Here is a 144,179-nt window from a genome sequence, read left to right on the forward strand (position 1 = left end):
AGTTTTAAAGTTTGCCTTCCTGAACATAGCCATCTCTTTATAGCCATCAAAAGGCATGTAATCAACTCCTTCAGTGTATAAATGTTTCAAAGACTATGAATGGGATAGCATTCGGGAAGCCTGGACAAGACGGTGCCTCTGCCCTGAGGGAATCAGGTGGTAAATGGGACACACACAGACACTCAAATAGTTACTCTAGCATCCTAACATTCGAAGCCAAAGTATGTCTAAAGTTTTAGAAGCAAAACAAAAAAGAAAGACCCCGATCTCTTCAGTCCTGAAAGCTCATAGAAGGCAGCCTTCTTAGAAGAAGTTGTTTCAACTGGATTTTCAAGTTTGCCTATAGGTTTACTGGACACCAAACAGAGCAACTCTCTGGACCAAGTGAAACGGATGTGCAGACACAGAGGCTGTGAGCTGTGGGGGCTCGTGGTGCTGCTGAGGCACTGGGATACGCCCTGGGGATGGCAGCTGGGGGTTGCAGAGATAACCCTGGAAAAGTGTCCTGAACACCACACCATCATACATTTATTCTGACGAGTGTATTTCACCTCTGAGGTCTCTGTAAACCTCACTGCCCCTGCACTTCAGGACCCTCAGAACTGTATAGGGAGCCAGGGACAGAGCAGGCAGGGCAGGGTGCCCCCCTGAACACTGAGCTGCCTGCCATGGGCACACAGGTGCATCCTGTCACTGTGAGTATGCCATTATCTTTGGAGCAATGACTAGAACACTGGGGCATCTCTACTCTTTCTGTGTTTGTCTTACCTTCAGTGCCGACTGCAGAGGGTTCCCTAAAGCCCTTTGCTAATCAGGCAGGCATGACTTTCCTTGTCAGTGCAGTGGTCCTTGTTAAGGAGTCACCTCCTTTCCTGGGCTCCCTGGCCCCCTCAAAGTTCTAGTGCAGTGGGAATTCCCAGTAAGCTGAGGTTTCCTGGGCGGCTGCACTGTCCTCAGAGCCCCGGTCAGCTGTCCAGAGAAGTGGAGTGAAGACAGCTACTCTGCCTCCTTTCGCTCCAGTCTTTCCAATAGAGGAACTATTCAGGGCAGCCAGGAAGCCCCGTCTGCACAGGGACAAAGAGCACCAGAGAAAATTCGAATGGGGCTCGGTTCTAGATGCTGAAAATCTGCTTAACAACAAAAGGCATTTCATTTTGAGATGGGAAACGGGTACCCAAAGGGCCTGTCCATTGCAATTGACCCTTGGCTTCCGGAAGTAGGGGTGGTCCCCACCCAGCTCAGCTGAGCAGTTGGGAGCTCTTAGGAACATTCTGTGTCATCTGCTTCCGTGGTGGGGGGTTGGGGGATTGTCCTCTGGCCAGTGGGAGCCCAGAGCACAGTGCTGGCTTCTTTAGGCAGACCTGTGGGCTGCTCAGTGCGCTGAGAGTGCTGCTCAGGAGACGCCTCACAGGACTGCTCTCTGCTGGCCACAGAGGGTCTGTGCCCTGCAATAGGAGCCTGAGGCTCTGTCAGGCTGTGTCTCCTGTAAGTAACCATGAGGCCACTTCACGGCCAGATTCTGCTATCTACTATATGAAAATAGGATTCCTGGAGCAATGCAGTTTTGTCTTTAATAATCACTTGTTGAGCACATGTGATACCTACCCTGGGCTCATGATCTAACAGAAATAAACGTGACTTCAATGCCATCTAATACATGCAGTGCCAGACATGTCTACATGAGAGGGGCTGCCTGGCAAGCAGGGAAGTAGAGGGAAGTTGGATGAGACTCTGCATCAAGTGTCAAGGAGACGTATAAACAGGCTCCAGACTGCGAGCAGGAGCTCTCCAGGCAGAGGACGTCGTGCAGAGTAATTCTAGTAGAACAAACATATACTGTAGTCTTCAAGGTTCCTGGGCAAGGGAAAGGGGAAGCTGTTGGCAATCATGCTCGACTGATGGACATAAACCAGTGCTGTCCTGGGCCGTGTGTTTATCCTACATCTAGACAGAGTGTACACAGGCATTGAGGCTTGAACTGGCCTATCAAATTTGGGCTGAGAGTAACAGAAAATGCTTGCTGAATTCACATGCCTAGAATTGAATGACTAGAACACTGGGGCATCTTCTTGCCCCAAGAAGACCTCCAGATGAGGTGCCACTCACCAGCTTCATGCCTCCACCAGGGACCCACGATCTCTCTGAGTTTTGCTGTCCCCACTGTCAATTCCATCCCAGGGCTACCCCTCTAGCAGTCTAAAGATAGCAACCAGTGACAGTGGAGCTACAGGCATGGTTATTCATACCCAGCAAGAGAGAGAGGACATGAAGCCCCTCCCCAAAGTCACCTTCCATTCAATCTGTCTGTTCACTCTGGACCATGAGCAGGGGACATCATGCATAAAGGGGTTTGAAGGCAAGCAGCCCTTCTTGAAGTTGCCGGGGAGGGTGGTAATCCGATGTGGTTCTGTGAGGAAAGAGAGGGAGGGGAATGGGTGTGGGGTAGACAGTCAACAATGCTCATAGAAAGGGTGATTCTGGATTTGCCAAGGCTTAAGGTAGAGAGAAGTGATGGGGAAAGTTGAAGAGCATGCAAGAAGATAGGGAGCAAGTTCTGAAGGATCCTGTCTGCTTTCTAAGTTATGGAATGCCTGGTGGGTTTTATGATGTTTTTCACTTTAAGAAAACTCACCCTCAAGACAGTGTGGTGGGTAGACCAGCAAAAGGAAAGTTATAGGCAAGGATCATAGCCGAGCTGTGACAGTATTTCAGGTGAAAGGGAGGATGGAGAGATATTCAGACACTTCCTACATCCAAAGGCCCACATGCAGGAATTCAAGGGCCACTCCTAGAATTCTGGGTCAGAGAGCTGGGTGAGCACCCCCACTGTTATTGAAGTTATGGAATTCAGAAAGTTGAGCATGTTTGTTTGGTATGAGAGGCTGTAGACTGATGAATATTGAGTTTGAGACAAGTTGCACTTGCAGTGCCTTTGAGGTAAGTGAGGGGACAGCTAGAGTTCAGGAGAGAGTCAAGGCTGTGGGTATTCTTCTGAGAGTCATCAGCTTGGAGACGGTAGCTGGAACCTTAGGATTCCAAGGCCGCAGTTAAGGGTGGGTGTTGGGAAGGCATCACATCTAAGGGCTGGCTGTGTCTCCTTGGCCATCAGCTAAGAATGAGGTAAGAGGATTAAAGCCAATGGTCAGGAAAAGGTCGGAAACAGACCTTTAAGGAATTGGGAGTAGAATCTTCCTCACTGTAGTATCTGCAAGAGCAGCAACTCAATCAACTTCACACAGAACTGGAGCCAAAACTTTCTGAAGCTTGTGTCTTCATCCTTGAACTGAGCTCTCTGTAACATGGTTAACTTCTCTCTATCCTGAACTCCCAGATCTGGATTTACACCAACCTGTATTGTAATAACCACATCACTGAAACATTTTTTGGGTGTGTTCTCAGTGAACTGTTGGCAAGTTAGGGTCAAGAAACATCCCTTTTCCACCTCTATGTCCCTGTAGTAACTAGGTGGCTATGTACGTGGTAGATACTTGATAAATATTTGATGCTTGAGTGAATGATGAAACAGATGCCTCAATTAAGGGTCCCGTTAAATTGGGCCTGTATGGAAGACTAGGCTATCTTGCCATATGAGGCCCAAGGCCATTATTATCTTGGGTGCTGAGGTAATAAGGCTTTTCCCCTTGCCCTGCCCAGCTTGGCATGTCTATGATAACAGGCTTAGAAAAAAGGTTAGGATCCTACAGAGGTCATGGCCCCAAGAAAGTCTGACCCTGGCTCCAACAGACCCAGCCCAAGAGCAGCTGCTACTTCATTTCCAGGCAGGGTGGGAGGCTCGTGGTGGCCTTGAACAATGTTACAACCCAGGAACATAGACAGAGTGAATAGGATTCTGTCTGGCATAATGTAGGAGCATTTGGGATTGTGAAACCTGTCTTTCTTGGATGACCCCAACTCTCTGAGGACTTTAACAAAGACCATCAGCTTCCTTCATGAGCCATCGAGAATCCACATGGCTGAATCTCTGATTACCAACAGGCTCATCTCTAGGATTCCTTGTGTCCTATGGCTCAAACCCGAGGAGACCATTCTCTTGCTTCCTCCAGGCTTTGCTATAGGATATACCTAACTCCTAGAGTCCTTCTGTACTTGGCTCAGTGGTCACTTCCTCAAGGAAGAGCCCTCCGGTTGGGATAGCTGCTGCCCCCAGAGCTCCCCCACTCACAATGCTGAATGTAAAGGCCTGTGATGCAACCCACAGCCACTTAGGAATAGCTTCCTTGTCATGCTTTGCATGAACTTGAAACATTAAGGGACAGCAGATGAAAGAATAGCCCTCTGAGATACAAAGGGCCCTTAGCCGTGGGTTCACTATCTAGACTCCAGGAATTCCTTTGGCCTCCATTGGACACCCTCCTGTCTTACAGGTCCAGGCATGGACAAAAGGTTCGATGATAGTAACTGCATCCTGATAAAATAGGTTTGCCACAGTGCAAAACAGAGAGCAGCTGAATGATACCAAAAGACCTGGCTTTACTACTGATGAGTCCAGTGACCACTGGAAAGTCACTAATGACCTTTCTGAGCCTCTATCCCATCCTTTTTGTAAAGGGATCTTTGTACACTGCTCTTAGGGAAGTGCCTAACACTCATGTAGAAAGAATGGATTTTGTAAGGCACTCCTTATCATCCAGTACTGAAGCCTGCTGGGCAAAGGCACACGTCAAGCTTGCCTTGTTGACATAGCTGAAATCATAATATGGAAGCCCTCTCAGTCAGTCCCAGAATGGGCCCTAACTGGGCCAAGATCATGAGGTTTCAGGGTGTGTCAGTGGAGGTATTACTACTTGAAGGATCCTTGTCCAAGGAACTTCTCCTTTGGAAACCCGGCATGAGGGTCATGAGGGTGCTTTCCATTTTGAGTGGTCCTCGACTGAGGCGCATGTCCTGAAGGGCTTCAGGGGGTCACTCTTCCCTCAGGGACTGTGGAGAGAAATGTTCTTTAGTTGAATAGATGTGACTTATTGTCACAAATATCTGATCAGTGGAACACTGCTTCATGGAAATTGCTCTACCAAGGTCACTATTATGGGTTGAATTGTGACCCCAAAAAGATTTGCCGAAGTCCTACCTCCCGTACCTGAGAATGTGACCTTGTTTGGAAATAAGATCTTTACAGATATAATCAAGTTAAGATGAGGTCATTAGAGTGTGGCCTGATCCAATGATCCTTATAAGAAGAGAAGAGACACAGACAGGAAAGGAACACAGTGACTACAGAGGCAGAGATCAGGGTTGCATCACCACAAACCAAGAAATGCCCAGAGCTGCCAGGAGCTGAAAGGAACAAGGAAGAATCTTCCCCTAGAGACTCTGGAGAGAGCATGCCCCTCTGGACACCTTGATTTCTCCTTCTTGTCTGAGAAATAATTCCTATTGTTCCAAGCCACCCACATTGTGGGACACTGTTACGGCAGCCTTAGGAAACTAATACAGCCACCCACGAGAGCACAGCCTGCTCTGCCCTTTCCATGCTTGAGCTCCTACTCTGTCTGACCAGATGAACAACTCCCCTGACCTCTGAGGCAGGACTCTGCCCACTGTCTGTCCCCACCCCCAGCTCCTTCTCTGCCACGTCCCTCCTCCTGCTCCACGTCCCATGTAGATGCAGCATTGCCCAGAGTTCTGTTCTAGCTTAACTAACCTACATACCCCTGGTGGGGGTCTGGCCTCATTTTTCTTAATGATATTCTTGCTCTCATCATTATTTAGTCCCTCAGTGGATGTCACCTGCTGCGTGACAGACCCTGTCCCAGGCCCCTGGGATTCAGCACAAACAAAGAAGACTCCTGGAGTTTATGTTCTAGTGACTGTAATGGGGAAGGGGAGGTGGAATAAGAAGTAGGTCAGGAAACAGAAAACACGTAAGTAAAGGAACAAGATAATTTTTAGTCATGAGAAGTACTATTAAAAAATAAAATAAAATCTTAGGTGATAGAGAGTGACTTGTATCAGGAGAGCTCTCTCTATGGAGGCGAACTTTAGCCTCTGATCTGAACAAGAGGGGCATTTGGGGACGTCTTTTCCAGGCAGGAAAAACAACTGCTGCAAAGGACTTTAAGGAAGAATAAGAATAATCTCATTAAGGAAATTAAAGAAGGCCGATGAGCCATAGAAATGAGGCTGAGTGGAGAACTCCAGACATCCATTTGAGGAAGTAGTATTTGTGTTATTTTCTGTTACTCTTATTACTCTAAACTGTGAAAAGATATACAAATTTTAAACTGCAGGAAAAAAAAAATAAAACTCAGCTCCAGGGATTTTCCCAGAGATGAGCTAGAACCACTTTAAGGGTAGCACCTTCTGGGTCACTGGCCCCAAAGTGTGACCCTGGACCAGCAGCATCAGTAACACTGAGAAAGTTATTAAAACTGCAGATACTTGGCTCCACCTCAGACCCCCTGAGCCAGAAATGCACTTACAAGCATCCTGTGCCCACACAACCACTCTTTTTCATGTTCAGCATAGCATCCAATGAATTACATGAGATAGTCAACACTTTCTTTAAAATGGGCTTTGTGTTAGATGACTTTGTCTGACTGTGGACTAGTGTAAATGCTCTGAGCACTGTTTAGGTAGGTGAAGCTAAGCTATGGGTTTGGGTAGGTTTGCTGTATTAAATGCCTTTCTGACTTAGAATATAGCAAACTTATCATGGGTTTATCAGGATGCAACTCCATCAAAAGTTGATGAAGATCTGTATTTACTTAATTTAAAAGAAATTAGTAGATGAGAAATAGAGGAAGAAAAAAGAAGTAAGATATTTGAGACATAAGAAAACAGTAAGAAAAATGGCAGATATCAATTCAACCACATCAAAAATAATATCAACTAGGAATATATTAATCCAATCAAAAGGCAGAAAGTATAAAACTGAATGTAAAACAAGATCCATCTCTGTGTTGATACAAGAGACACTTTAGATCCAAAGATGCAAATAGGTTGAAAATGAAAGAATATAAAATGACATGCCATACAAACAGCATCAATAAGAGATCTGTAATGACTATAAAAATATATGACAATATAGACTGTAATATATAAAAAAAGTTACTGCAGATAAAGAGAAATTTTGAAATGATAAAAGGGTAAATCTATCAAGGTAGTATAACAATTATAAACATAGACACATGAGAATCCCAACACTGAATCAAAAATGGACAGAACTGAAGGGAAAAATTGACAATTTGATAACAGCTGGAGAATTCAATACTCCACTTTCAATAAAGAATAGGATAACTGGGAAGAAGTTCAGAAAGTATATGGAGACTAGAAAACACTATAATATAAATCAACTAAAGTTAAGAGACATCTGTAGAACACTTCACCCAACAATAACAGTATACACATTCTTCTCAAGTGCACATACAACATTCCTCAGGATTTTCTAAGTCATAAAACATAAGTCTCAATAAACTTAAAGGGTTGAAATATACACAAAGTATTTCTCTGACCACAGTGAAATGAAATTAGAAATCAATAACATAAAGAAATTTTGGAAACTTACAAATATGTGGGAATTACATAACATAGTATTAAATAACCAGTGGGTCAAAGAAGAAAGCACAATGGAAATTAGAAAATAATTGAGATGAATGAAATAAAACATGACATATAAACACTTATGGGATGCAACTGAGACAGTGCTTGGGGGGAGTTAATAGCTCTAAATGCCTATAAAATGAAAAAATAAGAAAGATCTTAGATAAATAAACTAACATTCCATTTTAAGAACCTAGAAAAAAAGAGAAAATAAACCCAAAAGAAAATATAAGAAAGAAACCTAATGAAGATATAATGGAAATAAAGAAAAGAAGAACAAAAGAAAAAACCTATGAAACCAAATGTTCCTTCTTTGGAAAGATCAACAAAATTGATGAACTTTTAGCTAGAATGATCATGAAAAAAAGAGAGGAGGCTCAAAATAATAAAATCATGAGTGATAGAGAAGACATCACTAATGATGTTACAGAAATAAAAGGACTATAAAGGAGTTCAATGTACAATTGTATGGCAACAAATTAGATAACCTAGATAAAATGGATAAATACCTAGAAACATGCAAACTACCAAAATTGACTCAATATGAAATATAAAATCTGAATAGTCATATAAAAGTAAAGAGATTGAATTAGTATTTTAAAACCACTAACAAAGGAAACCCAGGCCCAAGTGGCTTTGCTGGTGAATTCTATCAAACACTTAAGAAGAATCCACACCAACTTTTCATAATCTCCCTCAAACAAATAGAACAGGATGGAACACTTTCAACATACTTTATGAGAAGCAGCATTACCTAACACAAAAGCAGACAAAGACATAACATACAAAAAATAGGACAAATAACACTTATGAATATAAATGCAAAAATTCTCAACAAAATAGTAATAAAATAAGTCCAGCAAATATTAAAAAAAGATTATACATCTTGACCAAGTGGGATTTATTGCAGGAATGCAAGGTTGATTTAACATCTGAAAATGAATTCATATAAAATTAATAGAATAAAGATACAGACCACATGGTTATCTTAATAGATACAGAAAAACCATTTGAAAAATCCATCACTTTTCATGATAAAGACTCAACAATATGGGCTAAAAGAAACAGCCTCAACTTGATAAAGATCATCGATGAAAAGCCCACATCTAACATCATAGCTAATGATGAGAAACTGAATGCGTTTTCCTTAAATTAAGTTATGGATGAGAGGGATATCTACTCTCACCACCTCTATTCAACACTGTACTGGATTCTTGCCAAAGCAATTAGGCAAGAAAAAGAAATAAAAGATGCCCAGACTGGAATGGAAAAAGTGAAATTATCTCATTTGCAGCTGACATAACTGTATATACAAAATTCTAAGGAATATACATAAAAACTATTATATCTAATAGACAAGTTTTTTAGGGTTATAGAACACAATATACATAGCAATATAAAAATTAAGCTTGAAAAACAATTTCATTTACATTACCAACAAAAGAAAATACATAGGAATACATTTTACAGAAGAAATGCAACTCTTGTACATTGAAAACTACAAAACATTATTTTAAGAAATAGAAGAAGCCCTAAATCAATTGAAAAATATCCCATGTTCATGGATTATGACTTAATATTGATATTATGACAATACTCCCCAAATTACCTACATACAGACTTGAGGCAATCTCTATGAAAATGCAACCTGGCTTTTTTGCAGAAAATGACCAGCTGATCCTAAACTTTGTATGGAAATGCAAGTGACCTAGAAAGCCAAAAAAATCTTGAAAAACAAAAATAAATTTGGAGAACTCATACTTCCAGATCTCAAGATTTACTACCAAGCCACAGAATTCAAGTACTTGTAGAATGGAAATATATATCAATGGAATAGAACTGAGAGTTCAGAAATAAACCTTACACTACAGTCAACTGCTTTTCAACAAGGGTGCCAAGACAATTCAATGAAATTAATTCAACATTCTGAAGATAAGTATTTTCAAAAATGGTGCTTGGCCAACTGGATATCCAATGCAAAAGAATGAAGCTAATTATATTTTTTAAGTATTTAGAAAATCAACTCAAAATAATCAGAAACTTAAACCTAAGAGCTAAAACTTTAAAATTCTTAGAAGAAAACTTAGGAATATATATTCATAACCTTGGGTTAGTCAATGGTATCTTAGATATGACCCTAAAGCACAAAGTAAAAAAAGACAAAATTGATAAAATGGATTTCATCAACATCTAAAACCTTTGTGTTTCAGTAGGCATGACCAAAAATGTGAAAAGACAACCCCAGAATGAGAGAAAAAGTTTGCAAATTATCTACTTGATAAGGGAGTTATATCCACAATATAAAATAAGCTCTTACAAATAATAATAGAAGACAAATAAACCAATTAAAAATGGGCAAAAGATCCAAATAGACATTTCTCCAATAAAGATATACAAATTGTCAATAAGCACACCATAAAAAATTAATTAACATAACTAATCCCCAGAGAAATGCAAATCAAAACTACAATGAGATACCACTTTACACCAACTAGAATAGCTAAAATCAAAAAAAGAGTCAATAACAAATATTGTTAAGGAAGTAGAGAAATTGGAATTCTCTACTGATAGGACTGTAAAAGGATGCAGCTGCTTTGAAAGCATTTTGCAAGTTCCTCAAGCAGTTATAAAGTTACCATATTACCAGCAATACTGTTCTAGGTATATGCCCAAGAGAAATGAAACCATTGTGAATGTTGCACAAAACTCAAACGTGTGTTAATAGCAACACTTTCATAATAGCCAAGATGTGGAAATAGCTCCAATGTCCATCAGTTGTTGAATGGATAAGTAAAATGTGATATATATATATATTATACACAAAATGGAATATTATTTACCAATAGACAGGGATGAAGTACTGATAGATGCTACAAAATAAATGAACCTAAAAAACTTTATGCTAAGTGAAAAATCAGTCACAAAAGACCACATAATCAATGATTCATTTATATAAATTGCTCATAAGAAGGGAATCTATGGGTATAGAGGGTAAGATTAGTGGTGAACAGTATTGGGGGTTCAGGAGAATTGGGAGTGACTGCTAGTGAATAGAATTTCTTTGAGGAATGGCAAAAAATGTTCTAAATTCAGATCATGGTCATGGACACATAGCTCTGAATATATTAAATTATTAAATGTATACTTTAAATGGGTGGTATGTGGTTTATATCTTAGCAAAGCTATTAAAAAATAAAGGTGTGGAGATGTATACTAGTTTTTAAAGATTTGAACTGAAAGAATAAACAAGGGTTAGTTCTCTAGCTTTTTAGGAAATCTGGCCGTAGAAAGCATCATTCCTCATGGGGCAGCAGGACTTGATGGATGGATACAGAACATGAAGCAGCACTGATGTGGGGCTCAGGAGTTGGGTCCAAATCTCAGTTCTGACTTGCCACTATTTTTCTCTTAAGTAAGTGACTTACCTTCTCTGAGCCTTTCTTTAGAGAAATTAGTGTCTATTTCATGGAGTTGTTAGAAGTCTTAAAGTAGGTCCCATGCCTCAAGTGTTTAAGCACAATACCTGATAAAGCACAGAGCTTGAAAACTCACAACCCTTTAATAGTATCATTGTTATTATTATTATCACCAGTTGCAGGGTCCAGATTAGAACATATAAAGTCTTTAAACACCCAATGGCTCTGCATAGGCTCCAATCACCCAGTTACATGCTTTATTTCATACTGAGGGATTTTGCCTTAGATTTGCTGGGCAGAGCTGGATGGCATTTATTAACCTCTCAAGTATCTACAGACTCTTATCGGAAAGTGTCTCTAACTCTACTCCTCAGGGTATTATTAGGAAATTACAAGAAAACACATTTTGGGATTTACTTCTGGTTTTGTCAATAGCAAAGGCCAGCTGTGCATCCAGTTGAAATAAGCAGGTAGACTCTAACAGTCACTGTGGTACGTACAAAAAAACCCCAAATATTCCAAATAGCTGTCTTATCCTTAAATATTTGGGGAAGGGAGTTTGCTGTTTTCCCCTTAGGAACATGGGCATGGAAAGAGGATCAGGGATTTGAGCAGGACCACACAGTGGGAACTAGTGTCTTACCGCCAACCTTGCAACGCAGATTCCTTTGCCCTTATTCTCGGCACAGGCCAGGAGCGCCTCCTAGAACTGACAGCAATGACTAATTCTGTTCCATCTTTCCCTTTTCTCAAGCTGCAAACCCTTTCAGGGTCAGGGCCATGTCTTAAATAATTCTGCCTTTACCTAGAGCAACCTGTCCGTGGATAGTACATGCAGTGCACCTCCAAGGTGACCATGATGGAGCTGTCACTGGCCAGAGGCAACCGTGCCTTTCCACTGTTTGTGTATTGGTTGAAACAACCATGCTCTTAAATGCTGTCTGCTCATAATTGACGAGACAGTGTGAACCTCAGGCACCACTGGGGAGTCAGACCATTGCTGGACATGGGAGACTTGCTGGGAAAACAAGGGCTGTGATCGCTTCTCCAGGTACATGTGTGGGGCAGGGAGGTGAGGTCAGCTGAAGGTGACTTCCTGGGGTTGGGACTTACCCAGCCCCTGAACCAGAGGGCAGGCAGAAACTTTATTTCAGCTTCAGTTTTAGCTTCTTCTAAGTGCTAAGAAGTTTTTCAGGAAGGATATGTCATTTCTGATTGTGAGAATAATTTCTTCCCAGCTGCGTTTGTCTGGGGATTTGAGACTGGGAGACAGAGAGGGCTCCTGAACAGGAAGACCCCAGTAAGTCTCCCATGGTGGAAGCAAACACACTTAAGGGAGGTGATGAATGACGGGCACTTTCTTGCTAACAGATGGCCTCCAGAGAGGTCACTTTCTGTGCCTGATGGTCTTCTCAGTGTAGGTCAGGGACAGAGTCTGGGAGCTCACACACACACAGACAATAGACATGATTCTTCGAGTCGTCTAATTTATTTTTATGTTAGGATTTGGCTGCTGGACTAGGTTAAACCATCTGTCACCTTTACGACTGGTGAGAGGGGGGCTGAAGTCTCAAAGGCACATCAAGAGGGAGGGGCCCAACGGGCTGTAATCCCTCACTCATATCACATCCCTGTACAAACACGCAGCTGCTCCTCTACCCTCAGCCCATGGATCACAGGGCATGGAGGTCATCCAGTTCAACCCGCTTGTTTTCCAGTTAGCAAAACTTCAGTCAGGAGAAGGGATGCATCTCACTGTAGTCACAGTGTAGTTGGTGGCAAGGCCACAAACAGGCCCCAGGACCCCTGCCTTCAAGGCCATCTCCTTCCTGATAGGCCCGCACTGTGCCTTGTGTGCATCTTCCCCTTGCATTCCTGGAAAGAGAGCCCGTGGCAGCTTAATTAGCCATAAATACTCCTTAATAAACCCACCCTGTTATGGCTGTCTCTGTTAGGAGTTATTATTGCCATGACATAAATTTCCTAAAAAAGAATATGGTTGGGTCATTGCGGCCTATGACGAGAACCAGGGTGATAAAACAGCCAGATGAGTTATGTGTCCCCCCTGTTCCTTAGGCTTATCTCCAAGCAAAGAGCCAAGGTGCTGAGACTAATGGAGACGTGACCGTGTGTGGCTGTGAGCAGTGCGTACCGTTTATTTTATACCATTTTTAAGATGAAGGCCTGACATGGCTTAAAACAAGCAGGATTTCTCTGAGAAGTGGACAAAGGAAACAGGACTAAGCCACAACAGAACTCATTTTCTCCTTGTAATGAGGCAGGAAGACAAGTCTGTGAAGGGTTTGGGGTCCAAAGGCATGTTCATGTCCTTGTGAGTTGTATGGCCCTTCTTCTGGGCTTGGTTGACAAGCATGTGACCCAGTAGCATGGCAGGCTGGGGATGCTGTGTGGCCCCCTCCCCACCCCAGGGCATCTACCTGGCAGACAAGGGGACTTAAGGAACAAGACAGCAGCCCCCCAGCCCTTGATCATGGTCCTAGGCCTGACCTGCAGACAGTTGCTGCTGCTCGTGAGCATCTCCTAGACTGTGTGGTGATTTCTGACCCAGGACTCCATAAATTACTTTATGACAGGGGGAGGCAAGTGAGAGCTGGGCCCCCAGTGGCTCAACAACCCTGCCAGGCAAGGGTGGGGGCAAGCACTCAGTCTCTCACCAGGTGCCTGAAGACCCTGATCAGGGTGACTTGTGAAAAGAGAGACTTCCTACAGTGCCTCCAAAGTGCTATGCTTACCACAGTTCAACCAGAACCTTCTTGATAACCTGGGTCTCCTTATAGCTTGAAGTTCTGCTTGTCCGTGGAGTTGGGGATGAGCAGCACAGCTCAGTGGGGAGCACAACCCTTCACATCCTGCCCAGCTCCCCCATCTCCCGGGGGCACCAGGACTGGCTGGGGGTCCTGACCAGGCAGCCTTCTGGGACATATGACTCATGTCCATCCTTCTTTCAGTTTGCATCCTAAGTCCGTGGAGGTACACACTCGCAGGAGGCAGAAAGGTAATTTGCTTTCACTAAATGAATGCTAGGTTCGAGCTCTCTCTCCTACTGCAAAGGCAGAACAGTCATTGGTTCCCCCACCACCTCCCACCCCCCCAACATGCACAGCAGCACTCAGTCATGAAGAGGGCCCGGGTCAGGCACCCTCTGAACACCCACGTCTGTTGGGTCCCACTTTGGTTGACCAGTGTTCTTGTTTGCACATGATGGTCAGCTAACTTCTCACAATTTCAAAAATGTACAACAACCAGAATACCTGTCAGCAAGGCTGTATTACCCAGTTAACCTTTCATACGCTGGGGTGGCCTGGGCCTCCAGATCCACCTAGGACACCACCTCTTAATCTTACCCTGACAGTTTGCTCAGAAGTCCCACGTACAGAAGAGAGCAGGGATTGGAAGGGACCCCAGGAGGAAACACTCACAGCTTGGCAGGAAAGGATCATGGGCTCACCTTGTTACTAATCATGTAAAATCCATGCACTTTCCATGCACTGAACCAAATGAGAGTGTCCTACCACTGCTGACTGATGTGTATGTAAGAGTCTGAAGCCAACGGTGGCAGGAAAGTGCCTGGAAGCTTTGGAAGCAGCTTGTGTCTCTTTGCAGACAATCTGTTTTCTCCCAGATGACAATCTGTTTCTTCCCACGAGACTGACAATGCTCCACCTGAACCAACGCTCACCTGGATTCAGGGGAATAAGTTCAGGTTCTACACCTGCCCTCCTGTTTTGTCCAGGAGCTCCCTGAGAGCCCCACCCCCTGTCAGGGGCACAGCACCCCAGAACTGCAGGGTCTCTGCTGAGCTGCCCAGCCCTTCGGGATCTCCTGACACAATTCTTGCAGGGATATGCAGAGTGGAGGCATGAGGTGCCTGTGGGACAGTGCCTGGGACCCTCCTGGCTTGCCCACTGACCCTTCTTCCTTCGGGTTCATCCTCTCCAATCTTCTGCTGGCCACTCCCCCGCTCAGCATCCTTCGCTGGCTCCCACCGATGAAGTGGGAACTCCAAATTGGGCACCCAGCTCTGCCTTTGGTGTAAATTCCCACGGGCTCTGTGGCGTATTTACTCCTCTGCACACTCGAGCATAGCCCTGCCTCTGTATCTTTGCCTGGCTCTTCCTTCTGCCTGGAATGCCTTTTCCTTTTTACCCCTACTTGATGAACTCCTAGTCTTTCCAGGCCCAGGTGACCTTCCCTGACTCCCTTTTCATTCCACTGTCCTGTCTTGTCAGCTCTGGGATTGACTGCTCTGTCACCTGTGCTTCCGCAGCACTTGCCGCTGTGCTTCTCTCAAGTCACATATTGCATTGCCTGAGAACTGTCCCCCCACTGAACTGTGGATATCAGCTCCATCTTTGCTCCCCAGCCCCCAGGAAAGTCCCTGGCACATTCTAGGAGCTCAGGTCATGAAATGGAGTGTGTCCTTCAATTAGCTTGGCCAAATTCCCCCCAACATTATCAGGGGAATACAAACATGCAGGGTTAACTAAATGCCCAGAGTGAGGGAAGACAGCATGGTTGAACACAGTGGAGCAAGTGGGGAAGTGTATTAGGAAGTGGGTGTGGTAAGGGAAGTCAATGTCCTGAGGCCCAGAGGCAGGCAGCAGGGTTGTGAGCAGCTAGTGTCCATCCACTTTTGGTCTCCTCTAGAAATAAAACACTGGGAGATTCCTGAAATGGTGGGGCAGGCTGGTCATGCAGGTCCATCTTACCCAGACACTGATGGTGCAGTTTGCCTCACATGGACACCCAGAAAAGCGGGTCCTTGGCCCTACGCAGGCCCACACACATTTGTACAAAATAAAATACAATGGACAAGCTCCAATATGCAGCAATTTTTGCACATTCCAATCCAAAATGCCAGCTGTCTAGTTTAAGGGGAGTCCCCAGTGCCTTGTTTATTCTGAACTATTAATTCTCCTACTTAGACAGCATCTGTAGCCAGAGGTGTGCAGAGCAGTTTGTAAGCAAGATGTCATCACACTTCCTTTACTGCCTGCTCCTCAAGAGACTGCTGGCCACTCCCCACTCAGTATCCTTCACAGGCTCCCACTGATTAAGTGGGAACTCCAAATTGGGCACCCAGCTCTGCCTTTGGTGTTAATTCCCACAGGCTCTGTGGGAGACTCCTTGTGGGAGGAAAGCCACAGTCCAGGCACCCCACAGGTCTGGGGGGGTGTGAGGCCATATGGAAAGGGGCCACTATGTTCTCCTGCAAGTTCTGGCATCTTTGAGAAACACCAGCTCCTTAGGTGGTAAAGAACTAAGCTTGGCCTAGAAGTCAACCCAAACACTGACAAAACTATATATAAATGTAAGACAAACCCACTAGCCAGAGAGAACTGGAGCATGAAGAAGCTGCTTCCAGAAGCATGGTGTCCTGAAGATCTGAGAGTGAGGATTATGTACCTTGTGTATTTAATGTATGTATGTACTGGCGCCCCGTGCTAAAACTCACTGTGGCCTGTTGACAGCCATGTTGAGAAATCACCACAGATGGAAATAAAAAAGGAGAAAGAAAGTCAGACTGTGCTAATAAGACCTTATTACTCACAGGCCAGAACTGAAAGTTACCATAATGTTAAGTCTTTCACCCTCTGATTTCCCCTTCCCAGTGCCACTTTTTGCAAATGACTTCACTTTGAAACCTTAGCTCTGGCAACAATCTCACACACACCATGCACTTCCTTGTGACCCTACTCAGTGATGGAGTTATCTTCTATCATCCTTACTAAATCCTTCTGTGTCCCTAGGCTCATTCCCGGAAGGTGTCCGAACAACATTTATAGCCCTTGCAGCCAGTGAGAAAGCATGTTAAACCATGCCTTGACTGCCAGCCCCGGAACAATATGTGACTACCATGTCCCCTCTTTGCGGCCTCACACCAACATAAAAATGCTCCTTCTCTCCAGTAAAAATAAAAACTTGTCTCAATCCACCTCTCTCGAGTTACTCTCATCCTTTCTCCTCTTGTTCAAAGAGACATTCATACACATTGATGGTCAGACTGACCAGCCATTTCTCATCTCCCACTCCTCAGGCCACAGTGATCTCTGCCCCAACGCCCACTGCAGTTGCTTTGGCCATGCGGCATCAAGGTCCTCTGTGTCTAAAGCCCTGCCCCCTTTTCAGCCTTTCTCTTATGTGACACAATGGGCCACTACATCCTTAATACAACTTGCCCATTTCCTGTGAACCACACTTTCTTTTCCTCTGACCACTGTGGCTGCTTTTCTCAGCCTCTTCTATGAACCTTTGGATGTTGAGTTACTCAGGATTCTTTTTTAAGCAATGCTCTTTCCATGGGTCTCCTTCCTGCCACTTGGCTGCCATCACTAGGTGTGATGAAGCCCTGCTCATCTCTCCTCTGGCCCAGCTCTCCCTCCATGCACCAGCCCCAGGAGACACTAGCTTGCCCTTTCACTAGGCATTTCTCAAATTTGCCAGACTTTTTCTTAAGGATTCCATGTCGGCAAATACCACAACTCTCCTCCCAGTAACTCCAGCCAGTTTCCTGGGAGTCAAAATTGGTTCCTTATCCCTGGATCCCATCTGTTTCAGTTATCCATTTAATGCCTCTCAGCTCCAGATCCATTCTTTATTTCCTGCTCAGCAAAAACAGAGCTCAACGCTGTCAGCAGAGGATGCTGGAGGGAACTGCAGGAGGGAGGGGCCTCTCTTTAGGTGTCAGTGAGCTGCTGTTTGCTTATCCTTCTCGCCAGGTGGGGGCAGGGGTGCCCTTTAGAAGTGGGTCCTTTCGAGGCATTGGCCCAGCCCAGTGACGCCCTACTACCTTTCTGGCAGGGACATCATCCTGCATGCCTCATGCTCTGGCAAGCAGTTTTCCGAGACAGTTTCCATATACCCATCACCAACCTCAACCCAGCTTGTTCCCAACAGGGTGCCTCCCACCTCCTGCCCACCTGCCTGCAATACCAGGTGTTGCGTCCTGTCCGCCTAGAGACAGGACAGCTACGGCCCTGGGCTGCTCTGAGCCTCCCAGGGCTGCTCTGAGCAGTGAGCTAACACCCCTCTCCCATAAGGTCTGAACCCCAGCCTTGCCTTGGGGAGGGTCGCCCCTTCCAAGTTTCTACCTTCTAGGGTACTCTCTCTCACCCCCACAGTATCCTTTAGTTACATGTCAATCCTTTTATTGTTCCCCTGTTATAGTTATGAATTATTGATATTAAGCATCCCTAGTCCCAATTATCGCACGACTTCCTTCTCCTGATTAAATGCTAACTGATACACAAACAAAAACAAAACCATGGTGTTTACTCTGTCATCCAAATTTCTATTAAGCCCCTATGCTCTTCATTTTCTCTGCTTCTTCCCATATCAAAATCACCGTGGTTTCTTGCTCGAACTTCCGTAGTTGTAACTGGTCTCTCCTCAGTGATCTGACTCCTCCCCATCCATTTTTCTCCTCACTCCATATCTATTTATTCTGTACTTGAAAACTTAAGAGAGGTTTCCCCTCTAAATAAAGCCCCAAATCATTGACATACCCTCTAAATAAAACCCCAAATCATTGACATATCCTGCCCGTTAATCAAAACCTGACTTTTCTGGCCATATTCCAACCTCAGTTCAACCTCCCTCCTCCCTCTCCCTTCCTAAAATTGGTAATTTGCACTTTCTCTCCTGCTTAATCCATTGTGCTGGTAGACTTGTTCCATTCTACAGCATGTCTACTCAAAACCCAGCTTCTAGGTTATTATTTTTTATCTTGAATTTTTTAAAATATTCTACTTCATTAACTTCCTCTTTTTATTCTGTTTTTCATACTTTGGGATTACTCAATTTTTATGTTAACCTTTTGAAATGACAGTACAGCACATTTAAACTACCATTATCCCTCTAAGTATTGTTGTAGCTTACTCTATGGCTTTGATATGCAATGTTTACATTGTTAGGAATCTTTACTAATATTTACATTGTTAGTCATTTTTTTCTAAATCTTTAGTAATTTTCAAGATTTCTTTGAGCCCATGAAATATTTAGAGATGTGTTTTTTAATTTATTGGGTTTGTTGTTGGTCTTCTTTGAGCTTTATTGCCTTTTACTGATTGATATCTAATTTTATTCTATTGTGGTCAGAAAACATATAGGATATGTTTGTCTGTATGATAGTGATCACTGATGTTTGCTGAGGTTTCAATCTTTATACATTTCCAAAGTAGTTGTAAATAATGACTATTTCTTTGTTTCTTGCAGAGCTATGTCTATGTATTTGTAATATTAAGCTTATTCAATTAATGAATTTCATTAGTTATGTATATTAGCAGTTATGACAGAGGTATATGAAAATCTCCCTACTCTTGTAGGCTTTCAGTATTTGTGAAAAATTTTAGTCAAGTCTATTTTATCTTTTGATACTCTGATTTTTAACATGTACATGTTTTCTCATTGTTTTATCTTCCTGATGAATAATTGTTTCTTATTGAGTAATTTAAGCTTTTTATTCCTATTGGTCCTGACTTAACAATGTGTTTACACTAACATCAGTGCTGCTCTAGCTTTTAATTCTACCTTCATTCTAGGATTTCAGTATAGGTGAACCTCCAGTAAATAGAACATAACTGGAGTTTTAAAAATCTAAGTTGGGAAAAGTTGCTTTTTTAACTGATCAGATAAATTAACTTAAATTTATTATAAATATTTAGACTTATTTTGCCATTCTATTTTCTCATTTTTAATTTGCTGTATTTTTTCTCCCTTTATTTCTCCTTGCCTCCTTACCATTATATTTATCCAGGATTAATTCACTGTACTTCCTTGTTCTTTAATAATATAGAATTACACATTCTACTCTTATTATTTTTACTAGCTACCATTACATTTTAATATGCACTCTAGACTTTACAAAGCATAAAGTTAAATTTTTTACCTTCCTCCTAGACAATACAAGAACTTCAGAACGTTTTTTTATCTCAATGTATCTACTCCTCACATCTGCCAACTTATTGTATTGTCTAGTGTTTAAGTTCCACCTTATTTTTTAAATCTCCAATCTTAGTCATTTTAAAAATTGCTAACAAGCATACTTTTTTTCTGAATGTTGTTTCATGAAAGACATTCCTTCTGATTTTAAAACTTCCTTCTTGCTGAAGTATATTTTTTAAGTCTTTCATTAGGCTTTGTAGAGTCCATCAAATATTCTATGTGAGCCATCATGTCCTCTGTGAATAAAGACAGTTACAATTCTTCCTTCTTAATCTGGATAAAATTTTATTTCATTTTCTTGTCTAATTGCCCTGGCAAGAACCTCCAGTACATTGCTGAACAGAAGTGTTAGAGGCAGACACCTTGCTTGGTTTTGTATAGTGTGGAGAAAACATTCAGACTTTCAGCATTAGGTATGAATGTTAACTGTGGGGCTTTTCCTTAGACGCCCTTTACCAGGTCAGTAAAGTTCCTTTCTATTCCTATTTTTCATGGAGTTTTTATCAAGAATAGATGTTAGGTTTTGTCATATATTTTTCTGTTCATTGAGATAAATCTATTTTTTCCTACTTTTGTCTATTAATAAAATGGATTGCAATGACTGATTTTCAAATATTAAATCAACCTTGCATTTCTTCCTCCTGGAATAAATCTACTTGATTGTAATCCATTTTATATACTGACGGCTTCAACTTGCTGACATTTTATTAAGAATTTTTGCAAAAGCTGAGTTGAGAACAGTGTTGTTTTGGTGAAGGGAAATGATACACATCTGAAATTCATGCTGTGAATTTAAACTTAAAGAACACTTCTAATAAAGATGATTCTAAGAACACTACTTGGAAGATGCATTCAGACCAGTGCTGAATCAGTGAACAGAAGCTATACACATTCTTTAATGCATCTATTCAAGTGTTTAACAATACTTGTAATAAAGAATAAAAAGAATTTTTTCATCTATGTTCATAAGGGATAATCTTCTTTTCTAGTAAAGTTTTGGTATCAGGGTAAAGTTAGCCTAATACAATCACTAGGGAAGTGGGCCTGGAGTTATCTTTGTGGCAAGATTTTAACAAAGAAATTCTTCTCTTTTAGTATAGATTTATTCAGGCTATTTCCATTTGAGTGAGCTTGGTAGGTTGCATCTATCAAGGAATTTCTCCATTTCATGTCAGTCATTGGATTATTAACATAAAGTTGTTCAAGTATTCCTATATTTTCAATATATATAGAATTGCAGTGATGTCCCTTCTCTCATTTCTGACATCGGTAACTTGTTTCTTCTTTCCTAATAAGTATGAAATAAGGTTTATCAATTTTGTTAATCTCAAAGATTCATCTCATTAATTTTCTCTATTTTATTTCTGTTTTATATTTCCTTAATTTCTGCTCGGATCTTTATTACTTTCTTTTACTTGATTTGGGTTTAATTTATTCTTCTTTCTCTAATTTCTTAAGGTAGAAGCTTGATGCCATTGATTTGAGAACTTCTTTTCTATAATAGACCCAGAGTGCTATAAATTTCCTCTTAGGTACTGTTGTTAGTGGCTTCTTAAAATTTTGTAGTGTTTTCTTTTTCATTCAGTTAAAAATACTTTTTAACTTCACTTTACATTTCTTTTTTGTCCATGGTTTATTTAGGAGTGTGTTATTTGTTTTCCAAATACTTGAGGACTTTCCAGAGATGTTTGGATTAATTTCTAATTTAATATATTGTGGTCAAGGAACATACTTTGTGTAACTTGAGTGCCTTTAAGTTTAAGGACACTTAATTTATGTACAAAATATGGTCTAACATAGTAAATATCCTGAGTTCACTTGAAGAGAATATATTTTCTGCAGTTGCTGGGAGGAGTGTTCTGTGTGTGTCAATAGCGTTGTTCAAATCTCCTATATCCTTATTGATTTTCTGTGCACATAGTCTATCAGTTATTCAGGAAGGGGCATGGAAATCTCTGTGTAGAACTTTTGATTTATCCATTTCTCAAAGATTTTGCTTCATGAAATTCTCATATTACATGGATTTAGGATTGTTATACTCTCTTGATAAATTCACCCCTTCTTCACTTTGAAATGACCTTCTTCATCTCTGGTAGTATATGTTGCTCTGAAATCTATTTTGTCTTATATTAAAATAGAAACACCAGCATTTTTTGGATCAATGTTACAATAGTATGTTTTTAATATATTGCAAGTGGGTTTGACGTAGGCAACATAGTGTTTTTTACACAATCTGATGTCATTTTTTTAATTGAGGTGCTTGGCCTATTTACATTTAATATGGTTGTTGATTTGGGTAGGTTTAAATCTTCATTTTGCCACTCATACTTTATCTTTCCCATCTGTTCTTTGTTCTACTATTTCTGGCTTCTTTTGGATTAATTGATTATTTTTTATCACTTCATTTTATCTCCCTTGTTAGCTACCACCACTCTTTTCTTTTGTAATTTTAATGGTTTCTCTATGGTTTTTAGCATCCATCTATAAAGTTCCTATAAGGCTATATAGGACCCTTAACAATACACTTCAATTTCTTCCCTCCCTTCCTTTGTGCTATTATCATTCATTTTTTTGAACATCTTTATGGAGGTGTAATTCATATACCATATAATTCCACCATTAAAAGTGTACAATTATGGTTTTTTATATATTCACAGATAAGTGCAGCCACCACAACAGTCAACTTCAGAATGTTTAAATCATCTCAAAAAGAAGCCCAGCACCCTTTAGCTATCACCCAACTACTCCTTTCCCTCACCACCAGCCCTAAACAACCACTAAACTACTTCCTGCCTCTGTAGGTTTTCCTGTACTAGACATCACACGTGAACAGAATTGTATGATATATGGTCTTCTGGGACTAGTTTCTTTCACTTGCTCTAATGTTTTCAACGTTCATTCATACTGTATCAAGCATCAGTATTTCCTTCCTTTTTCAGTCAAATAACAATTTATTGTATAAATATACCACATTTTGTTGATCAGTTCATCAGCTAATTGACATTTGGGTTGTCTTCACTTTTGATTATTATGATTATGCTATGAATATTTGTGTACAAGTTTCATGCTTTCAAATGAGTATATACCTATGAGTAAAATTGTTGAGTCATATTGTCACTCTTATGTTTAATTATTTGAAGAGTTGCATGACTGTTTTCCAAAGTAGCTGCATTATTTCACATTCCTACCAGCTGTGGGAGAAGGAAGCATGGGAGCTCAAGGGAGGAGTAACTGTAATAATCCATTTTTCTACTAGATTGCTAACATTTACACTGATTTGTGTAATTGACCATCTTTATTGGAAGCAAACATAAGATTTTAAAGGTTTGTTTTCCTGGAAAGTCTCTGATGATAGACTATCTGGTTGGGGTAGAAAGGCTGAGGATATCCCCCACACTCTCTCCTTCCACACTCACTCAGAGGCCCAGAGGGATGTTAAAAACACTAAATGAGAAAAAAAATACCATATATTAAGAGACCATTTCCAAATTGTGTTGCTGACCTAACACAGACCACAACTGCTGTGATCAGCACAGGCCAAGACCGTGCCTCTTTCCTGCTGTGTTAGTTCCAAAGGTGAGTACTTGATCACCTCCCTTACCCATGATGTGTTCTCCTCGACATGGCATTTCCTGGTCCATCAAGGCAAGGGCCCCGGTTACCATCTTTCCTCAGGGTAGTTTCCTATCGGCCAACACAGTTGTCATAATTTGTACCTCAACTTACACACATATTTGTTTCTCCTTTCCTTGTGTTTCCTCTGAAGGAAAAAAAGAATCAGTAATTATTTGATGCCTTACGGAAGCCTAATATATAAAAACATAAGTGTAAAAGTAGGCACAGAGAAATTGGGCAAGAAAAATAAATAAAAGATATCAAATTCAAAAGGAAGAAGTATCTCTGTTCACAAATGATATGATCTTTATATAGAAAACCCTAAAGATAAACTTAAAAAAAACTGTTTTAACTAATAAATGAATTCAGCAATGTAGGAGGATACAGTCACAAAACTCTGCTGCAATTCTATATACTAACAATGAACAACCTGAAAAGGAAATTAAGAAACAATGCCATTTACAATACCCACAAAAAATAAAATACTTAGGAATTAGTTTAATGAAGACTTGTACAATGAAAGCTAAAAAAACATTCCTGAAAGAAATGAAAGAGGACTAAATAAATGAAAAGACACCCCACATTCATGGTTTGGAAGACTTAATACTACTAAGATGTTAATACTACTTAAAGCAATGTAGAGATTCAACACAATCCTATGAAAATCCCATCGACATTTTTGCAGAAATAGAAAAATCCATCCTAAAATTCGTGTGGAATCTCCAGGGACCATGAAGAGTCAAAATAATGTTGAAAAAGAAAAAACCTGGGGAACTCATACTTCCTGATTTGAAAACTTTTCACAAAGCTACAACAATCAAAACAGTATGGTACTAGCATAAAGACAGAACTATGCACCAATAGAACAGAATAGAAAGTCTAGAAGTAAACCCACATATATATGGTCCATTTCGACAAGGGGCCAAGACTATTCAATGGTGAAAAGACAGTCTTTTCAACAGGTGGTGCTGGGAAAACTGGGTGTTCACATGCAAAAAAAAAACAAATGAATTTGGACCCTTTTATAACACCATATAGAAAAATTTACTCAAAGAGGATCCATGATCTATATGTCAGACCTAAAACCATAAAATATAGAAGAAAACTTAGGTAACAACTTGACAACCATTGGATTTGACAATGATATCTTGAATATGACACTAAAGGCACAGGCAACAAAGAAAGAAAATTATAAGTTAGATTTCATGAAAATTTACAACTTTTGTGTATCAAAAATACTATGAACTGAGTAAAAAGGCAACCCACAGAAAATATTCTCAAATGATACACCTGATAAATGGTTAACATACAGAATATATAAAGAACTCTCAAAATTCAAAAACAAAAAACAACCTGATTTAAAAGTGGAGAAAGAACTTCAATAGAAATTTATTCAAAGAAAATATATAACAGATGGTCAACAAGAACATGAAAAGATGGTCAATATTACTAGTTAGGGAAATTCAAATCAAAATGAGATATCACCTCATACCATTAGGTTGGCTACTATCATAAGAAAGAGAGAGAGAGAGAGGAGAGAGAGGGAAGGAAAAAGGAAGGGAGGGAGGGAGGAAGGGAGAAAATAACAAGTGTTGATTAGGAAGTGTAGAAATTGGAACTCCTATGTGCTTATGGTGATAATGTAAAATGGTACAACCACTGTGAGAAACAGTATGGTTGTTGCTAAAAATATTAAAAATAGAATTACCATATGATCCAGCAAGTCCACTTCTGGGTTTATATCCAAAAGAACTGAAAACAGGGTCTTAAAGAGATATTTGTACACACATAGTCACAGGAGAATTATTCACAGGAGCTAAAATACAGGAGCCAATCCAACTGTCCATTGATGGATAAATGGATAAACAAGTTGTGGAGGTAAATAAAGAGATAGATATCTAAACATAGACATATATAAGAGATAGAAATACATTCAGATGATATAGAGATAGAGCTATATAATATTATATTATTCAGATGTAAAAAGAAATTCTGACATATGCTACAACATGGATGAAACATGAAAACATGTTAAATGAAATAAGCCAATTACAAAAAGACAAATAATATATGATTCCACTTATGTGAGTGTTGTGTAGAACCTGATAATTGGCTTTTTTTCTTTCCTTTTTTTTTTTTTTTGTAATGCAAGGCCTGACTGAAGCTTTAATTGCCTAGGCATCCTCTTCAAAGAGCACTGTCAGAATGAAGACACTGCCAGCCACTCAACTGGAAAAAGAACCAGCTGCCCCCGACTACCCCACCCCAACCTCCTTTGTTACAGGGATTGAGGTTATTGACTATTTGGACCACTATTTTTTTCTCATCCCATGCTTAAAATTTCTGCTGTTACATTTTAAATTCACCAATAAAGACTGAGCCCTGGAAATCTGAGGCCCTCAACCTCAACTTCAATAATGACAGAATCCTAAGCCTGCACACTCTCTCGCTCTCTACCTGCAACCTCTCTGTGTGGCCTAGGTGTGTCAGGAGCTCTCCAGGATCCGTGAGTACTAAACCTTATTTTTCAAAGTTTCCTTATGGTTCTTTTGCAAACATAGCAAGAACCACAGGGCCAGTGATTGAGAGCTACAGCCTTGGCTATTGATAGGCTGAGATTGGCCCAAAACAATGAACATGAAGTGGTCAAATTCACAGAGACAGAAAGCAGGGTGCGGTGCCAGGGCTGGGAGAGGGAAAGTGGGAAGGAAGTTGGTGTTTAATGATACAGAGCTTCAGTTTGGGAAGACGAAAATGTTCTGGAGGTGGACGGCCGTGCTGTCTGTACAACAATGTGGATGTACTTAACGTCACTGAACTGCACACTTACAAATGGTTAAGACAGCAAATATTATGTTATATGCATTTTACAGCAGTTGAAATAAATTGGAAAAGAAGTGGAAACACTCTTTCTCCAGATGTCTTTGTCTGCGTTGTTGGTTTGGTCCCTTGGCTCCACTCTGCACCCGGAGCCCAGGCCAGTAGTCTTGCCATCCGTTGATCATTTGAGAGTGTAAGTGTGGTTCATTCTCCTTTCCTTTGTATACCTGAAATTTGCCAAGAGAGTAGATCTTAAGTGGTCTCACCACAAAAAAAAAAGGTAACTGTGGTCTGGGTCATGGTCTGGAACATAGTCTGGATCATGGTCTGGGTCACAGTCTGGAACATGGTCTGGGTCATGGTCTCTCCACCATGGCCAACATGTCTTCCACTCATTCTGCTTCACTTCTAAATGTTCCCTAGGTGGAGACCGTGCACAGGCTTGTGAAGCTTCAAGGACATACACATCCCTGCCTCCAGGTAGTTATGAAGCTGTAATCTGTGCCAGATGCTTTATTGTTTTACTCAATAACCTTGTGTGGCAATAACCTTGAGGTAGATAATATCATTGCCCCCACTCTCCAGGCAACGATGTTGAAGTTTGGAGCAGCTCAGGACCTTTCTGTGGATGTTGTGCCACAAGGCAGGCTGGGATACAAGAATGGATGTCACTCAATTCAGGAAGAGAGATTGCCAAGTGGGGTTCCAGGGTGTTCCTAGGGAAGGGATGAAAGATCACAGGGACACAGTGACACACTCACAGGGCTCTCACTGCAGGGAGCAATGACATGCTCACGGAGCGCTCACTTGAGCTGGCTCAGAACTGACACTTTACTGTGCTACCTCACTGAATCCTCAGGACAACTCCATTAGATGAGTATCATTTTCCTCATTTACAGATGGGGAAACTGAGGCTTGAGCACTAAGTAATTTTCCGGTGTAGCCCACCTTGAGCCAGGGCCTGGTTTTACGGAAGCACCACCAGTTAAGGGTGGAATTGCAAAGGGCAAGGGATGCCAGAGACGGGATTGGATTTACTTTGTTCTGCAAATGGGCAGCTTCCTGGTAGTAAATCCTAGAAGCTGTAGCAGGGTAAACCAGCACCAGTGGGAGACCAGCATGGAGCTGACCAGTGCCTTGGTGAGAACTCTCCCCAACGGCCAGCATAAATGCCGTCTCAGGGGCTCGGGGCAATGTGTGTCCAAAAGCCGCCCATTAGTAGACCAGGTGGGGTCCGTGACCAAAGTAGTTACAGGACGACTTCTCCAAACACTGCTGTTCATTGGGAGCCCACAGCAATGGGGCTCAGGCCCCCCCAGTGCCTGTACCCCACCTCCGTGCCCGGCCCCTCTGACACAGCGTCTTCTCCCCATGAAAGATTAGCTCGAGTACTCACTGAGCACCCAGTGTGCAGAGAGCCCCGTGGGGATGAGATGAGCTGAGACAGACAGAAATAAAGGATCTGACATTTTCCTTTATGGAAACTTGATGCCTTTTTAAAAAAAACAAAACTGAATACACAAGAATAACTAAGAGAAATTAGGAAAATAAATAGGTTGGAGGTACTAGTTTGCTAGGGCCACCATAAGAAAATACCGTAGCCAGGGCAGCTTAAAGCACAGACATTTATTTTCTCATAGTCCTGGAGGCCAGGGGTCAAAATCAAGGTGAAGGCAAGACTGGTTCCTTCTGCAGCCCCTCTCCTTGGCTCTCACATGCTGTCTTCCCCGTGCCTAATCCCTCCTCATAAGGACACCAGTCATACCAGATCGGGACCCACCCTAACAGGCTAATCTTTATTGAATCACTTCCTAAGGGGCCCTATCTCCAAGTTCATTCTGTGATATTAGGGGTTGGGGGCAGGGGATGGGAGGGGGGTTGAACTCCGTCATTGCAATTATAAAGCACCAATGCTCGCCTCCCAGTCTGCTACGTTCACTCCTTTCTCACTGCCCCTGGGCAAAATCTTGGGGTTTATCAGCTCATCTCGGATAATAAAAAATTTCTCTGCTCACTTCTTACACACACAGTCTCATTTCAGTCACTAGGTGTCAGGTCACCTGCAATAGTCACAACTACGAGCCCCACTAAAATAAAAGCTTGTCCAGCGTGGCCCTGGCTCCGGCTGAAGCCCACGTGAGTTTCCCCACCTCACATGGTTCTTCCTCTCCACCCACCTCCATCCCTCCATCCCTCTCCCTGCTTTGCTAGCCACATTTTTACTCCTCCAGGTTTGGGAAGGAAAGGTGAGGGCCACTGTTTTATCTGGTAGGTCCTGACACCCCCGACGTTGCTCCTCCTAGGGCCTCATGGGGTGATCTGTGCATTCTCCAGAGAACCCTGCCTCTGGGTTCCTCTCTCCTGCACTCCCTTGGCCAGAGTTCAGTAAGGCACCCTACCCAGACATCCCTGGTGGTGGTTGGCCCTCCTGGCTGAAGTCTGGAAGGGATCACTGGGTCTCCTGGGGGAGAGGGCACACACTCACGCATCCCTTGTCCTGACAAAATCTGGGCCTTGAGGCCATTCCTGAGGCAGCCAGGCAGGAGCCTGCAGCCCCACACACTGCCCAAGACTCAGGGTCAAGATCTCTGACTGATCTGCTTGAAGCCCCCTAGCTTGACCTGAGGAAAGGGGGACACTTATGAAGGAGGGAAACTGGAACAGCTCAGCAATGTGCTTCCCAAAACTAAATGGCCTCTTTCAGTCTCTTAAATGCATGGTCCTGGGAAAACCATCTGGCACCTCACTTCAGGACACAGGAGGCAGACAGATTCCAGCAGAACACCCTGCTCCATATTCCAGGCCCTTCCCTGCAGACTCAGCCCTCCCCCTCTCAGCCTTCATATCTCAGGACCCCCCTGTGCAGGTCAGTGTGCTCAGGCTCACCTCCCCATGCCCCTCCACCCAGAGCAGCCCCAGCTTTGAAACCCTAATCTGTACCAGTGACCTCAGCTTTTGCCCCTAAGGGAACGTCTGAGTAGTCGTGCATGGCCCACAAACTGAAAATGTCATGTCCCTTCAAAAATAAGTTTGCCAACCTCTGCTCTAGACTTTGTGCCTACCCCTTACACCAGCCTACCCCCTTAACAAATACGTCTGGATGTCTGGGTGTAATGGTTCCTCTGAAGGGAAAAAAAATCCTTTGTATAGAAATAGAAGAAAATGTACTTGGGGAGCTCTACGTGCAAAATCATTTTGTTGCTAAAATATCAAGGAAGAATGTTTCATAAATATATTTTCTGGGGGAGGTTTTCATCTTTTTTTGTCTCTATTTGATTCAGGATTCCTTCCAGGCCACTTAACTAAAACAGCACATGTAAAAAGGAAACTGAGAAATACATTCAGTAAGATCACGGCAGAGCAGAATATGCAGCAAACCACACAGGCAGCTCTGGTTTTGAAACTTGTGGCTTCTAACCAAGCAGAAACAAATGAATCTGTTGACATCCATGAGAAAAACATAAATCTGCAATGTGTAACTTAAGTGTAACTCTATATTTAATCAGTCAGGTTAACTTAAGTCCAGGAAACACATCCAAATCTACTGGTATTTAAGGTATATTCCCAGTTAATGCAATTTTCATGTTCTCTATTACTGGGAGGGGTTACAATAAATCTGTCATAGTATGTGAATTAAAATCAGGTGATTAATACCTTTTAGGGAGTAACACCCGAGAACTGTACACGGAGTTTCATTTGGGAGGAAACCTTCATCTTTACTCTCAGAATGTTCTCGGCCACAGAGGAGTGACCAAGATGGTGAGAATGGTTAAGACACAGGCAGCCGGGGCCCCTGCTTGGGTGCCATAAATCAGTGCCCTGTGGGGACAGAAGCAAGGAGGTCGGGGGCACGGGGCAGGGTGTCCTGTCTCCAGAGCAGATGGTCCCCATGCAGTCACACTCAGCAAGGATGTTTACTCAGTGAGGCTATTGAGTAAAGTCTGGGTTAAGGAACATGGCACTTCTCCAGGGCTCCATGTAAGGCTACATGGGGTGCTGCCATCTGATCAGGAAATGGCTTGGAGGTGGCGCCATTCCCACCACATACAGATATTGACAACAAAATGGGATTTGCATCAGTGTCCAGTCATCTGGTGTTAGAGAGCATAGGCTTCGGTGTGACACTCCCCCAGTGGGGGCAAATGGGGCTCTAAGATTTTAGGCAAGCCATCCACACTCTGGGCCTCTGGCTCTACCTGAAAATTGAAGGTAATCATTTCTTCCACTGAGCCTTAGTGTGAGAATGTAGTACAGCATGTTGTCTGGCCCAGAGGAAGCAATTAATTATTACTCACTATTTTTATTACTACTTCAAAGCTACTTCATTATGTTGATTTTTCTGCAACTAATGCACATTATATTAAAGTATAAGCTACTCATTCATGTAATAAATATTCCACAGGCAACTGTTGTGTGCCAATCTCAGAACTAGTCCTGGATCACAGAAAAAATGTGTAAGACCTAAGTCCTGTCTTCAAAGATTTGCCAACATAGAAAGGAAAATAGATGCATACGATTACCTAAAATAAGGAGAACAACAACAATTAATCACCAGGACCTCGATATGTGCAGGGGGTGCATGTGGGCTATAGACTGCCTCCCAGGTACAGCACATGCACTTAATTTTTAATCGCTGAGTTAGCCAATATTACCCCTACTTTATAGATGAGGACACTGAGACTCTGCCAGGCCAAGGTCATCCGGAGAGTACAGGCAGAAATGGAACCTGGGCGGAGGCTTGTCACAAGCCTGGAGCAGAGCAGAGGTGATCTGGAAAACCTGCTGCCAGTTTGGGAAGAAAATCACCACTGGGAGTCTGTGATGAGCTCTGGACTTTGCAGCTTTACCAAAGGACCCCCTCTCACCCTCAGCTCCCCAGTAACATAGACTTTCTCTCTCTTGCCAACTCCCAGAATGGGAGTGAGAAGAACTTCAGTCCCGCTGCCGCATCCCCAAGTGGAGTTAGACACTGCACACAAACTGGGGCTGAGTCCCCAGGGGGTCGAGGACCCTGCAGGTCAAGCCAGGCCCAGAACATGACTCAGCCTCACGTCTTGCCAATGGGTTTCAGCCCCGGGCAAGTGTGCTATGGATTCAATGTGACCAAAGAAACTGACAGCAAAACGTTCTCGGGGGTGAAAGGGTTTATTACCCAGCTTGTTCTCCCGTAGGTCGAGCACTACCATCTCTGCCTCCACCCAGAGCACAGGGCCAAGCAATAGCTTATTGCCTCAAGGTGTGGAAGCGGTAGCCTAGCAACAGGCCAGTTACATCATCAGGTGGTTTAAGTTCAGTGAGGATCCTGGCCATAGGAACCCCAACCTCCCCACACCTCAGCTGGACCTCCTCAGCCTGGAACACTTTTCTCAGCTGAAAGATTGAACTCCTTCTCTCCATCTGGGAGAGATGCAGCTCAGCCCCTCAAGGGTCGCTTTGAGAAGTCTCATTCATTAAAAAGCTTTCATGTCATGATCTAGAGGACGCAGTGGATTTTGTTTCTTAAGGAGGCTGAACTGTGTGCACTTGGACCCCAGAGACCCTTGGTGTCAGAGGGGGCTTGGCAATGGCCCAGGAAATCCCCCCTAACACGGGCCTTCCTTCCTCTGCTCAGCCGCTCAGCACTGACTTTGTAAAGCAGGTGCCCTTTGCTGGACAGCTCAGCTATCTCAAGCCTAAACCTTCCTGTGACTTCTGCCCTGCAGGTCTGTCTGAGCCTAGTTTCCAGGCCTCCCTGACAGTCTTCAGAGATAGAGACATGTCTTTGCAAAGGCTTTTCTTTTCCAGGATCAATAACCGCACCTCCTTCACAATGCTCTCCCTTGAGAAGGTGTCTGTTCCTGGCTGTGGATAGGCCTTCTGGGTCCTTGGATCTGAGCCAGATGAGGGTCAGCCAGTGCTGCCCAGGCTGTTCCTTTCTCTACTACAAGACAGTCCTGGCTCTTGGTGGCTTACCGTGCACTTAACTAGAGCCACAGAGTGTCTTATCCGGGGCTGCATCTTCCCAGCTAAGGTTCTCAATTACATTGAAGGATATATGCTACTCAAAGTATACTGCACTCAGGAAGTAGATTTCTGGAATTGTCATTCAACCCACTGATTACGTGCTGAACAGGATAAGCTCAATGGCAAAGCTCCATCCACTAGAGACAACTCCAGCCTGATACAAACCAGTATTTAGCATTCTTAGATGTAACTGTCCCCTCATCAGCAGTAGCTAAACTAAAAATCCAGGAGACCAGGGGTGGTCCCAAAGAGCCTTGGAGAGCCAGACCTACAGCTCCTGCCTTCACCCTAGTGCTTCCCCATCCCAGCACCTGTGTTCTCAGCTGGAGGTTTTGGGATCCACTGCCCTTGACCAGTCCCCACTCTGCTGATTCAAGGTCCAGCTCCCACTCTCAGCCCTGCTTCTATGCTCAGAGTCCAGGAGCCCTGACCAGCCCCTGCCAGGCACAGCTTTCTAAAAGAAGCACTTTCGTTATTGTTGTTTTTAATCTTGCTATAATTTCTCTCCAGTTCCTCCTGGCAGACTCTTGGGAAAATCATTGTGTGTGTGTGTGTGTGAGTGTGTGTGTGTGTGTGTGTGTGTGCAAAGTGTATGAACCCAGAAGGCCTGAGTTCCCCCACTAAGCAGGACTCCTCCCATCCTTCTTTTCATAGTTAATTTAGTTAAGTGTTTAAACAATGTAAATCCGGCAGCTCCCCTCCGTTAAAGCTGCAAGATTGAGGACAGCTGCCGCCCAACTACCAGCCCTCCAATTCAGCCTCCACCAGCTTTCCCGAAATAGCAAGGCTCTGCTTCCGCCCATGCTTCCCTGGAATAACCCCGGGGGAAGGATACTGCATTTCCTACGCCCAGAACACTTTACTTATTACCATCTAATGAGTCCATATTTGGAGAAAAAAATACCACCACCATGTGGAATGAAATCACACAGTTGTAAATAACTGATGTAAGTGTTTAAATTCAAAGGAGCTCTCAGTGAAATTATGTATGTCTGTAAATAGGCGTGCATTTCGCAGATAGGGAGTGTGTGAACTCAGCTCCACTCTCTGACAGACAGGGTGACCAGCAGGACAAGAGGGACTCAAGCAACCTCAGAGACCATGTGATGAGGAGCTTTTCAGTGCCATTTGTGGATAAAATGAGAGTTCCTGTGGCCAGGATTCTCACCTGGCCCTGGTTGACTAGCTCACTGCACACCTGTGGGCAATACAGGGCTGTTTACTATATAAAGAGCTCCACCCAGGGCTCTGGGCCCGACACAGTGGCACGGCTGCAAGGCTGCAGGAGAGCAGAACAGTGGAACAGCGGCTGGAGTGGGGGCAGTGCTAAGGACAGAGGCCCAGAGGATGGTTGTGTGGGACAATTGTGCAGAGAGGACCAGAGGACAGCTGTGCAGACAGAGGGGCCCCGAGGCAGAGACTGGCTTGCTGCCTACAGACTTGCTCTGAGTGAACGAGATTTTAGTGGCTGACCTGCCACCTGGAAATAAAGTTGGGTATAACCCTTTCACCCCAAGAACGTTTTGCTGTCAATTTCCTTGGTCACATTCAATCCATAGCAAACTTGCCCGGGGCTGAACCCCATTGGCAAGACACCATTCTTCTTGGTCAAAGTCAACTAACCCTTAGGAGGATAGCCAGTGAATTCAGCTCCTTAAAAACTGCTGAGTCAGTGGCTAGAATGGAGCTCATGTGGCATGTTGGAAGAATAATTTCCATGCTTTTTCTTAGTTATGTAACTATTAAAAACAGTCTACTCACTTTGCACCAGAGGACTTTGTCTTTAAGCACATATCTCTCCTGATACATGATCTTTTCACTTTACATTCCACTGACAGCTGTGCAGAGTGGCAATGATTTTTCCTCCTAGGTGCACATTGGCTTTACCTCGTGTAACATATGCATTCCAGAGGAGTCCCATGGAAACGTAATCTGATTTACTGCACACTACTGGTGTTTTGTATTGAAGGCCCCTTGAGTTCATTTGCACAGAGAGGAGTCACTTTATAATCATTCTATAAAGGATTATGCATGCCCCACACTGTTTCTCAAAATGAGACAAGGCACATGGTTTGTATCTCCAGAACAATGTAGGCTCCACAATAAAAATCATTCTTTTTAAACACAGCCTTTCTAGAGTAAACAACTGTCCAAAGTGTTTAAGTCTGAAATCTGAAGCAGGAGTGAGAGCTAGTAAAGCTTGGTTTATGGATCTGCTGTCCTTGTGTAAGAAATGGAAACCATTTACTTCAGAGACACTAACTAGCTTTTGGTTCCATCATTGGCTGAACAGTCAACATTTGCCATCTGGACGAAGAACCAAAATTTGGAGGTCAGGAGATGGTACATTCACAATTGACCAAAGTCTAATTTCTTTTCTTTTAAATGTGTGGTGGTGGCCTCTCTAACCTCTCCATCCATGGCACCCTGCAGAGGACATGCCCATCACAAGCTCTAGGCCAACATTTTATGACGCCGATAACTGTCATCATGACTTTCTCTGGACAGCACTGGGTGGTCTGTGACACTGCCCAAACCCAGTGTAATTTTAATTTTAATTGCTAGTTGGGGAATCTGTTAAGATATGCTTTGTAATCAATTTGTGTAAGGGTTGTACATTTGGAAGTTGTTCTTTCTCGATTTGGGAAATATAAATATGTTACATTGTTTGAAGCCTCTACATACTTTTTCATTTTCGTCCACTTGACCTGTCCCAACGAAAGTGTTAACATCATTCACCACAATAGCAGTTCTCTTTTTCTCATTTACGTTTGATACTTTTATGTTGCTCACAGAAAATGCAAACTTGTCGTATCTTCATTGTGGATTTTTTCTTTTAATGGAATAAATTAGTGCTGTTTATCATACTGACTGTTTCGGCCTTGGTTCTCACCTTGAACCCAATAGGTTCTCCCATTCATGTTCCCATTTCTGCTCTCCTTTTGTTTGGGTTCATCCTTTACATCTTTGCCCATTGCCTTACTTTTATTATTTTTGGATTGATGGGGTACACTAAGGCAATATTTATATTTTATTTTTAATCCAATATGAGTCTGTGATCAAAATGCATTTATCCCAATAATTTTGTTAACAAGATTTACGTGCTATAATTTTATTTCTACTGTATTGTTTTATGATTCTTTTTAATAGACATTTTTATGTTGGCTACAGTTATTTTTTTTTAACCGGACTTTCCCCATGTGATTTTAGAAATCATATCTATTCTTATTTTTATTCTACTAGTAGTGACATTAAACAAACATATATTAGAATCTATTTTCACTAGTTTTCGTTATCAAAAATAGAGCCATGTCAACAGATTATTCCCTAAGTAATATGAGAAACTTACTCTGCTTTTAATTCTTGTCTTCTGGTCCCCTAGTTCCCATTTTTAGTGATAGTAGTGGGTAATTTGAACTAGATCATTATTACTAAATTAACATCATTTAATAATGTGTCTCCTTTTGAAAATTATTCTGGCATTTTTGTTGTGCTTTAATATCATATTGAATTATATTAATTTTGTTTCATAGCTGCTTGTTGGTTGGTTTGAGGGGATTGTCTGCTTGACTATTTTTCTCACCAACCTTTTATATCATGAGTTCTCTATTCCTGACCTTGACACTTTTGATGCCTCTCTCAACTGGCTTAAAAATAATCCAAGTAAGTAGGGCTTTTTTTTTTCCAGGACACTCACAGGGGTGTCCAGGGGTATACTTTGAAGTTCATATATACGAAAGAAGGCTGCCCAAAGATCTGACTGTCAACTTGGCCACATACAGGAGCTAAGGATTTTTATTTAGCAGATTAAATTTGAGCAGTTAAACTTGAATTTCAGGTAAACACCAACTAACTCAGTTGCCATCAATATTGCCTGACATCCCACATTTTTCTCACAATCACCCTTGGACCACAGTCCTGGCTTTATCACAATTCTGTAGACAATGATCCTTACCTGCACGTTTGTTGTGAAGGAGATGTGGGGGACAAGATTTATCTGCTTAATTTCTCACTGAATTTGCTTTATTTCTTGAAATTAAATTATCAAGATAAGTCTCGGTGTTAAACTTTTCATTAATCTTTTTTCCTGGGATTTGGAAAACTCAAGTCTTCCTTTAGCTCAGAAAAATTTCCCCTACATAGTTCTTCAATGATGGTTCCACTTTTATTTGTTCTTCTTCTGATATTACTAATATTTATGTATTAATTAGATGTGCTATGCTTTTTACACATTCTCCCATTGTTTTTATTCTTTTATCCTTTCTCTCTGAGCTTTGTGATATCAAAGTAGACTTCTCCATTAAATCTATTTTTAGCAAGATCCATATTTCTTTCTTCGGCAAGGTCTATTTTTCCTCCTCTTCAATTTGAAATGAAGATTTCTTTGAATCTCTGTGCTGGCTTCCCTAACCTGTTGTTTTTCTCTTTACAGTTCTCTGCCCAAATTTCATAAAACTTTTGAAGTTTGTTGGAAAAACAAATCAGGAGTGTGCTCCACATTTCCCCTGTCTCTTGCAGAAGCTGTATTTCACAGGGAAATGTCTTCTGACTCCGCAGAGTGGCCCCTCGTCCTAAACTCTGTCGTCTCTGCATTCGCCTGGAAGTCCTGCTCCATGTGCTCATCATGACAAAGGGAGGGCGGTATTTGTCCAGGGCCTAGTTGAGATCCCAGGCCAAATCATTCCTACCCAAGGGATGGGAAAAGGAAGAAAAGATAGGTTCAGATTTACTCAAGTTTTACTTTGCTGATCCAGCAGCCTGGAGAAGATAGAGAGCTGGGAGGGAGCCAGTCTGAGATGGCCCCACACTGAACTCTGCACTTCGGCTCTAGCATCTTTCCAAATGTTGGAGGACATCACATGTTTTCAGTTCTTTGCTGAGCACTGGCTGAGGGTTGCTCCTGTTCTTGGCCGTGGCTCACAGACTGTAAGTCCCATTCAGGGGCTAGTGCCATCGCGGGGTGTGAACTGAATGGAGTTAGTTCCATCTACTGAATCTCCAACTTCCCTCTGGCCCTCATCCCTGACAGCGCACAGCCTGGCAAACTACAGGGCCCTGGAGGGATTCTGCCAACCTGACCCCTAGTTACCGGTAAGGAACCATACAGCCCCACAGCACTCACCTAGAACACACTCCTCAACACTTTGGACATGAGGCTGATTCTCATGTCCCTGTTTTTATAATAATGGAACAAATTAACATGAAAGTTGCTTAGGATAATTTCCCATATTTCACAATATACATATTTTGCCTTCTTTTCTTCCTGGAACTGAAAGAGTCCACTTTTTTTTCCTCTGAAGCAATGGTATGTAAAATGCTGTATTGACCCTATTTTAATTGGAAAGCTGTCCCATGGAATATATTGTCTCATTTAACAATGAGTCCCATTGTCAAATCTATTCTTGATACAAAAAGTAGCCCAGATTATCAAATACCTGCAAGCTGGTCAGTGCTTTTTCTATAAGTTTCTGGTGGGATATTTTACAGATAACATTTTGTGTAGGAAGCAATCATGGCTTCATTCCATGATAGGCAAGTTGCCAGGAAATACTAAATCAAGTGACAATAAAGTCCCTAAAGAAAGTTATTCCTGATTTATGATGATAGTTCCAACAATACTGCTGAACTTTTTACACATTGAAATGACCACTGAGTTATGTTTCACATTATATCAGAGAACAGCCAGCCTGCCAGATGCAACATTGAAGCTGGAATGCAGAAAAGCCCATTATGTTAGCTTCCAAAGTCTGGGAAAATGATGTCTTATTTCCAAAATGTACTTGCTTGTTCTCCTCCAGGACATCTCACAGTCTGAATCTATAGCAGCATTTTAAAAAGTGGAAAACAGCCTGCAGTGGGTTTGAGGTAGGATATGGTGAGGGCAGACACAGCAAGGCAGAGGGGTTGACAACGAAGAGAAAGAGGGAGACCGATCAGTAACAGAGTCACCAAGGGCCAGGGAGGGGTCTGCATTATTTCTGAGAATTTATCACAATTTCAAAGCGAAAAGTTCAGCACACTTATCTTCCAGCTCCTAGAGTTGCCCAGAGCCCTCTACAGAGAGAGAGAGAGAGAGAAAGTGTGTGAGTGTTGCATTGTGTATTCTTTTATTTTGCTCCTGGAGTTTTAAGAAGATCCTAGACCACAGTTTTCCAAAAGAAGTGTATACAAGTCACATCCGTAATGGCATGTGGTCTCCCATAGACTATCCAGAAACACCACTACCCATCTCCAGCCCTCTCGTCAGACTCTGCCTGTGGCCAGGACTCTTTTGGTCCTTGGCTGGCCTTCCCCCACTCCCTCCCCAGAGCCCACATCCCAGGCCCTGGAGGTCTGCATTAGGGGGGCCATCGGCCTCCACCATCACAGGGCACAAAAGACATGAGGAAATTTGCCAACACCACTTAAGCTACTATACGGATAAACATAGTTTCTTGGACTGTAGGCTGGATAGATATGGCAACAGCTAATTGTCATGTGCTTTCCAGGGGTGCATCTTAATGAGCAAATATTTATTGAAAGTTAACCACATCTGAGCCACACAAGAACAACCATTGGATGTTGTTCTTGCCTCTGCCTAGAGTCCATTCTAGCCCTTCTAAGTTACAGGGAAGTGTCTCAGGATGAGTGGCATCAGCTCCTGTTATAAACTCCAGTATCTTGGTCCCATAACATGCAAAGGTTTAGTTCTCACACAGCAGGGTCAGGCAGTCCCACACCTTGAGCTATGTGACCCAGGAAAATTACTTGCAAGGTCCTGCAGCAAGGATGTAGTCACATGGCTCTTGCCTGATCTTCTAGAAGTGACCATTGTCAGTTCTGTTCAGTCTGTTTTTCAGGATGTGGTCCCACTGCAGGAAAAGCTAGGAAATGTGCATATGTGGACTACAGAAGAGCCAGGCTCTGTTCTCTTGCAGGGGGGGTGTTTATCATCTGCTGGTGTGGGCACCCATGTGTGTGCCCAAGCCCTTTATATTCCTCAAGTGTCCTAGTGTGTTTCCTCTACACCCTCTAATCCTTGGAGGTTCTGTGGTGGGCCAGCCTCCCAGTGTCCTGCACAAAGTAGGTGCTTTATAATTTCAAGTTGGTACAACTCAGTGAACTTCCTATGAGTGTCTCATATGGTAATCAGCAAAGTAGAAAAAGGTGTCATTTATCAGCAATCCTCAAAGTTTTGGGTTCTATCCTCTAAGCACTTCTCATTTATTATTTCATTTAATCCTCATAACTAGTCTATAAAATGGGTGCTTTCTTTACTTATCATGGGACAAATGATGATACAGTCTATAAAAGTAATATAGCTTCCCAACGTCCAAAGCAAATAAAGAGAGGCCTTGGGACTCTCAGCAGCCCAGCCGACTCATAGCCCTGCCGTCAGCCTCTGCACCACGCTGGTCTCTGAGGAAACACCACATGACAGGGCAAAGATAGGAGCTCTCTGCAGGCTCGCAAGTAAAATCGGTCTTACGGGTTTTCTTGTTTAGATTGTAATCCCAGGAAAGTTAGAAGAGTATTGGGAACTTTTGCAAACATTCGAAGCTCTCCTTTCACAGAGCATACCTGTATTTTTTGCTTATACTGCAATAAAGTATTTCCACTGAGACATCAGCAAAACCCCTTCCCCTGTTGGTAACAGCACCATGGAGGTTTGCAAACTAAGATTACAGTATGACAGCAAGAAAACTGTTTTTCTTAAGATATTTGTAGTGTTATTGGATTTATTTAAATAAACTCCATTTGTTAGACTGGCGTTAGAATTGTTGTCACTGAAAAAAGGCAATAATGCTCTGTCGTATTTGTTCCTAACCTCTTACAAATTTATTTTTCCTCACTGTTTTAACTTACCATGATTTTCTCCAAAAGTCTGAAAGTTGATTTTGGAAAACATTGGTAGATAGACTTAACAAAAGCCACGGACAGCTAAGTGCTCATGCAGACTTAACACTGCTTTCCAAAGAGAGTCTTTGACTCAGGTCAGGCTGGATGTCAGCAGCCCAAAACCGAGAAGCTGAGACATTGAAAGAAAAATGTTTTTCTTTTGCTCCCCCAGTCCTCTCTCCCTGGATATTCAGTTTCATGTCTTTGCGTGGGTGGACCTGCGTCCTGCCTAGTCCCACAGTTCCCTAATAGTGTTCTTCAGTATCTGATTGTTTTCTAATTTCTTATTTTTCTTCTTAATAAATAACTATGGTCCTTAGGGTGCTGAATTTCCATCCATGGACCAGGAAAAAATTATTATCAGCTTATCAGCTCACTAACAATAGAGTCGCCTTGAAAGTGCATCTCACAAGTCACACTTGCCCAATGTCCACAGTGAAGCTAAGTGGCCATTAATTTCCTTTGATTGCACACAGGAAGAAGGCTTAGATTTCCAACACACTCTTGCTCCCAGAAAGCTGACCTGCAGGGGAGCAGCTTGTTCCCCTTCAACCCAGCCTCAACCTGGGTACAGCCCTGCAACAGTGTAAATGAGGCAGATAGAATTCATTCCTGCAGTTAAATCCTCAAGGTTTGCTCACAGAGCCTCTTCCTGCGCCATTGTCTTCAGCTTGTCACAATGCTCCTGTCCTCATTCCCAGAAATCCATGCACCTGGGCATCCACTCCCACTGGCTCACACCTTCTCAAGGAGAGGTGGAATCTTGGGCAGATCCAAGTGATCCCAGACCAAGCTCCCAGGCTGAAATTGCTAAGAGCATCTGGGCCTTGTGCTCTTTCTCCAAGGCTGGCACCAAGGGTCTGGGCCTTCAGAGCCCGCTGCATGGAAGAGCCAGCCGGGCACGCAGCACATAGAGTTCACAAAGGACTTGGCCAACTTCCTGTTAAGGGGAGTTTGGTTACGACTTAATTGTATTCCCATCAAAGAGAAGTATAAGTTTAAAAATCAGACTTGGGAATGCCCCACTTCACCCTTCAGTTACCAAGCCCAGGCCATCAGCTGAGACTTAGAAGCAGCCCCTTCTTTGCTGAATTTCCAAGATTTTTCTGAATACCACTGCCCTGAGCTGTATTTGTGGCAGCCCCAATTCATTCCCTTCTCCTCTCTTAACCCTCAAATATGAAAAAAAGAAAGACAGGAGGAAAGAAAAAAGGGAGGGAGGGAGAGATGGGTCAAGGCCTAGAAACTGATTAGAAGACTAGGGACATCCGGTGAGGCACAGAAGCAACCGTGGCCTCTCTCCCCATTATCCCCATGGACCCTCTTGTGGAGTTCACACTTTCTGTCACTACAACCTTAGGCACTGACAGATCAGGGGCCTTGGTTCAGGGGACAGCAGAGTGACGGTCAGGGAGAGGCTTCTCCCAAAGGGACCACAATAAAGATCCTGCTCACCTTGAAGTTGGACCTGTCACCTGGTCTCTTTGGGGCCATTAATGCCAGTGAACTGGTAGGCAGAAAAGAGGAGTTATTGGTGGGGTCCTGGATCCAGTTGCTCTGAGGATCTGGGTGTCTTCTGTGTGATGGAATCAGGGGGTCCATACAGAACCCACGTGACTCACTGCCATGTCCATTGGGGTTTCCTCAGTCAGTGAGGGTGGTGAGCAGGTAAGCAGGGCAACTTCCAGATGACAAGGGTAAGACAAGCACGGACTCAGGTGCCTGGGGTACGCAGGCAGGAGCTCCCACACCAGACAAGAGGCCCAGACAGCCTGAGCGCTGGCCAAGGGTGAGGGCGACCTAGACGCGGTGATGGAGGAGCCCCCCTTGAGCACTACTTACTGCCACATAACTGGCGGCAATAGTACCTGTAGCTTGTTCCACTAACACCTTAAATCAAATTTTTGCAGAGCTTGCAGCCAGCCACTGCCTGGAAGCCAACCATGACAGAAGAAAGACTAGTATGCAGACACTTCCTGGGCCTCCCTTCAGATGCTCTCAGCCTCACTGCCTCTTGTCTGAGTCACCAAGGAGCAGCCAGAGTTCTGAAGGAGCCACCATCCTTCACAAAGGTGCTGCCTAGAAGCCTCACTCCTGGGTGCCTCTCTTTCCTGTCCCAGTTTCTCTGTATCCTGCTTAGTATCCCACAGATGCTCAACCCAAAAATTTAGGAGCTCACACCCTGTGGAGGGTTCTTGGATGGGGATGGGAGCCTATGGATAAATGTTTTCCACTTTCTCCTCCATGGAGAAGACCCCGAGATCCCTTTCACACGGCTCCTTAAACTGTCCCACAGGGTCAAGCGATTAGCCACCTGCAGCCACGGCCAACATGATGATAAATCTCTGTATGACTTTTCCTCTCTCCTTGCCTCTCTCCTCCCAAACCTTTACTCCTGCCCCTGAATTCCAATAAGACTTTCACTCAAGTCTCTGTTTCAGGCTCTGCTTTCTGGAGAAACCAGGCTAAAATACAGCACCCATTTCGTTGACCACCTTTACCATCTGCCAGCCCCCTGGTCACTCCTTCACCCCCAAGCATTATCACCTCCCTGAGTGACCTTCACATCCAAGCCCTTCCCCTTGAATTCTTAGTGCTTTAAAGGAGAGCCGATTTCCAGTGCCCTTCACCTCCTTCCACTTTATTAGCGTGCTTCTGTTGCCTCCCCAGAACATTGTCACCACTGATTACTGTTGTATTCATCAAGTCTAAAATCTAGAAACCCCACTCTCTTCCTCAGCCTTCCATTCTTCAGTTTCTGTCATCCAATCACTCCACTGCACCAGCATCGTAACATCCTCAGGACTTTCTGGCCCAGGAGCTGTCTACTTCCTCATTATCTAACAGCCTTCTCTTGTCTTGTCTTCTGTTTTTTTCTTTTTTAATACAGTTAAGATTCCACAGAACAATATTTCTTTCAGACTTGCCAGTTTCCACGACTCCCTGATTCTTCCAACTCACTTCTTGAAAAATCCCCTTCAGAACTAATGCATCCGTCCAACTTTTTGTGTGCGTGCTTATACTCCAGGTGCTAATCACTGTTAGAGAAAAAGCAAGAAGCTGAACAATTTGGTGTCGTTATAATAGCTGCCAAAATTTACTGAGAGCTTAATCTTTGCCAGGCAGTATTCAAAGCACATTACATGGATTATCTCAGCCTGCTTCCTACATCACTCTGGAAAGCTGCCCGGGAATTTTGTTCCCCAACCTCTGAAATTCACTCGCATCGGAACACTTTCCCTCCTGCTGCTCAGAGAAAATAGAAGTCATCGATTAAGAGCTTGGTACACGTTATCCTTCCCGTTTCAGTAGCATTCAGTAGAAATGATTCTTCCCTTCCAACCCAAACATTCTCTTTGGTTCCTTAGCACCACACTCTGCTAGTTTTTCTTTAATTTCTTTGTCCCCTTTTTGCTTATTCCCCATATTCCTTTTCCCAAATTTTCTTATGACATTCCATTCTGTCCTGAAACACTCTTTCTGGTGATCTCTTCCAACTGTATGGCTTCCATTTCCATCTCTCTAGGGAATGATTTTCCAATGAGATGCTCAACTCAGATCTCTCTCCTAAGTTCAGTCTTACTCAACATTTCCACTTGGATCTAACCAGCCCACAAGAGAAGACAGAAAGAAACTTCCCACATCAACCTTCCTCTTTTTCTCTACTTCCATCACCACCTACCAAGCCTCCCAATTCAGCAGCATGGCCCCCACGCTTAACTCTCCCTCTCCTGCACCATCTACCCCCACACCCTCTAGTCACTTACTTCCATAGTTCCTACTTCTTCTTAAAGATCTCTGGAAATTGTCAACTCTTCTCCATTCCCCAACCATTACAGGAATCTGGATCACCACCTCCCACGAACATGACTGAAGAAGCTTCTAGCCACTTGACTTGCCTTCAGTTGTGCCTGTCAACACATATTAATATATTTATGCCGATCAACACATACTGTTGTTTCTTTAGGATTGACTCTTTGGAACAGGCACTATCTCCTGCTCCTATACTGGATCTCTCCAGTACATGCCATGCCATGAGGCTGTTCTCTGTAAAGGTCTGTCAAATAGAGGGATGACCATTAAGTGAATTAAAGAATTAATCCATCAATTAAGAAGGAAGTCAGTGTTGTCAATTGTAGATTCCTTGTGATTAACTCAGTGTCCATGCTCTGTTTATGTCCCACCATAATGCCAAGCACAAACTGGAAATGACAACAATTATTAAATGATTTCATACCTCTCAGTTCCAGATAACAATTCTAAAGCCTTTAGATAGATTTTTTAATACACTGGGTAATACTTTACTTCAATGGTCCAGAAGAATCTATGAACAAATATGTTGAACTTCAGAAAGGCAGAAACCCCACATGCCCCCATCTTCCTTTATTTCCATAACTGGAGTTTTGTGATCTACATAGGAGGTGAAGGTGGGGACTGAGTACCCTGAAATAGTAAGCTTGGAAGCCTGGATTCTAGGACTGCCTGGCTGAGCTGCACCATGGATAAAATCTGGGGCATGTCTACAGGCATGGCCAGGAGCTGAGGATTGGCTGTGGCGATCTTTAGACTTTTGAGTCCAAAGACCTAGATTGGAAGGAAAATGAAGGGATTTGGCATAAATGAGAGGACCTTGGAGGAGAAGCCAGGTTCCTCAGATTCAGTGACCAGTGGACCTTAGGTTGAGGGTTCTGTCCTAAGGTAACTGTGCTCTGACACCTTCTGGCTCTTCTGTTACCACTCAGGTTTTTATAGTTTCCCTGAAAGAAAGAATGTGACTGGCTTGCATCAGGTTCCTCTCTCCTGAATCCATCAGCTGTGACCTGCAGCAGGGTGGATGACCACCAATATAGGAATTGTGAGATAAGTAACACCTATCTCCTATCTGCAGATTCCAGAAGATTTTTAAGTTTTGAGACATGCTTCATGAATTCAAGCCTAATTGCAGTAGATGCAAATCCCGCATTTATTATATGCAAATAATTTGTGGTTCCTTTCTCTCCTGAAGTGTCTAGTCTTCAAAAACATAGGATCTTGGGCCAAATCAAGCAGTACAAATAAATATTAAAATTCAAGGTTCAACCGATGTCTGAGAGGCTATTCTGGAAACAGGATGAAGGCAAAGACTTTGCTCTGACAGGAGCTGGTGAAAGGAATGGACTTGCTGTCTGCCGTCCAGCATGGAAACGGGCAGAGCTGGGCGACTGGGAGTCTGAGCTGTCCCTCACATGTGCGTATCTACAGCAATAAAGAATCCAGCGCATTAGCAAGTGACACCAAATCAGCCTGCACCATTTAGCTCTGACATGCCTGAGTGCGAACTCTCCATAAAATGTCACAATGCAGAGAGAACAAGAGTGATAGGGGACCCAGTAACCTCCCCAAATCACACACACTGCCCATCCCTGAAGGCTGCTGGGAGCAGGGGCTTCTCAGCAGAGCACAGATTAGTGCACTGCATGGGATCTACTCCCACACTGCAGCATAGGAAACATCTGGGAAAGGAGTGCTTTGTATAGAACACAACAGATGTGTTGCATCAATGAGCACTGCCTGGGGACTCCCTCCCAGTCTGTGCTCAGAAGGGCAGATACCGCCTGTCTGGAGCCCTTGAGTCACCCATTCCAGGAATTTGGTCACAACCACAGATTTCCAATTTTTAATAACTGTCATTGTTCTGTGGACATGCAACAGAGCCCAAGTACACATGCTACAATTTCTTTGGAATAAAAACCTGCATTGTCTCAGGGAAAGCAAAATGTTTTACCAAAATGTATTGCTCTGCGACTCTGCCTTGGCTAACTCGGAGAGCCTTGGTCCAGGATTTTTAGATCCTCTGGCCTAACTTTGCACTTTTCCGTGAGACAGGTCAAGCATTCAGTGGTTCATCCACCCAGTGAACAAATTCAGTGAGCATTTATCCCATTGGTTCCTTGAAATAGAAGCATGACTGGTGGTCTCCTAGCTCAGCTTGTCCTGTGTCCTAATACAGGTCTAGCATTCTTTTAACTTATCCTAAGCAGCCAATCAAAATGTTGTCTAGGTTAAAAAAGAAAAAAAAGGTACAGAGTCAAGAAAATTCTACCCACATTATTTTGATTATCAAACTCAAATAGAACTGACCCTATTCAAAGGCAAATATACTTAAAAACCACAGAATTTAGTATCAAATAAAACTTTAACAAAAGGAGGAAGAATAGTAGAGAGAGGAAGATAAGAGATGATGAAATAGGAGTAGCACAGGCACAAGAGAAGGAGGAAGAGGAGAGAATGGGGGGAGGAAAGCATGCAATATGCAAAAGGGAGTTAAAGAAAATACTGTAGGAGATATTCTCCAGAGAATCAAAGAGGAAAAAAATTATAATTAGAAAGACAGAGGAAAACAAATGAAATGAAAGTGCCAGGGGTGAAAATAACAAAATGGAGAGAAATGGAAATCTAACAAAAATAATTAGTATACCTAAAGTAGATATTAGAAAAAAAAGTTGTAAGACACAAAATGAATCCAGATTTAAATAAGATCTTTCTTTCAGTCCTGAAGAAAATACAAATACAATGTAAAGTCTTAATGTGTCCCAATAAAAAAGACTAGGAAGAAAAACACCAAGATTTATCCAACAAAGAAGCACAGATTCATTGAGAAAGTAAAAACTGGTATCCTAAAAAGAAAACCATTAGCTGACTTTAATCATCTCCTCAGCACTTCTTCATACAGAACACAATAAAAATACAGAGACTGAATGGAAAAGTCTGACTCAGGGGCTCTAGTACTTTCCAAATTGTCATGCATCTTGATAATGGTCAGTAGAAATGCACTGTAAGATAGGCAAGTCATTCAAATGTGGATAATTTCTGATAATCATTCCTGAAAGCATATTCCAGCAAAAACATTTTTAAAAATTAAGTATTAATTAATTGGGAACATAATAATGAAATGACTTATAGTGAACATTTAACCTATAAAAACCTACAATTAAATATAAAAGAACTTGTATTTTAAGGACTTAATTTAGCCCAAGATAAAAGCAAAGAAATATTTACAAGAAGACAAAAATACCCAACATCAAACAAGGTAAAATTCACAATATCTGGCATCCAATAAAAAAGTTACCAGACATGCAAAGAAGCAAGAAAATAAAACCCACAATGAGGAAAATCAATGAACTGAAACTGACCAAGAAATGAAACAGACAATACATTTACTAGACTAGGACAATTTTTAAAATGCTATGACTGATTTCCACATGCTCAAGCAAGTAGAAGGTTGAATATATTAAACAGAGATCTGGAAAATACAAATCTGACCAACATAAATTTAATTTCTACAAATGAGAACTATAAAGTGTGAAGTAAAAAATACCCTAGGTGGAAAAATGGCAAATTAGACCTTGCAAAAGAAAAGATTAGTGAACTTAAACACATTGAAATAGAAACAATTCAAAGTGAAACACAGAGAGAAATAAGAATTTTCAAAAATGAAAAGAGCATTAGTGAACTGTGGGAATACTTCAAGCAGCCAAATATAAGTACCAGTTGAGCCCCTGAAGGTAGGAGACAGAGAAAATATTTGTAGAATTTCTAGGATTGTTTCAAGTATGAGGAAAATTATAAACCCACAGATGCAAGAACATGAAGACAACTTCAGCTCAGCTTCTACTCCAGCCCAGTATCAATGATTCGGGTGAGTCAGGATGACTCAGTGCTCCCTTACTCCTGACCCCGGTGTCATCAGAGCCCAGAAGCTGAACCTCCAGACACACATAACATCAAGGAGACTAAACAAGCCATGGGAAGCAGGGACAGATGATGCTCTGCTTCCCTCCACTACTTCATTAGGGGCAAATGGGGAACTAAGACTCCATCCCAACCTGGTTGATGGTCTGCTTCCTCTCTTCTCTCCCCTCAGTGTCAGCACAACCCACGGGGCACTGAGTCGCCACTCCCACACAGAATCAGTGAGTTGGGACCAGTCACTCAGCGGCAGGGCTTGTTGGCACTTCCCATCCCCCATTCTTCTCCCTGGTGTCAGCAAGTCCAACAGAGATTGGAGCTTCCACCCTGCTCCTGCAGCAACATAGTAGTCAGCCCTCCCACCCCACATGGTGTCAGAACACCCAGCAAGGAGCTGAGCTTACACCCCCCACTCAGAGGCAATGGCTTCCCACTTTCACTAGGAATGCATCAGCAGGACCCAGGCAGAAGCTGAACCCCACCCCAGTCATTTGTAGTGAGCAAGGGCTCTGCTTTTGCTAAGGTTGTGTCAGTGGGGCCCAGCAGGAGGCCTAATAAATCCACTCAACAACCCATATGCTACACTTCAAAAGGGGACTACCTGCTAAGACAAAATTAAACAGAATATAGAGTTTCATAATACATAACATGCAAAAAAACTCAGATAAATCAAATGTTAGAATTAACTGGCAAAGATATTTAAGCAGATACTACAGGATATTTAAGCAGTTACTATAAAAAAGCTTCTATCATCAATGACTGATCTCTTCAAAAAAGCAATGAGAAATAGAAAATCTCAGCAAAGAAATAGAAATTATAAAACATTAAATAGAAATTATACTGAAAAATGCAATATATCAGTCTGCTCAGGCTGTCATAACAAAACACCATAACCGAGTGACTTTTAAAAAAAATTTATTTTGTCAATTATGGCTAAAAGCTCAAGATCAAGGAGCCGGAACCTTCTATTTCTGGTGGAAGCTTTTTTCCTGACTTGTAAACAGTTGCATGCCCTTTCCTCTGTGAAATTTCAGAGAGCACAGGTGAGCTCTGGTGTCCCTCACTCCTCTTATATGGACACTAGTTATATTGAATTAGGGCCCCACTCTAATTTACCTTAATGAGGTTTAACCTTAGTAACCTCTATTTGACCTTGAGAACCCATTTAACCTTAATAACCTCTATAAAAGTACTATCACCAAGTATAGTCACATTCACGATTGCAGCTTCATCATATGTATTTGTGGTGTGGAGGAGGGGAGGATACTAGTCCATAATATACAATAACTGAAATTAAAAACTGGATGGGCTTAATAGTGGAGTGGAGCTTTCAGAGGATAGAATCAACAGACAAATGTGGACCAACAAAAAGAATCTTCCCAGCCTGATAAACAGAGAGAAAATAGACTGAAAAAGCAAATAGTCTCAGAAACCTGTAAAACAATAACAAAGAGCTCATTTCCATCATGGGATTATTACCAAAAGAAAGGTGAGAGTGGACTGGAAAACAATTTGAAGAAATAATGGCTACAAAGTTCACAAACATGGAAAAAATAAAACAAAAACAAAAGAAATCTACAGATTTAAGAAACTGATTGAAACCCAAATAGAGTAAACATAAAGAAATGTGTGCATGACATATTATCAACATAATTAAATTTCTGAAATTTAAAAGACAAAAAAACTTGATTACTTTTATTAAGTTTTATTAAGAATAATTTATTAATATTATTTTTTTAAACATTTAAGGGAAGCACTAGTCTGAATGACAGTAGAATTCTCACCTGAAACCATGGAGGCCAGAGGAAGTGGCACAACATTTTTCAAGTTCAGAAAGGAAAATATTGTCAACCGTGAATTCCTTATCTGGCTATAATCTCCTTTTGAAAGGAAGGACACAAGGAAATTCTCAGATGAACAAAAATTAAGAGGATTGGTCATTAGCAAACCTACCCTTAGAAAAGGCTTAAAGGAAGTTTTCGAAACAGAAAGGAAATGCTAACAGAAGCTAAAAAAAACAAAAAAGAACATCAGAATGGGTAAAAAGAAGACCAAATATAAATATGATTTTTATGAGTTTTTTAAAATCACATTGAGAGTTAAATCAACTTTAACCCTTCTGATGCAATGTATATAAGGAAATGTTTTAGACAATTAAATTTAAAAAGAGGGGAGGGTAAAGAGACCTAATGATACAGTTTTTCTACATTGACTTGAAGTGGAAAAATGTCAAAAGGTGTAGACTGTTGCAGAGGTACATTGTTGTATCTAGAGCAAACACTAAGAAAACTATTTTTAAGAGCAGTAACAGCTACATTCATAACACATAAAATAAACTTTAGAGAAAAACAAAATATCACAAAGAAGGGCATTACATAATGATAAATGAATCAATCTACCACATAATAGTTCTAAATGTGCATGCACCAAACAACAGAGCTTCAAAGTACATGAAGCAGAACTGGATAGAGCTGAAAGGAGAAATAGAAAAAACCCTCAGCATCTCCTCTCAGCAAATAATGTAAGTAGTAGAAAATTAGCAAGGGCATAGGAGAATTCTCATAATTGACATACATATAACACTCTACCCAACAACAGTATATTTATTCCAAATGTCCATAGAACACCTGACCATGACCTGAGCCATAAAGCAAACCTCAACAAATGCAAAAAAATAAAAATTGAAGTCACAAAAAATGTTTTCTGACCATAGTGGAATCAAATTAGAAACCAAGATAAGAAGAACCAAATTAGAAACCAGGAAAATCTCCAAACACTTGGATGTTAAAGAAATTCATGGATCAAAGAGGAAGTTTCAAAGGAAATGAAATACATTAAACTGAAAGAAAATTAAAATACAACAGATCAAACCATGTGAAATGCACCTAAAGTAGTGCTGAGAAGGAAACACTTTTTTTGGTATCATTAATGTACAGTTACATGAGGAACATTCTGTTTACTAGACTCCCCCCTTAACCAAGTCCCCCCACCGACATACCCCATCAGTCACTGTCCATCAGTGTAGCAAGATGCTGTAAAATCACTACCTGTCTTTTCTGTGTTGCACAGCCCTCCCCATGCCTCCCCCCACATTATGCATGCTAGTCATAAGGCCCCCTTTCTTCTTTCCACCCCTTCTCCCTCCCTTCCCACCCATCCTCCCCAGTCCCTTTCCCTTTGGTAACTGTTAGTCCATTCTTGGGTTCTGTGATTCTGCTGCTGTTTTGTTCCTTCAGTTTTTCCTTTGTTCTTATATTCCACAGATGAGTGAAATCATTTGGTACTTGTCTTTCTCCACCTGGCTTATTTCACTGAGCATAATACCCTGTAGCTCCATCCATGTTGTTGCAAATGGTAGGATTTGTTTTCTTTTTATGGCTGAATAATATTCCATTGTGTATATATACCACATCTTCTTTATCCATTCATCTACTGATGGACACTTAGATTGCTTCCATTTCTTGGCTATTGTAAATAGTGCTGCAATAAATATAGGGGTGCATATGTCTTTTTCAAACTGGGCTGCTGCATTCTTAGGGTAAATTCCTAGAAGTGGGATTCCTGGGTCAAATAGTGTTTCTATTTTGAGTTTTATGAGGAACCTCCATACTGCTTTCCACAATGGTGGAACTAATTTACATTCCCACCAGCAATGTAGGAGGGTTCCCCTTTCTCCACAACCTCACCAACATTTGTTGTTGTTTGTCTTTTGGATGGTGGCAATCCTTTCTGGTGTGAAGTGATATCTCATTGTGGTTTTAATTTGCATTTTTCTGATGACTAGCGATGTAAAGAATCTTTTCATGTGTCTGTTGGCCATCTGAATTTCTTGAGAAGGAAATTTATAACACTAAAATGCTTACATTTGAAGACAGAATATGTCTTAAATCAATCATCTATATTCCTACCTCAAGAAACTAGAAAAGGAAGGGCAAAAATCAATGCAAAATGAACAGAAGGAAGGAAATAAAGAAGATAAGATCAGTAATGAATGAAATTGGAGACAGAAATACAGTACCTCTAGCAAGTCCCAAATCAAAAATTCCAGAATTGAAACATAGGTTATCACTACAGATTCCTACAACCACTAAAAGGATAATAAAAAAATATTTAAACATCCTAGCACTCATAAATAAAACAACTAAGAAGAAATGGTCCATTCCTTGAAAACCACAAACTACTAAAATTCAACCAGGATGAAATTAAATCTAAATAATCCTATAACCATTGTAGAAATTGAACTCATAATTGAAAAGTTCCCAGAAGAAATATGCAGACTCAGATGGTTTCAATGGAGAATTCTACCAAACATTTAAAGAAGAATTAATACCAGTTTTACACTCTCTTCCAGCAAATAAAAGGAGACAATATTACCCAATTCATTTAAACAATACAATAAAACTACAAAATAAGTTATCTCAGAAACTTAGACATATTAATCTACAATAAAATATTAGCAAATCAAATCCAGTAATCTTATAAAAAGAATTTCACACCATGACCTAGTAGAGTTTATACCAGGGAATGTACAGCTATTCAACATTCAAATATCAATCAATATAGTACATCATATCAACAAGCTAAAGAAGAAAAGTTATATGATCATACCTACTGATACAGAAAAGGCTTTTGACAAAATTCAAAGCCATGATAAAAAAAATTCCAATATCCAACATCATGAGAAAAGGTCTCAGCAAGCTAAAATAGAGGGGAACTGCCTGAACTTGGTACAGAGCATCCACTAAAAGCCTACAGGCAACATCATCATAATAGCGATTGACTCCTAGAATCAACAATAGAGCAAGGGTGTTCACTCTCACCACACTTATTAAACATGGTAATGGGCTTCCCAGCCAATGTTATAAGAAAGAAAGAGATGCCAATATCATATAAATTGGAAAGGAAGAGGTAAAACTGTCTCTATTTGCAAATAACAAGATTGTACACATAGAAAATCCCAAGGAAACTAAAAAAAAAAAACAGAAAAAAATTCTAAAGTTAATAAACAAGTTCAGCAAAGTTACATGATAAAAGATCAACACACAAATATCAATTAAAGTTTTAGTTACTAAAAATGAATATTATGGAAACAAATCCAAAGTGCAATACTATTTAGAACTCCTCCAAAAAATGAAATACTTAGGTACAAATCTAACAAAACATGTACAGGATCTTTATCCTAAAACTCACAAAATCTGATAAAAAAGTAAAAGAAGACCTACATAAATGGAGCATCACACCATGGATTGGAAGACTCCATAGAAAAGATGTCAATATTCCCAAAATTGATCTGTAGATTTAATACAATTTCTATCAAAATTACAGCAAGGTTTTAAATAAGACAAGCTTATTCTAAAATGTGTATGAAATGGCAAGGATGTAGAATAGTGAAACCAGGTTTGAAAATTGACAAAGAGGTGGAAGAAATCATTCTACCCAATGATAAGGTTTACTATATAGCTACAGTACCTGTATTGGCAGAGGTAAGTGCACAGATCAATGGAACCTAGAAGCAGACCCACACAAATATGCCCAGCTGGCCTTTAACAAAGGCACAAAAGCAATTCAAAGAAGGAAGGATGGCCTTGTATATATAACATATGATGCCAAAGCAACTGGACATTCAGACCAAAAAAAGGCCTAAACCTTACATCTTGCAAAAATATTAAAATGAATCACAGACCTAGAGTTTCTAGACTTGACACTACAAACACAATCCATAAAAGGAAAGGTTGATAAATTGGGTTTCATCAAAATTAAAATCTTTTTGCTCTGCAAAAGACTTTGTGAAAAGGATGCAAAGACAAACCACAGACTAGGAGAAAATATTTGCATATCATGTATCTGACCAAGGACCAACATCTAGACTACACAATGAACTCTCAAAACTCAACAGCAAGAGTCAATCAATCCAATTAGAAAATACACAGAAAATACATGAAGACATTTCACTGAGAAGATTATCATATGACCCAGCAATTACACTCCTGGCCACTACCCCAGAGAAATTTATCCCAGGTTTATGTTCACACAAAACCTGTACACAAATGTTCAGAATAGCTTCATTTGTAATGCCCAGAAACTGGAAACAACTTGAACATCTTAATGGATGAATGGTTAGACAAACTGGTGCATCCCAACCATAGATACTACTGAGCAATAAAGAGGAATGAACTGCTGATACATGAATCAACATGGATGGTTCTCCAGGGCGTTATGCTGAGTGAAAAAAAGCCAGTCTCATAAGGTTGCATTATTCCATTTGTATCACTTTTCTGAAATGACAAAATTATATATGTAAGAACAGATTAGTGGTGGTAAGGCTTTGGGGAGAGGAAGAGAGGGAGATAGCAATGGAGATAAGAGATAAGCTTAAGGGATCCTTGTGACAGAATTGATTGTATCTTAACTGTGGGGCTGGTAACACAAATTTACAATTGTGATACAAGTCCATATAACCTCCCCCATGCACACACACACACACACACACACACACACACACATACAAATGAGTGAAATCACAAATCTGCTGAAATTGAGTGTGGTTTCAATGATGATTGTATCAGTGTCAATTTCCTGGTTGTGAAACCGTACCATTTTGTGGGATCTCTCTGTATCATTTCTAAAATATGAAAATTATCTCCAAATTAAAATTACCTCTTCAATTTTCTTCAAAATAATCCATTCCCTCCAAAATAAAAGTTTTAAAAAGTTTTCAGCAAACTAGTAATAGAGGAGACTTCCTCAATCTGATAAAAGTCTCCTACAAAAACCCAAAACTAACCTCATATTTAATGGTGAGGGTCCAAATGTTTTCCCCCTGAGGTCAGAAACAAGGCAAGAATGCTTGCTGTCACCACTCTCTTTTTTTTTTTGACAAATAAGAACTATATAATTTAAGGTGTGCAACACAATGTTTTGATATATGTATACACTGTGAAATGATTACCACAGTCAAACTAAAATATCCATCACCTCCCTTACTTACATTTTTTTTAATTCAACATTGAAATAGAGGTTCTAGCTGAGGCAGGGATATAAGAGAAAGAAAGAAAAGGCTTCTAAAGCCACAATGAGGTATCACCTCACACCAGTTAGGATAGCCAGCATCGAAAATACTAAGAACAACAAATGCTGGTGAGGATGCGGAGAAAGGGGAAGCCTCCTACACTGCCGGTTGGAATGTAAAATAGTTCAACCATTGTGGAAAGCAATATGGAAGTTCCTCAAAAAACTAAAAATAGAAATACCGTTTAACCCAAGAATTCCATTCCTAGGAATTTACCCTAAGAATGAAGCAGCCCAGTGACTTGAAAAAGACATGCACCCCTATGTTTATTGCAGCACTATTTACAATAGCCAAGAAATGGAAGCAACCTAAGTGTCCATCAGTAGATGAATGGATAAAGAAGAAGTGGTACATATACACAATGGAATATTATTCAGCCATAAAAAAGAAACAAATCCTACCATTTGCAACATGGATGGAGCTGGAGGATATTATGCTCAGTGAAATAAGCCAGGCGGAGAAAGACAAGTGCCAAATGATTTCCCTCATCTGTGGAGTATAACAATGAAGCAAAACTGAAGGAACAAAACAGCAACAGACTCCAAGAAGGAACTAGCGGTTACCAAAGGGGAGGGGTGTGGGAGGGTGGTGGGGAGGGAGAAGGGGATTGAGGGGTACTACATTTAGTACACATGGTGTTTTGGAAAAGACAGTGTCCCACAGAGAAGGCAAATAGTGAATCTGTGGCATCTTACTACACTGATGGACAGTGACTGCATTGGGGTATGGGTGGGGACTTGATAATATGGGTAAATGTAGTAACCACATTGTTTTTTCATACGAAACCTTCATATTAATAATGCCTTAATAAAAAAAATTTTAAAGAAAAAGAAAAGGCACCTAGACTGGATGGGAAGGAGTAAAATTATATTCATGTGCAGATGATACAATCATCTATGTGTAAAATCATGCAGAATCCATAAAAAGCTACTAGAACTAATATATAAGGTTACTGAGGTTATAGGATATAAGACCTCTATACAAAAATCAAGTGTATTTCTATACATACTAACAATGACAAATTCATAAATCAACATTTTTAAATTAATATTATTTAAAAATAACATGACGTATGGAATGCATAAGGAAAAATCTGGTAAAAAGATGTGTAAAACCTGCACATTAAATTTATAAAATGATGCTGAGAAAAATTTTAGAAGACCTAAGAAAATAGAGGGATATATTGTACCCATGGCTAAGAATATTCACTATTGTCAAGACAGCAATTCTTTCCAAACTGATCTATAGATCCAATGCGATCCTAACCAAAACCCCAGCAGAACTTTTTGCAGAAATTAACAAATTGACTCTAAAATTCAAATGGCTTAAAAGAAGATTAAACAACAGCTGTCTTAATGGGGTCCCTGTTGTGTAAGCTGATTTTATCTGTGCCAATAGGCATAAAGAAATACCTGAACCAATGCCGAGCTGAGTGTAAACAATGGCCACCTTAGACTGCTGGAACCTGGGAATTTTTAACAATGAGTTTATATCACTTTACAATGAAGCAATAAAACTATTTTTGAAGCATTTGACTTCAAATTAGAAATTCATGTTATTGAGGGTGTGGGCAATGAGTTGCATGCATTGTATAGTATGACCCTTTTGGATTACAATTTGACAGAAGCTATTAAAATTTAAAGTATGCGTATGCGTCCAGCCAGGATATGTTCTAACATCATGAGATGAACATGCCGGGAGAGCGACAGCAGCTGGCCAAAGCTGTGGTTCGGTGTGACCTCTCAGATGCACCATTTCTCAGTCATCACTGTGGATTTGCATGTATTTTATGACCTTTTCTGGCTGTGAAATGCTTCAGGAGGTGCCTTTTCCTACTTATACAAAGTCATTATTTCAGCTTGGAGGGTACAGAGATTTTACAAGATTATCTGTACAGACCAGAAGAAAGAGGAGAATCAGATAAAGGGGAAGGGTGTGCAGTACAGGGTTGAGGGGAAGGATAGGAAAAGGGTGAGGAAGCAGCAGACTTAAAAAGGCAGGGGAGACTCGGAAAGACCTAAGCGTAGAGCACCCACATCACAGAATACATGAAATCATTTAAAAAGAATAAGCTAGATCTATTTGAACTGACCAGTCCAGAATTTATTATATAGGTGCCAGAAAAACATGAAATAGTAACTGATGCTAATAATTTGGTGCCGGGAATCTAACAGGCATCCCGGATGGGGCAGATGACGGAGCTGGGAGACTGAGAGCCAGAGGAGAATCAAGGTCTTCAGGCAGAGACGGCCAAGCTTCGCCGCCCTGGCGGAGCAGGGGGAGACCTCTGCGGCTGCCAGCATGGCCTGGCACTAGGGGCTCCCAGGGAGGTGAGGGAACTCACCTGCCCTTTGTGCCCGGGGGTGCTGTCATTGGTAGCAACTCACCAGGGAGAATCACCAGTGTGCTGCCCAAGGAAGCAGGGCCTGTGCTCCTGAAACCCGAACACCCGAGTGCCAAACTTAGTGGGCAGGTCGGCCACCTTGGAGACCCAAGCTTTTGTTTCAGAAAGCTGGGTCACCAAAAGAAATCCAGCTCTGCATAAAGAGTAAAGAGGGAAGATGGGTTTCCAAGCCAGGGAAGGGGCAGCCATGAAAACACACCCAGGTCTGGTGGCAGCTACATCTCTGGATTGTGGGGAAGTACGCCCTCCATGACTGCAGGAAAGCCAGAAACTACATTCTGTGGCTTCTGAGTCAAGCCAGGGCACCCGCACTGCCTCTGGCCCGCAATGTGGTCTGAGAGGCATTTCAAAGTGCCCGTGCCCCACAGATGGACATCATGCAGCAAGGAGGAGGCAGCAGAGAAAATTATGCCAACCACATGGGCCAAGAAGCAGCTTTTGCCCATTTCCCTGGACTTCTGAGCCCCAGGATCCTCATGTGCACTGATTGAAGGAAAGGGAGCCCCAAGAATGGCCAGCATTGTGTGTCTTGCAAACCCTATGAGTAAGGACAGTAGATGCTCAGAGTCAGGTGTCATTTGATTTAGAAAAATAAAGAAATGTGATGCTTCTTGCACCTGAATGTGAAGGACCAATTCACAACTTATACCAACCACTTATTAACTCCTCTGTCCACCGGCAAACGGTATTAGGTGGCCTTGACGTTGCTCCTGAAAGCTGCATTCTCCTCGTGGCTCCGCCTCCAGTATACTCAAGGCACTTTTTCCCAAGCTCAGGTTTCTGTAAATATTATGTCTTATGTTCTTATCAAAAATCAGTTTTCCAGTATTTATGTTTTAGATTTCTTGCACCTTTTTTCAGGTGGGGCAGGGAAGAATGGGGTGAGTTCTCAGCCAGAAAATTTGAAAAGTGACTCCCAAGAGAGTGAGGAGCTGAAAAGTAGAGAAAGCAAACCTCCAATGTGTCTGCAGAGCCTGAAGCAATTTAAGACAGCAGGGTTAGAGGCCTTGCTGAAGCTACAGGCATGGAAATGATTTCCCTTCTTAATGTGGGTAGGCGAAAATAAGAAAACCATAACCCTAAGAGTTCACCCAAACACAATATGTACATACATGAATATGTATATTGATATTTGCTAGAAACACATCTTAAATGTATAATTGGTGGGAAATAAATATGCAAGATCCAAAAAAGACCAGAATAAAAAACAACATAAAAATCAGTCTTTTCTTTTTCAGTCTTCAGCTATCCTCCCCAGAGGAGGATGTATTACTGATTTTGCTCTATCTTTGCAGAAATATCCTATACACATACTAAATACACTTTAATACCAATGACCCCTCACTGCATATGCTGCTCTGCTCTTCATTTTTTTTTAATTAGAATTTTTGTTGTTAGGATGCATTATAATTTACTGAAACAGGCTCTACGGATGAACCTGAGAATGCTTCCAGTCGTCTGTTATTGCAAGCCTTGCTGGAATAAATACAGGTGATGTATTTCAAAGGCTCTTTTACGTTAGTGAAGTTAGGATTTGCTAAGACATAGGAAATAGTGTAAGGGGCAGTTTTCTGGGTTTAGTTGGCTAATGGAAGAAAATCTAAAAGGAGTGTTCAGGATTCCCTCACAGCATAATTTTGGCCTCCCTGTGGCTCACACCCTTTCCTCTGAGCTGTCAGGACACATCCCACACCTGTTCCTCCAAGGCTCTCTTGGGAGGGGGCCCTATCTGGAGATGCCTTCATTTGTTAAGGGAGCAAAGATGCTTTGTCCTTAAGAACAATATCTTCCTTGTCACAAATGGTTTAGAAAAATGAAATGAAATGAAATTGAAGAAGTGGAAAGTATGCATGAGGATGAGGCTAAATTTAAAATAACTTTAGAACCTGAGCAGGGAATCCCAGTTCAGCAGGCTGAGAGCCTGGGCCACCACCGAGGCCAGAAATCTGAGAGAGTGACAAAGAGGAGGGAACCTCTGCACCACGCGAACTGTGGAAAATTCTCAGGACATTTCCTTTCTCAGTAAAACTTCACATAACAAAGCTGTTTTTGACAGAGCTGGAGTTTCTATGGAAGTGATATGGAAGTCTTGGCTTTGCAGGTGCCAGGGATCCCCAGGATGAGTCCAACAGGGTTGTCAAGAGCATTTCATTTGTGACTTAAGGTTGACATAGTTGGAGGACAAGAGAAAACTGGAGAAAGCCTTGCCCTGGGAGCACCCCCTGTGAACGAGAGAATCCACCCAAGCCCCATTCTCTCACTTTCAGGACAAGGTCGAAAGGATACAATGGGGTTTTGGAGAGAGAAGAAACAAAGGAAAGGCACTTCACAGTAATTACCTCATTTAATTCCTGCAGAAGGGGAGGGAGGGAACATTGTTTCCATTATATGAACCGCATTCCAGAAAAACTGGAGAACAGTGCAAAAGAGAAAAAAAAATCACACCTAATCTCCCAATTGAAACAAAGCTATTATTACCATTTTGGCATTTTTTCCATCCTGACATGTTAACATATTTGTTATTATTTTCATATAATTATAGTCAAAGTAGTACAACTTTATAGCCTCCTTCGTTTTCCCCTAACCATTATAGAATATACAATTTCCATGTTGCCAAATTCTTCAAAATCATCACCTTCCTAAATATTAACTGATCATCTCCATACCATCAGCTTTATTTGGACATTCCCTTCTTAAAGGACATTCCCTTCCTTTCCTGTGGAATATTTGGTTGCTCTGGGGTTTTATTTCTGCATTATTTTAAGTGATACTACAATTTCAGGTTGTTTTATTAAGATAAATCCCCCCAGTGTGCTGGGGAGAAGGAAAGGGAAGGGAAGAGGATGTAGGTGGACAACCACACTGAGATGCCCTCAGGAACTTGGAACTAAGATGTCCTTTGGGAGTTCGCTGCGAATGCCGGAATACAGAAACTTGAGATGTTACCCTGAAGGGCTGGAGGCAGGGAAGAAGAAGCAATATTGAAGGCATCAATGTAGCTAAAGAATATGGTCAGAAGTAAGGGGGTTGGCCAGGATAGCCCAGGGAAAGTGGCCATATAAGAGTGTTGGGAGAATGGAGGGGGAGGCTGGAGAGTCCTGGTTTGTTCTTGCTTCCTCAGCATTATTCTTGATAACTCCCACCCACCTCCGTTTCACTTCACTTTCAAAACTGTCCTGTTTCAGGAAATAAATTACACTGTCACCCTCCTACAGATGATTTGACAATGACCAACACCCCCTTTTCTAGCAGGGCCAAACAAATGAGCCCTTAATTGCGCAAAACGTTGGGATGGACCCTTTTCAGCCTTGAAAGTTGGGAAAGGGGAAGGGGGAGTCTGAGAAGAATGATGGTACCAGTTCCTGCACTGCACAGATGCTCGGAGGAGCAGGAATGCAGGGCTAGACAGTGAGCTGGAATGGCAGGACATTGTAGAGCCCACAGGAGCTGAAGAAGTGGGGGCACCCACAGCATCCCCCCATGGACCCAGAGTGGCCTTGTGGTTATGGCAGCTGTGAGCTGTAGAACCAGATCCTGCCACTGAAGAGATGACAGGCTCTCCAAACTATTTCCTGGGCTTCTTGCATGATCCAAAAATCCAAAAGGTGAGCCAACATCACAGTGGCCTTCCCACCACTGCTGGGGAGGGGAGCTACAGCAGGCCCGGCGGCACCTGGGCAACAAAAGAATGTTATGTCATCTGAGTGCGTGTGGCCATTCTAGCTTCCAGACAGGCGCAGGCTGTAGGTTAAACACTGGGCCAGGCCTCCTTGCTCTGATTTCACAATCACCAGTTAGCATCCTGTGGGACAAGGACAGCCTTGACAGCCTTATGTGTCCCTGCACATTAATAAGTTAACACTAGATTTTAAACACTAGTTTTATGAATTTGTACACCTCAAATCAGCATTCAGAGGTTTGTTAAACCGTGGGACAATAAAACAAATTGAGTTTCTAAGCTCGCAGGATGAAAGCAGACCCCTCCTCCAAGTATCTGATGAAGCTTTTCCTTTCATCTGCTTTTGGTTTTTCTGTATTTTAATTGTTATATTAATTTGAACTTTATTTTGATGCGTTGTTTAAGACTAAATTACTCTTTCTCCCCAATTTCTACCAAGTTATTCCTATGTGATTTGAAGAATAATACATTTATTTTACACTTATTTGAGTTACTTTGGATATCATACCACCTTTCATTCCTATCTATCCTGAAAATTGATGAAGGAAAGAAGCCTCACTGATGGGCATGGGGAGGCCTGCAGGGGGAGCTCTCAGGCCCACTCCTCAGGGTTATGCAGACTCCACAGAAAGAGAAGGACACACGCAACTCTACTATTTGGACTTCTCAGCCACCCGGTAGGAGGGGGGTAGGTTTCTGACTCCACTAGCAAGTGTAGCAACAGCACAGCCAATGAGCGATTGTCACAACTCAGCCAATGAGCAGCCATGACAAGTGAGACTCCCAATTCCTCCAATGGACTCATTGCTTAGAACAGTCCCCCAGCTCCCGACCCGCTTTCCTCTATAAAAGAACCCCCTCTCTGTTCTCTGGACTCCCTGAGGTTCCGCTTGCTTCTCCGAAGTTGCAATTCTCTGTTATTCCCCAGTAAACCCATTTTTGCTGGGAAAATAACTGACAGTTTTATTTTTGGTTAACCCTGTCAAGACGTTTGCATTTTTTTGTTTCATTGATTGGTCTATTCATGAACAAAAACAAGATTGTTTTGGACACTGGCTCTTTATAACATAGTTTAATAATAATATTAATTACTTCTATTTTTTATTCAAAAATTTGTTTTAAACATTCACATTACTAACCTCAGAACTTGTTCTGTTTCTAAAATAGCCATGAGGATACTGAAACGACTTGATTAAATTTGTGCATGAATTTGGGAATAATTAATATTTAACAACAGGCATTTTCTTATCTGTGAATATGATATTTATTCAAATGTACATATTATTTTATGTGTACATTTTGCATGTCAGTGAAGATTTGTATTTTCTTCATTGTAATCACATCAATTTTCCTTAAAAATACTCCTGGGTGTTTTATGTTTTTGTTGTTACTCTTTATATATGTTTCTCATTAAATTTGCTTGTTGCTGATGAGTTTGTTTTTTTAATATAACAAAAACATTTATTTGGGGGTCTCAGAATTGCAATTCAGGGAGCATAGATTTGGGTAGCAATCCAATTGTGCCCCCCTTGCATACAATGTTTACAAAGAATTTTGATTGGTTTTAGTGGCAGAAAACTAATCCTTGCTAAATGTCATAGTTGCTCAGGCCATCACTGAGCAAAAGTCTCTATCTCTAGCAAGTTGCAGCTGCTACTGCAGAGTCCTTAGAGTATTTGCAACAAGGCTCAGTTCAAAAGTTTATGCTCAACCAGGTGAGGACTGTGTAAGTCTACCTCCTTATGGCCTCTGGCTTTGTTTTAAAACCTCTTGACTGAAGTGACTTCATTTTATTTCCTCTTTTATACTCCTTTCTTCATTCTCTTTTTTAAATTGAAATATAGATATATAATATTATATTGGTTTTAGATGTGCAACATAGTGATTTGATAAATGCTAAATTATTAAATGTGCACCACAATAAGTGAGGTTGCACCAGTCAACATACAAAGATACTACTTTTTTTGATATTACAATATTATTGATGATATTTCCTGTGCTGTACTTTCATCCCTGTGACTTATTTATCTTCTAATTGGATGTTTTGCCTCTTTATCCTCTTCATCTGTTTCATCCACAACACACTGGCCTCCCCTATGGCAACCACCAGTCTGTTCTCTGTGTCCATGAGAGTATTTCTGTTTTGTTTGTTTTTTATTCATTTTATTTTTTTTTAGACTTTACATGTAAGTGAAATCATATTGTTGTCTTTCTCCACCTCGCTTATTTTGCTTAGCATAGTACCCTCTAAGTTCATCCATGTTGCTGAAAATTGTAGGATTTCTCTTTTTTATAGCTGAATAATATTCCATTGTGATATATGTGCCACCTCTTCTTTATCCATTTATCTAATGATGGACACTTAGGCTGCTTCCAGATCTTTGCTACTATAAATAATGCAGCATCAAATATAGGGGTGCATACATCTTTTCCAGTTGGTGATTTTGTTTTCTTCAGGTAAATTCCTAGAAGTAGAGTTACTGAGTCATATGGTATTTCTATTTTAAGTTTTTTGAGGAACCTCCATACTGCTTTCCACAGTGGCTGCACCAGTTGACATTCCCACTAACACTGCAGGGGGTCCCCTTTCTGGAGAGGTGTGTATTTTAACCACCGTCCTACAGATGACTAAACTAGGGCAAAAGGAGGTTAACAAATCGCTCGAGCGATATTAACCAGTCAAGTGGGAGGGCAGGAGCATAGCGCAGGTAAGAATCTCTGACTTCCAAATAGGCTGTTTCTGTTACTCTGCACTGTTGCCACAGCTCTGGGCAATGGCTTCTTGGAAGCACACAGGTGTTGGGAGCCTGGACTGGTCCCTTCACCCCATCTTCTCCTCACACCACTGCACGCTAAACCTCCCGGCACCTGCCTCTTTACCTAGACTGTCCCCGTCTCTCCACTTGGGCGCACCACTGTGTCCAACCCTTTCCAAAATTCCCTTCTTTTCTGAGTATGTTTGCCACTTCCTTCTTCAATAGGAAATACTCGCTCCTCTTTTCCTCAAGGCCACTTCAGAAGCCATGTTAATAAGCAGGCCATCACGTAAGGCAGGGTCAACACAGGAAGCACAATGGGGGCCCAAGATGCTGGCCAGAGTGGGCTCACCCACCCTGCCAAGGGCCAGCTGGACACACCTGGCACCAAGCAGCGGATACTGAGGATGGCCATGGCCAAGATCACATCCTCTGCTTCACCTGAGCCACCCAGCTCACACCTTACTTTACGTCCACCAGACCTGGCGCTTTTCATGAGAAAAATCTGCTGTGTGGAATGTGAACAGCTGTGGGGAAGGGCAACATTTCCTCAGGCTCACGTCCCCTGGCTGTTTGGGTGTCCTTAAATCTCCTTAAATAACCAGATCCCCGCCGGTGTTCCCATCTAGCCACAGCCTTTCATCCTGCTGCTCCCACGGGGAAGATGGGCACATCATGGTTATTCCACACTTAGGAAGCACCTCCAGTTTGGGGAAAGAGTTTCTGGGGAGCTTCTTAGTCAGAGTCCAGTTCCCTGTAACATCTTAGGATTCCGACGGATTAACTGAAGTACACAGAATGTGGATCACAGTAACGCAGGGAGGGGATGGGATCACACACATCTCCAGTCTTAAGTGTGTCGGGACTACAGTTCAGCTGCTGAAGGTCATCTCTTTGGTGACTTGGTGACCCACACTTAGTGTCAGGGACCAGCAACTACCTTAACTCAGGCTTGTTGGCTATTGAGAAGGACCTACTCTCTTATCAGGGGTGGAGGGCATTTGGAAAGGCACAAGGGTCTGTTTCTGCTCTGGGGGATCGAAGACCATGCTAGACAGACAGATGCAGTCACATGAAGTGTGGCTTAAGGTGTGAGGGGTCACAAAGGACACGTGCCTCAGAAATTAAGGGAGGGAGCAGTCGTTAGGAGCAAATGGCAGGTCAGGCCTGAACCCGAGGATGGACTAGTAGGAAAGGTGTGGCTTAGGTAGGAGGTCAGGGGAAGGTCTCAGTAGAGGCCCAAGCCCAGGCAAAGGCAGGGAGAGAGTGCTGCACTTTTTTAAGAAGGATCAGAGCTACTGAGCGAGCCAAACCCTGAGTTACCAAAAAAACAGGTGTTCCATCTAATCCTCCCACCACCTGATTTACTGTCCATCTCACGTCACTTTTCCCCCAGGGGAGATCTGCCCCTTACTTCTCAGAAACAGGAGTGGGCATTTTGCCATCCTTAGAATAAAGGACTCTATAAATACAGGTGATAGGAATCTCTCAGCCCATATAAAGATGTTTTTCAAAAGACCAAAGCCTACCAGGATAAATAAGAAAAGCGCCAATCCTGTGAGGTCCAGGCGTTATTTTTAGACAGTTCCTCACTGTTCAAAACAGACACATGAGATTGGAGAAGTGATGCTGGCCGCTGATCATGTTCCATTTTGGTCCTCACCCCCAGGAAGTGCTGAGTCCTTGATTGTTTGGATAACAACATCCCAGAATGGAATTTGTTCTTAACTGCTCTTGATCTCTTAAAATTTCCTGCATTTGCTGCTGACAGCCTCTCCCAGCCTTGACAGAAACCCAGACAAAATTATTTGTCTCTGAGCTGTGGCTTTTTAATTGGCAGCTTCAGCCACCCTGGCAACTATTGCTGGATGGAGCTCCAGGCAGCAGGGCGGCAGGAAGTCAGGCTGCTGAGCCAGAACCCGGCTGGTGCCTGGCAAGCAGCCCCAGTCTTATCCTTGCCCTTGGTGTCTCCATTCCTGCTCCAGCATGGGACAATGGACGATGTTCTAATGTTAGCAACCCACAGAGAAATCCTGCCACAAACACAAGGCTAAATTGCACCACGAGGTATTAGGAATGCTCCTGAAGGTTTCGTGGCTGTAGTTCAACTCAGCAGGCACAGGTAGAAATGGGTTTACCAAGACTTTGCACACAGAGCCCCCAGGCCTGAAAGTAGGGACCTTTCAAAACTCAGAAGGATGGACTCATTGTAACTGAATCTTCTGGTTGGTTGTAATTTCTGCAGTAATCTGTGTCCTCTAATCCTCTTTAGAGGGTTTCATAGTGGTGGTTCTCCTGGGAAGAGGGCGGTTTCTCCCAGGATCCTCAGCATCCGATTGAGGCCAGGACACTGGCAGTCTGACTGGTGAAGGAGAAGGAAGGGAGGAAGGGAGTACACACAGGCGAACGGGCTGGGAAACAAGAAGCCATGAGGAGAGGACCTTCACCTGCCCATCTCCAGTCCCGCTGCCTGCAGAGACCGAGAACACCGGGCTAAGGCAGGATGACACCTGGAGCAAATTTGTCCATCAGAGTGGCATGGACTCTTGAGTTCCCAACAAGCAACTACTAGGAATAAATTGTCTACCATTAATCCCAAAGAAGTTAGGTTAACTTCAGGGAGAGAAGACTCACGGTTCTGTTTCCCCAGCTCCCAAAACATGTCATCAACTATCATACACTATGTACAACTACGTAACTATAAAATGTGACTTTAGAGCAATCAAGGGCATAAAGGAAACAGAGAATTCTCCATCTATAGCTTCCATTTCAATTTGTTACAGGGTTGCTAGTGAGCGGAGAGAAGATCAGAACCTGTGTGGTAGGATTTGCTGGGAATGGCATCACATTCTCAAATTCCTTTGCAAGTTGCAAAGATATTGGATCTAAGGAAGCAAAATACACACACTTGGTTCATCAAGGCATAGTATGACTGTATTTGCTGAAACAAAAGCCTAGAGGAATACCAATGTTCATGAAAGGCAGGCATAAACTCACCTTTATCAAAGCTTCTGACTTTCACCACCCTTAAATGTGTGCAGTGCAGACCCCTTTGAGGGGCCACACTGTAGCATTTCTGATAACTACCTATGCAGTCATCCACGGGTCAAGAGGAATGTTACATGTGACCTCTGACCAGGACACAACAGAAGTTGCCTCCATCTTATGGGAATCAAAGTTGATAAAGCCAACCCCTACATTAGACAAGAAGTAGTCTGATTAGAATGCCCCTGAACAGCGCTATTTTTTAAACTCTTTTATTTTAGCTTAATCTCCCAGTAGTCATTACAGCCAAGAAAAAAATGAATAAGCTAGTTTTTATTTCCATGGATAGAAACAGTTTTAGAACATTTTACTTAAGGATATAAAATTATTTCACTACTCTGATAACCTCCCCCAACCTTAACAAGTTTAAGAGGAGCAAATGCTATTGTCTCTGCTCCACAGAAGGACAAATTGGGTCACAGAGAAACTAGGGCTTAGATAAGCTCGTTCAATATCAAGGTTAAACTTCACAGTTCCCAAGAATGCAAGCTCAAGAGTACTGCAATTTCAGGAACTCTGAGCTCTGAAGGTATGGGGGTCTATTTCATTAAAATGCAAAAAATGTAAAGGGAAATGTCCCAGCATAGAAAATTGGGATTCCACTAGTTAACTACATGCTCTGCAAGTGTGTGCACTAAGCCAAGAGTTTGGGAAAAACTGATTTCTGAACCTGATCTCTCTTGCTGGCACAGCATCTATGAGAAGCATAAATGAGTCCTTGTGAATCAATTTTAAAGAATTCTTTAATGTCTTGTTAATCTAGAATTCTGAAATGCAGTGCAAACTCATCTCTATTCATGTTGATAATATATTTGCTTGCACTAGTGCAAACTTCTAAGGGCCTAGTCGATATAGTTTCAGAAAATGTGTCCATGTCAGAGCCAACCCCTAAATGGAAGATAACTGGAAAAGTTTCTGGCTTGCTTTTTTCCTTTATCAGTGATTCCTGGTCACCCTGACACTAGAACTAGCAGGTATTGAACATGAGCATAATTTCAGAATCTGACTTTTTAAACATAAGTCCAAAATCTGAAAAATCACCACTTGAAATAACTGAACTTGGATTTGTTCATGGCAGCAGTGTTCTAAGCTGAAGACACTTCCTCAATCAAACTGGGATGACATGTAGGTCAACTTGGCCATTTTAATGAGCCACTGGTTCATCTGATTATCTGTTTCACAATGGCTTTCAAAAGGCTTAATAAATTTTAAGCAAACTTATCTCTAAAGTCCACTTTATCTTAAAAACAAAACAAAAACAGAAAGACTAGTAACCAATTTTAAAAATACAAACTTCCCTATTAAGCATTATTTGTAATTTAATAAAATCCGGCATGTGGAAAGAGCTCTCTGTGACACGTGATGGCCCTGAATGAGGTCGAGATGCATGCACTCCAGCCCGCCCCCCAGCCCCCAGCAGCCTGACGGTTTGTCAGCCACTGATCTTACAGTGTCACAAACACCCACGTGGGCTTCATGAAACACACATTTAATTCTTCCTCATATATTTATCATGCATTTCATAGTTATCTACTAAACATAGATGTAGTGGATGTTCAGAATCACATTACCTCATTGTGAGAAAGAACCTTTAAAGTTCTAAGTACAAATCCCCACCTAGACTAGGAAGCCCCCTCCACATCGCCCCTGGGACGCTGAGCCCCTGGGAGCTTCCTGGAGGCCCACTCCAAGGCTGAGCCCTTCCTCAGGGCAGAGAAGAAGGGGGGAAAGGATTGAAGTGATGTTGAGCTCCTTGGACAGTGTGTGCCCAGCCTGTGGCTGGTTATCAGCCCAGCAACTCTGCGGGCAAATCTGATCCTCTCCACATCACAGAGATTCGTCAAGTCCAGGGACTGAGTGGGCTGCCCTGCATCATATGGCTGTGGAGTGAAAGGCCTGAAGTGGAATCCAGGTCTGCCAGACACTTAATCCCATGCTCTTTCTACCATGTGGCTTCTAGAACAGAGGTGCAAAATTAAAGTTTGCCTTCCATCAGTGTCCCCCATTGGCTCTGATTTGCCTTTGTGAATTTAAACCACATTATATGGAAGTCCATATATCTAATCCATACTATACACAGAATTATATCCTTAACAGACCTCCTCCTCTTCATCTGCAGTGCCTCCAGGGTCAGATCCACCACCTCCAGCTCTGCAACTGCTCTGCGGTCTTCCCCAGCCAGCCTGACCCTCTGCTCCCAGTAAGTCATTCTCCACCAAGCACTCACATTCACAAACACATAAATAAAATCCTATCACTCACTCCCTGTTTAACACTTCCTATAAGTGCCTTCCCTCAGACTCTGAAAACAATCCAAACTCCTTAGTGTAACTTAGTTTGACTCAACACCTTCTGCTGAAGCAATACCTCATCCCACCCACCAGCACTTTTAATCCATGCTGCCCACCTACTGTGCTCCACCCTCCAAACAGTCCTCAACCCCCTGGACCTGACTCCTGCCATGGGACCTCTGCCCTGGGGGTTCTCCCAGCCTCAGTCTCCTTGTCACTGACTTTTCATCTGCAATGTTCTTACATAGGCACTGATGTTCTAGAAGCACCAGCCTCGTGACTTTCTAATGCACTATCTTGTTTTATTTTCTTCATCATGCTCTCACCCTCTGATATTAACCTCCTTCACCCTTGTTTATTGTTTCCCACCACCTTCTCCAGTTAGAGGTCAGCACTCCCAGAGCAGGGCCTGTCTGGCTAGACCATGGCTCTGGGCTGGACCCAGGCCTACAGAAAGCAGGTGCAAAGATCACCCACTGAATTTCTCAAATGTTCTCTATGACAGTCCTTCTGGTGTTGAAACAGGCTCCTCTCCTCCAGATCATCTCTTCTCCAGGCAAAATGCATCCAGAGGGTTAGCTGTCCTCTATGCTGTTCCTATCCCCCTGCTCTCAGGTCTCTCGAGCACTGCAGGGTCCAAGGCTGAGCGCAGCCCTGCACTTGCCATGTCATGGATTGTGACTCCAGGGAGACCCTTATAGAATAAAAAGGACTCGAGGTTTGCCAAAGTAGGTGGCAGAAAGCCTCAACATGGCTCAGCTCAGGCAGCTGCAGATCTCTGCCTTTTCTCCCTGCCCTTTGCTCTGCAGCGTCACCAGGGGTGGGCGGGCAAGGGCTCCTGAGTGAGTGAAGCCCCAACTGTTCCAGGTACTCCTCCTCTTCCAGCCCCTTCTAACACAGGGTCTGAGCCTTAGGCATGGCCCTGTTATAGAGACAAGCATGCACCCTGAAGGCTGGAACCACAGGCTAGAACTTATCTCCAGAATGTGCTCTTCAGAAGGAAGCAGGAAAGAAGCAGAGTGCTAAACTCACTATCAGCAGAAGCCACCAGCTCTTCGGAAGGTTTCTACACCCCTCAGGCAGCCATCCACCACACATTTTTGTCTCTCAAGTCAGGAGATGAGCTAATTTCATAGCTGAGGCAACATGTAGCAAGTCAAGGTGGTTTGACATCCATCTGATTTGGATTGAAGGCATTTTGTCAATCCACAAAATTCAATCCACAATGAGCCTGGGGAATTTGATTTTATGTGTCAACAACCAGGTGCTATAAAGGCCCTTTATCCTTTTTGAATTCTGCTGTCTAGGAATTGGAGAGGGCCCGAAGGTGTCAAAATACAACTTATATGGGGGACCCCATAGGTGAGTTCCAATGGCAAAGACAGAGCCTGGACCCCTGGGTCCTGGCCATACCCTGCCTCTGACCCCCATGTGGTTCTGTTCCAGTTCCATACATCTCTGCATGTGTGACCATGCATGGTATGACACCCAAAGGTGGTTTCAGCTCTGGGATTTCACAATCAGGATTTATAGCTATAATCAGCAACCTTTGCTCCATGGGGTCTTCTTTGACAGTCCTGTCTGAATTAGTTCCCCATCTTATCCTCGGTCTTTACACCCAGTTGGTTTCCACCAGGTGGTTAACCCAACCCACACTGACGCGTTGCTCCATTTGCGCCCACTGCCTCCCTCATTACCCTCTCAGCTCCAAGATGAGAGGGATCTCTGCACTCGCCTTCACTGTCACATCCCCACGGCCAGGCACAATGCAGGTTCTCAATATTTGGTGAACTGTTTAATGAGAACATGCCCCTCAGGGTGAAGTATTTGGGGCACAGGGCAGTTAGTCCCTCACAAGGCCAGGTACTCCTCGGGAGCTAATGCAACCACTGAGACTTCCAGATTAACTCAATCTGCTTCACTGTAATAGCCAGCTCTTGGTTAGCAGTTGTTTACTCTTGTTAGCAATTGTTTGAATAGAAGGAGCATAAAGTTTCTTTGAAATCCTGCTTTAAAAGTCTTCCCTTTGAAACCAAGGGAAATGGCCACAGCCATCAGTGGAGCCTAAACTGTAAAGCTCCCCCAGAGGAGAGGATGGAATTGAAATGGAGAGAGAGCTGTCTCTTGAGCCTTTCAGTGGAGAAACAGCAAAGCTGGGTCTAAATCATCTCTGCTCAGCTTTTGCTACTGTTCCTACACCCCAGCCTCCGTCCTGAGGAAAATAAGCTTTAGAGTAAGTTCTCAGTGGAAAGCTGGCCCAGCATGGATGTCCCCAGAGCTTCACATGCTGTTGCATCATACCCATAGCCTCGGTATACACTCAGGATACTGTTCTTATTCAAGAGAAGTTAGTCATGTTCCTCTCTCCTGTCCTCCTGGCCTGTCATTTATGGAAACCACAAGGTCCCATGGGGATATTAGGAGCCAGTGTCCACACTGCCCTGCAACACAGCCTTCTGTAGCACCAAGTGGCTGCAGGGTGTTCTCCTTCTGCTACTGGCTCATCACTGAACCCCTCCTCTGAACTCTGAGGCCAGTAAAGGAAGGGAGTCCACTTCAGTGGGAACACTGAGGGTGTGGCCCTTGGGGAAGTCAGGGGAGGTCAGCCAAGTGCACAGAGCTGCAGGTCCCCAGCGGGGCCATCAGGCAGCTGGCAGGCTCCTGGTGCACTGGCTGAGCCCACATCCTCTGTGACCACGAAGCACATTCACCTCACATGGCAATCATGGCCTCCTTTGTTCTCCCAGGTCTCCACAGGGCTGAGCCCTTGGGAATGAAAATGCACAATAACAGGCTGTAGATATAAGAGCCCTGGAGACTGTTTCTGCCAACAGCGGCTCTCTGCATGAGTCGTGGTCCCTGACTGCATCTTCACAGGGTCTCTTAGGCACAGATGGAGATAGTCACCCTTCAGTGAAAGGGCTCTGCAAACAAATGAGTCAGGCTGAAACGGTCACCACACTCCACCACCCCTTCTTTGAAGACAATCCATGTTCTCAGTCCTTTGATAAGTCTCTGTGGAAGTTTTTGTCCATTTGTATGTCACCCTCCTTCTGTGACATGGGGCTTGGAAGCCATGGATGGCACTGTGTGAAAGCAAAGTCCAACTTATAACAAATACCTGATTTCTACCACAACGAATTTTTATGCAGAATGCCTACGGGTAGGTCATGGTTATGATTCCCGCTATCTGGTTCTCCATCTAAAAATGTAAGGTTGGCAATTGATTGAGTAGCCTTTCCAAGCATTAACTGTGAGCAAAGATCTACACCCCAGATGAAAACCACAGCAGCTGAGGGTCAAGGGCTCTCACCAGCCATAACTGCACATTAGAAACTTGGAGCTTTTGCCGTATCGCAGCCCAGGCCCCACCCCAGACCAATGAAGCAGAATATCTCTAGGAGGAGTCAGACGTGTTCATTGTTTTGAATTGCCCAGATGATTTTCATAGGCAGCCTGTTGAAAACCCTAGATGAAGCCTTAAAGAGCCATTTGGACTGAAGCCTGTTGCTCTTCCCACTAGCCTGGTTGCAATCTATCCACACAGGAAGGGCTCCTGCCCCACAGATATGTCACAGGACTCCAACATGTGTCTGAATCACGGCAAAGGACCACAGGGAGCCCAGAGCCCAGGCTCCTCAGAGAAGGCCATGATGTGGGCCTTGGGCTTGCACTGAGCTGCCAGATGATTGTGACGCCCACCAGAGTTCAACAAGTCTTGGCCTAGCCCACCTGGACTGTGAAAGATGCTCATTCGCAAGTACGGTGGTGCCCATTCACACCAGCGGCCGTCAGAACATGGTCGTGGCCTATGTGACAGCAATGCTACTTGATAGTCAATTGTCCCTCCTGTGGCTCTGAGCCCAGGGGAAGCCCCATCCTAGCCTCCACTTCCCCACATGCCAGAATCCATTCTGGAGATGTATCCCTGGGTAGAAATCAGTGTTCTTTATCACTGTGCACCTGGACAGCTTTCTACCCTTTCCATCTCCTAACCCAGAACCCTCTCTGGGAAGCCTGCCTAATTCAAGGCCAGAGGCCTGGGCCCTGTATGCTCAAGAAACACTGAGTCTTCAGTCCCTCTGTACATGAAACAAAATAGGAGGAGTCCAGCAAGGGTCACGCTCCATGCCCTGTGTGCCGGTACTTCCCCACCAAGTCCCCTCACACAATCTCTGCCATCTACAAGGAGAGGGGCTCACAGACAGGAAAGCAAACTTCCTGCCCAGAGCTGTCCAAGAGCTGGAGACTAGTAAGGGCCAACAGGGGCACAAGCATGGCTAGAATGAACCAGATGGGGAGGATATGCACCACTGCCCACTCAGCCTGCCCCACATCCAGCAGGTGCCCCCCACTCCATACCACCCACAACACTGGAGATGGAGTAATGCCTCATTCCAGCCTGAATCCCGGCATGGAGGTGGCAGAGGGGAGAGGGCGGACAGGCCCACTGTCCAGATGGCACAGCCCTGCCCAGACACCCAACCCAGCCTACACTTGCCCACATGCCCTGTCCTTTCTGTGCCACCACCATGGGCTCCCCTTCCCTCTGCTGGTCTCCTGCCTTTGCCCCTTCCTCTGTGGCTTCTCTTTGCCCGGATGCAGCCTCTGTCCTTTATCTTAGACCTTAAGCCACCCTCCAAGCAACATTCTCTCCTGGCTGTACACATTAATGAACTGCCCTAGAAAGTCTGCCTCCCGGCAACCCCAAGGCTATTGGCAGGGCCATCCTCACCTTCCAGAGTTCTCTGCAGCCAGGAGCCCAACACCCTCTGGGCCTTGGGGAGGGAGGTTTGCCAGATAGAGAGGGAAGGAGGATTGCTCTGGCTGCGTTGAGGACCATGTTGTAGAGAGATCCTGGGTCAGCGCCTACAGGGGTGGAGTTTGAATAAAAAGCAAACTAAATCCAGGTTTCTGTAAATGGAGCTTGGATCCCAAAAACTTGGCATGTAAAGCAGTTTTCAAATGTTGTGCACAAAAATCACCTGGAAGAGATGAAAATGCAGAATTCAAGGCCCCTAGCCCTGAGATTATGCCTCAGCAAGGGAGCTGTGGAAGCTGCATCTTAGCTGGGCCCGTGGACCAGGTGTTCGGAGAAAAGATTCTGCAGACACAATTATAAAGCAAAAGCAAATTCAGGCATAGCCCAAGTCCAGGCAAGTAGAACCAGAGTGCCATGCAGAAATCAGAGAGGAGCTTAGGTCCAAGCGGGCACCAAAGCAGAGGAGACAGAAGTGTGTGGGTCTGGCTCCTGGAGCATGACTTTATTCTGAGAGCACCTGGCCTCTTAGTCCAATCCTGCTTCAGCACTTAAACATAAGCAGGTCATAGGGAATCTCAGGGACTATGAATCTTCCCTCCTAAAAATAGACCCCTAATTTATAGAGCTGAGAGTCCACTCAAGAGCCAAGGGCTGGATCTATTGCTGGTAAAATATGAAGGATGTAACACAATAGCCCTTCAAATCTCCCCATGTATTTTCATGGGCCAGGCAGTAACTGCCTCGGGAGGTGAGGCCCTCATGGGTCAGGTGGGGACTCCCACCAGCAGGGGGAATCTGAGGCTGCAGCAGAGCCACAGAACACAGCAGGCCCTGCAGGAAGAAAGACATGGGTGGGTCCACCCACGACCAAGGCATCAAAACGTAAGGAAGCCTCAGAGACAGACAGAAGGTGGCAGACAGGGTAAAAAGGAGCCAGGAACTTGCTCACCACAAACACAGGAACCCTGCTCCCATTCCAGATGCAACTGCTCTGAGGATGCCCATGTTCAGCAGGATGTCCTCTGGTGAGACGGACACAATGAGGGGCTCTGGGTTGAGTCACTCTCACTAGGCCTGGCCTTTTACCCTTGTGGGCTGTGCTCAGGCAGAAACTGTCACCAAATTAGGACATGGCCCCTGCTGGCTTGGGACCCAAAGCCTCCAGACTTTCTACCCAATTTGTGATGGTCCTTAGTCACTCACGCCTCATTTTCTTCACCCCTAAAGGATGTCTGTCATCCACAATAGCTCTTACAGAAGACCACTAAGCGTGGCTAAGGGATGCCAAAGCTGTGCTGGAAAGTGAACATTTTATTCTCTCAGCTAGTTGAGGAAAAGGAAGCATGATCCCCACAGCACCGGGGAGACCTCCATTCCCACTGTCCCCACACGGGTAAATGTGAAGCAGCAGCAGAGGGGGTGCAGCGGAATCAGTGCCCCACGGGGCTCTAGGCCCTGCCCCGCAAGGCTCCTCGAAGGAGCCACCCTCGGCCTGAGGTCTGGAGAAAAGGCCGACGTGAACAGGCCGAAGAGGATGGGGCAGCTCGGGGGAGCAAGGGATAACATGTGGGAGCCCAGAAAGCAGGGAGCAGACAGGCTGAAAGCATGGGGTGTTGGGGTGACAGCTGCAGAGAGAAGCAGAGCCCACCTGCAGGAGCTCTGGGTCCAGTGAAGGATTTGGGGACGGGGCTTGATGAAACTTCAGAAAGATCATGCCGGCCAGGCACATTGCATGTAACAGGAGCAGAAGAGAAAAGACATCAAGGCTTCAGTGATGCAGGAGCGAGATGCTGCAGCTCAGAGGAAGGCGCCGGCTGAGGGTAATGGTGGAATGCCTGGCAGCAAAATCAGCAGGGCCTGACTGCATCGGGGGTGGCTGAGAGGACAGGTCAGCCCGGCAGTTTCCTAACATGGAGGGAACTGGAACATAGAAAACCTAAGAGCCCAAGATTCTGATTCTGTTTTTATTATGTCAAATATTATTTGTTTTATTATGTCTGCCCTCTAAACAGAAGCTTCAAGAAGGCAGTGGGTGAAGGGGATTAAGAGTTACAAAATAAATAATCCGCAGGGATGAAAATTACAGCACAGAGAATATGGTTACTAATATTGTAATAACTTTGTATGGTGACAGATGGTAACTACACTTACCATGGTGAGCATTTTCTAATGAACATAATTGTCAAATCACTATGTTGTACACCCGAAACCAATATATGTCAACCACACTTCAATTTAAAAATTAAAAATAAAAACATTTAAAAATTGAATTAAATTTTAAAAAGAAGGCATTGGATTTGTCTTTCTGGAGCTGAGAAGGAAGTTCTCAAAGGAGATTTCAGTGCCATGTCAGCTGCGCACAGGAAGCCATGGTCCTGAATGAGGGTGCAGGACTGAGCCTGTATTTACCTGCCCAGGACAATGAACCTGGAAACAGGAGCAGAGACAGGAAGGAAGGAAATGAGCAAAAAGTGGTGATCCAGAGGTCAAGAAAGGAGTCAAGGAGCAAATCATTAACAGTGTCAAAAGCGGGTAATATTCCTCAAGGGAGGAACAACCTAAGACAGGTACAGTCGCAGGGGGGCAATCAGGTGAGAAATTGGGGATCAACAGAGGTGAGGCTTAGAACCTCACCCCCACTGTTTTGAGAGAAATCTTCTGCATCCGTGGATGTTTTATTGCCCTTGTCTAGCTTGGATTAACACTTAGTCTACAGGCACACACCTGATCATCTACATTTGCTCTCTTACAACACTGAATTACGTTTTCTACCTTTATCTTGCATCTTCCTACCACTTCAGCATTTTATTAAAAATAATAATAATAATAATAAGGGAGAAATGTGGGATTCACATATAAATCAAGTATAAAAATCAAACGAATATTCATATTTGACCTGATTGTTTATAGTTCATAATGTGTGATCAAAACCGAAAGTTTCTGTGATGAATGCCCTTGCACTGTTCACCATGTAAGAACTTATTCACTATGTAAGAACTTGTTCACCACGTAAGAACTTGTTCGTTATGCTTCAGAAGATTGGAGACTGATGAGAATTAGGCTTGGGGTGGATTAATGATTGTGCATTGAGCATTGAGTCCCCTCTACAGAATTTTATTGTTATTAACAACCATTTGATCAATAAATATGAGAGATGCCCTCTCAAAAAAAAAAAAAGCGGCTGAGAAGTAAAAAGAGAGAGGGAGAGAGAGAATTCCCGGGCTGTGCTGGGAGACAATGCTGAAATGCTGACGGTCAGTAATGACAGTACAGGACATTTTGACCGCATGCAAAAAGAATTGGGGTCAGTGTGTGTTGCGTGCTGGTTTGTTATGATTTCAGATTCAACTTTTTATGACAAAAGTGAACCGCTGGTTTCTGACAAAGACAAGAAAAGATTTTGATGTAAGAGTGAGGGAGGCTGTCAGGATGTCACCCGCTCACCGGAGTCAGACGCGGAGGGGCGCCGGGCTCACCCCTGGAGACACGGCGCAGGGAAGGCAGGGGCGTGAGCCCTGGGCGAGTCGGCACGGACCCCCCGCGCGTGGCATCTGGGCCGCCCTGCTTGCCAGGGGCTCTGCACAGACTCGGAGGCGGCCAGCACCCACGCCGGCACCCCGGTGTCTACCGGCTGCGGGGCCCCTGTGAGGAGACAGTGCTTCCAAGAACAGGAGCCAAAGGGAAGGGCAGGTACAGAGGGGCGGGCGGGGCACAGCGCGGAGGCCAGGGAGATGAATGGCGTCGGAGGAAGGGAATTCTGCACTTGTCTTGTTTTATCCTGCAGGGTGTTTTTGAAAAAAAAAAACAAAACAGGTATAAAGAAATAAAAAAGGGCAATAAACAATGGAGAAAGCAAAAGGATCAACCACAGCAGTTAGCCAACATGATAATTAGGACAGTGAAAGGTTTTCTGTTTAAGAAACAGATCTAACTTGTTTCTCCAGACACATCATTTGAGATTAAGGTCAAACATCACAGGACAATAGTTTATCTCTGCTCCATCACCACTGCAGCACTCATTCTCTGCAACCTGGTTGCAGTCTCTGGGCTACCATGGTAAGTCCTGGTCCCCCATGTCCCCTGTGGGGCTGCTGTCTGTCTGTCTTGGCTGCAGTTGTATTGGTGCAGTGGTCCACAGAGACCTCTGATCCTTAAGGGCCTGGGGCAGCAAGGGGCTCTGTGCAGACCTGCGGCCCATGCTGGCCAGGAGGTAAGACCAGCAGCTGCTCTGGAATGTAGTGGAGGCTGCCTGCAGTGTCACAGAGCAAGAGACCAAAGCAGCCAGATTCTAGTTGCAGAAACAGAGCAAAGTGGGCATGTGAGTTAAGGGACTCAACCACTAACCCACTCCTCGTGAGTGGCAGAGCCAGGAGGTGATCCAGGCTGTCAGAACCCAAACCCAGAACCTGCCCAGCACAGCCCCGTCCCTACTCCATCATCCCCCAGGCTGGTGATAGGAGAAGTCAGCTGGGGAGGAGCAGGGCCCACCCAGCACAGCCATGCCACAGAGCCACCCACTTCATTCCATCAGCCATCAACATACACTGTGGATCACCCTGTGTGTCAGCAACGAGCTCTCTCCTCACAGCCAGGGCATGCCAGCAGCCCGAGAGTGGACGGGTGGGACCAGCACAGGAGAGGAGCCCACCCAGGTCCAGGGCTCGCCCCCAGCTGGCCCTTTCAGGAGCCCTCCTCAAACTTCCTGGCCTCCTCCAACTTTGTATCTTGGGGTAGGGTCCGTGTACAGCAACAGAGCTTTTTAGTTCCCCCTGGCTTTCCAGGCTCTGACCGGGGTAGTTAAGCGGCATCATTTATGCCACTAGTAGAGATATTCTCAGAGTCTCAGTCACCAGCACAACCTTAAAATGAGCACTAGTCCATCAAACCACTCTGTGTGACAACAAGGGAGAGACGAGTAGGAGGAAACCTGCCTGCTCAGGATGAGCCAGAATTTCTAATGTGCAGAGGAAGGAACAACTCTCGAGTCTTCTCCTTACGGTATAGCGGCTCTGAGTCTAAGAGCCACACCTACGCGGGAATAAGTGACACAGCCACCTGCCCAGCCATGATTAACGTGCTCTGCCACTGCTTTGCAAGCAGGCAGCTCCTGTCCTACAGCATGTCACTGCTGTGGGCCCCAGGTAGTGGCTCTGCATGACACCGAAAGGCCAGCAGATAGAAGCAGCCTTCTACCCAGGATTGGCTTATGTCCAGACCTTTGGGTTTTTTAAGCAAAAACAATGACAATTTTCTGTCTGTTGTCATTTCCTAAGAGCACGTACAAGACAAGGTGTGTGCCCTAGTAAACAGCCTGGGAAGCCAAACATCTCTGGCTCCAGCAAGTATGTTAAGCATGATTCATCCAGTGAAAATTTTCTTTCTAAAGAGGGAAAACCAGGTTAAACAAGGCCTGCACAAAGTTGTCTTCCTGTGACAAACAAAAGCCTTGGCCAGCCCCACCCATCACGCCAGACAGGAGAGATTGTTAGCAAGCCCACGTGCAGCTTCCACGGGACTCTCCCTGGTCAGACTTCTGGGGAGGACAAGGTGGTGCTGATGGTGATGATGGTCACAAAGAGTTCTCCAGAAATGCCCAGAACTTCCCAGGCAGGGTCTTCCCTGGGAAGCAGTATTGTCCTGGCAAAGTGGCAGGTCAGGAGGCCTTAGTCCCTGCAGGGCTGGGTGGGGAGGAGAAGGTGACTTTAAGGGGACAAAGGAAACACAGTGAGTCCAAGAGGGAGCAGAGGCCATGGCCTGAAGAAGAGCCTGGAAAGTTGGGGCCTGGGACCACCTAGAGGACACAGAGAGCAGACAGCAATAGGGTGGGTGGCACCACGATTTGGGCATCCAGAGCAGCAATGGATCCTCTGAGCGTGGGTTCCACTCAGGGCCAAGATCGGTGCTGAGGAAATACTTGACTGACTGTTTGGGGTCTGAAGAAGCCATCACTGTCCTGCCTGGTCTTGTGGGCCAGGCCTCCCTCCCCTGACCATTGCACCTGAAACCATAATCCTTCCCCGGGCATCCTAAACTCCTGCATCCACGCTACACTTTCTTTGCCTGGTTCTATCAGTTTCTGACTTGCTCTGTAATTCATGGATTATGTCAGTTTCTGTTGGCTGCTCCACACACAGGCTCCTCCAATTACAATGGGCATCATCACCTCCAGGAGGACAGGAAACTTGGTCTTCCTCACTGACCTACCCCAAGCGCCCAACAGAGTGCCTGGCACACAGTAGGAATTCTCAATGTGTAGACAAATGGCTGCTATACAGTTACCTGACTGGCTCAGATCTGAACTGGCCCAGCTGGGGGTCCACACCACTCACTGGACCATTTCTACTGGATAATTGCTCAGCTGCAGGAATCCATGCAGCCTCCCTGCACAGACACAGACTTGGCCCTTCATCCAGACATGGTGCTCCCTCTGCCTTTGATTGGAACCAGATGGAGGCCCGCCTGTAACATGACTGAGCACTGATTTCAGCAAAGTGAGTGAATTACCAAAATGTAATTATCACAATCTTTCTTCATCTTGGTGACACATTTGGTGAGCTGTTCTAAACCAGGACTTGAAAAGTAAATGAGAATTTATAGGTCTCTCAGCTCTGCCCACAGGACCCAGATCTGGCAGAATTGTTGTCTGTGTTGAGCTATTACCACTGCATGATGAGCATTCTGACCACAGACTTTCTCTGAACACAGGTAGCCCAGCTGTAGGAGCTGCCTGACAATTCATCCTAGGACCTCAGATTGGGTGAGGCCATCTAAACAAATTCAATTGGCTTAAACCAATGGCAGTAAATCACAGCCACCACTCTTCTGCATGTGCCAATGTACTGAGAGAGAGCTCACCCCAATCCAACAACAGCGCCATGAGCAAGATGCATTATCTACTCCTCAAAGCTGAGTAAGCCTTAAGAAAACTGAGAGTTGAGCAACTCACATCAGGCAGGACAAGTAAGTGGCAGAACCAATAGCTGAACCCACAATTCCAGCTCCAAACTATTGCTCCAAGCCATCATGCTCACTGCTGCCTGAATCCTGGAGCAGATTAGCAATAGAAACGTAGACAACTGATGAGTTCAAGGCCCTGAACTCACCCCATCTCACTGATCAATCTTAACACCATAAAAAGTGACCTGCACAGACATTACTGTTATTGCTTCCCAATGTGATACCATAGGAAATGCATAACATTCATATAAAATATTCTTGCCAAAAAAAAAAAACAAAAACCACCAATTTGTAGGAAGCCTAGAAAATAAAAAATGTGCTCAATGAGAGGACAATCAGCTAAATCCAGAACTATACTGTATAAGACATTGACCTATGACCCAGTTTCTTCAACACATAGATGCATGAAAAGGCAGGGAATTAAGAGAAACCTAAGAGACAGCTAACCAAGTGCCATATGGGAACCTTGTCTGGATCCTGACTCCAGTAAAGCACCTAAAAAAGTAGTTTGATGGACATTTTTATGTGAATAGTTCTTAAAGCATTAATGATTATTATAATAGGTATGAAAACAATACGATGATTGTGTTTTTTAAAAAAACATTTTCTGCCAGCAATATCTGCTGCAGTATTTATGTATGAAATACAATGTTATCTAGAATTTTCTTCAAAGGAAAAAAGAGTAAGGGGTAGATGAAATAAGAATGACTGAGTATTAACAATTATTGAGACTGGGGATATGAATAAATGGAGTTTCTTTATACTATTCTACTTCTGTGCACGTTTAATATTTTCCAAAATAACATTAAATTTGAAAAGAAGTCATGATGTCAGGGAATAGATTTTTTTTTGGTATCATTAATCTACAATTACATGAGCAATATTATGTTTACTAGACTCCCCCTTAACCAAGCCCCCCCACGTACCCCATTAGTCACTGTCCATCAGCGTAGTGAGATGCTGTAAAATCACTACATGTCTTTTCTGGGCTGAACAGACCTCCCCGTGCCCCACACACATATTATACATGCTAATCGTAAGGCCCCTTATCTTCTTCCCCTCCCTTCTCCCTCCATTCCCACCCATCCTCCCCAGTCCCTTTCCCTTCGGTAACTGTTAGCCCTTTCTTGGGTTCTGTGATTCTGCAGCTCTTTTGTTCCTTCAGTTTTTCCTTTGTCCTTATACTCCACAGATGAGTGAAATCATTTGGTATTTGTCTTTCTCCACCTGGCTTATTTCACTGAGCATAATACCCTCTAGCTCCATCCACGTTGTTGCAAATGGTAGGATTTGTCTTCTTCTTATGGCTGAATAATATTCCATTGTGTACATGTACCACACCTTCTTTATCCATTCACTTACTGATGGAAACTTAGGTTGCTTCCATTTCTTGGCTATTGTAAATAATGCTGCGATAAACATAGGGGTGCATCTGTCTTTTTCAAACTGGGCTGCTGCATTCTTAGGGTAAACTACTAGAAGTGGGATTTCTGGGTCAAATGGTATGTCTATTTTGAGCTTTTTGAGGAACCTCCATATTGCTCTCCAGAATGGTTGAACTAATTTACATTCCCACCAGCAGTGTAGGAGGGTTCCCCTTACTCCATGACCTCGCCAACGTTTGTTGTTGTTTGTCTTTTGGATGGTGGTGATCCTTACTGGTGTGAGGTGACATCTCATTGTGGTTTTAATTTGCATTTCCCTGATGATTAGCAATGTGGAGCATCTTTTCATGTGTCTGTTGGTCATCTGAATTTCTTCTTTAGAGAAGTGTCTTTTCAGCTCCTCTGCACATTTTTTAATTGGATTATTTGCTTTTTGTTTGTTGAGGTGCATGAGCTCTTTATATATTTTGGATGTCAACTCCTTATTGGATATGTCATTTATGAACATATTCTCCCATACTGTAGGATGCCTTTTTGTTCTATTGATGGTGTCCTTTGCTGTACAGAAGCTTTTCAGCTTGGTATAGTCCCACTCATTCATTTTTGCTTTTGTTTCCCTTTCCCAGAGAGATATGTTCATGAAGAAGTTGCTCATGTTTATATCTAAGAGATTTTTGCCTATGATTTTTTTCTAAGAGTTTTATTGTTTCATAACTTACATTCAGGTCTTTGATCCATTTCGAATTTACTTTTGTGTATGGAGTTAGACAATAATCCAGTTTCATTCTCTTGCATGTAGCTGTCCAGTTTTGCCAGCACCAGCTGCTGAAGAGGCTTTCATTTCCCCATTGTATGTCCATAGCTCCTTTATCATATATTAATTGATCATATATGTTTGGGTTAATATCTGGACTCTCTATTCTGTTCCAGTGGTCTGTGCATCTGTTCTTGTGCCAGTACCAAATTGTCTTGATTACTGCTGCTTTGTAGAAGAGCTTGAAGTTGGGAAACGAGATCCCTCCCTGCTTTATTCTTCCTTCTCAGGATTACTTTGGTGATTCAGGGTCTTTTGTGGTTCCACATGAATTTTAGAACTATTTATTCCAGTTTGTTGAAGAATGCTGTTGGTATCTTGATAGTGATTGCATTGAATCTGTAGATTGCTTTAGGCATGATGGCCATTTTGATGATATTAATTCTTCCTATCCAAGAGCATGGGATGAGTTTCCATTTGTCAGTGTCCTCTTTAATTTCTCTTAAGAGTGTCTTGTAGTTTTCAGGGTAAAAGTCTTCCACTTCCTTGGTTAGGTTTATTCCTAGGTATTTTATTCTTTTTGATGCAATTGTGAATGGAATTGTTTTCCTGATTTCTCATTCTGCTAGGTCATCATGTAGAGGGAAGTAACAGATTTCTATGCATTAATTTTGTATCCTGCAACTTTGCTGAATTCCGATATTAGTTCTATTAGTTTTGGAGTGGAGTCTTTAGGGTTTTTTATGTACAATATCATGTCATCTGCAAATAGTGACAGTTTAACTTCTTCTTTACCAATCTGGATTCCTTGTATTTCTTTGTTTTGTCTGATTGCTGTGGCTAAGACCTCCAGTACTATGTGGAATAACAGTAGGGAGATTGGGCATCCCTGTCTTATTCCCTATCTTAGGGAAAACATTTCAGCATCTCGCTGTTAAGTATGATGTTGGCTGTGGGTTTGTCATATATGACCTTTATTATGTTGAGGTACTTGAATTCTATACCCATTTTGTTGAGAGTTTCTATCATGAATGGATGTTGAATTTTGTCAAATGCTTTTTCAGCATCTATGGAGATGATCATGTGGTTTTTGTCCTTTTTGTTGATGTGGTGGATGATGTTGATGGATTTTCAAATGTTGTATCATCCTTGCATCCCTGAGATGAATCCCACTTAATCATGGTGTATGATCTGCTTGGTGTATTTTTTTAATTCAGTTTGCCAATATTTTGTTGAGTATTTTTGTATCAATGTTCATCAGGGATATTGGTCTATAATTTCCTTTTTCTGTGGGGTCTTTGCCTGGTTTTGGTATTAGGGTGATGTTGGCTTCATAGAATGAGTTTGGGAGTATTCCCTCCTCTTCTAATTTTGGAAAACTTTAAGGAGAATGGGTATTATATCTTCTCTATATGTTTGATGAAATTCAGCAATGAATCCATCTGGCCTGGGAGTTTTGTTCTTGAGTAGTTTCTTGAGTACCGATTCAATATGGTTGCTGGTTATTGGTCTGTTTAGATTTTCTGTTTCTTCCTTGGTCAGTGTTGGAAGGTTGTATTTTTCTAGGAAGTTGTCCATTTCTTATAGGTTTTCCAGCTTGTTAGCCTGTAGATTTTCATAGTATTCTCTAATAATTCTTTGTATTTCTGTGGTGTCCATCATGATTTTCCTTTCTCATTTCTGATTCTGTTTATGCGTGTTGATTCTCTTTTTCTCTTAATAAGTCTGGCTAGGGGTTTATCTATTTTGTTTATTTTCTCAAAGAACCAGCTCTTGGTTTCACTGATTTTTTCTGTTTTATTCTTCTCAATTTTATTTATTTCTTCTCTGATCTTTATTATGTCCCTCCTTCTGCTGACTTTGGGCCTCATTTGTTCTTTTTCCAGTTTCAATAATTTTGACTTTAGACTATTCATTTAGGATTGTTCTTTCTTCTTTAAATAGGCCTGTATTGCTATATACTTTCTTCTTAGAACTGCCTTTGCTGCATCCCATGGAAGTTGAGGCTTTGTGCTGCTGTTGTCATTTGTTTCCATATATTGCTTGATCTGTTTTAATTTGGCCATTGATCCATTGATTATTTAGGAGCATGTTGTTAAGCCTCCATGTGTTTGTGAGCCTTTTTGTTTTCTTTGTACAATTTATTTCTAGTTTTATACCTTTGTGGTCTGAGAAGTTGGTTGGTAGAATTTCAATCTTTTTGAATTTACTGAGGCTCTTTTTGTGACCTCGTATGTGACCTATTCTGCAGAATGTTCCATGTGCACTTGAGAAGAATGTGTATCCTGTTGCTTTTGAGTGTAGAGTTCTGTAGATGTCTGTTAGGTCCATCTGTTCTAGTGTGTTTTTCAGTGCCTCTGGGTCCTTCCTTATTTTCTGTCTAGTTGATCTGCCCTTTGGAGTGAGTGGTGTGTTGAAGTCTCCTAGAATGAATTCATTGCATTCCATTTCCTCCTTTAATTCTTTTAGTATTTGTTTCACATTTGTCGGTGCTCATGTGTTGGATGGATGTATATTTATAATGGTTATATCCTCTTGTTGGACTGCCCCATTTATCATTATGTAATGTCCTTCTTCATATCTTGTTACTTTCTTTGTTTTGAAGTCTATTTTGTCTGATACAAGTACTGCAACACCTGCTTGATTCTCCCTATTGTTTGCATGAAATATCTTTTTCCATCCCTTCACTTTTAGTCTGTGTATGTCTTTGGGTTTAAGGTCAGTCTCTTGTAAGCAGCATATAGATGGGTCTTGCTTTTTTATTCATTCTATTAATCTGTGTTTTTTGATTGGTGCATCCAGTCCATTTACATTTTGGGTGATTATTGAAAGATACATACTTACTGCCATTGCAGGCTTTGGATTCGTTGTCACCAAAGGTTCAAGGGTAGCTTCTTTACTATCTAACCACCTAACTTTACTCTCTTATTAAGCTTCTATAAACACAATCTGATGGTTCTTTATTTATCTTCCTTCTTATTCTTCCTCCTCCATTCTTTATATATTAGGAGTTTTATTCTGTGCTCTTTTGTGTTTCCTTTAACTGCTTTTGTGAATAGTTGATTTTATTTTATTTTTTGCCTTTAGTTAGTATTTGGTTGGTCTGCTTTCTTTGCTGTGATTTTATTTTCTCTGGTGACATCTATTTAGCCTTAGGAGTGCTTCCATCTAAAGCAGTCCCTTTAGAATATCCTGTAGGGGTGGTTTGTAGGAGGCAAATTCCCTCAACTTTTGCTTGTCTGGGAATTGTTTAATCCCTCCTTCATATTTAAATGATAATCATGCTGGATACAGTATCCTTGGTTCAAGGCCCTTCTTTTTCATTGCATTAAGTATATCATGCCATTCTCTTCTGGCCTGTAAGGTTTCTGTTGAGAAGTCTGATGATAGCCTGATGGGTTTTCCTTTGTAGGTGACCTTTTTTCTCTCTGTGGCTGCCTTTAAAATGCTGTCCTTGTCTTTATCTTTGCCATTTTAATTATTATGTGTCTTGGTGTTGTCCTCCTTAGGTCCCTTGTGTTGGGAGTTCTGTGTGCTTCTGTGGTCCGAGAGGCTATTTCCTACCCCAGTTTGGGGAAGTTTTCAGCAATTATTTCTTCAAAGACACTTTCTATCCCTTTTTCTCCCTCTTCTTCTTCTGGTACCCCTATAATGAGAATATTCCATTTGGATTGGTCACACAGTTCTCTTAATATTCTTTCATTCCTGGAGATCCTTTTGTCTCTCTCTGCCTCAGCTTCTCTGTATTCCTGTTCTCTGATTTCTATTCCATTAACAACCTCTTGTACCTCATCCAGTCTACTCTTAAATCCTTCCAGATATTGTTTCATTTCTGTAATCTCCCTCCTGACTTCATCCCTTAGTTCTTGCATATTTCTCTGCAAGTCCATCTGCATGGTTTTGACCTTTATTTTCAATTCTTTTTCAGGAAGATTGGTTATATCTGTCTCCCCAGGCCCTCTCTCTGGGGTTGTCTGAGTGATTCTAGACTGGACCAGATTCTTCTGCCTTTTCATGCTGATAGAGATGGTCATAGGTAGGTGACACATGTGTCAGCTGGAAGAACAAAGTCCCTTCCTGCTTGCCAGTCATCTTGCCCTTCTCTACTGCCTGTGTTGACTACCCACACACAGGGAGCAGTCTCTGAAACAATCTCTCAAGCTGCCATTGGTGGGGCAGCCCTCAGGATAGCCCAGAGCCCTGAAGGGAGTGGCAGGCATGCCGGGTGTGTTCTCCTGTGAGAACAGTGCCACTTCGTGCCTTGCTCCAGCTTCCTCTGTCTGTGCTGGGCAGCTACAAGCTGGTGGCAGTCTTTGGGTCTGTCATGGTTAGCTGCACTCTGGGAGGAGACTCTGTGTGGTTGCTGTGGGCAGGGTCACTCTCTGACTGCTCTGCAGCAGTGGTGGGTCAACCAGTTTGCTTGCAGCACCATCCAGGGAGAAAAAAATGGCAGGCTGCTTATTGCCATGAGGGGCTTTGGGGCTGGGTTATCCCCCAGGGGGATAGGCACCTGAAGTTCCTTAGGATTCTCAGCCTGCTGGGCTGAGTGTGCCAGGACGATTCCATCCAGCTGTTAAGCCCTTGTCCCTTTAAGACTTTCAAAAATCACCCGCTTTTCTTTTGCCCCAGGGGAGCCAGCTGTGGGGACCCACTTGCAGTCTCCATCTTGGATTTTACTTTTCTGTTTCTCTAATATCCACTACACCGTGCAATGTGTGTCTGTGCTCCCAGTGCAGATTACTAGGGCTGGTTACTTAGCAGTCCTGTGCTTCCACTCCCTCCCCACTCTGATTCTTTCCTCCAGCCAGTGACCTGGGGTGGGGGGAGTCCTGCCCAGTCACGGCTTTGTATCTTACCCTTTTCATGAGAGGCTGAGTTCTCGCAGATGTAGATGTAGCCTGGCTGTTGTACTATTCCTTCTGGTCTTTCTTTTAGATGTAGTTGTATTTGTTGAATTTTCAAAAATATATATGGCTTTGGGAGGAGATTTCTGCCACCCTACTCATGCCACCATCTTGAGCCTCAGGAATAGAATTTTTTACCCAAAAGCAGTGTTATGCTTGATGTGGAAATGGTCAAAATTTTCCTTTGAAAAGCCTTCCCTTACAAGAGATAAAGTTACCAACATAGAAAAACCCAACAGTTTTCAGCACAGAAAGGGATCCCCAGGAAAATGCCACAGAAACCAAAAGAGAAATGACTAAGAGATAAGAACATATAAAATTTCAGAAAATGTGTATGTCTACAATTTTTAGTAAAACATGTACTTGTATGTGATGAACAGAGGATGTATCTGTAAAGTGCTTGTCAGAAAAAATGTAGCAATACCATTAAATTAAAAATCTCTTATAAATCTATAAGAAAAAATAATACTCCATCCAAATTGATAACAGATGAGCAGAAAGTTTGAGGGAAAAAAGGTCTATTGATGATCATCTGTAGAAGAGCAAAACAAAGAGACCAGGTTCACTTGTGATAAAATCAGTAAGTATTTAAAAAACACACCAAGGTCTACACATTACTGACAAAATTAGCATATTGAAGCACACCCCACTATCCCCAGCTAGACAGTAGCACAGGGAGATTGCCCCTCTCCTTCATTGCTTGGTGGGCCTAGAAATTGGTTCACACATCCTGTTTATATGGAGCAGAAGCTGCATTAATGTCCCCTTCCCCATCCCAGCAATTTCTCTTGCAGGTATTTATTCATCAAAAGTAAAAATCAGAAAGAGGTTGTCTTGTCAACAGTGCTGAGGCCCAGGCACTTTTCTCAGGCCCCTATGACAATTAGTAGTGCATGACCTAGAACTTCAAGCAATGGCCAGGGCTTGAATTCTGGTGCTGGCCCTACTCGTATGGCTTGGTTTTCTCTTTATCCTATGGCCTAACGCTTGCACTTCATTCCACAGCTACTGAAATACTGGAATGGATCTAGGAGATAAAGTGTTTATTTTCTGCTAGTATGCATGTCACCTATTATGAACCTGTGTTGTCACTGGATACCCCCATTTTGTGCCTAAGACTAAGAAAATAATAAAAATAGTTTTCTTCACTCACCACACCTCTTGAGTCTCAGAATCTTAATCTGTCTGGTGAACACACTGGGAGAGTTTTAGAAAATACACCACTGGTCAATCTTAGAGTCCTAATCCACAGCAGAAAATGTCCCCTTGTATGATGCAGGACTAAGGGTAGAACCAGATCTCCAAGATGTATTTTTGGCTTTTCCAGATTTTCTCAGGCCTTTAGGTTGATACAGGATTGACTGCATGGGTTAACAGCCAGAAGAGGGCAATTTACTGAGGGTTGAGAACCCATGAGCTGAGAGGTGCACTGCCAGTCTACTTCACCTGCATGTCCCATGGGGAGAGTGAGCGTATACGGGAGGAATTGCCCCAGCCTCCCGTTCTAGAGCAACAGGGCTGTTTTGAGCTCAGCAAGGGCAGCTACAGCGGAGACCCACAGCTCCTGGCAAACCACAGTCTGAGGACCTGGAGCTCCAGGCCCCTGGAGAAGCAGATCCACAGACGGAGACACAGCCTGGGTGGCCTGTCTGATGAGTCCAAGGCCCATGCAAAATAGACAGAAGAAGAGAAGGGTAAACAGAATGGGTGAGTCTGTGAGCTGACCCCCACGATGAACTTGGAGGAAACACTTTGCCTTATTCTGATTCACATCTGAATGGAATGCTGCAGTGTCTTCAGAAACATGAGGCACTGATGTATCACCAGGGGAGGAAGGACTGATGTTGGCTTTCACGATGAGAACAGAACTTCCTGCCCCCGCTCCGCCCACCCCCTTTCTTAGAATGACACTTAGGAAATCTGACAGTAAAAGAGCAAACCAGAGAAGAAATGGAAGGTGACAGAAAGAATACCTTGTCAATAAAGTCTTCATGCAGCACTGAGCCCTATTCCTCAGGACACCATCCCAATCTGGCACAGAGAGTAATATCAAGGATGTATTAACAGAGCAATGAATACTGGGGAAGGGTGGCACTTGATCCAAACAGCTGGTTCTCAACCTGGGCTGCTCATTGGAATCCATGAAGAGCTCTAACTAACACCTAACCTGACCCCATCCCCAGAAATTCTGATTTATTTGGCCTGGTGGGCAGCTTGGGAGTTGGGATTTTTAAATTTCCAGGTGGTTCAGATGGGAAATCTCGGCTGAAGCTCACCAGTCCAATATGATAGACAAATGGCTGAGATCAGAGGCTGCACAGTTGGGTATTACATTACCCAGTTTCTCACTGGTGTGAGGGTATTGACAAGCAGTGGCTCAGGTAACCTTCACCAAGGTGAAAAGGATTAGCTACATGAAGGCACTCTGAAAATCCCAAAGCACTACTCAAGTGGTTATGATGTGGGAATAATTCTCAGTCCATGTCTACTGAGTAAGTTGCTTAACCAGGCAGCAGCCAGAATATAGTAAGAGGAAGAAGGCCAAAACTGAAGGTCTAAACACATGCTACTTTATGAAATTTATAATTAGGGAAAAAATCATATAAAATGTCTGCTGAAAATCACATACAGTGTCCTCAAAAGTTTGTGGAGTTTTTCCAAAAACATGGAAGTGAGGTGCATTGCCTAATAGATGTCCTAGGTCATGGATGCATCCATCGAGAAGCTGCTCAGATGGGAAGGTGTGGATAGGGTCAGAGGGGAAGAGGATGGAGGAGGGGACGGAAGGGGTGGCAAGGGACAGGAATGGGAGTCTTGGTTACCTTGTTTACCTGGATTCTCCTCCTTCAGGTTAAAAAATACTTAATACAATGTTGAAGTTTTCTTTCATTTTCAATTCAGAGGCCCATTTTTAAAATATATGCTTACTATTGGCTAATGCGTACAACTGATTTTATTCATATGTGTGGATGTATGTCAAAGAGCTAAAAGTATGCACATAAGTTCATAACTACTAAAGAACAAGCATATATATGACATAAATTGTTTTTCAAATATTGGAATATGTCATGTTTGAAATCCTGTATGTTCACTGAGAACACTTTGTGTAAAAAAGCTAAGAAAATAGCCATCAGTTAACAGCAGAATAAAATCAAACATATCCAAAGACTGGAGCAATATCAGAACCTATTTTCCAGAAACTAGACAATGATGCTGAAAGACTCTGGGTGGTGGAGAGGTGGGGAGTATAAATAAATAAATGTGTATAATGTGATATTTATATATATATAATGTGTAATGTGTATATATGCATGTATATATACATAGTATATGTGTGTATGTATATATGTATGTATATTACATATATATATGCATATAAAAAAAACTATATATTCTTTCCAGAGAAACTTCTCAGAAATGTGGTCCTCGTCACTTGAGCACAGAGCTATGTGCACTCCCTAATTTGACTCGTGACTCTCCCCCTCATATTGGTGCCCTGGGGTTCTGCTCTCATTGTTCAGAGAAGTCCTTATTTATTAAATGTGTTCAAAATAAAACACAAGCAGCAAATTTTTATTCTTTTCCTCCCAACTAATGGCCATGTTTCTCACTTTCTATCAATGTTGTTTTAACAAAAACCTTCAAAATCATCTGCAAAAAATGGGAATGCTGATTCTTTCAAAAATTTTTTTCCAACCTCCCTGCTTTTTTCTCTGAAATTTAACATCATTACTGCCACATTACAGATATATAGTGCCTTTCTCCAGAAAGCTCTACTGGCCAAGTGGAACTGTTTCTCTTCAGATCCAGGAAATGGTATTTTATGATTAAATTATTTTGAGCAACACGGCTCTGTGTGTTTTATATTGCAGAGCTGTGATTTTCTAGCAGATGGCTTTGACATTCTCATACTGAGGCAAATTTTCGTTTTCCGCCCTCAGTTAAAAATCTTTAAAATGTTTGCTTTGGAAGGAGGGAAAAGCCATATGCAATACCTTATCATTTAGGGAAAATACTCCATAAAGAAACTGTATTTCATTATGGCCTGTTTTGTGTAACCAGGCTGCAACTTCAGTTGCTACACACATCGTTAGGATATTGCAAGTGTCTGCTTTGCGTTACCCTCACTGCTTGGCCCAGCCCCCTGCATCTGTGTGCATACATGCCGTGATGTGATTCATTACAATAACAGGAATTTGCTGCTGTTATGATTGAGATAAATCGGCTCTGAAGTCTGGGCAACCGTTTTGATAACCATGGCTCTGCCTCAAATTTGCTGCCTGGTCTTAACTCATCTACAATTCAGTCTGACTGAAGAAACCAAAACATACTCTATTTTCTTAGAATACTTTTTACAAGTGATTACTGTGGGCCAGGAATTTAAGCATGCCTTTCCCTATATTAATTCATTTAATCCTCACAACATCCTTAGGGGATAAGCCTCCTCTTATCTGCCCTAAATAGGGACGGCTATCCTCAGTTCGATAACGTGCCTCCAGCCATGTCAATGGCTCTGGAGGGCAGCTAACACCACACTTGCTCCTCCTTTCCACTCCAGGCCAATTTGCACCACACGTCTGCACCACAGTTGCCCTGCAACTCCTTGCATACCTATGTTATCTCCTCAGCCAGACTGAGTGCACACAGACCAGAGACCACTTCCCATTCCCCCTAGCAGTGTGGAACCAGCATCCAGAAAACACTCCTCCATAGTGGTAGGATGTGACTGACAGGTGCTCTCACATTCAGGTGCTCCCTAGAGTCCCTCCTAGGCCAGGCTGATGAATCAGGCCATGGGGGTGGGGTCCTCAGGCAGACACCACACAGACATGTGTGCAGATGGAGCACTGGTGCTTTGTAAAGCCTTGTCACCCAAGGTAACACACAGAGTCCCAGAATTTGACATGGAACATAATGATCAGAGAAAAACAATGTAGTTATTTATGTACCATATTTACATTGCTTTTCTCTGATTAATATTTATTAAAGATTATCATTATTAAAAATCAGATTTAAAAAACTTGACATTTTGTAGATGTATCAAAAATATCTGAGTGCCTGCTTTGTGCTCTGCCAGTCACTAAAACTACAGGTGGATCAGACGGGACCCTGACTTTGGAGAGTCGGTGGTCCTCTCCCTCTCCCTGCTCTACTGTGATGTTCTTGACAGGGACAAAGATTCACCACCTTGGATGCCTGGAGCCTTGGAGATAGCCTTAGTCAGGGATGTTCTGCTTGCTTTGGGTTCCTCTAAGAAAGAACTAGAACAAAGGGGAAAGACTCGGAGAAAAAGAAATCACCACAATACTGTCAGCAAGATGCTTTCAACAGCTGATACTGTGCTGGGCAAGAAAACGCCACCCAGCAAACTCTCCCCTCCACTGGCTCGAGTTCTTGCCCTTCTCTGCTCCTCCTCTGTCATCTGACATCTATGCAATGAGGCCCCACCACTTACAGACCACAGCCTTCTGATGGAAGACTCCACAAGAGGAGAAGACAGGCTGGAACTTCTCCCTCTGAGAGATGGAGATGTGGCCCAGGCTGATCTGTGGTTGCATTCCATGCCGGTGACACACACATTTGGAAGGACATGTTCTTTTTGGCTGAGTAAAATCGAATCAAATCTCCACATCTGGAGCAAAGTAAAAAAATTACCTTAATCAAACACAGTAGAATCCAGAGCTATTGCTCACCACATGGGTCTCAGAGGACCAAACCTGATATTCCAGAAAAGCCATTTTCCCCTGGCACTTATACACTTGTCTACCCAAGGCCCTCAGATACATGGAACCAAGCAGGAGAAATGTGTTCCTCATTTTTCAGTAGGGTAGAGAGACTTACAGTGTAATAATAAAAACACAAAGCCAGTACAACAGGTGGAAAGTGAACAGAGTCAGGTACCTGTTTAGGCCTCACATTCCTCTAGCCAGTGGGGGGACTATTTGTCCATCTCCTTCCACTGTAATCATAGTTTCTTGAACTTGTGCTTTGGTCTCCTATACGTTGTTTTTAGTTCCCAGTAGTAAAAACTATTAGCTGTGGGGAAAAGAGAAGAGAAATAAAGTAGTAGATCAACGGTATGTAAAACTGAAGTCCTAAGATGGATTGTTTCCCCAAGTGAACAGGTCTGATCCGGGAGGGGGGGAAGCACAGATGCATGGAGCAGAGTGAATGGCCCAGTTGTACCACAAGCCATTCAGAAAGGCAGGCGACCAGGCTTGCCCAGTTAGCAGCTCTCATGCTGGTCAGAATCCCCTCTGAGTCATTTATTTTAAATACTACTACTAATAAAATGCCCGTTATAGAAATACTTCTGAGAAAAACTTCAGGACTGCAGTGGATCCTCCCTGCACTGGTCTTGACCATGATTTTCCTGGGCTTGCTTCCTCTGTTTTGGCCTCAGCAATCTCACCAGTCCCCACTGCCACCAGAGCCATCTCAGACAATAAGCCAGCTCCTGCCTCCCCCGCCAGGCCACAAACCCCACTTCCAGTGCTTACCTGGACACTCCCACTTGCCCACTGAACATGCTTAGTGGGTCCCACAGGCACCTCAAACTCCAGGCACCCCAACCCAGGTCGGTACCTTTTCCTAAGTGCACCCGGCCCCTTCTCGTCCTAGAGAGAACAGAGAACTGGGTGGTGGCCCTCATGCTGAACTAAATTCTCCCCTTTCCCCTCTGTGCTGCACTAGCCCCTCCCCAGCCTGGCTTCTGGTGGATCCGGAAGCCCCTGAGCCAGCACCCACCCCAGGCACTCCAGCTGCTGACCAGCCTGGTCCCCTCTGGCCCTCAGTCCCCTCTCAGCCTAAACCCCACTCTGAGATTGGGGTTCCATTGTTCTGCTGTTGTGGTGAGACCCCTGACAATTCCGGGGATATTAAATAAGTACTCGTAAAATTAATACCAATGCATAACCAATATCACAATTCTTTAGGTGCCCCAAAGCTTCCAGAATACCTTACTAAAATATATTTTAAGTAAAGACAAGTTGAACAAAACTACATGATCCAAACAGAAGAGTTCAGGACAACTTCGAAAATGTTGCATCATAGAGAAAAAAAACTAAGGATATAAGATTTTTTTTAATTCCTTCAACAAATACTTCCTTAATTTCTGTATGTCAGGTCCTGCTAGACACTTGGGGCAGAGCTGAGAATGAAGAGCTCAGTGTGCCTCTCTACCAACTTGCACTGGAAAGACTCCAGGATGTGGCTCATAAAGATATGCACATGACAATGTGTATGCATGTATGTAAGTGTGTGAGTTACTACAGCCCAACAGATCACGTATATTCCATTGTCTATACTGGAACACACGGACAAGAACTAATCATATTCTAAACCAAAAAAAAAAAAGTCTTACTACATTTTTTTTTAATTGAAATCTTTCAGACTACTTTGTTGAGCCACAGTGCAATAAAGCCAGAAATTAACAGCAAAAGAAGAACCCAGAACTCTATCCTCCTGGATATTCCAATACATCTGGAGCTACACATGGAATCAAAATGGAAATGGAACTGCAGTCAGAATACCCCATACACAAACCCATAGAGTTTGGACAAGGTAGTACTTAGAGGAAAACTTATAGAAACAACTGCTTTTTAGAAGTAAAAAATAATGAAACAAATAAAGCCTTTGATGAAAGGATATAGCAAAGTCATAATAAACCAAAGTAAGTGGGGAAAAAAATGGTAAACCCAGAAATTAAAGAAAGAAAAAGAAAAATAATGGAGGAGTAAAGTGAAAGGCTAGTTATTTTTAAAATAAAAATGAAACAGACAGACCTCTTTAAGTCTGGTCAAGAAAAAGAGACAGAACACAAACAACATTAGAAATAAGAAAGGGAAATAACCGCACCTGAGTATTGATTCTTATTGCTCCAGTGGAAAGAATTTCATAGTAATAACTTTAAATATATGTGTACATATTTATGTATGTAAATATTGTACTATAATGAAGGGCCACAAAATTATTTTATGGTTTTGAAGGAGAAAAGAGAATTTTTTTTCACAAATCATCAATGAAATATCAATATCACGGAGAAATTTGGAAAATTTAATTAATGTATATTCACAGCAAATGCACAAGCTTTATGAGAAATTTAGCTACACTTCTTAGGTTGTAGAAGATAAATGGCATTTTTCTATAAAGTGGTAGGGAACCTGGAGTCCTAAAAGTCTCATTGGAGAAATTATTAAAGATGCATAATGGTGGGTATCTGATACTTATATTTATATAAAATATTTGTCTAAATATAACTTACAAAATAAATTTAGGTTCTTTTCATTGCTCTGTGATCACAGTTTGCTTTTCAAATAACCTCTTGTTTTTTCCTGAGTACAAAGGAAATACGGGCTCACCACACAAAATTTAAATTATCTAGGAATGTATTTGAAGACATTTTTAAAGAACAGTAATTTAACCACCCACAGGGGAAAAAAAGTACATATATGTCACACTTTTTTATACCTAGATTTTTATAAAATTTTTATATCCTTTCATCCTTAATTTTTATTATATTTGATAAGTATAATTATCATTCAGTAAAATGTATCCCTTTATAAATGTAGAAAAAAGAGAAATACCAGAGTATATAAATACAGACACTTTGGAAACTAAATAATTCTAAAAGCACTGCATTCAATGCTACACAATAAATGTGATTATGTAAATGAACTGGACAATTTTTTTTTTATTTTGGTATCATTAATCTACAATTACATGAAGAACATTATGTTTACTAGGCTCCCCCCTTCACTAAGTCCCCCCCACATACCCCTTCACAGTCACTGTCCATCTGTGTAGTAAGATGCTGTAAAATCACTACTTGTCTTCTCTGTGTTGCACAGCCCTCCCCGTACCCCCCATGCACTATTCATGCTAATCGTAATGCCCTCTTTCTTTTTTCCCCACTCTTATCCCTCCCTTCCCTCCCATCCTCCCCAGTCCCTTTCCCTTTGGTAACTATTAGTCCATTCTTGAGTTCTGTGATTCTGCTGCTGTTTTGGTCCTTCAGTTTTCCTTTGTTCTTATACTCCACAGGTGAGTGAAATCATTTGGTACTTGTCTTTCTCCACCTGGCTTATTTCACTGAGCATAATACCCTCTAGCTCCATCCATGTTGTTGCAAATGGTAGGATCTGTTTTTTTCTTATGGCTGAGTAATATTCCATTGGACAATTTTTTTAAAAAGCACTTAAGCCAAAATGAGGGAGCTTGAATAGACCATAGGGACACTGGGGCTCCAATGTGCCCCCAGTCAGTCTGCCCCACCAGGAACTGCTGTCCCTGCAGCCTCAGGCCACCACTTGCAGCCCTCCTCTGGCACCTCCCTCTAGATGCTGGGCGACTCAGGCTCAGACGAGGCTCTCAAAGCCAAGCCCTGTGGCCCCTCACTAGCTCAAAGGAGCCCTGGTTCTTTGTGGGAGGTGTGCTCTACTCCTAAAGGCACAAAGACATGCTGTGCCTAGCCACAGAATTGGAGTCAGGGACCCTGTGGGCAGAAGGAGGCCCAGCCGCCGCATTGTCCATGAGAATTCCTTTATTCCTTTTGGAAAGTAAAGCAGATTTTAATTAGCATTTCAGTAACCCCACATGAGTGCCCATAAAGTTGCAAAATACTCCTCTCAAGTTCAGTACTACTCAGGGAGGGTCTCCTTCCAAATTTAAATCTCGCCCTTATTTCATTCAACACTTATTTACTGGTACCTGACAAGAGCAGGGTGTGTTTCCAGTGGCTTATTTATACACCTCCACCCAAATGCCTCTTCACCGCACCTCAAAGTCAGCATGCCGGAAACCTGACCGTTGACCTCATTTACTCTTCTGTAGAATAAGGATGACCAAAGGGTCCACCTAATAAAGAGATCATAAGGTTTGAATGGAGCAAGGGCAGCAACACTGTGCCTGGAACATATTTAGGGATAAATAAACTTCAGTAACCTTTGTTACTATCCTTCCTTGCCTCCATCCTGAGCCTCCGAGGACTGCCTCATCATGATAAACCCACCACACCAAAGTGCAATTTTTGTCCCTCAAGACCCAACTCACGTGCAGCCTGCCCTCTGAGGAGCCCCTCGGAGGCTGGCCCTCCCCGACTCTCCTCTCATGCTTCCTGATCCCCGTCACAGAGCTCCGGCCATGCAGCCCTTGCTCTTGTTCCCTGAACACTCAAGGCTACTCATGCCTCAGGGCCCTTGTTATTAAGTCTTCTCTGCCTAGAATCCTTACCTGGCTGGACCCTTGCCATCCTACAGGTATCAGCCCATCTCTCCTGTGCTCTGAGAGAATTTCCCTAATCACTCCACCTGAAATGCAGCTCCCCTCCTGCCCCACCCCGCACTCCATTTCCCCATCATATTTTCTTTGTAACATGGCTGCAGTGATTTTTCTCTGTTAACCTGACTATGGCCTATCTCTCCCATGTAAGAATGTAAACTCAGTGATCTAAGCGATCTTAGCCCCAGGATATCAGTAAATAATGTGTGGATGGATAGTTGGGTAGATGGATGGGTGGGTATATGTGTGGATGGATGGATGGGTGGATGGATTCATTTATCAATAAGCTCTTCTGTTATGCTGTTATAACACTTAAAATCTGAATGACTACCTGCTTAATGTCTGTGTTGTTAGAACGTGAGTAGGCAGACACTAGGTATCTGTATAATTAATGCCTAAAACTATGCCACAGCCTTCTGCTGACTTAATTTAACTCATTTCTATGCTGTCCTATTCTCTCACTGGAATGACTCTCATATTCCATTATTCAGTATAATCACCGCTCCCCCCACTCTCTCCCCTTTCCCTGTAGTGCATCAAAGATGGCTACAATACCTTTAACCTGCTTCCATTAAGAAGTGGTCTCTGATTACCCTCCCCTCAAATCTGGCCTGGTCTTGGTGATTTGCCGGACCGGCAGGGTGGGACAGGGATCCCAAGGCTGGGTCACAGAGCCCTAGAGCTTCTGTGTGGGTCTCTTGGAGCGCTCTTCATGGGAAGCCAGCCGCCATGATGTGAGGCACGGAGGCCTCTGGAGGAGTCTGCCTTTAAGGGCTCCAGCCAGCAATCCCAGTGCCAGCATTCAGCCAGGCCAGTGAGCCGTCCTGGACACGCAGCCCCACTGAACCTTCAGATGAATACAGCCCCAGCCAACAGGGGACTGAATCACCCAACCACAGGACCCTGAGATAATCAGTTATTGTCTTAAATCACTAAGTTTTGGATAATATACTAGGCAGCAGTGGCTAACAGGAATACCAAATACCAAAGTAAATCTAATCAAAACCAAAGTAAAACAGTTAATGAAGGATAGAACAGTGTACATAGTGGATCAGAAAGAGCACTGGGAACTGTGTTCTGTAAGCTCGGCCACCAGTTAGTTCTGTGGGCTCAAGTGACTCATGGAACCACTCTGGGTCTTATTTTGGGAAATATTTAGTTTAAGTGATCACACCAGTTAATTTGCGAATCTAAGTCATCTTTCATTTTGTGTCCACATTTTTATTTGTTTTTATTGAACATTCTTTTATAACTAAATAGTGTTATTTAATTTATATTGCCTTGTAGGGAGCCTGAAGGAGTAAAAGATAAGTGTCACCAATACCACTATTTAGCCTTGGGTCAGTCCAGCCTAAGGCATGAAGCAGAAGTGGGACACGAGAGTCCCATTCTGGAAGGAATCTAATGGTTCCTTCAGGACTCAGGCTTGCTGTAGAGACAGAATCAAGAAGCTGAGCTGCCAGTAATTAAGATGATGTCTGTTAGAAATAGGATGTTGATCCCCGTCAAGCAATAGGAAGGATTTGGGAGTTGTAGTGTTTTGCTTTGTTTGGTTTGATTTTTGCTTTTAAATAAAGGGTTTGATGATGTTGGCACAGTGCTCATGACACAAGGGAAGGGCAAGGATTCAGGGAAGGCTGATACCCCTTCCAACTCTGATACCCTAATTCCAGGATTGGGACCCCTCCCTCTGTCTCCAAAACAGAAATCTGATCATGTGACTCCCCCACTGGAAATCTGTCAGGCTATTACCTATAGCAAAAAGAACAATTCAAACTCCTTATGCGGTAAGCCAAGCTCTCGAGGGGGCCCTGCTCCTGCCTCAACCACCACCACCTCTCACCATCTAAGCCCCCTCTGGTGCTGTGTTTCTTTTCCCCCAAGGGTGTTGGTCTCCTAAATGGCAGGGGCTGAGCAAAGATGTGCTGTGCAGGCTGCATTAGCTGGCTTCTCTACTGTTCCTGGCCCACTTCCTATTGAACTTGCTTGAACTGTACTGCCCCTGATTTTGGAAATGCTTTGAAACCAGCTTGCTTTAAGATTGCCTTCTCTCAGGGTGACAACCTGGCTTTGCCTGGACCGTTCACCATGCGTGTTAGTTTGGGACTTAACTGATTCTCGGTGTACCTTCCTCAGACTTAGCGACCCCCTCATACCTCAGCTGACAGTAAGCAATTCTTCACAGCTTTCCTCCTCCTCTGCATCCCGGCTGGGTGCTCCGCATTCACGCCCGCAGACAGAACAACTGCCACCACACCACCCTGTAATGCCCTGCCGCCTGCCCAGATGCCCCACTCCTCCTCCGCCGCTGGCCTCCCAGACGCTTCTGCCCCTTCTCAGGTCTCCCTTCAAATGCTTCCTGTCCTGGAAATGAGCACTGAGCACGAGGCCAGCCTTCAATAAGCCATAGCTGGATTTTACATCGTTTCCTTGTCTGCTTTTAAAATTACATAATCTTTGGATAAACAGTATATACGTGACACAAAATCAAAAAGGTATTTTTGGTCAGGAGGCACAACATTTAAAGATTCTGACCTTACGTATTTATTTTATCAGCTTCCAAGTGTTTGATGTGCACAGCACTCAGTCCCAGGTGGTTTAAAAAATACCCCCGAAAACTTTAGTTTCTCTCTAGTTTGCTCAATAAATTCAGCAGGTCTCTTTTTGGCACTGCACATGCATCATTCTCAACATGTATAGGAATATAAAACAGTCATAGTGCCTAAATGCTGGGGAAGCTCATTATGTTTTTATAACAAAATAAATGCATAAATAGTTTTCTATTGAAAGGTCCTATCTGGTGTCTTTCCCCTGACCACACAACCACCTACCTAATTTTTTGGATATTAAATTATCCTCCTGAAGAGTAGCTCATTCTCTCCTTTTGTCACTCTAGTGTCAAACACCTATTTAATTTGGGGTGCTAATTAAGATATTGCAATTACTGTCTTCCACATCAGTTACCCCCACTTGACTACCAGCATCCTGAAAGTGGGATGTGGGTCTCCTTTATCCTCAGCTCATTAGCATGTACTGGGTGGGCAGCATTAACGTCTCAGGAACTGTTTCTGGGACTGAGCTGATGAGGCAGCTCCTGCACAGAACTTGTAAGTAAGGAAATAAATAAACTGCATCCTTGCAACTATGTGGAGAGGTGGGGGGTCAGAATCCACCATATCTACTTCTCTTTTCTTCCCATTTCCAGAGCAGCAACCAAAACCCACAGGGCACCGTCTCTGCAGCTCCAGACACATCTCACATCCTTCCCTACAGAGGTGTGTCTCCCAGTCAGATGCCGTTTCTTATCTGGGCAGGAAGTGCCTGATGGAGAAGCACAGAGGTCAGAAGACTTTGGCCTGAGGGTCAGGTTCATAGGCCAGGTTGCTGGGATCCAGGGGTCCCTCTCAGTGCCCTGAGATCTGGCCTTTCCAACAGCACAAAGTTCCCTTGTCTAACCTCCACCCTTCCCTGTGATTCTCTGACTTCTCAGGTCACACCTGCCTCTGCCCACGTGGTAACCAGCCTGACTTGTCTGTCCCTCTGCTGGTTATGTTTTACACCATAATCCTTTCTAGTGTTTAGTCTCCTCACTGTCACTTGTCCTGATTTCCAAAGTAATAATGATAGCCAATATTTAAGATGAGGAAAACCGAGCCAAAGAAAACATAAGTGACCTACCCTGGGTGACAAGCCAGAAGGCAGAGTTAGGCTTTGGAGCAGACCTCCCAGCAGAGCCTTGCACTCTGCAGCTCTGGGGACTGAGCACACCGGGTCCTGCCCTACTCCGTGAAGCACCACGCACACCAGCCAGGTGGAGAGTGGAGAGCAGACCCAGGTATGCAGAAATGGTGATGTGAGTTAGGTTCTAATGGACGCCCCCTGCTTCCAGTCACTGCCCCCGGCCCCAGCCCCTGCCGTAGCTCAGAGGTGGTATGCTCAGTGGGGAACCAGCAATACTAACTTGGTGGCTGTGTTTTACGTCCCACACCTTGATGCAGACCTCCAGCTGGTGCTTGACAGGAAGGCACACGTGGAAATCTGGGGGCCTCCCTGCACACCAGTCCCCATTGGTCCCTCCCACCCCAGCCCAGTCCCAGGACAACCAAACCTCCCCCAGCTCAGAGGAAGAAGAAAGACTTTGGGCAGTCAGGCCTGATCCAAGGCTATTGGCCCTGGTTCTGGGGATCACATCTGTTATGGGAGCAGAGGATTTGAGAGACCAAGATGGAGAGAATGCAGGGCACTGCCTGGCCCTCCTGTCTCACCTCAGGAGGCAGGAAGCAGGAGGGTTTCAGCACATGAACAGGCAAGTGAGCAGCAGGACATGCTGTCTACGCCCAAGGACATGGTCCACTGGCAGGTCTGGCTCCAGTGTGACCCCGAAGTGAACTTTGGGACTATTTCTTCCTCCTCTGGTAAGTGTTGGTGAGGAGATGGGGCACCAAGGAAAGAATCTGTCAAGAGAAGCTTCTGGAAAGTTTGATGATTGGCATTTTTAGCTTGCCTTCCTGTTCTCTCAGAACATTAGGAACGATGCACATAAAATAAATCAGTGTTCTGTGAAGCATCACAGGGCCTGTAAACTGAAACCTCAGTTCAGCATATGCCCGCTTTTTTGCTCCAGAGTGTCAGCCTCCCTCAGGGGAATAACGCAGCCTTCCGAGGATACCTTTTAACCTCTCTCACTCCCACCTCCTCCCAGATGGTCTGTGAGTGTCTGTGGGGTGGAGCCATACGATCTTAGGGCAGGGAGGGAAGGAAATGAGCTCCAAAAGCTGTGCCCAGATGCCAAGCAACAGCTCTAGTGTGTGAGACAGTTGTTGGCCCAGAACAGGAACCAGCTGCCTGTGCAGCAGTTTGAGAGGAAGGCAATCTTTTCTGAGCCTAGCATCCCCTCTATTGAGCCAGCAGACCACAGGACACCCCACCCTCTGACTCCCCTGAGCCAGGAGATGGAGCCCCAGCCTCCGATGTGCAGTATCTGCTTTCTCACCATGATGAGCCCAATGGCAGGCCTGCCGGCTCTCAGCCCAGTGTCCCCCTGAAGCAGGAGCCCAAGGATGGACGAGGAATCCAGAGCAAGCCTTCTCTGGTGACAGGGCCCTGCATGACAGTTGCCTCCCAGAGCCCCAGGCAGGGAGCAGGGCAAAAGCAGGCCCGTAAGCCCTCTCACATACCCGGGGGATCCCTCTGCATGTGCACGTCTGCCCGTCCACTCTCTCCCTGCCCCTCTGTCTACAGTCTCCTGCCAACAGGAGATGCACATCTCCCCAGTTGGCTGTCTTCCCCAGTGGCCACCCAGGCACATGGCCAATCCTTGGTGGCAGATTTCTTCTCAGCACTGTGACAAGATCTCTGCCTAGCAGATGCCTGCCTGAAGGAGAAAGTTGTGTGTAACACTTAGAGAATGGCACATTTTCCTTTAAAAAAAAGGACCTTCCAGGAACCCTCCTACACTGTTGTTGGGAATGTAAATTAGTTCAACCATTGTGGAAAGCAGTATGGAGGTTCCTCAAAATGCTCAAAATAGACTTACCATTTGACCCAGGAATTCCACTTCTAGGAATTTACCCTAAGGATGCAGCACTCCAGTTTGAAAAAGACAGATGCACCCCTAAGTTTATCGCAGCACTATTTACAATACCCAAGATAGGGAAGCAACCTAAGTGTCCATCAGTAGATGAATGGATAAAGAAGATGTGGTACATATACCCAATGGAATATTATTCAGCCATAAGAAGAAAACAAATCCTACCATTTGCAACAACATGGATGGAGCTACAGGGTATTATGCTCAGTGAAATAAGCCAAGCGGAGAAAAACAAATACCAAATGATTTCACTCATATGTGGAGTATAAGAACAAAAGAAAAACTGAAGGAACAAAACAGCAGCAGAATCACAGAACCCGAGAATGGACTAACAGTTACCAAAGGGAAAGAGACTGGGGAGAATGGGAGGGTAGGGATGGATAAGGATGGGGAAGAAGAAAGGAGGTATTATGATGAGTGTATAATATGGGGGGTGGGGGAAAGGAGAGGGCTTTGAAACACAGACAAGACAAGTAGTGATTCTACAACATCTTACTATGCTGATGGACAGTGACTGCAATGGGGTTTGTGGGGGGGACTTGGGGTAAGGGAGAGCCTAGTAAAAATAATGTTCTTCAAAAAAATAAAAATTAATTAATTAGTTATCCAGAAAAATAAATAAATAAATAAAAAATAAAAGGACCTTCCCTGATGCCGTCTGAGGACTGCAGAAGGAGCACCTTTTCGAGGCAAAAGACAGCTCCCCGCTCCCCAGGAGGAGCTGGAGCCAGAGCCCCACCCAGCACATCCCCTCCACGGTGGGTGCCAGTGGGGAGCACCAGCTTCCTGGTGGAAAGCGAGGCCGAGTGCTTCTGGGACACTCGGGACACTGGAAGCTCCGTGGACAGGCACACAGCTGTGCTATTCTCCTCCCTGGGTGGCGCCTGGCCCCCTGGAAGCAAACTAAACTATTAATTTTAAGTACCACAGTGACGAGTCACACGCTGCTCAAACAGGGTTAAGTGCAGACCTGAACGCCCCACCTGCCCAGGGCTTGGGGGATCCGTGCTTGGCCCACCTGTGGATCTCTAGCAGCTCCGTCCCTCAAGCTGACCCTCCACCGCTGTAGAAACACAAAGCCCTGGGAGCTTCTGCTTCCAAAATAAAATAACAAGAGTATCTCCTGGGCTGCAGGTTCTCTACCAGGAAATAACCACAGGGCCCTGCCTGCCGATCCCCTTTGAAGACGAATGGAAAAAACAAACACAAACCTAAAACAAAGATGGTCAACCACTAAAAAAAAAAAAAAAAAAAAGAATTATTTCAAAGAGGGCTGTTGAGAGGTCAAGGAAGGTAAGAATTAAGGGCAGCCATGTTATAAATCAGCACCCTTTTTATGCACCTGCCCACATTCCAGGTGATGACAGGAGAGGTCATGGGGGTGGGACGCACAGTCACCGTGGGTAAAAATGCCCAGCCCTGAACTGGCACTGTGGTAGGAGAAAATGCCTGTAGATTCTCTCAAACAACCTGGGCCCACAGCCTTGTTAAGATTTAGCTAAAATATTCAGAGACCCTTGGGCTCCAAGGAGAAGAGCTGGTAGGTCGATGGTCAGCATGAGGAAGCCACATTCGGTATTGAGTTGGGGTGACTACAGCTCAGATGCACCCTCATTCCTCTCTCCAGGAATGTGATGACCCAACGGAGGTGTTACCAAGCCAGACAAAGCAGGGCCCACCCACCCAACATGCAGTGAAGCAGACCCTGCCACCCAAACGTTTGCCTATAGTAAAACAAGGTGGACGTTTATTGCAGGTGCCAAGCAAGGGTGTCTAATGCTCAAGGCTCAAACTTGCCTTTGGCTCACAAGCAAGGGTTTTAAAGGGCAAAATTATGGGAGAAGCTTCCTCGGTGTGTCATCAGCTTGTGCCCACTTTCCTGATTGGTCAGTGGTGAGGTGACAGGGTTATTTTAGGAATCTTAGTCATCAGTCTTCTGGCTCCATCCAGTCTGGAGTCTACGTGCTTGTGGTCAGCAGGTGGCTCATCTGGTGGGAATCTAAGTTCCTGTGAAACATCTCAAGGGTACATGAGTCAAGATGTTATCGATGGCCATGCAGGGAACTCAGAGTCCGGGGCCCATTGGGTTTGCTGTCCCATGGTCTGCAAATAGCCCTTGTCTATCATCTCTAATTGCTCAGTCTAATCCCCACACTCTGGGAAATGACTGGAGGACTGGGGTGCTCTTTGTTTTGCTAATGAGAAGTCTGAGGGGCTTCTCCAAAAGGGGGCTCCCTGTGCCATTAAAATAGTTGTGATACTTTATTGACTCATCCCAGCCCTTCCTTTTTCTGTGGGTAAATCAGGCAGGCAGGTGGGTGAACTCAGGGTGGATCTGAGGAAGGATGCTCTGCCCACCAAGAGTACGTCTTGGGTTGGTGGCCACCTTCTGGGCTCACAGCAGTTGTGTTTACTCAGCTCCAAGGAGAAAGCCCCACTTCCTGGCCCAAGAACACCCCAAGTTCCTTGTCTGGACAATTCTCACTCACAATGCCCATTGTTTTCTTTTACTTCCATGCGGTGACCTTCGGTAACCATTCCTGAGTGTGGATATGCATGCAGTATAATTATAACTTGTGACTATTCGCTTCCTTCCAGCAATCTGGTAATCTCTCACACAGACTTTGCCATCTTGAACCATCTCGCTCTGTGTGCGAGGCTTCTGTGTGTGTGGGTGAGTGTGTGCTGTATGTGGGGAGGGGTTGTGTTGGGGAGGCTGGGGGTATGTGGGTGAGGGTGTGGTGTGGGGTGGGGGTGACCCCTCCATCAGTTCTTTGTTGGTAGAAATCTTGTATTTATTCCCCAAGCTCAGCACAGACCCTAGAGCATGGCAGACACTCCATAACGTTCACCTGTTGAATTACATTGAGCCCAGTAGTTTATCATTTCCAGTTCTGGAAATGGAAGTGTGGGCACCTGAACACTGAAATAAGCATGTTGAGAGAGACCCAACTTGGTCAAGTCTTGAGTGATGTTCTGGTTTCTCCATGAGGGTCCACAGTGTGTGTAAAGGTGGCTACAAATACAACAGTGGAAATACCTGTCCTTCCTCTCACCTGGTAACTGCCCTGTCATTTTCCAACCACCTCCACAAATGCTGGGCCTTCAGGGGTGCAACACAGGGGCTGCAGCAGTGTCTGCTCAGGTCTGGGGGTGAGGCCATTTGGACAGCTGCAGGGGTCAGCTTTGGGGATACCTACTGCTCCTGTGGGGGTCTATGCTGAAGGTCAGGGGACAGTAGGAAGATTCATGCCCTTCAGAACCCAAGAATTTTAGGGACCCAGGGAGACTACTAGCAGTTCAGCATTTCCCTTTTTGTAGCTATTCAATATTTATTTGTGGGGTACAATTCTAGGATCTCTGGGTCTCTCCCCCCTTATAACCACATATAACCACACAGGCTACTTAAGAGACATCCATCTATCTTATCGTTGAAAATAGTTAACATAAAGCCATCAGCTTCTTTGATAATTTTTATATCTATATAGCTGTTGGGAGTTCTGAAAATTTGAAACAAATTATTAACTATCAAATAAAAGAGCCAACAGGATTGTTTCTGGCATCTCGTGGCCATCACGATTGTTAACACCACAGATTCTGTGTATGTCACCTCACTGTATTCTCTCAACAACACCAGGGGTAGTTATTATTATTCATTTCTCTGTATGTAGAAACTGAAGACCAGTGTCTGCAGGATCAGAGATCTTCTGGCTGCTGATTCCATCCTTTCCCACTGTATGAATAATTTGCTTAGTGTCACTAAATATAAACTCCTTGTTACACAGCAGGCAACAAGCGCCATGGCAGTTTATGTGCCCAAGAAACAGGGCTGGAAGTAGGGAAAGGCTGATTGTTACATGGGCTCAGGAATAATCTCTAAATGAAGGCAATTCGATGGCTTAAAAGGACATTGGATGTCACCAACCTCATCTACCAACCAATGCTTCTGCTTCACCCTGAACACCGCCCATGAATGCATGACTTTACAGAGAAATTTATGTCTGTTCTAATAAACGGGTGGTTCTTCTTTATAGCTGCTGGTCTCTGTTTGGGGAGGATGCAGTTAATCTCTTCCATGTACCACAGACATTCCTTTCCAAACCTGGCTGGGACCCAACATATTTCCCATTTCTGTTAGTTTTGTATCAACCCCACATGAAGGCCGAAGCCATCAACTGTCTCATTAAAACACCTCTGAGCAATTTCCCTCCCATGTGATATCAACCTTTGTATAATTTCATTTATGCAGGTGTACAGAAACCTCTCTTCACGCTATCATTCAACAAGTGGTAGCATAAAACACATGCTCGTTGTGGGTCACTATGAAGGTGAATGATGCAGTTAGCAAAAGGAGTGAGCAGAAACATCAAGGGTCCTTGTTGATGTCTTCAAACCCTAACATCCAAACAAAGCCCAACTCTCCCAGACCAGTAATCCTATCAAATGACAAATGATTAACTCCTTTATTTAAGACATAACCCAGTCATATGGTCATATGAAACCACAGAAGCAACTGATGATTACAACTTCATCTTGTTGTGGCTTACCAACTATCATTTCTAAACATTTGTTATGAAACATTTCCTGAGATGATTGTCATTCACTGCTCTGCTGTTTGAAGAAGACATATTATTAGGTTTTGTTTTGCTGTTTTGGGGTTAAGTTGGGATTTCTTATCTGTCTCATTTACACTAACACATATCACTTTCTTAAGCCACTGTGGTAACTCCTGATGCTAATGAAAAGTGACCGTCTGGGAAAGTTGGGAACTGTTTCTTAGCAAAATAAGTGTTGAGCGCATGAGCCATGGGACGGTAAGGGCTTATGGGCTGGGTGTGGTAACGTGGAGGGAATTTATAGACAGAAAGAACAGCAAATGCAAAATAGAGTAAGAGACTGTGGCATAATGCAAGAGTAACTCCCCCAAATCCAAGAGTTTTTTTAGGCAAACATAGGCCCAATCAGAGAAAAGCTGTTATAGGTAAGACCAACACTCAACAAAATAAATATTCACCATGGATAACAAACTAGAAAACACATTTTTTTTTGTTTTTTTTTCTGTTTATACTAAATTCTTTTAATTTATAGTTACATATGTCTATAGTATTTCAGATTATTTTGTGTCTTCTCTAGGGCTTAACTTTATGAAAACAGGCATTTTATGTAACTACTTTATAATATTTTAGTTTAACATTTTGGTCAACATTCTAATTCAATGTTGCTTACTCTGAAAGCTTAGCTTAGCTTCTTCTGCATACATATTTAATATTTTTTTTGAGAGGGCATCTCTCATATTTATTGATTGATCATATGGTTGTTAACAAAAATAAAATTCTGTATAGGGGACTCAATGCACAATCATTAATCAACCCCAAGCCTAATTCTCAACAGTCTCCAGTCTTCTGAAGCATAACAAACAAGTTTTTACATGGTGAACAAGTTCTTACATAGTGAATAAGTTCTTACATGGTGTACAGTGCAAGGGCAGTCATCACAGAAACTTTCGGTTTTGATCACACATCATGAACTATAAACAATCAGGTCAATTATGATTATTCGTTTGACTTATATACTTGATTTCTATGTGAATCCCACATTTCTCCCTTATTTTTTTTTAATAAAATGCTGTAGTAGTAGGTAGATGCAAGATAAAGGTAGAAAACATAGTTTAGTGCTGTAAGAGGGCAAATGTAGATGATCAGGTGTGTGCCTATAGACTAAGTATTAATCCAAACTAGACAAGGGCAACAAAACATCCACGGATGCAGAAGATTTCTTTCAAAACAGGGAGGGTGAGGTTCTAAGCCTCACCTCTGTTGTTCCCCAATTTCTCACCTGATGGCCCCCCTGCGACTGTGCTTGTCTTAGGTTGTTCCTCCCTTGAGGAATCTTACCCATCTCTGGCTAACCAGTCATCTTCCAGGGCCATACAGGGAAATGTAAAGTTGGTAAGTGAGACAGAAGCCATATTGTTTGAAAAGGTTAGCTTTTTACTTCTTTGAAGATTTATGCCCTGTGGCTTCTATGCCCAGCATTTGTCTTGAGGTATCTTTACCACTTGGAGGAGTTATGATACTCGGTGAATTTGATATGAGGCATGAATTCTATTTAAGGGTTGTAATTAGGAAGGAAGAAAAAAAAATATAGAGGTATCAGACGGAAGAAAACATGGGAAGATTGATTATTTCTTTGACATATCTTCTTGTAGAGTAACTTAAGCATGTATAGGTTTTAAACTACTAATTAAATTGCGCACACACATTAACATAATAGGAATACAGTTACATAACCAAAGCAGATCTATAATTACCAGCCATTTCCAGTGAAGCCAAGAAAACCAGTTAGGCATCCTAGGCATTTGTGAAAATTTGTCTATGATATAATGGATATTGTCCAACTGTACTTTAACAGTCTGAGAGAAATTAGACAAATTAAAACAATCCATTCCTGGGAACTTTTCACATCCCATATGTTCTTCTAACAGTAAATAGTCTGTAGTTGTAAGATTTTGGAGTGCTACAACTTGCACTTCTCCTAATTCTTGGTTGAGTTCCAACAGTATAGATCCAGTCAAATTTGTTGTTTTACTGTATGCACAGGCCAGCTTAGATATCTCCTTCTTCATTCCAATGGCAAGTCCAGGAACTGGTGGGATGAATGCAGCTACAACTGCAACAGCACCAGGATCTTTGTTGAAGTTTTTTGATGATCATCTTCTGGAATGACTCTTTCAGAGAATGTTGATGTTGGAAGTTCTTCTTCATATCGTATCTTAATTCATTTTCTGGGTAGCCAAATTAGGCTTTGATCCTCTGTATAAACACAAACAAACCCTTTGCCCGAACTTTGACATGCCCTTTATACCATTATGAAGGACTTATTGGAGATCACCACACAAGAACTGCTTTTTTTTTTAAGAGAAAGGAATATTATCAGAAAAATGTACTTCCATAGCTGATCATCTGACACCCTTTAAATGATCAAAATTAAGGATATTTAAAGCATGCATTAATTGGTGATTTGCAGTTAGTTTTATCCTATCAGGGAGTAATCCCCCTTTTCTTTCTTTTTTTTTGTTATCATTAATCTACAATTACATGAAGAACATTATGTTTACTAGGTTCTCCCCTATACCAGGTACCCCCCCACACAAACTCCCTTACAGTCACTGTCCATCAGCATCGTAAAATGTTGTATAATCACTACTTGTCTTCTCTGTGTTGTACAGCCCTCCCCTTTCTCCCAACCTCCCATTATGCATGCTAATCATAACACCTCCTTTCTTCTTCCCTGACCTTATCCCTCCCTACCCACCCATCCTCCCCAGTCCCTTTCCCTTTGGTACCTGTTAGTCCATTCTTAGGTTTTGTGATTCTGCTGCTGTTTTGTTCCTTCAGTTTTTCCTTTGTTCTTATACTTCACAGATGAGTGGAATCATTTGGTATTTCTCTTTCTCTGCTTGGCTTATTTCACTGAGCATAATACCCTCTAGCTCCATCCATGTTGTTGCAAATGGTAGGATTTGTAGAAAACACATTTTAAGAAAGAGAACTGCATTTACAATAACAAAGACTGTATGAAATCTGGTGAAAAATCCAGCAGAAGATACACGAAATCTTTATGGAGAAATTGTTTAAGCCCTTTGGGAAGACATATAAGAAGACCTAAGAAACTGGATTGGACACCGTTGTCATGGTTGTAAAACTTACTATCCTATAGATGTGATTATTCCCTTGAATAACTCACATGTGTAAACAGCATTTCACAGAACTTGTTGGAGTGATCTCAAAGGTCATTTGAAAGAGCAAAGGTACAAAATAGCCAAGATAACTTTGAAGTCAAAGAATAAAATGAATAAGACCCCAAAAAATGACATACCATACCAAATATCAAGACTTAAGGAAAATCTCTGGTGATTAAAGCAGTGTGGTATTGAGCAAGGGACTAATTTAACAAAAATGAGAGCCCAGAAATAGACTTTCACATTTATGGCAACTTGAAATAATGGAGAAGTGGCATTATAAATCAGTTGAGAAAGGGTGAGCTACTTAATAAATGCTGCCATGAAAAATGGCCATCCACATGGAGAAAGACAAAACTATCCCACACTCTATCAATTAGTTTCACATAGACTAAAGAGTCCATCATGTCCTAGAATTGGGATTATTCACAAGTTGTTTAATCTCCCCATTTCCCAGCTTCCTTATCTATAAAATGGGAATAATAATAGTGTGTAACTCCTAGGGTTGTCATGGAGATTAAATGAGGTAATTTTTGTAAAGCAATTAAAATAGCATCTGACACATTGAAGAGTTTGCTAAATAAATTAATTAAAGTCAAAAGGTAAAGACAAAACTGAAAACTTCTGGAAGGAAATACATGCACATATCTTCATGACATTAGGGAAAGTGAGAATTCTTTAAGCTAGATGCAAAAATCATGAACATACCAAAAAAGATGAAGAAATTTGACTACATTAAAGTTTACAAATCTTTACAACTAAAGATAACATAACTAACATTTAAAATCAACCCAAGACTTAGAAAAAACATTTGCATCAGATATAAGCAATATACAGAGTATATAAAGGGCTACTACAAGTAAGAAAAAGACAAACAATCCATAGAAGATATGGGCAAAGGACATGAACAGGCAGTTCAAAGGAGAGGACATCTAAAAGGTAGGTAAATGTATGAATTGGCTTCAAACTCACTGATAACTAGGGAAACATGACTTGACACAACTACACAATATCCCCATAGACCCATTAGTCTAGCAATCCTTGCAAAGGAGCAGAGAAATGGGAATGCTCATATACTGCTGCTGGAATCATAATTTGTACAACCATTGGAAAGAAATTTGGAAATATCCAGTATATCTAAAGCTTAGCATACCCTAGATTCCAATATAACCTCCCTACCATCAGACCAGCTTCTCACACAGGCTCCCATTTCCATAAATGGTAACTCCATTTTTCCAGGTGCTTAGATAGAAAGTCCTGGAGCCACCTTTGACTCTGGTTTCTCTCACTACATCTGATCCTTCAGAAAGCCTATTGGCTTTATGTCAAAATATATCCAGAATCCTACCATGTCTCACCACCTCCACCAGTGCCTCAGATCCAAGGCCCCACCATCTCTTTCCTGGACCAACACAATAGCCTCTTATAGGTCTATCTCCTTCCACTCTTACTGCTTTTTAATGTATTTTCAGCTTTTATCAGCCAGAGTGGTCCTGTTAAAACTCAAGTCAGCTCAAGATACTCCTCAGCTCAAAATCCTCCCCTGGTTCTCCATTGCATTCAAAATAAAACCCAGTGATATCAAATAGCCATAAGACCCTCCACGATCTTGTTCCATTTCTTCTCTAACCTCATGTCCTGCTACCTTCCCATCCCTTGCTCCCTCTGCTCTCACACATAGACCTCAGCACTGCTCTTCAAATTTGGGGTATGCTTCCACAGGTCCTTTGCACTTGCAGTTTCCTGTGGTTGGGATGCTTTTCTCCCATAAACCCATACCTCCTTGACAACCTTACACAAATGGTACTTTCCCAAAGAAGACTTTCCTGGACTGCTTCACATAAATTCCAACACCATCACCCTACATGCCCCCCAGCCTCAAATAAATATATACTCACATGATCCAAAACCTTCTTCCCCTCCTTATCATTTAATCTGTTCTTTTTTCATCCTTTCCTCTTTTTTGGAGGAGGGTTGTGGTGTCTTTCTCATCCCTTTCAAATGTAAGATTTTAGAGGACATAAATCTTTGTCCCTTCAGTTCATTATGATATCCCTCAGAACCGTGCCCAGTACATAGTACATACTTAGTAAGTATTGGTCAAATAAATAAATGGCTAGATGAATTGTACAGCTACAGTCCTTCCAGCTGTCCAGAATTGGAAATAGAGGTGAGTGAAGGAAAGAAGACAAAGAAGCTTCATCCTCAGGGAATGAACAGTCTTCTGAAAGGAAAAAAAAAGAGCTAATACATAAACATATGCATAGATCATTTAAAATAATTAAGGACATTATGAAGGCAAGTTCTGTTGTTTCCACCCCACCAGCCTGGGGTTTTTTTTTTGTATGCTGTGTGTCATACTAACTGTGAAAGCATGTCATCCCCCTCCCAAGGGCCCATCACTCCTTGGTATTCTTCCCTGGTCTTCCCTATGGGCCAGATTCTGATAAGTCAGAAATGCATATTACTGTGCTTTGTTCCAGCATCAAAGTGGATCTCACTCAAATTTGTCATTGATGCCATAAGCCTGAGTGACACATTGGAGAACTCCTTCTCTTTTGGCAGACACAATTCAGCCTCACAAATTGGTCATGCACTCAAAAAGAGAAAGCGAACAGCTATCCACCCGGCGGAGCAGATTCTGTGGGAAGACGGACTTCATCTCTCCTTTCACTGGTGGAATTTCATGATATTTTTAGGACTAACAAGGATTCCAGAAGCCCACATTGCAATGGTGAGATGCAGAAGGCCTTTGGAACATGGAGCTCCAAATCACCATCTTTCCATCATTTTTTCCAGCCCAGCCCTAAATCCACACTCGGGTGCATTTAAAAAGTAGGTGAAAGATCTTGGGAAAGAAGCCATAGACTGCCTGAAGATTCCACTAGAGGAGATGAACTATCTTTATTGAACCCAGATATAAAGCAAGGCACTCGCTCACAAGGAATTCCACCACAGGGCCAGAGCACGTTGTCCTGAGTGGCACCCCCTGAACACGCTGCCTGTGTAGCATGAAGGTTGTGTCCTTTCACCTCATTTAGAAGGCATGGATCTGTTTTTCATTGTCTTTAACACATATTCTCTCCATAGTGTATGTTGCCATTGTTGACTTACAGAGCAACAAAAAGAAACAAAACAAATCTCCAACAGCCGAATTTGGCCAGAGCCTAAAGCAGCTCACAGAATTGGAGCTGACCTTACTCAAAGCTGGGCAAGAAGACAGACGCTTACAAAAATGCCTTTTATTTGAACCAAAGACTGAAGCCAAGGCATCTGTGTCCAGAAGTTCTTGTGCACGGATGAACCTGTGATCCCAGCCCGCACACGCCAGCTGGACGAGGGGCTGGCTCCTGGCCGCTGCCCCTGGAGAAGTGAAGCGCGACCTGCCTTGCTTTGGCGCTGGAGCATTTCTAGCCCCGTGGAGCGTGGAGAGTTTGAAGATTCCCTCATCCAGGGCAACAGATCTATGTCCGAGTTGAAAAGTGTGCTCCCATACCAGGCGCACTGCATCCATTAACTCAGTGACACATTCTGTTCTACTAATTGCATCAGCCTGAAACTCAATTGCCCAAGGATGCCACGTTTGTCCGTAAGACATCAATTTTAAAGAATCTAGGCCTTTCTGGGTCTCACACCCTGGTAACCAGCACCCAGCTCAAGAAACGGAATGACTGGTGCCTCAGAAGCCCCCTGCCTGCCCTCCTAGACCCTGCAGTGCCCAGAGCAGCCGCTGTGCTCACATCTAACGACATGGACGAATCCGGGTGAACAATTCTGATGATGATTACCTTGTTACTATACGTGTGGTCAGCAAGCTACTCACATTACACTTCTTAGTCTGTACCCTGCTCCCTTCATTTATCCATTTACAGGTGGCAGAGCTGAGAGACACGAATCTCGCTGCCAGGCTGGATTCCCGGCTCCACCGTGACATACCCTCATGACGCCTGTTTCTTCCTCTTCAAAGTAAGGGCAACACAGTAGGATTACCGTGAGGACGGAAGGAGACACTACGGGTAACGTACAGACCTGACTCCTGCACACAGGAAACGACCTGAATCCCTTCCTTCCCTCGCTCTCTCCTGCCTCCCTCCATTCATTCCTTCCATTCTTTTGTCTTTCATTCACTCATCCTTTCTGTCCATTCTCTTCACTGTGTCTCCTTGGAGCAGGGCTGGCATCTCCCGCCTTGGCAGCCTTGTGTACAGCCATTAGGCCCCAAGGCAGGTCCCTGGCACCTGGGAGCTCTTGCCCTGACCTCACACCCTATCCAGAACACAGATCGGGGGCCAGGCCCACCCTCCAGGCCTGCAGCTCCCACCTGTGCATCCCTCCCTCAGCCTGTGGTCCCGGGGGCAGCCCCCAGACTCCAGGCTCTTTCCTGGCAAACCCCTGCCCTGTGCCTCCTCATGCTCCCTCCGACCCAGAGGGCCTGGGCATCACCCTGCATTTCACGGGCCCTCCCTCCCTCAGGTAGCCCCTCAGTCAGCATCCAGAGCTTTTCATTAGATTTCTTAAACCCTCCCCTTTCTCAATGCCCATTTCCACTGCAGTAATTCATTCCAACATTTTTCTCCTTGGATTATGACACCTTCATAATGGATCCTGCCCCACAAGGTGTCTTCACTGTGGGGTTCCAAGGTGCAGAACAGAGCGATCAAGGCCCTCTAAGGTGCATCTCCCATCCCCCACCCCCAAGCCTACCCCAGCCTCCTCCCTCGGGGTTCTTGGTGCCTCGGCCCACACCTGAGATGCTTGGCCTGAAACTCTCCGCCCTCTTCACCCTCGGGGCTTGGCCCGCATCTCCCCGCCCCCAGGTCTCTGCCTAGGCAGTAAGTCCTCCTGCCGCAGCCCCTGTGTCCCGTAGTGGGGGTGTGCAGCCACGCAGTCTGTTTCACTGCCTTTGCTTCTGGAAACCCCGTGTTCTGCACACAAGAGAGCAGGTCTCCAGGCGTCTCTTGTCTCTTCCGCACATATCGAACTATATGCCAGGCAGGGGTGGGGACACGGTGACATGGGAAAGTGTGAGGAATGGTCCTGAATCTGGAGTTTGTGGCTCAGCATCCTGGTCTCACTAGACAAGGCTGGAGTGAGGGCTTCAGGGCTGCCCATGGACACTGCATTCTCCATCATCCGAAGCAACCCTCACCAGGATGGAACCAGCCACAGAAGTATCTGTTAGAGAGCTTCTTGTGTTCTGGACATTTCAGCAGGCATCAGACAGAAACACTTTTCCTGATGGGCTCGACCACCCCGGCTTTGACTAGACTGGTTGGAAGTTCATGGTGGTTCCGTGAGGTGTGCTCCCAGCAGCCTCCATACAGCTCACCCAGCAGCGTGCAGCCCCCTCTGCTCCAGCCAGCCCACGACCAGCTTCACTGCAGCCCCTCAGTCCCAAATGTCTCCTCTCGTGCAATGGAAAAGAGATTGTGGGCCTTCCAAGTTCTCAGGAGAAGAAAGAAAAATCCACGAAAATACAGACCATTCAGCAAAACATAGAAAACACATATAACTATTCAAAGAAACACAAAACAGAGAATAACTGGATGAAAGTAAGAGCAAGCATATTGTTACAATAATATATGTAAGTGAGATACGTTCAATTAGCGTCAAAGTTACTGTATGTTTCATAAACAAGGAGGTCCTCAGCAAAGCAGTTCAGGAAGGCTGTATGAGAGGGCAGAGGCGTGCCAGGCAGGTGCTGGCAAGAAGGAATAGAAAGCAGGGGCTTCCATATTAATATCATAAAACTAACTGGATTTCAAGTTTAAAAAGCCATTAAAATTACATGAAAACCACATTAGAATAATGAGGCTATAATTCAGAAAATATTTGACTGTCATAATCCTTTGTGTCAAATAATATATCATTAAATATCAGGCAAAATTTGTTATAAATGGAATAGGACTTGTCCTGATAGATACCCTCATTCTCAAAAATAGTTCCCCCTCCTACACACAAAGGGGACGTCAATAAAATGAAAAAGCTGAATGAGAGAAAATATTTGCATATCATTTATCTGACAAGGGGTTTATATCTAAAATATAAGAAGAACTCATAAAGTTCAATGACCAAAAAAACAAACAGTCTGATTTAAAAGTGGGCAGAGGATCTGGACAGACATTTTTCCAAAGAAGAAATACAGATGGACAACCAGCACATGAAAAGATGCTCTGCATCACTAATCAGCAGGGAATGTGAATGAAAACCACAATGAGATTCACCTCACACCAGTTAGAATGAACACTATCCAAAATACAAGAAGTAATAATTGTTGGTGAGGATGTGGAAAAAAGGGAACCCTCGCACACTGTTGGTGGGAATGTAAATTGACACAGCCACTGTGGCAAGCAGTATGGAGGTTCCACAAAAAACTAAAAATAGAAATACCATACAACCCAGTAATTCCACCTCTGGGTATTTACCCAAAGAAAACTAAAACACAAAGATATCTGCACCTCCATGCCCATTGCAGCATTACTTACAATAGCCAAGATTGGAAGCAACCTAAGTGTCCATCAGTGAACAGATAAAGCAGATGTGGTAAATATAGACAATGGAATATTATTCAGCCATAAAAAAGAATGAAATCTTGCCATTTGTGACAACATGGATGCACCTGGAGGTACTCTGCTAAGTTAAATAAGTTAGAAAGCAATAATACTGTGGAATCTAAAAAAATAATAGCAATAATAAATCCAGCTCAAAGATACAGAGAACAGATTAGTAGTTGCCAAAGACAGAGGAAAGGGGAAAGGATGAAATGGGTGAAAGGGGTTAAAAGGTACAAACTTCCAGTTTTAAAATAAATAAGTCCTGGGGATGCAATGTACAAAATGGTGACTATATTTAATAATACTGTACTGCATAGTTGAAAGCTGCTAAGAGAATAAGCCTTCAAAGTTCTCATCACAACAGAAAAAATTTCTTGTATCCATATATGGTGACAGATGTTAACTGACTTACAGTGATCATTTTGCAATATATACAAATACCAAATCGCTACGCTGTCCATCTGTAACTAATATAATGTTATGTGTCAGTTATATCTCAATTTAAAAAAATAGCTTCTCTATATCATTCTCTATGCTCTTACCCTGTATAGGTTTTTTTAATGCTTATAAGGATGTGAAATTTTATTATTTATATTTACCTGGTAATTGTCTATCTCCCTGCACTAGATAATAAGTTCCACATGATTCCAAGCATCTACAATAATACCTGTATGCTAAGCATTGAATACATATTAATTGAATGAATCAATTAATCAATAATGAAATGAGAATATTCCCCAAATTGGAAGTGAGAAAAGAGATTTTTTTTTCAAACACAAAGGACACTAAAGCAATTGCAAGAGGATATTTTTTCAACTTTCTGGTAGTAAATGAGAGAACTTGGATAAAATTGAAAAGTTTTCCTAGGAAAAATTAAGTCACCAGTATCAACAGAAATACAGATTTTTTTTAGAAAGGTAATTTGACTAGCCAGATAGATAGATGTATAGACACACATATGGCCAACCAAATATATACACACACATGGACAGAAGTCTTTAAATATTTCATATTATTAATTTTTCAAATATGATTAGAAAATTAACAACAAGTAATTCTATGAGGTGTATACCCAAGAGACTAATTACCAGATGATTTGGTAATTACATCTTTGGCTTTAATAGACTATGCCAAATTTTTTTCAAAATGATCATATCATACCCTCACCAGCAATGCCTAAGAGTTCCTATTGTACTGACAGCTGATATGGTCATACTTTACATGTTTGCCAAGTTGGGGGACTTAAATTTTCATGTTGTAGTTTTAATTTGCATTTCCCTGATAACTAATGAGGTAGAGCATTTTCCACATGCCCTATGGGTTTTGATATTTCTTTCATAAAATATATCTTTAGTTTTTCTATTAGCTTCTTTGTCTTCTTGGCTTGTAGGTTTATTTATGAGTACTAAACACTAATCCTCTGTGATTGTATCTATTAGGAATATGTTTTCTCTGCTTGTGGCTTATCTATTGACTTTCTGCATGGGACTTTTTGATGAATGTAAGTTCTTAATTTGTGGTTAAATTTATTAATCTATTTCTGGCATGTGCGTTTTATGTCTTGTTTGAGAAATTTTTCCAAATGCTGCAAGTCATAAAGATAGTCCCCTATGTGTGTTCTTCTAAAAGCTTTTAAATCTTGCCTTTCACATTAATGTTGCATATCAATTCCTATGATCCAAGTACTATTCTAAGTGTTTTGTATATATTAACTGGTTTACTCCTCTAACAAGAGATGAGTTAAGTGTAATTATTATCCTATTATCCCATTTCACATATAAAGAGACTGGGACCCTGAGAGGTTAAATAACTTGACTAATGTTACATAACTAGAAATGATCAAAAGTTCATGCTATTAACCACTCTGCTGGTAAATTTCGAATTTATTATTTTAATAATAACTTCTGATGCCATTTTTGGTGTACAAAAACACAAATAAGTTTTGTATATGAATTTTATGTCCAGTTATCTTGCTAGGTCCTCATAATTCTCATAATTTCACTGTATATTCTGTGGTATTTAACATACATACAATAGTATATGTACAAAAAATCATATTTATAATTCTTCTATTCCAGTTGTAATACCTCTGAATTGGTTTTCTACTTTTATTGTGAGCCTCCCAAAATTTGTATGGAGGATTATAATTTTCAATTCCTTCAGCATTTAGTCAAGCTGCTTATAAAATGAACTGGGCCTGGTGATTTCCTTAAGGACAGACTTTTTAAACTAAGAATTCATGTCTTTCATCAACATAAATTGATTCAGCTTTCCTATTTCTTCTTGAGTCAGTTTTGATCACTTAAATTTTCTGTAAGTATTTCCACTTCACCTGATTTCAGATACATTATTGTGCCATTGTTCATTAGATTCTATTTGAGTATCTTTTAAATCTGGATTTTATTGTGATTGTGTTTTTTTTTGTTCCTGGTGTTGATTATTTTTTTTAATGCCTTCCCTCTTTTATTATTCTATCTTCGCAAAGCTTTGGCAGTTTTTGAGACTTTCCAAAAGAACAAATTTAACGTTATTTTATCTATTGTATCTTCGTTTTTCACCTCATTAATTTCTACTCTTATCCTTAGCATTTATTTTATTCTATTTGGCTAAAAAGTCTGTATATTTACCCTTTTGTTTTCATTTTAATATCAACATTTAAAGCTACAAATTTCCCCTTAAATATTAGTTTAACTGTAACATGCAAGTTTTGATATGTAGTATCTTATTTATTTTTCATTCCTGAAGAATTTCCATTATATTTTCTTTGTCCCATAAGTTACTTAGAAGTATGTTTTTAAACTAACAAACAGGTGATGATTTTATTTAATGTCTTTTGGGTTTTAATTTTTTATTTAATCACACTGTGGACTCAGAATATGGTATGTGTAATAATAATTTATTAGTGAACCCAGGTTTAAAATATATCTCCCTGGAAGTGCAATATTTTATCAATAGCCATCCTCTTTTTCTCTAGTAATGCACTTTTCCTTAAATTCTTCCTTCTGATACTTCTGTTACTATATGACCTCTCTTTTAGTCAGTAAAGCCTTCATGTATTTTTCCATCCTTGTTTTTCAAACTTTAAGTGTCCTTATGTTTTAGGTAAGTCTGTTAGAAACATTTTATGGCTACATGTTGTTTTATCCAGTTTTACATGTCTTTGTTTTAAGAAAAAACACTGTTCACATTTATTGTGATTGTAGATATATTAACTTATTTCTACCATACTATTTTTGTACTTCTTATTAGTCTTTCTTTAACTGTTTAACTATTTTTTTTTTATTTTCCTTCTTTTGGATTAGTGGTGGTTTTCCATGTATCTATGAGCTGGATCTATTACTTTTTTCTTTTTTAGATTCCACAGTATTATCCTTCTCCATCTGATATTTCACTTAGCATAATGTCCTCAAGGTCCAACCATGTTGTCACAAATGGCAAGATTCATTCTTTTTTATGGCAGAATAATATCCCATTGTGTATATGTACCACATTTTCTTTATCTGTTCACTGACGGACACTTAGGTTGCTTCCAATCTTGGTATTGTAAGTAATGCTGCAATGGGCATGGAGGTGCAGATATCTTTGTGAGTTTGTGTTTTAGTTTTCTTTGGATAAATACCCAGAAGTGTAATTACTGGGTCATACAGTATTCCTGTTTTTAGTTTTTTGAGGAATTTCCGTACTGCTTTCCACAGTGGTTGTACCAATTTACATTCCCACCAACAGTGTAGGAGGGTTCCCATTTTTCTACATTCTTGCCAACATTTGTTATCTCTTGTCTTTTGGTTAGTGGCCATTCTGACTGGTGTGAGACAGATCAGTGGCTGCCAAAGACAGAGAGGAAGGGGGTGACTGGAATGATTGAAGGGGGTCAAAAGGTAAAAACTTCCAGTTTTAAAATAAAAAGTCCTGGGGGTGTAATTTACAGCATGGTGACTATAGTTAATAATACTGTATTGCTTATTTGAAAGTTTTTAGAAGACTAAATCCTAAAAGTTCTCATCACAACAAAAATATTTCTCGTAACCATGTGTGGTGACAGATGTTAACAGATTTGCAATGATCATTTTACAATATATACAAACACTGGGTGAAGTTTGCCCACCTTTCCACCTTTGAACCTCCTCATCATTTCTGGCTTCTGATGATGCTCCTTTTTTCACATGTGTTTTAAAGATTTTTGTAACATTTTGTCCAGCATTTTCAGACATTCTGTACTGCTATGGGTTTTTCCCAGATATCTAGTCACACTGCCAAAAATGGAAATCTCATCTCCGGGTTTTGTCACAAAGCTTCTTTCTTCCTTCTTTTCTTTTCCTTCCTTCCTTCCTCCCTCCTTCCCTCCTTCCCTCCCTTTCTCTCTCTCTCTTTCTCTCTTTCTTTTCTTTCCTTCCTTCTTTCCTCCCTTACTTCAGTGTATGGAAAGTACAGAGAGAAAATATAACTCCTGTGACTAATGTAGTCTTCCATTCTTAAGTAAATATTAGGAAAAATATCACCTCAGGCAATAGTATGAGAGGTCCTGCCTAATTGCAAAAATTTGACACCACATTCCAAACACTGGTTTGTATTTGAAATAAGAATTGTAGATGGCTATTTTCAGCAGTTCAATTTCTGATGAGTTGATCCTTAGATAATTAAGTTGATCACTTCTAAGGAATAAACTGACCAGGGTTTAATTGAGGACAATGTGAAAGAGCATTCTATTACTCAGTGAGTAAATGCTTAGTCCTTTGGGAGGATTTAAAAGGAAGGAAAATGGAAGCAATTCTGGGAAAAACAATACTGGCTTTTCCCAGTGGGGCCAAGGTTGGGATGTGGCTAAGCTTCCAGTGACTGGGCAAATAGCAAGAGTTGAGAGAAGATAGTGGAGTATTGAAGTGTCTAGAAGATAAGAGGTCTGTGATGAGTTAATAGCTGATCTCACACCTGGGAGAGTCTTGTGGACCCAAGCAAGCAGACCCTGTTTTCCTTCTTTGATTTGGAAATGTTGTGAAGGGTGATAGTTGTATGAAGATACATGAAAAAAAAAACAACACTTTACTTAAACTCTAGAGTGTTAAGGTTTATTGTGGTTTGTGTTAACCAAAACTCTTTATAATTGATTTTAGTGAACTACTGCTCAACAGGGTGATTACAATGGTGAGGGAGGGAGAATATGCTAGATAAATTGTATGCTTTTTACAAAAGCTATTATTTTTTGAGTATCTACCCCAGCTTGGGCAAAGCATGTAACTCTTTCTGTGCCTCCATTTGCTCATCTGACATACACGGATATTAAGGCCTACTTAGCTGTCAGGAAATCAAATGAAGTGAACTGGAACCTGGAGGAGAACACCCGTGCTTGATTAGGTCAGCCAAGCCCTGGTAAGGAGGCGCGCACCAGAGGTAGCCAGAACCAGGGGTCTGCGCGTTGCCCACCTCCCTTGAGCTCAGTGGGAAGAGTGAAGAAACACGGGAGCAGATTTAGGGGGAAAGTGCTCCTGTTCCCCAGACTGGTTTCCAAAGCCTTCCGCTGCATTCAGATGACTGCCTGGACTCCCTCAGAGAACAAATGCTTCTAGCACCGGGAAGTAGGGAGGGCTGATGGAGCAGGGCATTATGGTGCAGGCTCTGTGCCATTTCTCCTGAATTCCTGCTCCCTAGGCCCCAGAATTTTGTTTCCTTTTTGCTTTTTTCATGTTCTGTTCTGTTGCTTTGATTTTTGTTTTTTACCAAGATCAAGGTATTCCTTTCACTCCTCACAAAGTAGGTGAGTTCCCAACAGCAGCCTATAGTTATTCAGTGAGAAAACAACAGGGAAACTCCTTTCATGGGGCCTGCATGGATCATCCACAAATACTACCGAGAGGAAGCTTCTCCATGGGGAGAATCGCGGTGGCAGGCGGAGAGTGTTGCTGGCTCCTGGTTACCGAGGAAGCCTTCCACTAGAAACAGCCAGGCCCCTTCAAAGGGGCTGGAAAGGGCTCTGGGCAGTTGCTAATCAGCACAACATTGTTAGAAGGAGAAGAAGCGAAATCTAGAAATTCAAAGGCATCTAAAGCAGCTTGAGCTCCCATTCCAGCCTGCCCTCTACCAGCTCATTCAGGATGTACCTGCCTCTACCTATTGTTTTCAGGGGCTCCCCCTCAGCCCTCTCCTCCCAGAGGTTCCTTTTATGCCAGGTTAGGACCTTTGTGACTTTTATAACTCAGAACTTGGAATAATAAATTAACACTCAGGGGAGAAAGGGACATTTTGGAGGGGTCTGGATGGGGTTAGGTTACAGAGGGGTTGCAAACATCTACCAACAGACCCAGCTTGAGAGCAAAAGGGGATGTAAGGCAACATGTCCATCTGGTCCCTGCTCCTCCATCTCTTCTTCCTGCTCCTCCTCCTTCTTCTTTGAGAAATACAAAGAACTGGATTTTTTGGAAGGAACTGTTGGTAGCTGGACTGTGTTCATTTGACCACAACACTGCTCTGGGACTGAACCACAAGGGTCTCAGCTTTTTATAAGTGTTACATAATAGGGACACCATGAGATGTGAAATCAGCTTCAAAACAACTTTCTTCCCATAACCTCCTGGACAACATCCCAAGCAAGGTCCAGGCTGGCTCAGGGCCCCACCATCCCCTGGAGCTGCCTTTCTCTAAGCTGGCAGGATGAGAAGCATGTTGTCCAATAGTTTAAGACTATTCTTATTTATGTAGAAAAGCCAACCACAGGAAGAAGTACAAGGGGATTGCTTCTGGCAGGTAGAAAACCACCAAAAGAAAACCAAAGCAAATTAAAATGTTTCTTTTGAAGCAAATGAACCAGAACAGATTGGTGAAAAATATATCCCATGACATTTGGAAGAAAACTTTCAGGATAGTGCTTGTTTGAGAGGAGTTGTTGTTTCTGTTGCCCTTTAGAGTTGTTAATGGGTAGGATGTGAATCAAAAGACGTGTCCACACACTTCCAAACACATGGGTCAAGAAATTTAATTCAATTACAGAAACTATATACATAATGTCAATTGTCTAGCTATCTAGAATCACATATCTGTTTGAGTTCTTTCATTGAAAGCAGGTAAACATAGACAAATTTTATAATTAAGTGGATATTCATTCAGTCTTACATGTTAACCTTAATTCTTCTATATTCAGATGAGAGTATATCCTGAGTGATATTAGAAAGAGGAATTTTAAATAAAATCATAGAAAAATGCTCTGTGCTTGACAGTTACTCTAAGCAGTTTCAGTGTACAAGATATTTTCATGGTGTGCTAAAACATCTTTGTCATGGAAGACAGAGTTAGCAAATAAAATTACAAAAAGAACACAACTATAATATAATGTCAATATATTTGTGATAGAATCCAAGTCTATGACTCTTTCCTTATAATATTGTAAAATATAATACACTTCTCAGAAAATGTCGCAACTTGTATATATGGCAAAAACACACCAAAAAAAGCATTCTGAGAACACCAATGACAATATTGTTAAACATTCTGAGATTATGCATTTAATATTCTCTATTAAAACCTCTTAGCTCCCCTAATTTTTCCCAAATAGGATTATGAAGTCATGTCAGGGTAATCAGACGGAAACAAAACTATTGAAAATATCCTCAAAAAAAAGTGAAAAGATGCCAAAACTCACACAAGGGCTTAATAATCATATTATTTATGATGGAAAATAATGTTTTTGCCAGAAATGGTACTCTCTTTTACTAGTCAGGCATTTTTTAATGTTTAATTTTATATATGGGACTTTTGCCTGGATTTATTATTGAATTATTTTCTCTCAACCTCCGTAAGTTTTGTTCTTCTGCTTTTTGCCATATCAGATCACTGAATTCTGCAACCGCAGCAATGAAGGTAAAAGCTAACTTCTGTATCATGCTGACTGGGTCAGTTCTCATCATTGAAATAACCCTAGGAGCTAGATACTGCTTTGTCACTTTACAGAGAAAGAGCTGAAGCCCAGAGAGGTTAAATAAAATTTGTCACTTTACAGAGGAAAGAGCTAAAGCCCAGAGAGGTTAAATAATTGCCCAACATCGAGCAGCTGCTAAGTGGCAGAACTGGGATTCGAACCCCAGGTAAGATGGTTCCAGAGCCCATGCTTTCATCACCTGTGGTCCCACTCCAGGACCACCCTCACACATTAACTCAGCATGCTGTCCCTGAGGCACATGTAAAACTGCCATCAGGTAGAACACCTTCAGCTCCTCCTGTTTTACTTACAGGGGAAAGTCCAGCCTCCTCAGGCCAAAGCTGAAATCCTAAATCACCTACTATAGCCCCAGAGTCAGCTCCTACCATGTCTCCAGCATAGGAGCAGCCCCTGGCTCCTTGCTCAGGCCATCATCTCCTCTCCCCTTCCTTCTCGGCTCTTAGAGTCCTGTGCATTCTCCACATCCAACCCTGTACCACCTCCTCCATGAAGGCTCCCCCACCTCCAACTCCTTTAGTCAGAAGTAAGAGATTCCTCCTTTCTGTGCCCCTGGACCTTTGAACCTACCTCTTTTGGGGAATTTACAGCAATTTTGGCAGCCTTTTAGAGAGCAAGGAATCCTTCCATTATCTACCTTTCCTTCTAAACCACAACCCTTAAAGGGCAAGGACCTGCTTTACTCACCTCGTCCCTCGGGATTTATCCCAGTGCTGACTGGACTGGGGGAGCCTCTGTCCTGGACAGAGTACTCTGCCATCTCCCAGCCTACTGGCTGCACTACGGGGGCAGTGCTGCCCCAGCAGAAGTCCATTCTCAGGGAAGCCCCTGAATTCCACCTCTGTGCACACAGAGGGGAACCATAACGCGCTGGGACACCTGTCTGCAGGGAGTGGGCCAGTGGGACCCCCTGAAGGTTAAGTCTGGGCTCTGCAGACACACTGCTCCTCCCTTCCGGAGTACGCCAGGTCAGTGTCCCCTGAAACACACCAACCCCACATGCTCATCTGGAGCTGTCCCCATATTTGTTAGTCTCTCTATGCTCACTACCTGGGAGTGAAGGAGCATGTCTCCGAAGCCCAGAGTTCAAACAAGTTTCAGAGGTGACCCAGGCAGAGACCGGGAATGAACAGATGAGGGAGCCCTGGCCAGGAAGGCTGGGCTGGGCTGGGCTGCTCCCCACCCCCTGCTGCACCTGCCCCCTATCCTTATCTAATCTCTTATTATCCATCCCTCCCAGTGAGCTCATGCTAGTGTGCACAGGACAGATCAAACACAACTCTGGTCCTTTAAAATGCTCCCCACTTAGGTAAGATGAGACATAAATTAACATGAAAATACCACATGGTGAGCAGTGTTATGGCAGTTTATTACAAAGCCCCAAGAGACCTGTCCCTGCCTGGGAAATTCTAGAAAACTGCCTGCAGATGGTGGCCCTCTAATTGAATGACAAGGTCAAGAAGGTCACATCTTGACCTTCCGCTCTTCCCCAAACCGCTGGCCAGAACTAACTTTGCCTCATTCCATAAGTGCACACTCACCCTGCACCAGCCCACAGCATGGAAAGATCTCACAAAGACCAATGGGACACAGCCCAGTGCAGGCACGCATGGGTCAGTGGGAAGAGGGCAGCCCAGCATGCAACTGCAACAGAAGTGAGCCTAAAGATTCATTCCCTTAATAAATAATGAGTATGTACTTCCTGCCTGGCAGGGGGCTGGATGTTAAGGCAGGCTGGTGAGCAGAGCCAAGAGCATGCAGCGGCTCCACGCTCAGGGGCAGACGACAGGGATAGCATGACCTCAGATATGTGTCCCCTGCCCCCAATGCCTGGAAAAACATGCAGATGGGGCCTGGCATGGGCTGTGAGTGGCTGGGAGGTTTCCCTGCAGAAATGACCACTGCACAGGAAGAGGACAGGAGATTGTATAGCTCAGTCCCTGCAGAACCAGCCTCAGTAGGGGAGGGGAAGAGAGGGGAGAGGAGGGTCCTGAGGACTGGAAAGGAAGTCTAGGAGGCTTTCTAAGCTGTGAAGAGTTGTGGCCATGCAGAGAAGAAGTGTTTCTCTTCTCTTCCCAGTTGAGGAGGGCGGGGCCAGTTACTGGGGTGGAGGACCAAAACAGAAAAAGGTGGAGAAAAGGGGCATCAAGAAGGTAAAATGAGTAGACTCAGGGGGAGCAGGGAGGGTGAGAGGGGACTCCAGGGAGACCCTGAGCCCATCTTTCACAGAACGGCTCCTGGGAGATGCTCACCTTGACCAAGCCCTCAGCTAGGCAGGCATCCTCAGGGAGGGTTTGTAGAGGAAAAACTGCTGGACTTGTGCATATGTAAAGTTATTTTCTTACTTCCATATTTACATGTAGATGTTCTGTGGCAGAGAGAAGGTTAAAACTACACCAGGTTTTGTAGAGAATTATTCTAATTGTAATGCCAGGGTGCTCATAGGATTCATTTTTATTCATTTTATCCTTGGTTTCCTATGTTTTCCTGAAAACAGCTGAGGTTTCTGCCCCCCTAAAATTTTCTTTCATTCTAATCTAATCCATAAGCCTTCCACTAATTAGGTTAATGCCTAATTTCCATCATGCCTCAGCATCTCCTCCCAGGGTGCACAGTGCATTTCTTTTCCTCCTCCATCACCCTTGTGAGCATGGCAATCATCTAGTTTGCCATTTGCAAGCAGTCAAGGTACCTGGCCTAGGTGTAAAGTAACCATCATGTCTGGATTGTATAGGAGTTATCCATTGCCAAGTGTCCCTACACTTAGTGGCACAAAACTATCTTAACTTGCTCTCAGTTTCTGTGGCTCAGGAGATCAGACTGGGCCAAAGGGGAATGGTTTGCCCTGCTGAGACTTCTCTATGCACAGGCCTGGTGTCTGGACTGGGATGACCTAAGGCTGAGCTCAGCAAAGTCTGTCAGCCAGAGTACCTGCATGTCGTCTCTCCACATGACTTTGTTCCCAGGACAGGGCATTATCAGGACAGCTTTGTTCCCAGAGGGAGCAGCCCAAGGGCAAGCATACCTAGACAACCAGGTGGAAGGCTTTTATAATCTGGCCTGGAAAGTGACACAGCTCCCCTCTGCCGAATGCTATTAGTGGAAACGGTGAAAACCCACCCAGATCAAGGCAAGGGCTCAAGGACCACACCTTTTGGTGGGAGAAATTTCACAGAATTGGGGCCATATTTTAAAACTGCCCATGGACATACAATGGGGAAATAACGGTCTCTTCAACAGATGGTGCTGGCAAAACTGGACAGCTACATGTAAGAGAATGAAACTGGATCACTGTCTAACCCCATACACAAAAGTAAATTTGAAATGGATCAAAGACCTGAATGTAAGTCATGAAACCACAAAACTCTAAGAAAAAAACATAGGCAAAAATCTCTTGGACATAAACATGAGCAACTTCTTCATGAACATATCTCCCTGGGAAAGAGAAACAAAAGCAAAAATGAACAAGTGGGACTATATCAAGCTGAAAAGCTTCTGTACAGCAAAGGACACCATCAATAAAACAAAAAGGTACCCTACAGTATGGGAGAATATATTCATAAATGACAGATCCGATAAAGGGTTGACATCCAAAATACACAAACAGCTCACACACCACAACAAACAAAAAGTGAACAATCCAATTAAAAATGGGAAGAGGAGCTGAACAGACAGTTCTCCAAAGAAGAAATTCAGATGGCCTACAGACACATGAAAAGATGCTCCGCATCGCTTGTCATCAGAGAAATGCAAATTAAAAGCACAATGAGATATCACCTCACACCAGTAAGGATCACCACCATCCAAAAGACAAACAACAACAAATGTTGGCAAGGTTGTGAAGAAAGGGGAACCCTCCTACACTGCTGGTGGGAATGCAAATTTGTTCAACCATTGTGGAAAACAGTATGGAGGTTCCTCAAAAAACTCAAAATAGAAATACCATTTGACCCAGGAATTCCACTTCTAGAAATTTACCATAAGAATGCAGCAGCCCAGTTTGAAAAAGACAGATGCACTCCTCTGTTTATTGCAGCACTATTTACAATAGCCAAGAAATGGAAGCAACCTAAGTGTTGAATGGATGAATGGATAAAGAAGATGTGGTACATATACACAATGGAATATTATTAAGCCATAAGAAGAAAACAAATCCTACCATTTGCAGCAACATGGATGGAGCTAGAGGGTATTATGCTCAGTGAAATAAGCCAGGCAGAGAAAGACAAGTACCAAATGATTTCACTCATATGTGGAGTATAAGAACAAAGAAAAACTGAAGGAACAAAACAGCAGCAGAATCACAGAACCCAAAATGGACTAACAGTTACCAAATGGAAAGGGACTGGGCAGGAGGGGTGGGAAGGGAGGGATAAGGGCAGGGATAAAGAAAGGGGGCCTTATGATTAGCATGTATAATGTGGGGGGGGGGCATAGGGCGGAATATGCAACACAAAGAAGACAAGTAGTGAGTCTACAGCATCATACTAGGCTAATGGACAGTGACTGTAATGGGGTTTGTGGGGAGGTACTTGGTGAAGGGGGGCGTCTAGTAACCATAATGTTCTTCATGTAATTGTAGATTAATGATAATAAAAGGAAAAAAAAACTATTAGAAAAGGAAAATAAAATAAAATAAAATAAAATGAATAAAACTGCTACAGGAGGGCATTGGTCCAATGCTAGCATTGCTTCTCACAGAGACTGTGTGGTGGGCGCCATATCCCACCTCACTCCACCCTGGCGGGTCCTGCTTCCAGGCTGGTCTGAGACCAGGCCTGGCCCCTCCCCAGACCCAGGCCCCTAGAAGCTGGGGCCTTTCACTCTTTCATCTACGGGACATGGAGGTAGGGGCAGGAGGAGGAAAGGGCTGACTACACCCTCCAGGCCCACTCAGAGTTAGAAGAGGGCATGGTGCTTGGCCTCTGCTCTGTACTGCAGTGACCTTTACTGATAGAAGGCTGCAAAAGGGATGCTGGCATTAACCTTATTCCTGAAAGCTTTAGAAACCCCATCCTCCTTCAGAGCTCTCTCCCTTTCTCTTCTTGCTTACAGTCCTTTACTTGACGCATCTACACACCTCAAAATGCCATCCTCCCTCCCAGAGGATACTGACCCACAATCCCCAATGTGCTGGTTTTTCTTTGTTTTCTTGAGAAAATACCCCAGGGAAAAAAATTAGCCTCTAGTATTCAGAAGTGGAAGAGGGTTTTCTCGCTCTCTGTGTTTCTCTACCACCTTTTGGTTTCAAAGAAAGCAGTCTCCTAGGAAGTTTGGGTGGTTTCACTATGTAATTGTAAAACTAAATGATAGGATAAGGAAGTGGAAAACCTTAGAAAACTGAATTCTTAGCCAGCGTGAGAAAAATTATTTCCCCTTGTATGACAATAATAATCTCAAGACTTGCCAAAGAGTCAGTAACTTCTTTACAGCAGAGAAATCAGGATTCATGGTGAGTTGGTGCTGCAGAAAATGGCAGAGCTGGACTTAGTGGGGTCACTTCACCCCTTGGTCCAGCTCAGTAAGCTTTGAGACAGCCCAGCACGGCAGTGACGAGAGACGTTCCCAGCATTGGCACGGATGAGACCACGGGTGGCGCTGGTGTCTTCTGGGGTGAGGAGACTGGAAAGTGGGGACAAAAGCAGCCCTGAGGAGTCCTCGCGTGTTAGTCCTGAAAGAGGAAATCCTGGGGCAAAATACCCCTAAAAACTGAAATCGGTCCAAGGGAGAAATAAAGTTTAAAATGCGTTTATTCCTCACAAACTGGAGTCTGGGACCGTTTCTCTCTTTCCTGCTCCAGCAGAAGCCAAAAACACCGATCTCTTGGGCACAGATAAGCCCTCCTTGTCCAGGTAATTACCCCTTGATATGGAGGTGAACTTCTCTCCACCCCTGAGGAATGATGCAAATACACTAAAGTCATACTTCTTTCCACTTCTGAACACATATTGTTATGTAGATATACTAAAGCCAGGTGAGATATTCTGAAAATGTTACAATTTTACCCACATTGCAACACACTGTTTTTCACTGAAAGTGTTCCTCTTGGCCTAGCTGAAATTAACGCCATCTCAAGGTCTGACTTAAGTCCAGCTTTTTCCAAGCAATTATTCCTGACCCAGACCAGGGGACCCCAGACCAGAGGAGGGGGTGGGTTGCCTGTCTCCACTCAGACTGCACTCACAGAGCACACAGGTAAGCACCTAGCTGTCGGCATTTCAGCAGATGTCAGTCTTCTCCTCCTTTCTTTACATAGGTTGTGAGATTTGCTTTGGGTTTTTTTTTGTTTTTTTCCTTTGTATTCATGAAGCATCTTTTTATTCTACTTCACTCTTAGGTCTCTGAATCCCACCCACCAAGTAAAGAAAGCAAAGGAAAGCTTAAGGCATGAAAATGCAGATTCTCCCTTACCTAAGGGCCCAAGGCAATTCGGTTCCGCAAACAAGTATCGGATTCACAAGGGACATTACAGATCATTAAAAGGCTGATGGCCTGGCCTTCAGCTACAGCCTACAGGCAATCGTTAATGAAATCAGTTTCATAAACTGCAAGACTTAAACTGGATAAAACCAAGTATGGATACAATTTGTACAACTTAGGCAAGGCTTACTTACCTAAATATGGGTGTTCCAGATGGTGAGATTGTTTAAATCAAGGACTGAGTCCAGTATCAGCCAGAGCTTCCTGCTGCAAAGTGATGAAATTTTATTAAAAACTGAGGAGCAGTACCAGGCTGTGCATCTGACCATCGGAGCAGCTGGCTGAGTGAGGGCCTGTGGAGGGTGCGCAGCTCCCGAAAACAAACAGTTCTTCCTTGGCTTGCCTGGGGTCCCCACTTTTTCGTGCTGAATGAGATGCTTTCAGAGTGTCCCATCTATGTGACGCATGACCCTGGCCATCAACCTTTCTTTATGTGAAGCCTCATCAAGACTGAAACAAAAATTCTTCCTTCTTGCTCATTCCAGAGTGTTTTCCAGAGTCAAGGTTTTAGGGAGGTGGAGAGCATTAGGGTCCACTAACCCCTTGTTATGGACTGTCACCAATGGAAAAAAACAAATGACTGCCTCTGAAAGTTCCACAATGAAGCACAGAGCCCCTCTTACGTTTTACAGGCCATGGTGCTCCAAATAAGTCCAGGTTCAGAAGAAAAGCTCACAGGCAGCTATGTTGACAGAAGAGGCCAGCTGTCATTTTTTAAAGGAAGAACACTAATTTCCAGAAAGCTAAACCTAAGATATTTGATAATGGAATCATTCATCTACTCTTTGGTGACTTCTTCAGAGCACTTTCTCTGCCTATAAATTACCTGTAAGCTCTGTGAAATTGTTTTTAACTTTGATGTGACTCTTGCAAATGGCCTTCCCTTCGAATTCCATGGACACCAATGGAGGGAGCTGTTTCCTAAGTGACCCTCTCCACAGTGCCTCTGGCCACACCCTCCTTCTGGGTCCCTGAAACTATGGCCACCTGCAGGGCGGTCAGCTCCAGAGAGGAGAGCCAAGCAGAGCTGCTGGACACACAGTTCCCACTTAGGCCTGAGTCCACAATAGCCTTGGGCACGCCGTGGCCACAGACTCTAGACCCGGAGGTGCCCCACCCCATGGCACTTGGTGGCCAGAGCAGCAGGGCCTTCCGATCCTGCTCTTTGAGCCCAACTTTCCCCATCTGTCCTTCAGAGAGCCACCTTCATCATCACAGACCCACACCATCCCACACATGTATCTTATAGGAAGAATGTTTGGAGGAGGGAGAACCACATGATTTTGATACTTAATAACCTGCCCAAGGGGCCACTGTCAGCTTAGGCCACCACATCAGAAAACATTGGTTGAGGCCTGGCTGTGCCTATCACTCCTTGTGACCATGCCTGTCACTTACAGCTCAGCCTGCATTTCTGTGTTGTCTCTTGGGGAACATGTATGTCCTAGCCCAGCTGCATCATGTGGAGCATGTGATAGAAGAACCTAGAAGCCCATGTAAGGAGTAACTTGCTAGAGTAAAGTAAATTGTTCTATTATTAAAGTCATGGTGTCACATTCAGAGGTGCTGGAAGGTCACACTCATTCAGTAAAGTGAGGGCTCAAACCATGGATGACTTTGAATGCTGAGTCACAAGACTTAGATGAAAGAAATCCATGAGAGGTAAAGGAACTTGTATTTATCAAGCACTTGCTATGTGCCAGCCACATGATTCATGAAGCTGGTGCTACATATTGACATTTCACTGACAAGAGAAAACAGAGGCTCTGCAAAGGTGTTTTAAATACTGACACACGCCTGGTGAGCAGAGACACTTCACCTGAACACCAGGTCTCTGTGCCTTCAAAGGTAGTGACTTAGCCTAAGGAAGGAGCAGGAACATCCCCATGGCTCCTGAACCAAACTCCCCTGGCAGTACAAACTTCTTACAGGTGTTTGAGCCTAACTGAGCCTGGAACCCGCTGTTTTCCTCCCTGCCTTCTCTATTCCACCCTGGACCATTTTCCCCTCGCTGGATTTATCCTCATCATTTGAGTCCTTCCCGGTCTCCTTCCCCTAAACTCCCACAAACCCTGGGGCCTGTTCCTACTACGGCATTCCTCCACTGCAGGGAGACGCATCTGCTTTGTGCATTCTTTCAGGAAAAAAAATCACCCCTGGAACCAACAAGTAATTATTCCACATCTGCTTTGTTTCAAAAGTGAGCATGGACAAGGCCAGGGTATTATCTCCAGACTAGTCTAAAAAGCTCTCAGCCCTCTTAGAACTCACAAAGGATATATGAGCAATCGTTGAATTAATAGAGTACAACCCATTTCTGTATGACTCCCGCAGAGAGCCTTACAGCCAGGATCATGGAAAGATCTAGTGAGAAGAAATTAACTCTCAACTTGGTCAGACCAAAGGCCAAGGAAATAATTAAGCTTCTTATGCCAAAGAGGGTTGAAACAAAAATAATATTTGGGTACAGAAAAGGAAGAGAAAATCATTTAAAAATACATGTCCCGAAGAGGTTGAAGCAAGAGAATGCAAAGGCTGAGCAAGTTTCTTCGGCATTATGGCAAAGTGACCCCTGGAATTGTCCCCAGCTTCCCCCTGCCACCACCACTTCAGTCTTACCTTCTTGGGAAAGGTAAATCTCACCCATGTTCATCAACCTAAATCTCTTTTTTTTTTTATCGAAAGTGATCTCTGGCATGCAGTTTCCTTGCATCTGGGTTTCAAACTGCCTGTTCTCAAAATTTAAAGGCATAATGGGATCAAATTCAAATTTTCATAAAACTTAAGAACTCATAACGGGGCCAGCTTTGCAAATTGCTTTGCAAATTGATTTCTCAGAGAAATATTCCATACTATTTGTTTGCCAAACACTGATGATTCACATATCAGATTCATTATTAGGTTTTCATCTAATCCTCTTTTATGTATTGAAAGATAAGACAAGTTTGTGTGAGAAAAAAAATCCAAATACTACATAAAGATTAAAGAATTAAACTAAACCTCCCTCACAAATCAGAAGCCCCCACACCAAACTTCCTGCAAGATGTAACCATCATTAATATTCTCCCTGTAAGGCCAGAAGTTCCTGCATGTTCAAGCCCCTGTGTTAGCCCGCATGTACTGTTGTATCCTTTTAATGCCAAATGAGAGCATCTGGGAACCACTTTTTTAAACCTGGGTTTTCTTTACTGTAACAATACATTTCAGTACATACGGGCCAACTCATTCTTTTTCAGGACTCTGTTGTGTTTTATTTTGTGGAATTATAATAACGCGTTTTACCAAATCCCTACAGATTGTCATTTAAGTGTTTTCCATCCTTTGCCCTCTCGGGTAATACCACACCCTTGTTTATGCGCCGCTCTGCACACCAGGAGCGTGCCTATGGGATAAATACTTAGAGGGGAAATGGTAAGGTCCAAGAATCTGCCCTTTGTTCACGTGGTAGAAGCTTTGAAATTGCTCTCCAGAGGCAGCACACAAATGCACACTCCTGCCAAAGTGCAAGAGGCCCTTTCCCCTCGTCTTGTCAAACGGGCTCTTCTAAGTCAAGATAGTCCTTGCCGGGCTGGTGGATGAGCAGCTAGCTGACAGCCCACTGTCAGGGTTGCAATTGTGCAATTCTGGTCTTTTCTCTGTGTATGGATTGCTTGTATGTGTTTTGTCCATTTTCCTATTGAGGTTTGGTAACTTGGGGATGGGTTTGTCATCCCTGGCTTTATATTACTGACATGCTCTTTTTCTGATGTGTGTGGCAAATGCTTTTCCAGTCTGACAGTGTCTTTTAACTTAACTTCTGTCATTTTTTTCATTGGTGAACTTTATTTTTATTTGTATGTGCTCACATCCATTAGCCTTTTCCTTTGTAGTTTTGGAGTCTTGTTTTGCTTTGCTTAGAAAGGCGACACCCACTCTCTTGAGAGACATAAAAGCAGACAGAAGTAAATGGAGGGACGTGTTTTTGTCTGCGAGAGGAACTCTCAGGGTATGTCATGTAGTAATAATTAATTTAATACAATCATGATAAAAATCCAAACCTTTTCCACTTTAGAAACGTGGTTTAAAAAATTGTTTTTAAAATCAATATTAAATATACAAGAAAAAACAGAAAAAACAGAAAAATAAATAGTTGGGGGTTGGGAGGCAGGTTAGTGAGGTTGCCTTGCCAGATGTTAAAAGCTAGAAAATAATTTAAATCCAGTGGTTCAGATGCAGAAACAAAGAAACAATAAAACAAGATAAAATCAAGAAATGCAACCAATAATAAATGAAAGCATTAAATTTTACAGATGCGACATTTCAGTAAGAGAGGTGGAAATAAAGTTATTGAGTAAGCAGTGTCATGAAAACCAGCTAGCTTGGGAGGCAGGGGGCAGGGAGCATAGTCTCCTACCTAAATACTCATACCAATCTTCTTTGCAGTTGTGGCAAATATTTGAATATAAATGAAATTATAAATATACCAGAAGAGAATATATAATATTGGGATATATATATAACCTTTTGAACATGCAGAGAATTAATAATGAAAGAATAAAGATAAATTGACTATGTAAAATATAAGCAGTGCTACAAAATCATAATTAACATGAAGAGACACTGTAGAAACCTGGGGGAAAAGATCTACAATACACATAACAAAGAGTAAGTATCCACAACACAAATAATTTTTTCAAACAATTATTTTCAAATTATCCTTTTCAAAGAATTAAGAAAGTAAGGAGATAATAATGACAGAAATTAATATATCAGAAATTATTTTGTTAATTTGTATTTGATCATTGATATATATTAGAAGTTATCAATTGTTAAATTATCAGTTTGATAATTGATATATTGATAATGTATATGTCATAAAATTATACATTTATATATAAATGGTAGAAATTAATACATTAGAAAAGAAAACAGATACAAAAACTGAGAGCTCAGAATTAGCAAAGATGTGAGAAAGAATGTGGCCGCAACCAGGTACCATTAATGGGAGTAGGCTGAATCACGTGATATTGCCAGTATTTGACCAGTTTTAAACTATAACATATTCATTTTTCAATCTAAGTTGAAAATTTACATATCCTTTAACTCAATAATACTACTTTTAAAGATTAAAGAAATTAACATGTACAGCACATGTTTATATGCATTTCATTGCTCATTGGATTGACTAAAACAAATTTTTTTAAGTCTGAAAACACCAGCAGCAGGCAGGGTGTGGAGCTCTTATACACTGCTGGTGGGGGCGGCAAGAGGTACAATCAGTTGCCATGGAGCAACGTCCAACAAAGTTGAAGATGTACATATATTATATCCCAGCAACTGCTTTCCTAGGGGTGGGATGTGTGTGTTGCATACATACCTAGAAGTGCAATTGCTTTGGCATAAGAAATGAACACCTTCAGCTTGTATAAATTACTCTCTGTACATATCTGAAATCTGTACACTCTGGGATATACATATACATATGAATGTATGTATATTTATATATGTACACATACGTAGGTGCATGTGCACATGTACATGTTCTGTGGGTGTGTATGTATACATGTGTGTGCATTATGCATGTGAAAATATGCATTCATGCACATATATGCATGTATGTCATACAGGCAGTCTCTTGTGCACACACTTATACACACACACACATAGTCACATGTACCTAGGAATTAATTTGTGCAATTGTTCATAACAAAAGAAAAATGTACACAATTAGCTGTCACTTAGTAGGAAAATATGTGTATTCCTTCTCCTTAAATGCTCTGAAAGAGATTGTAGACAGTGACATCATTTCTTCCTTAAATGTTTGACAGAATTCACCAGTGAACCTGGTGCTTTCTGTTAGGGAAATTAAATTTTAATTCATTTTCCTTTTTAGATATGGGCCTATTTTTTTCTTGGGTTAGTTTTGGCAAGTTGTGTTTTTAAGGGATTGGTCCATTTCATTCAGGTTGTCAGATTTGTTATATATCAGAACATAACAGTTATTCATAGTATTCCTTCATGGTCCTTTCAACTCCCATGTCCAGTTCCATTTTTGACATCAAGTCTAATAAGTTCATCAGTCCTGAAATGCTATAATTGTTCCTCTTCTCTGTTTATTAGTTCTCCTTCCACTTCATTCTTTAATTTCTAGGTTACAGAGCTTTTGAGCATAAGTATTTTTTTTTGGTATCATTAATCTACAATTACATGAGGAACATTATGTTTTCTAGACTCCCCCGTTCACCAAGTCCCCCCCACATACCCCATTAGGCACTGTCCATCAGCGTAGTGAGATGCTGTAAAATCACTACTTGTCTTCTCTGTGTTGCACAGCCCTCCCTGTGCCCTCACAGGACACACACATTATACATGCTAATCGTAAGGCCCCTATCTTCTTCCCCTCCCTTCTCCCTCCATTCCCACCCATTCTCCCCAGTCCCTTTCCTTTTGGTAACTATTAGTCCTTTCTTGGGTTCTGTGATTCTGCAGCTGTTTTGTTCCTTCAGTTTTTCCTTTGTTCTTATACTCCACATATGAGTGAAATCATTTGGTATTTGTTTTTCTCCGCTAGGCTTATTTCACTGAGCATAATACCCTCTAGCTCCATCCACGTAGTCGCAAATGGTAGGATTTGTTTTCTTCTTATGGCTGAACAATATTCCATTATGTATATGTACCACATCTTTCTTTATCCATTCATCCACTGATGGACACTTAGGTTGCTTCCATTTCTTGGCTATTGTAAATAGTGCTGCAATAAACATAAGAGTGCATCTGTCTTTTTCAAACTGGGCTGCTGCATTCTTAGGGTAAATTCCTAGAAGTAGAATTCCTGGGTCAAATGGTATTTCTATTTTGAGCTTTTTGAGGAACCTCCATACTGCTTTCCACAACAGTTGAACTAATTTACATTCCCACCAGCAGTGTAGGAGGGTTCCCCTTTCTCCACAACCTTGCCAACATTTGTTGTTGTTTGTCTTTTGGATGGTGGTGACCCTTACTAGTATGAGGGGATATCTCATTGTGGTTTTAATTTGCATTTCTCTGATGACTAGCAATGTGGAGCATCTTCTCAAGTGTCTGTAGGCCATCTGAATTTCTTCTTTGGAGAACTGTCTGTTCAGCTCCTCTGCCCATTTTCTAATTGGATTATTCACTTTCTGTTTGTTGAGGTGTGTGAGCTGTTTGTATATTTTGGATGTCAACCCTTTATCAGATCTATCATTTATGAATATATTCTCCCATACTATAGGATGCCTTTTTGTTCTATCGATGGTGCTCTTTGCTGTACAGAAACTGTTCAGCTTGATATAGTCCCACTTGTTCATTTTTGCTTTTGTTTCCCTTTCCCAGGGAGATATGTTCATGAAGAAGTCACTCATGTTTATGTCCAAGAGATTTTTGCCTATGTTTTTTTTAAGAGTTTCATGGTTTCATGGCTTACATTCAGGTCTTTGATCCATTTTGAATTTACTTGTGTGTATGGGGTTAGACAATGATCCAACTTCATTCTCTTGCATGTAGCTGTCCAGTTTTGCCAACACCAGCTGTTGAAGAAGCTGTCATTTCCCCATTGTATGTCCATGGCTCCTTTATTGTGTATTAATTGACCATATATATTTGGTTTAATGTTTGGAGACTCTATTCTGTTCCACTGGTCTGTGGCTCTGTTCTTGTGCCACTACCAAATTGTCTTGATTACCGTGGCTTTGTAGTAGAGCTTGAAGTTGGGGCACAATATCCCCCCCACTGTATTCTTCCTTATCAGGATTGCTTTGGCTATTCGGGGTCTTTGGTGGTTCCGTATGAATTTAAGAACTATTTGTTCCAGTTTGTTGAAGAATGCTGTTGGTAATTTGATAGGGATTACATTAAATCTGTAGATTGCTTTGGGCAGGTTGGCCATTTTGACTATATTAATTCTTCCTAGCCAAGAGCATGCGATGAGTTTCCATTCATTGGTGTCCTCTTTAATTTCTCTTAAGAATGTCTTGTAGGTTTCAGGGTATAGGTCTTTCCTTTTGGTTAGGTTTATTCCTAGGTATTTTATTCTTTTTGATGCTATTGTGAATGGAATTGTCCTGGTTTCTCTTTCTATTGGTTCATTGTTAGTGCAGAGGAAAGCAACAGATTTCTGTGTATTAATTTTGTATCTGGCAACCTTACTGTATTCCAATATCAGTTCTAATAGTTTTGGAGTGGATTCTTTAGGCTTTTTTATGTACAATATCATGTCATCTGCAAATAGTGATAGTTTGACTTCTTCTTTACCAATCTGGATTCCTTGTATTTCTTTGTTTTGTCTAATTGCTGTGGCTAGGACCTCCAGTACTAAGTTGAATAACAGTGGGGAGAGTGGGCATCCCTGTCTTGTTCCCGATCTCAGAGGAAATGCTTTCAGCTTCTCGCTGTTCAGTATGATGTTGGCTGTGGGTTTGTCATATATGGCCTTTATTATGTTGAAGTACTTGCCCTCTATACACATTTTGCTGAGAGTTTTTATCATGAATAGATGTTGAATTTTGTCAAATGCTTTTTCAGCATCTATGGAGATGATCATGTGGTTTTTGTCCTTCTTTTTGTTGATGTGGTGGATGATGTTGATGGATTTTCGAATGTTGTACCATCCCAGCATTCCTGAGATGAATCCCACTTGATCATGGTGTATGATCTTCTTGATGCGTTTTTGAATTTGGTTTGCTAATATTTTGTTGATTATTTTTGCATCTATGTTCATCAGGGATATTGGTCTGTAATTTTATTTTTGTTGGGGTCGTTGCCTGGTTTTGGTATTAGGGTGATGCTGGCTTCATAGAGTGAGTCTGGAAGTAGTCCCTCTTCTTCTATTTTTTGGAAATTTTTAACGAGGATGGGTATTATGTCTTCTCTGTATGTCTGATAAAACTCCGTGGTAAATCCATCTGGCCCAGGGGTTTTGCTCTTGGGTAGTTTTTTGATTACCCATTCAATTTCTCTGCTGGTAATTGGTCTGTTTAGATTTTCTGTTCCTTCCTTGGTTAGTCTTGGAAGGTTGTATTTTTTGAGGAAGTTGTCCATTTCTTCCTGGTGTTCCAGCTTGTTAGCATATAGTTTTTTGTAGCATTCTCTAATAAATCTTTGTATTTCTGTGGGGTCCATCATGATTTTTCTGTTCTCATTTCTGATTCTATTGTTGTGTGTAGATTCTCTTTATCTTTTTATAAGTCTGGCTAGCAGCTTATCTATTTTGTTTATTTTCTCAAGAACCAGCTTTTGGTTTCATTGATTTTTTTCTATTGTTTTATTCTTCTCAATTTTATTTATTTCTTCTCTGATCTTTATTATGTCCCTCATTCTGCTGACTTTGGTCCTCATTTGTTCTTTTTCCAGTTTCAATAATTGTGACTTTAGACTATTCATTTGGGATTGTTCTTTCTTCTTTAAACAGACCTGGATTGCTATATACTTTACTCTTAGAACTGCCTTTGCTGTGCCCACAGAGGTTGGGGCATTGTGCAGCTGTTGTCATTTGTTTCCATATATTGCTTGATCTGTTTTAATTTGGTCATTGATCCAATGATTATTTAGGAGCATGTTATTAAGCCTCCATGTGTTTGTGAGCCTTTTTACCTTCTTTGTACAATTCATTTCTAGTTTTATACCCTTGTGGTCTGAGAAGTTGGTTGGTGGAATTTCAGTCTTTTTGAATGTACTGAGGCTCTTTTTGTGGCCTAATCTGTGTTCTATTCTGGAAAATGTTCCATGTGCACTTGAGAAGAATGTGTATACTGCTGCTTTTGGGTGTAGAGTTCTGTAGATGTCTGTTAGGTCCATCTGTTCTAGTGTGTTGTTCAGTCCTCTGGGTCCTTACTTATTTTCTGTCTGTTGTATCTATCCTTTGGAGTGAGTGGTGTGTTGAAGTCTCCTAGAATGAATGCATTGCATTCCATTTCCTCCTTTAATTCTGTTAGCATTTGTTTCACATATATCAGTATTCATGTGTTGGGTGTATATATATTTATAATGGTTATATCCTCTTGTTGGACTGCCCCCTTTATCATTATATAATGTCCTTCTTTATCTCTTGTGACTTTCTTTGTGTGGAAAGTCTGTTTTGTCTGATACAAGTACTGCAACACCTGCTTTTTTCTCCTTGTTGTTTACGTGAAATACCGTTTTCCATCCCTTGACTTTTAGTCTGTGCATGTCTTTGGGTTTGAGGTGAGTCTCTTGTAAGCAGCATATAGATGGGCCTTGCTTTTTTATCCATTCAGTGACTCTTTGTCTTTTGATTGGTGCATTCAGTCCTTTTACATTTAGGGTGATTGTTGAAAGATATGTACTTATTGCCATTGCAGGCTTTAGGTTCATGGTTACCAAAGGTTCAAGATTAGCTTCTTTACTATCTTGCTGTATCACTTAATTCACTTATTGAGCTATTATAAACACACTCTGATCATTCTTTATTTCTCTCCCTTCTTATTCCTCCTCCTCCATTCTTTGTATGTTAGGTGTTTTTTTTGTGTGTGTGCTCTTTTGTGTTTCCTTTTGACTGCTTTTCTGGGTAGTTGATTTTATTTTTTGCCTTTAGTTAGTATTTGATTGTTCCACTTTCTTTGCTGTGGTTTTATTTTCTCTGGTGACATCTGTTTACCCTTAGGGGTGCTTCCATCTAGAGCAGTCCCTCTAAAATATCCTGTAGAGGTGGCTTGTGGGAGGCAAATTCCCTCAACTTTTGCTTGTCTGGGAATTGTTTAATTCCTCCTTCATATTTAAATGATAATCATGCTGGATACAGTATCCTTGGTTCAAGGCCCTACCACTTCATTGCATTAAATATATCATGCCATTCTCTTCTGGCCTGTAAGGTTTCTGTTGAGAAGTCTAATGATAGCCTGATGGGTTTTCCTTTGTAGGTGACCTTTTTTCTCTCTGTGGCTGCCTTTAAAACACTGTCCTTGTCTTTATCTTTGAGATTTTAATTATTATGTGTCTTGGTGTTGTCCTCCTTGGGTCCCTTGTGTTGGGAGTTCTGTGTACTTCTGTGGTCTGAGAGGCTATTTCCTATCCCAGTTTGGGGAAGTTTTCAGCAATTATTTCTTCAAAGACACTTTCTATCCCTTTTTCTCTCTTCTTCTTCTTCTGTTACCCCTATAATGCAGATACTGTTCCATTTCAATTGGTCACACAGTTCTCTTAATATTTTTTCATTCCTGGAGATCCTTTTATCTCTCTCTGCATCAGCTTCTCTGTGTTCCTGTTCTCTGATTTCTATTTTATCAATGGCCTCTTGAATCTTGTACATTCTGCTTTAAGTCCTTCCAGAGACTGTTTTTTGCCATGAGGGTCCTCAGAGCTGCACTGCCACCTGGGGGGTTAGGGCACCCAGAGTTCCCCAGGATTCCCAGCTGCTGGGCTGAGTGTGCCAGGACGCTGCAGTCCCACTGTGGGTCCCCTGTCCCTTTAAGACTTTCAGAAAGCACTCACTTTTCTTTTGTCCCAGGGGCGCCAGCTGCAGGGACCTGCTCGCAGGTTTTACTCTTCCGTTTCCCTAGTAACCAGCACACCACGCACTGTGTGTCTGCGCTCCCAGTGCAGATGGCTAGGGCTGGGTATTTAGCAGTCTTTGGCTCCCTCTCCCTCCCTTCTCTGACTCCTCTCCTC

The 144,179-nt window shown here is 42.7% G+C and overlaps 1 long non-coding RNA gene across 2 annotated transcripts; it reads right to left on the reverse strand.

Moving 5' to 3' along the window:
• Positions 1-24,861: 24,861 nt before the first annotated feature.
• On the reverse strand, positions 24,862-75,020 carry LOC140850596 (uncharacterized). 2 transcript variants are annotated; one of them, XR_012133538.1, is made up of 3 exons: positions 74,940-75,020; positions 73,964-74,097; positions 24,862-26,602 (listed from the first exon to the last, which is right to left on the reverse strand). It is a non-coding gene; the product is annotated as an uncharacterized lncRNA (long non-coding RNA). The 2 variants fall into 2 exon arrangements; XR_012133537.1 differs by lacking the exon at positions 74,940-75,020 and adding an exon at positions 74,214-74,406.
• Between the last annotated feature and the right edge of the window lie 69,159 nt (positions 75,021-144,179).

The sequence above is a fragment of the Manis javanica genome, chromosome 7, assembly GCF_040802235.1.
Source record: "Manis javanica isolate MJ-LG chromosome 7, MJ_LKY, whole genome shotgun sequence".
In the NCBI taxonomy this organism is placed as follows: domain Eukaryota; kingdom Metazoa; phylum Chordata; class Mammalia; order Pholidota; family Manidae; genus Manis; species Manis javanica.